We start from the raw sequence: 121938 nt of genomic DNA, 5'->3' as shown, positions 1-121938 counted from the left end.
GGACGTTTATTTTAACTCCATTTTGAAATTGATTCTTAGGACTCAAGATATTTCTTTGTGTGGCTGTACTGAGGGTTTGGGAGCTGCTCTGGAAGTCACTTTGAGACCCACATGCTCCTTTATGGGAAGGCATTTGCCACCACAAACCTTTTCAGAAAATTACTGCTGTCTTTCTGCTGAATGGTGATGCCAGCATTGGATGTGTACAGTGCTTGTGCATATCCAATGTTGACATCGCGCAAAGGCATGCTGAGATTGCTAACAAGCAATTATCCATCATTGTTTATCACAGCTAACCAATCTTGCTGTGTTATACCTTTCTATGCATCGGACACTGGTCTGCATGCTGGCTTCTAGAACTACATAATCTCTCCTCGTCTGGACAGCTGTGTTGTGCTCTCCGGGCTGCATCATCCTTAATGAATGTTCCAAGCAACGATTGCAGACGTTTGCATTTGATACTGATCAGGCATGACCTCCTGCCGCATGGATCAGCACTGCAGAAAGAAGCATTGTTGCTTTGAAGTGGTAGATTTGACTTAGATCTGTAGCCGAGAGTGTTCAGTTCATATTTTATTTTACATTTCATCCCAAACAAGTGCTTAAGACCCGTGTTAGAGTGCGTTTTTGGAAGTGCATCTGACAGGTCATGACTACCAGAAAGGTGCTTATGTCTATCAGTATGACTTGCCATTGGTGAAGTCATTGGGCTATCTTATTGTTTGTATGCAGATGCAAGACGGCTTTGCTGAACTGTAGATGTAGGTTGAATCTGGGTCTATCCATGGCTAGTCATGATCATGATATGCAGAAGGGAAGTGTAATCACACCACCGTACGGGTATATACTATGCGGTAGTGCCGGCCCGGTTGCCCTGTAGACGTATATGAGACATAAATGTGAGATACACAATTGCCATATCTGTTCCTTCAACTTGAAAGTCTCTGCAAGTTGAGACAGGTACACTGTCACAGAACATCATTCCAGCCCTTGAAAAGTTGCATAAATTTGGGTGCAATCTTGCATGCTGCAGCATTCCATTACTTCCCTTCCAGATACGTCGCTGCCCTTTTGGCATCCAAGCAGCCAGACTCCAAGTCCGAAGGTGTCACACTTGATTGCCAGGCTTGTTCTGGCGGCTGCGTGCCCATGGTTCTAAGTGGATAGCCATGTCTAGAAAACGCTCGCGGGAGGAGGCGGGCCTCACCGCTGAGGAGGAGGCTCAGCTGCTCCATGCTGGCCCACACACAGAAGGCGGCTTCTTGCAACTGCAGGTGGGGAGGGCTGCAGAATATTTCTTACCTGTATGAGTTTTGTATTTATGTATATCAGGTTATCCAAGTAAAAGGTTGCAATCGCTAACGCACAGATCTCTCTAATATTGCCATCTCCTCACTTTGTTGATCTGGAGCGTGTGGTGAGATTTGTACAGCGCTTACATATTGAATTGGTAATTCCTAGAGGCACTCATGAGCATCTGTCAATCGACGTGAGTAGTAATGGCCGCCTTTGAAGAAAATGCGTTGCTCCATCTGACAGGCCAAGGAGCTTGTGGCAGCGCGTGTGGTGGAATATGCACGGGAGGATGCCCTTGAAACCGTGCTGAGGAGGCTTCAGACCACACTCGCCAAAATTGATCAGCGCACCGTCGCAGAGCCGACCAAGGAAGTGAAACAATATCTAGAGCTTCATGGCATGCCTCAGGTGGGCCTGCCCTGACACAAAGGTGTCACCGCATCCTTATTATCATCCATCATCTGAAACTTAGATACAAGCATACAACAAGCGAAACTGTGTACCTTTTGAGGCGTGCAATGTTCAGACAAAGAGACCCATGTATCCATCTGGCTCCCTCCCAAACAGGACATCCCTGTGCTCGACAGCTCCAGCAGATCGTTGTTTTCTTTCTTAGCATTTGAATATCTCCCTTTTTGACGTCCTGTGGATCATCAGGACACAAATCTTACAAATATATCCCAAGCTGTTAGCCGCCAGCGCGTCACACGCACATGGCTCTTTGCATTCTGCCTCATAGTGATCAGTATCAGGATTGCCAAATGTTTGACGGAATGCAGACACATGAGAAGTTTTTGATATGAAGATGGGCAGTGACAGACTGCCTACAACCAATGAGCCTCGGGTGGCTCCCAACAGGTCTCTGAAATGTTTTATTAAATGGAGTAATAATGTGAAGCTTTTTGCCCGCAGCGGCCGCTGCGATTCCAACCACCAACTTCAGTCGTCCCCATCGGCAGCTGGGCTGCGCGCACAATGGCGCAGCCGAGCGCCACAGTGGATGTTGCCGTGGAGATGCCACGGGCCTGCTTTGACGAGAAGGACCATCTGAACGGCCGCTACTTTGCGCGGCGCGCTCAGTACCTTGGAGAGCTGGCGGCCGCGCTGCGAAAGAAGCCCAGTTTCCGGCAGGTCTCCTGGGAGTTCCTGGGCCACGACGCCAGGTGCGAGGCGGCTTTTTCTTGGACATTACACAATATCAGGAGACTGTGATAAAATGATTTAGAGCTAATGTAGAGTAGCCCGACTGCATGGGGCGAAGGGACCGGACATTGTGGGCATCATCATGAGCTTTGTCAAGTTGAGAGGACAAGTCCGGGGAATGTTGTGATTGCATGTGGCAGGAGTAGAGCGACGTTGTCTTTACTCCACGAAGTTAAATTGCTGTGAGGATAGCGGGTGCTGCCCTTTGCCACATGCTCGCTGCAATTCCTTGTTCTGTGCTGCTGCCAAACATTTGCCATCTTAGCTGTGTGAGCACACCTGAATGGAACGGAAGGTCAGGCTCTTCTTCATGCAGAATTGGATGTAAATGTCATCCGTTCATATGCAAGTGTTCATATCCTACAGCTCAGCAGAGTTCTGTGAGTCTGAGGGGTGATATTTGGTGTGTGCAGGAAGCCAGTGCTTCTAATCAGGCCGCAGCCCAAGGGGCACGACAAACCTCTACATTTTTCCATTCGCTTGATCCCCACCGTTGCCCCCGGGATGTTCACCCTGCAGAAACTGGCGCCCGATCGCAACTGCCTCCGGCCGACAAACGGCGACGCGGCCGCCCCGGATGAGGAACGCGCTAAAGAGCTGCCACCCACGCCGCTGTACAACACCGCTCTGCTGCAGGTTTGTCCCTTCAACTTATTCTGGCCACAATAATGCATGCTTTGATTGGGTGATTGGTAGGACTCACCGAGTCTATCTAGGGGTAGGATATGAGGCAGCTTGACTGCAAGTAAATGTTGCCTCTCTTTATGGCTTGTCCCAAAGGAAATTGGGCTATCTACTGTGAGGCCAGCTGTGCAATGGAACGTGGCTTGTGAGGCAGTGTCGGCTGTAGAGATCTGCCTGGTGCCATATTGTTGCATGGCAGGAACTTGACTAAACAGGTGTAATGTTACATGGCAGGACATGCTAGCGGATGTGCACCAGGCAGCGCTCCAGGAGGCCATCACAGCACTGCCGCAGCTTGCAGACGCCATCATACTCCTGAAGGTACATTTCCACTTGGAGACACAAGCTCTTGTGGCATACTCTGCATATAATTATCATGTGGTTCAGGGGATATTTGAGAAGCAGCTCTCGTCGTGCTGGCAGCTGGCCACCAGAGCCGAGTCTGTTGTGCTGGACATTTCCAGTGACGTCGTCCCCAGGTAGACAGTTTTAGGGGAGAATACATAAAAGGAGAAGGGTTTGTCGATGCTTGAGGTGTGCTAGAGATTATTACCCTGAATCCTATGGAGGACTTTGTTTAAATTTGTTTGGTGCCGGCAGGTGTGGGCAAGGGCGCAGGGACTGGAGCAGGAGCCAGACACCTTCAATGGCTTCCTGCTGTCGATGCTGGCCGCCCAACTGGCCAACAATGGCACCATGGTGCGGTCTTCTCGCATTGCAATAATCTCTATCCAAGCAATCGAAAACAACGCTGGTCTTGCAATCCTCATAGGCAGGCGCTGATGCTGTCAAAAACTTGTATGTATGCTGGCACCATATTCACTGTAGGTGTCTGATAAGGGTGCAATATGTGTGTGCCATCTCAAAGCACACAAGCTGACTGAGGGGTGCAGCCATGAGGGTGTCTTGTAGGCTGACACACAAACACCCGCATGCCGCACATCCTCATGAGGCTTGTGTGCTGGCGTTTGCAGGGAAACTTGAAAATTTAAAAACGTTGTGAATGCCAATTGTGATGTGTAGCGAGACTTGTGTTGTGCTGCCAGCGCAGACGCAGGCAATGAGCCCGCTGCAGGCAGCGCGGGCGGTGATGCAAGCGCTGAGTAACCCGGCCACGTTCTCACGCGGCGTTGCTATGCAGCGCCGGGATTGCGCTGCGGCCGGCCAGCCGCCGGCGGCCGCTGTGTGGAGGGAACAGCACGGGACGGTCTTTGTCGACCCCAGCGGCTTCCTCAATCTGGCTGCCCGTGTGTCGCAGAGCGGCCTTGCACAGGTGAGCGACCACTTTCAGGCAGGTTGGATGTATTTGTTATGACGATTTCCATTTAAAGATTGTTCTTGACAGGTGAATGTGCAGCCTGTCAATGTCAGTTTGGGCTACAACCATCTTGAGCTGAACACCTGTCACGTCTTGCAAGATGTAGTGTCACGTGTGACATGCACCAGGAATGACGTGATGGCAGACCTCACTGGATATGTCTGGTGCTCAGCACAAGATGTGGCTAGTAAGTGCACCTCCCGAGATGCGGTGTGACATCCCCTGTCATCAGACTTGAAATGCCCCTCTTTGCTGATGCATGTGTTGTTTCTGCGCCTGATCAGGCGCAGCAGGCGGCCAAGCGGGCAGTGGCGCTGCTGGATCATCCGACGGACGCGGTGGACGTTTTCGAGGCCGTATTCCTCACCCCTCAGGCAAGAGGCGCGCCCTATGAAGCGTTCTGGCGCGTTTCATCACCCCTGCCGGAGAGCGCAGCATCCCGTGAATATGACAGCCCGCCTTGGAGGTATGCGCAATGGCTTATCTGACTTCTACGACCTCCTTTGTGACTCAATGGGATCACACCGTTGCCCTTGGTATCGCCCTGAGCAGTCAGTGTGCTGCCTGGCAAAGAGAAGAGCAACACTTGCCGCAAGGCTGGTATATTATGCAAGTCATTCTGATGAGAACGATTGCCCCATTCCACATCGTGACATGCTTCTTATGATGGGAGTGGCCCTCGGAAGGTCCATTTCAGCAATCTAAGCAAATACCCTCAGAAATAAAAGCAGAAAACAGTAATGAGATATTGAGTGAATATTTTCCCTCACAGGGAGTTGGAGTCACGAGTGGAGTCGTTAGTCGCTCAAGCACTGGGCGCACGGGCAACTGCGGTGCGCGCATTTCGGCGGCGGCTGCAGGGCGCGCCTTGTCTGGCAGGGGATGTGCCAGCTGGCGACAAGATGGAGATCCTACTGGCTGCTCAGGTACTCCACCGGCGACGCTTAGAATATCGTGCTTTGTCAGGGTAGCAAATTTGTCAGAGCTGATTCATGGCAACTTGTTTGGGCCATCAGCCTCTTTTTGCAGTTGCTATGTTGCCCCTTCGTTTTCTGACACTTAAACGCATGATCCTGGCAGAACTAGGGAGAGGTATTAGCCGGGCAGTACCTGTTCTTTTGCGGAGATCACGTGATTTAGTGCCTGTCAACAATGCTCCTGCTTTTGGCAGGTGTTGGGTGTTCAAAGCACAACATGCATCCTGCATGGGGCCCTCTGGCACCTTGTATCTGGCAGGAAGGGCGTATGATTTTAGTGTGACACCAATGACATGACAATATTTGTCGGCTTTTTTTGCAAAAAAAAAAAATGATTTATGTGTCGAGTGCAGATGGATCCTGCGACTGCCCAGAGGGCACAGGACGTGGGCCCGCCTCTGGACAGCCCCAAAGCAGCCGCCTTCCTGGACTTCTGGGGCGAAGACATCGCTGACAAGACCCGCTTTCAGGTGTGCGGCTGATTGTTTCTTATTTTTTCACCTCACAGAACTGGAGAGGCCTGTCGCTACCAAGGTCTCAAGCTGTGACTGTATAGTATCTGGCCATTCTATGACCTTTTCCCAGGACATGGGAATGGGCACTTTCGCATAGTCTTTGTTTGCACACCAGCCCTGTCGCTAATTTTGCACACTGGCTTTTTGCACGTCTCGTCATATTTTCTCAGGAGTCTTGTCATGGGTGTGCTGTGCCGCTGCCCCTAGGTGTCTCACCTTTGCCTCTGTGACTGACCCCTTTCTTGATCTTATCATTTTTGGGCCAGAACAGTATTACAATTGCCCTTCTTCTGACGGAATGCAGACACACGAGAAGTTTTGTGATGTGAAGATGGGCAGTGACAGACTGCCCGCAAGACCGATGAGCCTCAGGTGGCTCCCAACAGGTATCTAAAACCAAATAATAATAATTTCAATCATCGATTGTTGTTTTCCCCCAACAGGATGGCTACATGGCGTACGCAGTCACCTGGGAGCAGCCAGGGGCGGCGTCTGCGACCAGGCACGCCATCGCAGACAGGGCGGTGGCCCACGCCGTAACCAGGCACCTCGGGCCGGAAGCACAGGTCAGCGGCCACGCAGATCTGCTGGACGAGGCGCTGACGCAGAAGGGCACGCCCCCGGACGCCCTGGCCGGCGCCCACAGGTGCGGGACTTTGCCATCTACGCCGTATTGCACATTGCATGCAAGCTGTAAGATATGGCGTGGCCTCTGCTGTGCACTGTGAGAGGGTGTGCCTTGAGTTTCAAGATATTGCATGCATCTATCCTGCCAGGGGTCTAGGGGTTGGGAAGGCACTGGCCTCATGTTTGCTGCCAGGGCAGAGGCAGTTTTTTCAATGCTACTGAGCTTGAGTCTCATTGTTTTGTATTGACAAAAAAGGAGGAAGAGAAAATGGATGAGGAAGGGAAATTTTTCCCTCACACTCAAACTGGAGTGATGCGAGGTGTGTATGTGGCAGGACGATCACGGCGGCTGCGAGGAACCTGACGACGAAGCTTCGCGCGGCTTCCGCGCTGCCGCTGCGCGTCGTGTCGGTGCAGCCGCTGTCGGCTGCGCTGCGCGACACTGCGGCGTTCCCCCCGCTGGTCCACCCGCTCGCCACAGCAAAGCTCAGCAGTGGCGCCGACCGGGGGGACCTCGGCCGTGTCCCCCGCTGCCTGGAACCCCTGGAGCTGCTCGTGCAGCTGGAGGGCTCAGGTAGGATTTGCTTACTTCCCCTGACCGCTGTATATAAATATACATCGAGAGGAAATCCTGGATGAAAAGAAGGTGTACATTGGTTTTAGATTGTTAGATGGACTGCCCCAATATTGCCAACATTTTAGAACCCAAAATCGTGTCGGGCATTTGGGCGTGTGATCTTCAGCTGCAGTGTCAAAACATGTGAGCCTGCATAGTGCCATCCCAGGCGAGTGTAAGATTAGGTAGTAGAATTTGAGTACTAGGGCGCGGGGAGTGATGAGAGAAATGCCTGTTTGAGCGCGTCGCAATGGATCAAACCGCGGCGCGCGCTGAAACTAAGTTCCATTTGAACGCTTGGCTTCTGACCCCAGCGCCCCAGTCTGCTATTTTATATTATGCTCTGCCTTGCCTCATACTCTATTCCTGGCTATCATACTCTATACCAATCCAGTGCATGCTAGTCTAGACTCTTGTGATGTCCTGGCTGACAACAAACTTTACCCTATCAGGGAGGCATGTTGTGCGGGATACCATTCACAGTCTGACTCTCACCCTGCAGTCTGCGACAATGGGATTTTCCGCCTTCTTTACTGGATATGTGCTCAGTAAGGTCCCCAACAATTGTTCAGCAATATAAAGACAATTCGTTGAATTGATAATGGATGATATATATATGAAAGATCCGGCATGACAGTTTGTGGTTGTGAGCAGGGCGGTGGCCTGACCATCCAGAGGCGTTCCTGAAGGCCAAGGCGGCCATGGGGTGCCAGCTGGCGGATGAGCTGGCGTCCGGCTTTGGCATGCGCGCGTCGGCATCCCAGCACTGCGTGGACGTCTTTGCTGAGGGCTACGCCTTCCGCCTGTACCTCTCCAGCGACAGGTGGGCTTGCGCTCTGCTGTGCATGCAGGGATGATATGACTTCTGAGAAGCAGCGGCTGCAGGTCTTGCAAGCATGCCTTGTTTTCCCCCAAGGTGGGGGGCACTGTGCGCTGCTTCAAATGCAGGAAGGAAGGGTAGCATGCAGTTGCTCTTCTCAGAAAGCCGAAGCTCTACTTGCCGATTCGGATAGCAGTGAGTATGAATATTATTTTCCCCGAAGGTGTTGGCAGGGGCCTGTCAATAAAATTGCAGCTGTATTGAGGGAATATGTCTGCTGGACACGGCCCGTGAAAAAATAACAGCTGTCAATTGGTAATCCCTTACACACTTCTCTATTGATAAGTTGGGTGCTGAAGGGGATCTTTGTGACTGAGAGAGGCGCTGCTGTCTGTCTGGCTTGCAGGGACCAGGCGATGGCAGCCAAGCTGGGCAGCCGGGAGGATGCGTTCCCGGACGGGCCGGCCGCTCAACTGGCGGCTGCCGCCAGTCACACAACTTTGCAGCGGCGAGCGGCGCACCACGGGCTCATGTCAGGTCTGTTCAATTATCGTGCTTTAGGGATTTGAAAAATTCCAGGGAGCATGCAAGACTCAGGGCAACGCGAGCGCTAGGACAGGACGAATGGCTGGATTTGCCAATCACGTGAAGTTCTCTTGGAGATTTGGAAAATTTCATCGGCGGTGGCTGATTAGTGTTTCGCAGACCCTTATGTATCCTGTTTCAACCATCCTCATCGGCTGAAGGCCTTGTTTTGGTGTGTCCTGTTCAATGCCTGAAAGTCCCTTCCCTTCTAAGCAGTGTCAAAAGGAATTGGGCATATCCTCTCTCATTGTCCATTGTCAGACTGGATGTTGAATGTGACTGGTAATTCTGTGTGTGCAGCGCTGGCCGGGTCTGCACCAGCGTTACCTGCAGTCGCCCGCCTGGCGCAGCGTTGGCTGGGCGCGCAGATGCTTAGTAACCACTTCTGCCCGGAAGCCGGCGAGCTGCTCACCGCGGCTGCCTTCTCCCCAGATCGCGGTCTCCCAGTGCCAGGCAAGCCGCTTAGACCGCTTGCTGATTGCCTCCCTGCAATGGTGGCACTTCAATGCATGGCATGTTGAGGTTTCTTTTGGATGTGAGCGAAATTGCATGACCCTTGAGACGGGTCTTAATGTTACCATGTGAAAGCAACCATAGGCAGATGAAAGGTTGCTTGTCTGGTCACATTGTCACTGCGGTCTAAGCAAGGAATGTTATATTATGGAAAGGTATGATTGAGGAGTCCTGTGCACGCGCTGTCTATGGAACTGAAGGGTGCTGTCGGCAATGATGACAAAGTTATCCGCGCTACTGAGATTTCCAGTGACGACAAGGATAAAAATGGTTGAATTTCTTGACCTGAGCCACCCGCACCCCTACCAGAGTTAGACTCAAAATGAAATCCTGGCCAGGCCAACATGAATGCATGCCAAAAAGATTGTCGCGCCTAATTAGTATCCCTCTGTGTTGCCTGATCAGGCACGCGTCTGGGCGGCTTCATGCGGTTTCTGCACCTGGTTGCCTCTTTGGGCGAGCGGGGGGCGCGCGCCGTTGTAGTAGATCCTGACAGCAGCATGAAAGAGGCCGACCGCGCAGCTGCACTGACATCTCTTTCAAAGGTACGAACATGGAATTGCTTTCTAGAGCACAGATGGTAATGTGTGACAAGTGTAAGGCCTCTCTGGTCTTGCGTGAAGTATGTGCACATTGGCCGCTCCTATGCCTGGCTGCGTCTGGACGTCTCTTGATGCAGTCATTGGACGGGCCCTTCTTTGGAACAGAGAGTTTGTGCTCTCACTGAGAAAATAGAGATGCCTTCGAAGGACCCAATAATCCATGCCGTGCATCAAGAGAAATCTAGAACGCTGTCTTCCATGTGCTGAGCGCTCCTTACGTTTACTTGTATAATGCGCAGCCCATGAGCAGCTCTCAGGATCTAGTGTAGCTGCTGACTGGGCCGGTGACTAAAGGCTGACTCATCTGCACAGGCTGCTCGCGAGGGAACGGCGCCGTCCCTGGCACTGGTGACCCCCTATGACCCGCTCTCTGAGGCGTGGACCCGACAGCGGCCGAGCGCCGCAATTGTGCGGAGGGCCGCTGCTCTGGCGGGCCGGTCACTCACCGTACTCCAGGTAATATTGATGTTTTTGCTGTATTTATACAGGTATAAGCGTGCAGCATGCATCATGTATCATATATTTCTGGTCTGCAAGCCTTAGGATGGGTTGGATGCGTGAAGCTGCACTGAAGGTGGCCGATAGTTTGGCAGGCAACGTTGTGTTCCAGTCTGGAGCGTGTATAATGTTATGCCCTGGACACGCGGCGGCCAAAGCCCCTTCTGTAATGTAGATAAAGTTCTGGTGAAGGTGGTACTTGTAACTGAGGTGATGTTGCCCTAATGCTGCAAAGCGTATAGGACACGTTTCATTGAAAATATTCCAAATGTTCTTTGTGTGGCTGTGCGCAGGAGCACATAGAGCTCGGGCGTCACACATCCGCGGCTGTGCGCGCGGCCGTCTTCGGCCCGGCCATCGCGGATTTTGATGCGTTACTAATGCTTCGGCGCGACGCGCTTCCCTCGGCCGACAGGGCGGCCCAGGGAGCGAAGGCGCTGGCAGATGCCGCGCGGAAAAGGGGCTTTGCGCCGATGGAAGGGTCGCGCAGCGAACAGCCGGACGCGCGCGCCCGCGCTGTGCTGCGTGCTGTGCCGGAAGGTGAGTCACCGCTCGTGTGTGAATTTCGAGCTCACACGCTGTATAAGTCTGTATTCTTCTGGTGTTGCAGAGCCACTTTCAAGACTTTGCTTTTAGCTGCACGTCAGCGTGGGTGATTGCAGTGTCTGGGACACCATTTTTTTGATGGTTCACCTCATGTACAACCCTCAATGTACCCACGCCAAGACCTATGCAATATCAAGTTATGAGAATAGCGTCATCCTGCATGCTGTTGCAGCATTCTTGACACTGCATGCAGTTGCTGCTAGCCTCAAATGCGGAGCTGTCCAAAACGTAGAGCAGTCTGCTGGAGCTTTGGAGAGTTCAAGTGCTAGAGAGACTTTGCTTGGGGTGACATTTTGTTGCAGGCTCTTGATTGCTGACTTCTGCTGGTTGTGGCTGTCAACAGAGGTGTTGAGGAAGCGGGGCCCGGAGAGGGTGGCAAAGGATTTGCTGGTGGGCTTCGATCCAGTCAGCATCTACCTGGCCGGCCTGCAGCGGCGGTTCGACGGCGTTGCCACCTTCTGCGCAGATATTCTGGGCGGCCCACTCGTTGGGGTCAAGTGGAGCGCTCAGGTGGGGTGACTCGACTTTTATAATGCTGTCTTTGGCGGGGAATTTTATTGCATGAATGCCAGCTAAAAGAAAAGGATCTGTCGCATGTGAGCCCGTCTCGTGCTTCCCAGGAAGAGACGGTATCTGCATTGAGATGAGGCACTGATATTTGAGGGTTCCTAGCATGTCTTGGGATGTGGAAATTCCAGATTGCAATGGCTCAGGATTCACTGCAAGCATGCAAACCTGCCAGGCTGGGAGGCTGACCTGCATGCATGCACTGCTCCTGCAGGTGTCGGCACCTCATCAGTTGGTGGTCCAGATCAGCCACGCAGTGCGGCCGACTTCTGCAGTCTCCACAGCAGCAGAGCCTTCCGCCAAGAAGGCCAAGAAATCTGAGCGCAACGGCTCTGCGGTCAGTAATGGAATAGAGGCCGCAGCAGCAGTCGTGAGTGCTGTGGAGCTCGACAGATCGGCAGCTCTGGAGGACATGCGAGCGATGGGGGCTGGTTTGGTGGAAGAGGTCTGGCAGAAGAGACTAGGCTCTTAAGCTGAAATTTTGAATTTGATGTACGATAGCAACAGTGTATGTGTTTTTTGGTGTTGGTGTGGCGACATTGGGAGGTTACATCAGTGAATGAGAAGGAGAGTGCTGGACTGTCATAGTAGGACCCAAACGCATGCATTTATAGAGATGCCTCGAGGCTCAACGCACAGTATAAAACTTGATACTACCTCGAAAATGGAAGCTTGAGCTAAATTTAGGGTTGCGATTGCAACCAGCACTGGCCTTGGAACGGTAAGTAGCACAAAATGTATACGTAGCAGAGATGTGAAAGCAAGCGTCTCTGGAATTGTAATGCAGGATCTTCAGGGCAAATCAGTCGAACAATTTACATCGCTTCTGGAAATTCATGTTTATTAAATCAGCCATCTCAGAGCTTATCCACTGCATGTGTGCGATTTTTCAGATCAACGCCCAGCATGACGTTGAAATTCTCTTAAACACTTTTGTAACACCAACAGATCGTATCGCTGAATTAAACGAAGCAAATCTCTCGGCAGAGGGGATCAGGAAGGGAGTGGAAGCTGGGAGGGAACTCCGCAAGCGCGTTGCCTGCTTCATGCCCCGTCAGAGAATATCTGACCAACTGTCGTAGTTTTGCAGGGCCACCAGAAGCTGCGTAAAGGTCGGACGATTTTCAACCTGTTACACACTGGACTCTGACATAGGCAATTATAGGTCTGAAGCGAAAGGTCGCCGGGCGCGGGTTGGCAAGTTTAGTACATTGTTTCAGGGGCCTAGGGGATTTGGGAAGTTGGAATTCAGGCAGCGCCTGGGCGTCCGTGCCGACGCGGCATTCGGGGCAAAGGTCTTTCTAGACATCCATAGGGTGGTTTGACGGGCCCGGGCTACACAGACAGCGTCATTCGTACAGGGATTTGGAAGATGGCTCCACCCATAGCTTCGTCTGCCCAGGAAATATATCTTTGACTCCAAAGCATGCTCGCACGCTTCTTCCGAGATTCAGATTTTGTTTTCGCTCGAGTAAATGGCGCAGCCGGCAGTGGAGCAATGGAGCCCTGTGGCCTTCAGCAAGCACCGTACAGTTGGCATCCCTCCAGGTATCGTAGGGCGTCATGCTACCTTGCCAAAAGTAGTCGATTAGACTCATGTTTTTGGTTGTCTACATGCAACGCATACTTATCCTCTCCGGCTGAACAAAATAAAAGTTGGTCTTGGTGAAATGTTCTGGGGTCTTCCATGACTTATTGAGTTGGTGGATGGGTCTTTGCAGCCATGAAAACCTGTACAGGGCTACATGTCTGTTAAGAATAGATTTGTCGCTTCTTTCAACCGTTCTTAGAGATACGTTTGCTGTGCAGGTCTTCGGACCAGGAGTGCATCGGTTGCCAAGCGTGGTCCCCTCAGCGGCGAGATTAATGTGCTCGTCGAGACGTCAGACCCGCCTGACAGGCTGCATGTCTTGACTGAGGAGGCCCTGAACGATGTGACCCTCAAGCTCAAGCTGAAGGGATGGTTCACCACCAACCAGACGCTGGTGAGTATCCCTCCCCTGATGTGAGAAGCTGCATCAGCGCTATATTTTGTCATGTTTCGCCGTTTCCTTCCAGCTTGCAAGATTCGTTGAAATTCTGCACCCTGCGATTCTGTCTATTCTGTGCCATATGCATCCTGACCACTAAGACGCACTCATAAAACCTGCTAAGTTGGTTGGGAGGCCCTCGCAAACGCATTTGCACATTATTTTAAGTACTTCACTCAAGGAAGACAGCTAGTGTGAGCCAAGTCACTGGGCACTTTTAGGTGCTGGGGGAGAGGGAGCTGCTGAGGCAGGAAGTGCAGGACGAGCTGGCAAACGCGGCAGATGCAGAGTTGGGCCCAAAATTTTTGCACATCGTGGTCAAGCTGGCGGACATCGAGAGTGTCTACTTCAACACCGCCTCCGGCCGCAAGCTGCAATTTGACCAGGAGACCGACCAGCGGCCCCGCAGCGCGCTGACTGCCGCCCTGGCCACCAGCCCGCGCAGGGAGGACGCCCCTGTAGACAGCACTAGGTGCGCATGTGCCGTCATGTGCTGCACCCCTGTCATGCATGCCAGAAGCATCAAGACTTCCCAGTCAGTAGTAGTGCTTGACATTGCATGCGGTGATTTGGGGCATCTTGGCACCTCACACTCGTTGGAGACACGACAAGCGGGCCGAATACTCCTGCACTGCAATGGATCGTTCTCGTGTGCTCTGTCATGCATGCATGTGCCTGCTCCCTCACTGCAAGTCCGCCCCGGCGCCGCATGTGTACATCCCTTTCCATCTCCCAGCCTCGCATGAACAATACTAGACGTCCTTGATATAAAGTACACTGCTTACATGCACTTGTTGTGTGCCCTAACTGGCCGGGGGACGGTATGAATGCTGAGCACTGTGCCCACGCTTGATTGGGTCTTGCTTGGATCTGGCGACTCAGATAGGGGGTAGGATTGTGGCAGCCTCTATGTGCAGCTTGTCTGCAGGACATACCTTGCCTTTTGGCAGGAAAAGCGTGTAATATAATACAGTAATCCTTACATGCTGATTTTGTGGTGCAGCCTGGTGGTGCGGGGCCTGGTGCTGGGAAAGGGAGAGCAGCTGAGCAAGGAGCTGGCGCGCAAGGGGCCGCTGGATGACAACGCCGTCGTGCACCTGGTCGTGCGCCGCACCGCCAAAGTCAGCTGGTCCGCGCACGGCAACGAGTTTGAGCTCTCCATCTCCGCCTCCGACTCTGCCGAGACCGTCAAGCGGTGAGTGCCTCAGTGCTGTTTGCAAGGATTTTATTTTGGGGCAAATTTTCCATTAGTGTTGGAACACCTCCTCATTCATTGTTGCCATACCCAGGTTGTGCAAGTCCCTGCCAGCATACTGCGTTTCATGTGACTGGAGAGGGCTGGCAGAAATTCACCGCCATGGTATGGCTGCAATGGGTGGATTGTCAATTGCATCCACATTGTACTGAGTGTCCCTTTGTCATATAGGTGACCGGACAGGCATGCATGCCCTGCACGTAAATATTTTTTTGCGAGCATCAAATTACAGCTCACCCCTGACGGTGTCCGATGCGATGATGCAGGCGCGCAGAGGCGGTGAGCGGGCTGGTGTTTGACTCTCATCAGCTGGTGCACAATGGCGAGGTTCTCAGCGGCAAGTCTCTGGCAGAGTACGGCGTGCAAAAGGGCAGCGTGTTGGAGCTGGTCCCCTACGAGCCTTTCGTGCACGAGCCCATGCCTGAGGGCTCTCCCCTGCTGTCCTCCCCCGCCCATGAGCTGGTGAGCCGCACGTACCTTGCTGACCAGTCATTATTCATCTTTTGAACGGAAATTCGTTTTGTGCATCTTTCCCCCTCCAGAGATACTTGCAATGACGTCCTCTGGATTCGTCCTGGGCATGCACGTATACCATGCCCACTGTGTTCACCATACTTGCATCCTGTAAGCTGCAGGGATAAATCTAAACTAGTATATCAGCACCTAACAAAACTCAGTGATGCTGATCTGCATGTGCTGTGTTTTGTGCGCAGTTTGACGGCTTCCAGGCGGCAAGGGCTGGCCTGAAGAACGGCCACGCGCCAAAACTGGCCACCTCCGGCACTGGGGGGTCCTACTTCATTGCCGGCGCTGACGGCAAGCCGGTTGCCGTGTTCAAACCCCTGGATGAAGAGCCGCTGGCGATCAACAATCCCAAGATGCACAAGGTGTGACTCATTACCCTGTATAGCCTTCTTATACAGCATTATTAAATCTTAATCTACTCCAATGGATCTAATGCACAGGGTGTTGCAATGCGCTATGATATGCAGAACATATGAGGAGCCTATTTTGGAGCTTGTCTGGAACGCCACATTTCCACGCTGTTCCCAGCAAGCTCCGAACAAGGCCACTGATGTTTTGCATGCTTGACAATGCCCCCTCTCAAGTGCAAGCAAAGCGCTCTGAGAAGGAGTCTTTGCTCTAATGAGTGTGCACTGAAAGAGTTGCTGAGACTTGCACTCGCTGATGTGCGCTGCAGGGTGACTCATCGGGCTCCAGCGATCACGGGCTGCGCCGGGGCATCCGCCCTGGAGAGGGCGCCATGCGCGAGGTGGCCGCATTCCTATTGGACCATGACCACTTTGCGGGCGTGCCGCCGACCGCGCTAGTCAGCTGCCACGCCGGCAGCGAAGACGCCTCTCAGGGCGCCAAAGTTGGCAGCCTGCAGGTGTGCGACCTGAACTTTTTACTGGCACATTATTTTTGTTGCTATAATCCTTTGATGTGCATTTAAGCTCGCCATGACACTGCATCATTGCTCACCTGACCTTCGTTTTCTGCGAGAAATTTGCTGGAAACCTTACAGCCTGCTTGTCTGCTTCTCTTCAACATGCAAGCAAGCAGCTGGAGTTGCATCAGCAATCATCCGGTGCCGTTCTTTTGTGTGCAAAGGTTGTGCCCTTGACAGCACCAATACTTGCCTTCTGTTACTTATTGGATGGCCTGAGTTGTTGCCTCAGGCGTACGTGGAGGCGGAGGGAGATTGTGAGGAGCGCGGCATCAGCGCGTTCCCGGCGCATGAGGTGCACAAGATTGCGCTGCTCGACATGCGCCTGGGCAACTGCGACCGCAACGGAGGTGCTTTTCGGCACCAGCCTCTTCCAAACGCTCTGTTGTCCCACAATGCATGTGAATTTTGCAGACGTCCGTGCCCTTTGAACTCTTGTACCAGGGTGCCTTGCTGCACTGCTTCCGCATGCGCTGCCGATGGCTGCTCGCAGAATCAGAGTGCAAGTGTGCATGGCTCAGCAGCACGACCGGATGCAGCGTGCTGTACATGTATATTGATTTTATGCAAGGAGAGTGTCGTGCAATCGGTCAGGACTGTTGATGATCAGACACCGGCAGTGTCACCATGCACCACATAATCTAGGCCTGTACAAAATGCCTGCTTTCTGACTGTCTTTTTGACAGTGCGAAGCAGGCTCTCGGTATTGAATTGTCATGTCACGTGTGCTGATGAGGGGTGTGGTGCTGCGGCAGGCAACATTTTGGTGAGGAAGGGGGCGGAGGGAGACAGGCAGCTGGTGCCCATTGACCACGGCTACATTCTGCCCGACTCTTTCCAGGACATCTCCTTTGAATGGCTCTACTGGCCCCAGGCCCGCTCCCCCTTTGGTGCGCACCCTCGTGACCACCACTTCCTTGCATTGCTCAGTGCTACTGGCTGCAGCTTTACTTCTGACAGTTTGCGATCAGGGGGATCATCATGCAAACGCTTATGTGCCTCCTGCTGACCTTTTTAGTGTCTGACATGTCCTGCACATATAATAGGCTCAGCAAGCCATTGTACTTGCTGATCCTGATCTGAAGTTGAGACATGTCCGACATATACTTGCGCTAGCCTCCTGACTTGTTAGGACTCTGGGATCTCCACGTACAGATGTTTTATAAATTCCCCTCAAAGCTTATGCCTGGCGTTTCTTGCCTCGCTGCTGGGGTACAGCAAATCACTCGACTCTTTGAACCTCTACCAAAGGCGTTGAATGTCAGACAAGATGTTGTGCTTACTTTACCATCATGATCTATAATGCTCACAATAATATCTTCTCCCTCTTTGTAGACGAGCGCTCGCTGGCGTACATAGAGGCTCTGGACGCGGAGCGGGATCTGGCGATCCTGGCGCAGCACGGGTTGGGCATCCGCCCTGAGTGTGCGCGCATTCTGCGCGTCCTCACCGCGCTGCTGAAGAAGGCTGCTCCTCGCGGCCTGTCTCCCTTTGACATCGGCTCCATCATGTGCAGGTGAACAGTAGGTCTGCATGGTGTTGCATGCTTCATGTTTGCAGATGCTGCATGCTTACGCAATTTTGCGGCATGATATTAACTGATGGGCAAGCTCCAATGGGTTCAGAATGGGACCAACCAAGGCTGCAAGCATGATGTTGAATTGTGTCCCTCGCTCAGTGCTGCTCGGGCTTGTTCTTTATTCTTTCTTTGACGGCCACTGGCTGCCTTGCGCACTGCTAAAGTCCTGCCTTTCATCCATACGCTTGATGGCAGGGAAAATAATGAATACGCTTCATGGGAGTGCTGGACTTTGCCCTCGCTCAGCAGATTTCGGCACGCTGGGTTGGATTCCATTGATTGGCTTTTGATCACGCTGACTGTGCTGCAGGGAGGGCATGGGAAAATCTCCCCTCGAGAAGCTGCACTCGCGCGCCACTGCGCAGGCAGCTGCAGCCGGGTCCATGGTCTCCGCAGAACCGCTGTACCTCCGCTGCATGCACCGCCTCATGGACGAGTTCCTGGAGGAGAGTGTCTTGGACCAGCTCCCCATCGGTGCTTGAAGTCAAGCGCTTCGCTTGCTTTGCATAGAGAAAATGAGCACGTCTGAATTCTCTCCACCTTCTGGCAGCTTCAAGGGATGGTCGGTCTGCTTTTGGCATCCACCCCGGGAGGGCCGTCGTAAGGTGATCAGCTCAGAATCTCAAGATCAGGTCAGTGGGCAGGTTGTGATTGCTGTGAGGCGCGTCATGCCTCTCAAGTGCACAAGGCTTCAGGTCTCCCCAGAAGCGTCTGCTCAAGCCACAGTGAATTTTTACAGTATTGGGTGGTTCCTGAGTCTTCCCTCCTGCACCTGGGGTTCTGGAGAGTGGATTTTTGCATTATTGCCTGCCTGTGGCTGCAGCACTTTTGCAATGTGCTTCTTTTCTGAGGGGCATTATTGAGTGGTTTATAGCTGCAGCAGCAAGAGCAGCGCAGGGTGAAGCAAGTGATGAAGAGGACTGCATTGGAAATGCATGCATGCAAACAGCATTATGTGATAATGGTGTGCATTGAGTGTACACAGACTAACATAATTGTTATGAGAGTGTGAGGCGTCTGAAATATACCAATGAGTGTGCGAGTCAAGCAGGGGCGGGCTTGTGACCTTGCAGAAGGCTTGTTCCTCAACCTATCCATCCGGATTATTGTCTGCTGTGCACTGTGGCCAGCAGCGGTTTGGGTGCAGCTGTTTTTTTGTTGTGTGTGAGGGGCCCAGGACTGTCCCTGTGTCCTGTGGGCAATGTATCAGAAGTTGGACATATGTCAGGAGTATGAAAAGGAGTAGGGTGGTTTTACTGAAGCTTACTCAATGACGCAAAATAGTACGTCATGGCATTCATCTTGTTCCAATGCAGCATTGGCGCAGTGTAGAAATTTCAAAGCAGTGGCTCTGATTCTGCGTCAAGCCTGCTGCACCTCAAAGGTCTTGTCTGGGGTTTGGATTGGACCTTTTTGGAGCTGTGTCAATCAAATTTCTTGCATTGTGGGTTCTGCATGCATGCATGTCTTTTGTCTGGATGGACGGTATGCAAACTGGATCTCTGCCTTGCATTTGTCGTCATTAAGGCAGCAGTGTCTGCCAGGATATATTACTGTTGCCCATCTAGGTGTTTTGTGCATGCAAGACCAACATAATATATGGAGGTGGTCTCACTCAGCCAGTACTGTCCAATGGCGAGAACTGAATAAGAATGTAAGAAGTTGTTGACATGAACATGTCAGAATGTTTCAAAGTTTGGGGCTTGCGAGATTGGCTGACATTTTGATATGATTTCATCACGCAAGTAGAAAAGAAGCATTACATCTGCGTCAGAAGATGGTATATACATGTGTGGACATTGCAGTACAGCCCTTCTTCAGATAAGAAGTGCTGTGCAATGGCTCTCAAATAGTACCTACGTGGGTTCAGGAGCATAGGTTCCTATGATCAACACTACGGGAGTTGCAGACGGACACAGTATTGTCATTGTCATTCTGTACAAAGTCGCGTACTTCGTACTTCACATCCATTTCGAGTTCACAGAACAATTCAAGACAGTCCGACTGCAGCATGCTCGCTGCTTGGCCACAAGTTATACTCACTTGACAATCCGGCTGAGCACTGAGCAAGGCAAAGTCACTTTGTTTCCCATGGCAGATCAGCTGGTACAGCCTTCAGATGCCCTTCTTGCCGCCGTAATCTGCACACAGAGCAGAATTCATTCTATAAGCATGCACTTCGTTGCAAGCAGTGCCAGAATACATCAATACAGCTCTTTCAAATGGAACTTGAGGCTTGCTGGTGTTGGTCTTATTGATCAATCCCATGCATTCATAGCAATGCCAGTGCAGATGCATGTTGTGAGACTGCCAGGCAATTGCAGAGGGACTCCATCTGGTTGAATAAATCAATTTACAAAGATTAGTGCATACCCTTCTTCTTGGGCTCCTCCTTCTTCTTGGGCTCCTCCTTCTTGGGCGGTGGCTGCTCCTTCTTCTTGGGCTCCTCCTTCTTCTTGGGCTCCTCCTTCTTGGGCGGTGGCTGCTCCTTCTTCTTGGGCTCCTCCTTCTTCTTGGGCTCCTCCTTCTTAGGCTCCTCCTTCTTCTTGGGCTCCTCCTTCTTGGGCTCCTCCTTCTTCTTGGGCTCCTCCTTCTTCTTGGGCTCCTCCTTCTTCTTGCCTGCCATCACATTATGCGCCATGAGTATTCTGTGAATAAGCCTGCCACAAGGCAGGAGTCCCAATAGCTAAATTGATGATTTAAAAGACAATACGAAATACGAAATCGGTGAGTGTTCAGACGCTTCTCTGAAATTTACAACTAGAAGGCGACAGGTCTAGGCACAGCGACCTATGAAACCCAAACGAACGCGTTATGCTGTCATGTTTCGAAAAGTAACAAATTTTGCACGAGTATGAGGACTACGCACCGTCGTATCCACTGCTGCCGGCACCGCCAGAGTCGCCGGCACCGCTAGAGCCGCCGGCACCGCCAGAGCCACCGTCACCGCTAGAGCCGGAGGTCGAGGCTCCGGAGGCACCGGTGCCTTGCTTCAGAGTGCGCCTCAGCAGGTCGAAGCCCTCTCCGGCTTCCTGTACAGAAAACGTGACAACTTGAATCAGCATCCCGATCGTCTAGAGTGTCGGATTGCACAAACCTACCAAACCAGCGTACAAACAGTTTGAGTTACACTATGTGAAAACCACATGTACTTATGGCTACTTCACGCAATTTACAAGAAACAACTCAGCCCAGACAAAAGAGAGCTCACCTGTCCACTCATGGCCAGAGATTCGCTCGGCACCGGGTAGCGGGCACCTGAACGATGGTACAAGCCTTATAGTGTGTTTCTTGCTTTAGGTAAACCAGACCATGTTGGCAACATCAGCCAGTAGGCAATCTTGACCACGACATGATCGGCTTTTGTGCGATCGCAACACGTGGATTCTGGAAGACAAGCACGAGAGCCCCGATGAGGTGGGTGACATCGAATTTTGCCATGATATCACCTGTCACAAATGCGAAGAGTAGCAGAGCTGCCAGAAAGGCGAGAACTTGGGTCCACTTCATTGCGACGCGGCCTTGGTCAATGCGATCTGCACAGTGTCAGTGGAAGCGATGATCAAGATCTCTCCTTTAAGCTCTAGTTGTACGACAAGAAATTGCATATTCGGAAAGATGCAAGCTCATCAGGACGACATGTGGTACCAGATGCTAGACAACCGCTCACATGCGGCCTCGTGTCGGGAACGTCGAAACAGGACCCTTCTTCTGTGTGCAGGAGTCCTAAGAGCCATTGCAATGAATTTGCATACCTTGTGGGGGTAGTGGAGAGCTTTGGGCTGGCAGGTGTCGAAGCGATCTTGATGTCAATGCGATTTGGAAATTTTTGACGCTCCGTGACAAGGTCTATAGATCGATGATTATGCATGGACCCTTATCCTCTAAATATAGATAGATGTACGAGTCATCAGCTTCCGAGCGGAACATGGTCGTCTGCCATTGATAAATCTTGAAGTATTTAGACGTAAGCAATATGATTGGACGGCACGCTCTTCTACTGTGCGCCAGTGCAGTTCTCGCTTTGGCTGCGACGCCCCATCTTTTCCGGCAATCCTCATCCCTGTTGAGCAAACCCACCAGTGATAGCGTACATAACTCAGACGATGCAAATGTTAATTTTGCAGTACATCCTGAGGGCAAAGATGCCATCTTGACTGGCAGCCTGCAGCCTGGAAGACAGCTCCGGAACCCTGATCAGCTCATCGATGTGGACATCCTCTTTGTCCTGGACCCCAATTTTTACCTGTGAGGCACTGCCTTTAAACATCTTGAGTAGGAATACCTTTTCATGTTCTCAGATTGCTAATCTATTATATGATTAAGCCCTCTTACCAGCCAACCTGCCCTTTTACTAGGTGCTGGGAAACCGTCCCAATTGATGAAAACGCCAGGCAATCCCTCATTCCGTGGGTGGCCAGCTTGAAAGACGCCCTCACTGCGACGGCGGGGCAACCCCAAGGCCTCGATCTCAAGGTTCGCTTGCCACACCAGCTCATCTCGAATTGCAGTCACAGGACCCTGCTACTGGGTTGGCTCAAGGAGGTGGTGTTGCCAGCAGATCCCAGACGAACATCACGCGGCGAAGGAATTGCGAGACAGCGATTTCGCTACCTTCACGGAGCTTGCTAAAGCCGCGCTGATAGAGAATAGCAGCTCCATTCCCCTGCCATCAAATCTTCTGCTCATGTACCAAGCTGTCACGTGAGACCCTTCCTCCTTCATATGTTCGACTATAAACACTGGCAGTGCAAATTTTGCAGGATATTTGCCGTTTAATGAGTTTGAGTACAGCATTATGCAGCCATGAAAGTCGCCATTGTAGATTCCTCATTTGTGTGCAGGCTCATATCCGGAGCAAACCTTCTCGAGCTTGACATTAAATGCCGTGCGTGCAGACAAAATGATATGTTATGTTTCTGTGAGCAGGTCAAACCATGGACTTGCAGAATTGGGTCTTGTGGATGGCAGCCATGCATCTGCACAGAAGCAGCTGCACCTTACCACAACCCGGCTGAGGGTCACGAGCGAGGATAACTTCTGGTCCACAATGCTGGAAGTGCAGACTGCTACAAAGGTGTGCGGCTCTGCAGCGTGCTCCGCATTTTTTTCATGCTTTCTGCATGTGCATGTCTAGCTTCTGGTGGCTGCATGTCCGCGGCTGCTGGCTGCCATTTCTGCAGCTTCTTCTGTCTTGCAGGCTGCCAGCTCGGAGTAACTCACTCCCTTGTCCCTTATTTCTTTACATGCAATATCGGTAGAAGAGCATGCATTTGTGGCATGTTGCCCATGGCTACTGCTCCTCAGACAGCCCTGCTGCTGCACTGCTGAAGAAAGTTGGCGTTGATTATGGTATTGGGCTTTGCATTGACAGCAGGAGGTGAAGTCTGGGTTGGGAGCGGTCCTTGCCAGCTTGACTGGAAGCAAGAATCACGACCCGCTTCAACACATCCCCAGTGAGATGCTGATCCTTACCCATACATGACTCATCTTGACATGCACTGTTCATGTCACATATGGTTCCTCTGCAAGAGCCCTGCAAGCCGTTGTATTTGTCATTACTAAGCCCCTGCATGCATGCCTGCTGGGGTCAGACAACTAAACAGGCTTCATAAGAGCTGACCATACAGGTCACCTTGTATGTGCATTTGGGTTGGGGTGCACCACGGAAGCTTGGCACATTTTGCAGGTCTTGCAGAGACGGTGATTGTGCTGCCCCGGATTGTCCCGCAAGTCCGTAGCCTCGATCCGGACCGCACACCCACCGAAGATTTCAGAGTCTGGGATATGGCAAAGCTGACTGGACTGGTGCAGCACTTCTGCAGCCTCACAGGCGCGTCCACTCTGCCCAGCCTGGCAGAGTGGTCTGTGCTGCCAGATAAGGTGTGTCCATATTCACTTACTGGCAATTACATTAGCTGAAGTGAGCTGAGCTGAGCCGACTCTGTCAGTGTAAATCCATCCAAGACACAACACGTTGCAGCAGCGTCTTTCTACCGCAACGTGTCTGCGGTGGCCATTTAGCACACATGATGGTTCCAAAATCGATGTGCTGATCATCTTGCATAGCTCTCCGTTTCTGCATGATTCTAAAGGAGTGTGTCTTGCCTGATTTATGATGTAAATTGGCATGCTTGCAGAAACGGCTGCACAGCATGTACATGGACTATTACGAGGCAGACCCCTCGACGCGCACCCCACCGATACCAACGGTGTTTTTGGACCCCCCGGGCTCGGAAGCAGGTGGGGTGCCCCACTTTGAGCTGGAGCTGCATGCATGCATATGTTATTTGAGGACAGCATGAAAATGTGCAAAACTCTAGCCTCTGTTTACACGCACCTGCCTGCTTAGACATGATGCAATGATGTGGAAAACACTCTTTCTGTTTGGGAGAACTGCTCTGTGTCTGTGCTTAACAAAATGCATGCCAAGAGATGATGCGAGTGTTGCAGAGATGTGGTAGTGTGCTGTGATGTATTTGCTGTTGACAGCTGTGTCCCATTCTGAAACACCTGCCTTTGATCTGCACACTCTCTTGTGAGGCTCTTTCACTCCTCATAAACATTGGGATTTTTATCCCTGCAGATATGTTGGCATTGTGCCATAGCAGCTCGCTGAAAAGCAGCGAGGCACACACTGATGCCACGATGCGGCTGATCTATGAAGCGATGTTGGACCTACAAAAAGAGCAGCAACGGGTGCAGGAGCTTGGAGCCAAAGTTGACCGCATCTCATGTAAGCCTGTTTCCCCTTTGAACCTCAGGATCAGCATTCTTACATAGTTGCTTTGCATCTTGCAAATCTACCCGAAAGCACCGCTGCTGTCTTTCATGATGTTTAGAGTGGCCGAGAAAAAAACTCGATTTAAACTTCCTTCAGCTTGTTTGCAGATGCACCTGTCCGCTGGCAGGAAATGCGTGAACAGTACTAATAAGAATACTATCCGAAACTTGCACTGGAGATTGCCGTTTGTGTCCGCAGTGGTGACAAACAATGAAGAGGAGGGAGCCTTGCGCCACTTCATCATAAAGAGGGAATTTGCAGAGGGGGCAATCCTCGTCAAGAAGGTCAAATTCCCTTCAGAAGCTCTGCCCACAGCAAACAAGTCTGCTCCAGCACTGTACAGGTGCGCGATGCCACTCCTGTTGAGGTCTGAAACTCCACATGGCAGTACGCCACAGGTTAAACTGATACAGAGTGTGGCCACCTTGGTACTGTTAGTGCGGAGAATTGTGCATTGCACAGCAAGAGTGTCACAGGGCACAGGCCTGCGAAACTCCAGAGATGGAATTAGCAGTTGCATGTGTTTAGTGAACAATTTGGACCTGCATGCCTTGCCTTGCAGCTGCAGGCAAGCAAAACTATACACCAAACATAATATTATCTGCAAAGTCAGCCTTCATGGACCTTTTAGCAGGGGTTCTGGCAGCAAAGACAAGTCTGGTTATGTTATCATATTGGTTTTTCCTCCTTGTGTTTGCCGTGCTGAACTTCAAGGTATGCATGCATCGCAGAAACTAGTATTGCAATAATGTTGATGACTGTATAATTTCCACCCTGCATCAACTCTGAACCCTACAATTTCCATTGCAGTCCCCATGAAATATTATTCCTTGTGAAGGCCTCTTTCAGGAAAAAAATCCCTAAATCCTACACCCTGACCAGCATCGATACAGAAATGTTTCCTCGGTGTATGCCAGGGGTGATCATCCTTGGAGGGCTCGGCCGCCGCTGCCAGAAAGAGTGTCGGAAGAGGTCAGAGCATCTGGACTGGTCACAAGAGAGCCATACCTGTTGGAAGCTGCACAGCTGGTATCGTCCAGGAGCTGTGGAGAAGGGTGGCTGCTCCAGCCGCACATCGTGGACATGCCAGATCTCGAGTACAGGTATGTCTTTTCCTCCTTGTACTACATCGAACCCAATTTGTGAACTGCCACATTCATGCTTCCTCGTAAAGTCCATCTCTCTCTCAGCACGCACACCTGGTATTGGCGAGGGCGCTTCAAGTTGAGACATGGGGGTTACAATAATGGCTGAGAGGTGTAGGTCCCACCTCATAATGGCAGGATCCTCCTGCGTTCTTTTTCAGAGTTGTCCTTGTTGCCGGCACAATCTGATCGCCCATTATTTGTCATGCTGCCTTGTGGTTTCAAGCACAAAACAGGACGGTGCTTCTATGCCTGTGACTCGGCTCTATGGCATGAGAGAGATGATGTCTTTGACTTATGACCTAGCTGTCTTTCGCTTCAAAAAATGGAGATAGAGTGTGCTGGTTTATTTAAAATGAACCTCCAAAGGGCTTGGGTAGGGGTGCAATAAGTCTGTGTCTGAGGGGCTAACTTGCCGTGCAGGGTGTATCTCTTTGGAGGAGCCGAGTCAAGCGGGACCAGCAAGGACTCTGTTGTGGTGTACACCCCTTCCATCCTGGACGAGGGGCTGTACCTTGCCAATCTGACACTGCCAGAGGGACATTTCTGGAGTGACATCATTCAGGCTCCAGGTCAGCATGCATGTGACTTTCTCATTTTCCTGCACTTCATTTTATTTCATTTCTTTGCACAACATCTTCTGCTGAGTCATTGGCGACGTGGAACCCTGGGGCATCTTGTAGTTCTCGGGGATTATGTTGAGCATTTGTTGACGGATAGGTTGACCATTGGGTCTTTGAAATAGCGCCTTTTCTTTGGGTAATACAGAAACCTTTTCTGATGGGTCGGCTATGCCTTGGGTCTACAATAGCGCTTATTTTTAATTACACAGAAAACTGTACTGTTTCAGGGGGGCCACATGAGGAGATAGATGCTGATGTGGAGGGGTTGTCAGCAAAGCTGGGTCAGGAGCGGGCTCCCTGGGAGAACCACCGGCTGTACAGGAAAATCGTGGACGCTGCTCTCAGCGGCGCTCGTGCTATGGCCGCATTCCAAGACGTCCCTCTCTCAACAGTGTGCCTTTATTTCCCTGCATTTACTCTGTTACTGCTTTAAAGGTGGCTTCTGCATGCATGGCACTGGCGCGACATTACATAGCAGCCAGAACTGTGTCGCGGGGATTGTGCAGTTTCAGCGTATCCTGGTGTCATGTACTCTGTTGGGATTTTCAACTTGAGATGCGCATGCATGCCATTGACAAAATCTGCCAACATGAAATCACCAGCTTCAGTTGCTTGAACACTGTTGTCCGCCTTATGTCTAGCATCTAGGGGGACCAAATGATGCAGCCTCATTTTGGTCTGCGGAGTGGCTCCTAGGATAGGCTTAGTAATTCAATTACTCACATTCTGCGCTGAGTTGGGTTTATTCAATTTTTTCTGCCCTATTACTCTATTTCTATTACTATCACTCTCAATGTCAGGGGCACTTACTAAGAATATCACTAATCATTTACAAATGCAGGTGCGCCACATGTACGCCCGCATGGATGTAGTGCTCGGGGTGTACTGGGGCGAGGACGGCCGGATGTATGTCCAGATGCTGATCAACGAAATGGACTGGTTTAACTCTGCCGGGGTCATGATGCGCTACTGGCCTGTGGACTTCTCAAGTGAGGCGGCAGCTGCTGCCAACGGTCCAAAGCTTGTGCCGATGTTCCTGCGGGAGCTTGCCCGGGCGTTTGATGCCAGTCGCTGAAGTTTTGGGCCAGGGGTCAAATGTCAATTGTAGAAATGAAGGGTCGATTTATACCGGTGTTGAGTGAGTGCAGCATTTGGCATTGCCAGAGTTATTTTATAGGGTGTTTGCCTATGCAAGAGAACGTTTTCTCTGATTGTTCCGCAATGCATGTGGATACTGCGCACTGTCATACTGCAGACTCTGAGAACCTTTCTCATTGCGTCACTTGCTTTCTCCCAACTAATCTGTGTGTTAGAGCCCAACATCTTCAAGGCTGACTCTCAGTGAATTTCCATGACTCTCTTGAGAAATTTCAGACTTACAGTGTGTCCAGATTTCCATCGATGATGGCGGTTGTAAAGAGTGTAACCACCTCTGTCACCCAGCAATTTTTCCTGAGGTTGTTGCCCAAGCAGCGTCAGGGCATGCATGCAATGGGACGTTTGAATACAGGTCCCAGAGTGCAGGTACAAAGAGCACACATGCATGAGCAGTCCCCCTCATATATAGAACCACAACCTCACAACTCAGAGCAGGATAGACAACCCGAAATCTAAGAGCAGAAGCAAACAACTCTGGGCTTTTGAACTCCAAAAAATCCAGGGCCAGCACAATGGCGAATGCTGCCTTTCCTGGGCTAGTCCAGCATTTCAGAGACCAGGCCGCCTCCAACCAACTTAAAAGGGCTGCCCACAGAAATTGTTCCTGCAGAGTTGCCTGCCGGTCGGAGTAAAAAAACAGATGACTTACTAATTCTACCACAGGCTTCAGCTGATGACCTGCATTTTACTTCGACTCCAGAACCTTGGAGACCAGGCCTGCTCCAACGGTGCGCCCACCCTCGCGCAGAGCAAACCTGAGGCCGGCATGCAGCGCTAGCGGCTGCTGCAGCTGCACCGTCACGCGCACGTTGTCCCCCGGCATCGCCATGCTGATGTCATCCGGCAGGGTCAGCGTCCCTGCACGGGCAGACACAATTGCCAGCCATCACACTCCCTCACAGCATCAGTTGGATGGTATCTGTTCCAAGGCAGTGAATCCACATTTGTGAGCAGCATTGCACAATCTGGATTGCTGGTTTCGTGACCTCACTGCAATGAACATGCTGCCTGGAAGCCTCTGCAGAGCACCTTTCCTGCCAGTGCAGAATTGCATGCATGCATGCTGATGTTCCCTCTAGACCCAGTCCTGTCTCAAAAACCTCCTGCAATGCACGGTGAAGATGCGAGATTGCAACATTTGGGGTCGAGCTGAGGTGATCAGCTTGGTTTGGGCTCGTGACGAAGACAGACAATTCACACGGGGGTGACTCACCGGTGACATCAGCGGTGCGGATGAAAAATTGTGGGGAGTAGTTGCTGAAGAAGGGCTTGTGGCGGCCGCCCTCCTCCTTGTTCAGCACGTACAGCTCCACCTCAAAGCGGCTGCGCGCGCGCATGCTGCCGGGGCTGCACAGCACCTGCACGCACATGCGCACATGTTGTCAACGCTACGTACTCATGCTGGCACCTACAATATCTGGAGCTCGCTCCTTACTAAAAAGAAACGCAGCAGCGCCAGTCACACAATTTGTTCTAGTCGAGCATCAGGCGTGCTCATTCATATGAGACTTCACACATGTGTGCTAATTGGAAGGGTCCTTCTCCGGTGGAGAAAGACCTCGTGATTGACACGAATGTGCTAGGCTAGCGATCACATCATCCATGGAGCTAATAAATCATTAGCAGTCTCAGAGTGCCCCCCACTCTAGAACATTCTGCCGATTGGATGAGATATGACCTGGCAACACCGGTGTCTTTCCGCCTGCAGCATCCTAGGACATGCATGTGTTCAAAATAAATCAAAATGGAAAGAAAAAAGGAGAAGTAATAAGCATGCTGCTGCAAGGTATCGGACCTGGCCGCGATTGACGTCGCTTTTGGAATGCCGCGCAGCCGCAGGCCCACGCCTGCCTTACAACTTCACGCAAAAACTAGAAAATGAAAAACAATACATGCTTCTGCAGAGAATCGAACCTGGCCGCGTTCGACGTCGCCCTTGCGGATGCCGCGCAGCAGAAGGCCCACGTTGTCGCCGGCCTGCGCCTGAGTCATGGCCCGGTGGAACATCTCGACGCCGGTGACTATGCTTTTGCGGGAAACTCCCCCTGACGCAAGGCCCACCACCTCTATCTCGTCGCCCACCTTCACTGTGCCCGCTTCAATCCGCCCAGTCACCACTGTGCCCCTCCCCTGCGCACACCAGAGGACAGAACTAGTTGCTGCTTGGTGCAACTCTTGGTATAGAGGATCTATATGAGATGTTACAGTTTTGAGTACTGGGGGACAATGTTAGTGCTGACAACACCTGCACACATATCTGTGATCCTGCTCTCCTGGTATGTGAAAGAATCAAGTACACGCCGTAGCTTAGGTGTGCATGCACCTCCCATATCCCCTGGAGAGGAGAACCATCACATTAGGCAAGCAGGATTTGGTCATGACAATCCTCGACTAAGGGAAACAGTTGGAGAGGAAGCCTGGCTCCAAGAGAATGTCCGCATCGCGAGGACTAGATGCAAGCATAAGAGTTGTTCACTGGCAGGGCCAGGATGTCTTGGCCCTCTAATTCCTAGGCAAACTCCGTGCGTTCTACTGCATGCGCTCTCTCTAAAATACAAAATCTTCGGCACTTCATGCACATGATTCAATAGATCTACCTGGATGTTGAACACGTCCTCGATGGGCATGGCAAAGGGAAGGTCGATGGGCCGCTCCGGGGCCGGCACGCTGCTGTCGACTGCCGCCATCAGCTGCCGCACTGATTCCGCACCGATCGGCGACTGCTCTCCCTTCAGAGCGGCGAGCGCCGATCCCTGTTAGAAGAAATGAAAGTTGTGATCATGTGGCAAAGAACTCCTGCATGGCTTTCTCATCTGCGTGTTTGGATTTGTTTCACATGCTGCTGGCACCGGGAGTTGTTATCAAGGTGCTAAGAAGAATCCGGAGGCATGCGGAACGCAAGCATGGGCCTTGCTCAATAGCCAGACGATCACAGCACCATACTCGCCTTCTTTGTCATGCTCATGTCGTATCCTGATGCTACAGGCCAGAGAAGAAAGAAGAATATTAACAACCAGCTGTGCAGTGTGATGCAAAGGTGGCTGGCACACTAGAGACACTCTCCTTCTAGTGGGTTTTGCTCACCGACACATTAAGCATGCCACTGCCCGATCAATCCATCAAGCTTTCGACTCAAAACCTAGCGCCTTGCCTGGCTGATGGGAAGGTCGTCCACTGGGAAGCCTTACGAGAGCAGCTGCGCCTTTGGCTTTTATTTTAGGGTCAACCAGTGTACTGGGTGAATTATGTAAGAGATCTTATTAATGTTCGCTGAAATGCATGCGACTTGCCTGGACGATGGGGATGTCGTCGCCTGGGAATCCGTAGAAGGAGAGCAGGTCCCGTAACTCCAACTCAACCACCTCCAGCAGCTCAGCATCATCCACCAGGTCAACCTGCACGCGTGACTAACCCTTTTGCCAACCATCTGCAAGCATAGATCACAGAGGAAGATGACTGAGGACAAAGAGGACTGTTTCGTGAAGGGACAACCATATGGTCTTGGGCTGTCCCGAAGATCGAAGGAGTAGGGAAGCACAAGGAATTTCTTCGTCAGCACTCTGAAACCATGGATCCCGGTGCATGACAGGCCGCAGATAGACTGGTTCCACAGCGGCAAACGAGCACTTCACCCTCCGGCATTGGGCCATCTAGGGGCACTGATACACCCAAGATGCCCATTTCGGGAAGTAGGAAGTCCATGCTTATCCCTGCAGCACTGCCAGCTCAAGGTAGCCGCCAGATAAGTGGCTGCGTTGAGCATTGGCAGGCTGAGAATGCTGATCTCGCAGCAGTTTTTTGCGGCATGCCTTTCATGCACGACTTGCAAGGGCTGAGGCTGAAGGCTTCAAGCCACATAGGTGGCAAGGGGTCTCCCCGGCAAATCACGACTTGGCTGTTATAAAGTCCGGGGCGTATCCCCTGACCTTTTTGGCCAGATCCCCGGGGCAAACCCAGGGATCTGGCCATCCCCTGTCAAACCCTGAACAACAATGTATTGAACTGACTTCCCAAGAGCAAGTGTGAATGACAGAAAGGGAGGCACGGACCTTGTTGAGGTAGCAAACGAGGCTGCTGACGCCGACTTGACGAGCCAGCAAAATGTGTTCGCGCGTCTGTGGCATCGGCCCATCCGCTGCCGACACCACCAGGATCGCCCCATCCATCGACGCAGCACCTGCCAGCAAACGCAGCATTCCAACGTTCTTCACATTTTCCTGAATGCATTGTCCCTGTTGCTTTGGGGTGCAACTCTGGGGCAATGCCCTGAAGCAACCATGCCTCATCCCTGCATTCTCTAGCAACCAATAACTTCTTCCTTGGCCCCGCCAAGGACAGTCACACTGCACTTCTAACCTTATCTCATCAGCAACTTGTTTGCATGCCTTACTGGCAATCAGGTCTCCCAAGTATCAGATTCTGCTTCTCCGATTCTCCAGCTCTCAAAGAATCAGATTCTGCACCTTACGGCTTGCCCTGACACCAGGCTGGAAGTGCATTTTGCTTTCAACCTTATGAATGACCAGCATCAGTTCCCTTCCAGAATTCTTATTGCGGACATGCCATAGCATCCTCGATCTCATGCCTCACCGGTGACCATGTTCTTGACATAGTCAGCGTGGCCCGGGCAGTCCACGTGCGCGTAGTGCCGGTGCGCGGTCTGGTACTCGACGCAGGTTGAGTTGATGGTGATGCCGCGGGCGCGCTCCTCCGGCGCCTTGTCTATCGCATCAAACGCCACCGCACTGCCGCCGCCCTCCTCGGCCAACACCTGCAAGAGAATGGCAAGCTTTCTGTATGCAGTGATTTGCGAGCCCTTAGAAGGATTGCTCCCCGTGCTTCCCGAAGTCTGGCAGGGCATGGCATGCCCGAAGTTGGCTGCGGCATAATGAGCTTGAACCAGCTGGAACATGTGCATAGTGGAATCTGGGCCGTCTGAAGTTTGTGATGAAAGCTGATGTGAAATGTGGTGCTCGAATTTTGCGCAGAAAGCAAAAAAAATTACGTTTTCTTGTGGTGTCCAAAAAGTGGGCATGTGTCCAGGCAGCAACGCTGGAATGAGGTATTTGGTAGCGGTGCGGGGGCACAGAGATGTACTGCAACCAACAACAGCGGGAGGCTCACCCGCGTGATGGCCGCTGTGAGGGTGGTCTTGCCGTGGTCGACGTGCCCAATGGTGCCTATGGTGAGGTGCTCCTTGCTGTGGCTGCTGACATCATAGGCCGGTACAGGCGCCACTGCTGCAGCAGCCGCCGCGGCCACGGTCAGACTGGGTGGGTGGAGCGGCAGCTGCCTGCTCTGACTCCTGTGCTTTGTCGGCCTGAAACGCAGCAGCACTTGTCTTTCTTGCCGAACAACCCTTCGACCGTCAAGGTGTCAGAGGAAGCATTCGATCCGAGCGTAAGGCAGACTCTGGAGGAAGTTTATGAGCTTGGGATGTACCTGATGCGCAGAGACGCGCTTTGGGCAACCCTCATTCCCTTGTGCCGCTGGAAGAGGGCGGACGACCGTGCTTTGGGGCAGGGCAGCTGCGAAGCGCACGCCGTGCAGGAGGCCGGACGTGCAGCCATCCGCATCCAATCGTCTCGCTCGGAGGAGACTGCAGACACAGCTCACTTGTCAACTTTGACCCAGGATTCCTACCGCAAGGCTCCACAGCTGAGTCACACACACGTCTGCCTTTCACCTTTAATGTGGCTTGGCAAGGGGATAAAAACTATGATATGAGCCCAGGGGCTGTTTAATTTGAGATTGCGCCGCGCACGTCTGCCCCACTGCTTGCAAAGGAAAGTCATCTGGCACCTTCCAATGGAGGTTTGCGGCGATCCCATGCCAGCAGCACCAGGCACAGGAGCCCTGGGGTTCAGGAATGAGAAAAATTTACCTGGGGAGGAGTGACGGTTTCCAAGGCGGGGCCTGCCGATCGACAGATGAACAGTCGATGCTGATGCCATCGGACGTTACGGTTCCAGACCTGCTGCCCTCCCAATTTAATAGATATTCGAACGCTTCACTATAAACCGCTTTTTGATATGTATGATGTCTCTCATCAACGAAATCTGGCCTCTCTTGCGTCTGCAGGCAGCTCTGTGCGGCGTGCAAAAACATCGGACAACGGACAGCGATGCAGCGGCGGCCCGGTGGGTCCACCCTTTCGATGAGCTGCCGACCCACCAGGTTCCTGCAGCTCTCTGCCTTAGAATTTGCAATCTGCAAATGCTGCTGGCCTGACACAAATGATCTGTCCCTGTGACTTCAAAAGGCTGCTGCTTCAGAAAAGTGCTCTGCGGACCTTCGCCAGCAGAGTTTCTGTGGGTGCCCGCCAGGGGCAATCCCCTTTGTACAGAGTGTTGGACAGTAGCTCTCACAGCCAGCGATCTCCCTCGTCTTCCTGGACACCTACTAAAGGTCTTGGCAGATCAAAGACGTTTTGCAGCATGACCGAGGCAGCACCGGCCCCCGCTGCAGAGAACGGCGCAGCTGATGCTGAAGTCGAAGCACTGAGGAAACAAATCGCAGACCTGCAGGTGCTTCGATAGCTCCAAAAAGAGCTAACTCCTATTGTAATTCGAAAAGACAGGATCTAGGAATTGCATGGAATTTGCATTCAGTAGGGTGGTGCACATGGATGGGAGGGCCCCATACAACTACTGTCGCAGCCCATTACGATCATAGAGGATATTTGCAATGCAGGTGCAATTGAAGCAGAAGGAGAGTGCAAGCACAGTTGCTCCATACTCTAAATCGTATGACAGGAGCTTGATTAGCACCATCATCGACTCAGAGGATGGTGGCTTGCATGCGGTAAGAAGTTCAACAGATTGATCTGCATATGTCGCTACATGCAAAATGGACCATGTGAAGTTTTGAAGTATTCGCCATGATATGAATTGGAGCCCCAGCAAGCTGATCCCTGTGTATTGCGAGGATTGCATGAGGATCCAGAAATGTTGTTCTGCAGGTCGGGCAATCGCTGAGAATAGGCGGCTGGGTGAAGACTGGCCGCGGCGCTGGGGGCGGTGAGTGGGTCTTCTTGGAAGTCAACGATGGGTCTTGCTTCAACAGCATGCAGGTGCAGAACCCCATCCTTTCCACTCGCCTGCTAGTACCTCTTACTCTTCATAATGCGAGCAATGTGTCCATATACCTGCACTGCTGTCAATTTTTGCATGTGCACATGCTGGTGTCCTCTGAGTTGCACCACATGAGCAAAGGCACAAAGCTCAGATACCAACATCAGCATGCATGGCTTGCACTTGTATACACGAGTAAAGGTCACATCCCTTTCTGCAGGCATTAGTCACCTTGGAGGTTGCAGAGGCTGTGGGAGGTTTCACCGCACTGACTCCCTCGGGTACGAGCGTGCTGCTTGAAGGCCAGCTCGTGAAGGCCCCAGAGAACGCCAAGCAGGTCTGCACGTGCTTGATCAAAACATCACTAATGTTTGCTTCATCCTGCATTTTTGCATGCCAGGCTGTTGCACAATACGCTTTCTTTCGCAAACATGAACCTACATTAATATGCTTCGTTGTTCCTGGATTGGGGCAACTAGATGGACCCTCAGTGTTGCAGTATATGGGGCCAAGCAAATTCTGCACACACATGCCTTGGGGCAGTAATACGCCGATGTCATGCAAAGCAGGAGTTCTCACAGTTGAAATATTGAGAGTTCTGACCCCGGCTGGTGGGATGCACTAGAGACAGTAAGCACGTGTCCACGGTTGATTGGGTCTTGCTTGGATGTTGCGAGCCAATCTAGGGGCAGGGGTTTTGCCAGCCTGCACATGCAACTTGTTTGCAGACGCACCTTGCTTCTGGCAGGAAATGCGTCTAATAAGGATTGAAACCACTCTGAGGGAGCTTCGCAGCGTCTGATGCTGTCTCCATGCATGCGCGCAGAAAGTGGAGCTGAAGGTCTCCAAGGTGGTGCACGTGGGGGCCTGCGACAACAGCGCGGGGAACTACGCGCTCGCGAAGAAGAAGATGACGATGGAGTTTCTGCGCGGCCTCATGCATCTGCGGCCCCGCACCAACACTATCGGGGCGGTCGCGCGCATACGCAACGCGCTGGCGGTTGCGACGCACGATTTCTTCCAGTCACATGGCTTCCTGTACGTGCACACGCCACTCATCACCTGCTCTGACTGCGAGGGCGCCGGAGAGATGTTCCAGGCACGAGATCCCTTCCATGCAGAATCTGATGAATGCACAAGTCACACACACATTCATCAGAATGCACAAGTAGATGAGACCATACATTCTACCCTACCGTACCTACCGTACCGTACCGTACCAAGCTCTGACTTTCGTCCAGTTTCACACTGCTGCAGCACTTAAGAGCATGAAAATGTAGGCCAGAAGGCAGATACGCCAGGGGCATGCAACAGTGCGCTGGAACCTCACAGGGACACAGGCATTTCTTTGCAGGCATGGGCACCAGTGCATGCAGTTGGGTATAGCGGTCTTTCTCATGCCATGGGCCGTGTGTCTGTGTGCTGTACCAGGCACACCACCTCTAGCATAAAGGTGAACTTTTTTGGTGTTGTGCTTATTCATGCAGAGGGGAATTTGGGTACTTGAAGGCTGTGCGGCGCCTGAGGCACTTATGGGTGTGTCTCTGTGCCTGTTCTGGAGTCCCAGATGAGCTCGATAAACAGGAGAAAGTTGGCCATGAAGAAGGCCGGAATGCACCCAAAAATCGCGTTGCAGAACCACCCAATCCAGGGCTGTGGCGTAATGAGAGGAGATGCAAAAGCAAAGCCTCGTCCGTCGCTGGCGCTGTCGACTGACTGTGTTGCTGCGCCGTGATTGTCATTGCGAGGCACACCCAATCCCATGCACAAACCACCTGCACCAGCCATATTTTGTATTGCATTCCATGTTTTTGCACTGAAATACTTTGTCATCCCAAGGGGGCCTGCTGCGCTGAAATAAAGCTTGCTCTCTGGAAGGCCTGGACGGGGGAAGTCGTGGGCTGAGAAGAATGCCTAGTATGGGGCAACGCAAAATTAAAGGGAAAGATTGATATGATAGACACTTTTATGCGCATTCCTCTGGTCATTAGTGCCCAGATGCCCTCTACGTGGGGAACCCTATTACAGCATGCATAGCAGGGATGCATAATTTGCAGGCCTGGCTTGGGCATATGCTCGGGACTTTTTTGTGCATGGAATGGGTTCATTGCCCGCGGCTGATTGGGTCTTGCTTTGATCTGGCGAGTCCAACGAGGGGTAGAATTTTGGCAGCCTTCAACTGCATCTTTGTCTGACACCTTGCTTCTGGCAGGAGCGTGTAATAATGGTAATGATGGGGGTTGATGGGAGAAATTGCGGTGCACAGGTGACGACCCTGCTGTCAAAGGCGGAGCAGGCTGACAAGGAGCCCAAGGTGACAGAGGAGGAAGTTCAAGCGCTGGAGGCCAATGTTTCTGCGCAGGGGCAGGCCGTAGCTGCTGCCAAGGCAGTGAGTTTCTCCAAATTCTCTATTGCCCTTTATGGTCCTGCCAGCATGCATAACCTGCATTGCAAAACAACATGTGTATGTGATTTGACTCTCAGTGCATGCTTATCTGTCCTGGCGGGTCAGTGGCAAGAGTCACAAGAACCTTGGAAGGAACATCCGGTAGGGCATGCGTGGAAGGCATACGTGAGAATAGCTAAAAGTTACTTTTGCCAACATGTGGCGCATACGATGCATGGCTATGACAGGCTCCTAACATTTATGGTAGATGAACCGCAAGGGCGCATGCCGCTGCTAGCTCGATTTTTATATTTGCTAGAAGCCGGCAGGAAAACATGGTTGCCCTTAACGGGGAAGGATATTGGTGACAAAATGGTTTTGTGCTGTGAGCGCAGAAGGCAGCGGAGGACAAGGCTGACAAGGCGCTGCAGAAGGCGCTGAGCGCAGAGGTCAACAAGCTGCAGAAGGCCAAGGCCGCGCTGGCCGCCAAGAAGGAGAGGGCCGAGCTGCAGTGAGTCCCTAATCCCTCCCATGCCTCAATTTGGGTCACACAGAATCTATTGAGCACGGACTGTATAATGAATTGGTCACATAGCTTCATGTCAAAGAGAGGGATCGGGGCCAGAGGCTGCCCTCAATTCCAGGGCTTCTCTCTTGCAGTCACAGACTTGTGCCATCTGTTTGGAAGGGATCCTCATCTCTTCTGCAGACCAGCTGTCTTTGAGACATGAGACAGACATGGGGAATCCTACAGATACCCTCATCAGGAGTCTCTCCCATGGTCTGGACGTGCGCCTTAATCTGCTTATTTTCCGCGGTTATGAAACCCTGTTCCTGACCCTTGACTAACTCCCCTGCAGGGCGCGGATGGTGGGGGGCATCGAGCGGCTGCCGGACGGCCGCATCGATTACACAGGAGACTTCTTTGCCAGGCCCTCTTACCTTACCGTGTCCGGGCAGATGAATGCGGAGTACTATGCGTGCGCGCTGTCCAACGTGTACACGTTCGGGCCCACCTTCAGGCGCGCCCTTTTTTTCCTCCTTTTTTGCTTTTGCGTCTGGCCTGCGCAATACCTTCCTGCAACATCACTGCTGGAGTGTCTGGTGTGCATCCTACTGCAGGCCTGTTGTGCTCAAGCCATACGTAAGTATTGGATATCCTCGTGATGCTATGCTCTTCTTCCTTCTTCCTTGAGGACTCAACCGAGCGAATCCTGTTGGTGCTGTCTGCTGCAAAGGAAATCGCCAAACAGCCGCAAATGATTGCATCTTCAAGATTTTTGGCGCCAGAGTCCTCTACAGTTGGGAGAAGGGTGCAGGGTCGGGCACTCTCACTCGCCAGGAGTTGTTCTAGTGCTTTCTTATCCTTCTCAAGTGGTGCGAACTGTCCGCGGGATTAAGACCCAGAATGGACTGGGATTGAACAATAATAATCTCTTGCGCTGCCAATCAGATTTTACGTAACCGTCACGGAAGCCCTCTGTTAAAAACCATTTTCTCGCGGCAGTGTGGGTGGTCATGTGAGTGCATGTGTGCGCTGGCTGTGCAGGGCGGAGAACAGCCACACTGCGCGCCACCTGGCGGAGTTCTGGATGATTGAGCCGGAAATGGCCTTCGCTGACCTGGAGGATGACATGCGTTGCGCTGAGGACTACGTGCAGCACTGCTGCCGCCACCTGCTCGCCACCTGCATGTGGGCTTACTACCCATACAAGCTCTCTGACTTAATTCTTTGAGATCGGAGTTTTCAAGGAGCTCTGGCAATGCATGTGAGCTGGTCTGGCCAAGGACAAGTGGGCCCTGTTTTCTGCCTCCATCACATGCAAGTAGCTGTACTGATAGTCTTTTTGCTCTCATGAAAGTGATAACCTTTGGGGCACGGCTGCCTGAACTGAAGGCAGATGTACACACGTCTATTCGTGGTAGATTTAGGCATGTAACTTGCATGTCCAGAGCTTAAAGCCGGCAAGCCCAACCGTTGACCTGGCGAGCAAGCCATGGGACTGTGTGAATCTGACACGTTGGCGCATTGGCCTTCAATTGCTACATGCAATAGTCTGGGCCATGGTGATACCTGCTTTAAGCGTGCACGATGACTGAGTGATGTTTTGTCGCAGGCCGGACCTGGAGTTCATAAACAAGCAGGTGGACTCGGGGGCGATTGCGCGGCTGCAGCAGATTGCGCACACGCCCTTTGAGCGCGTGACATACACGCGCGCCATCGAGATCCTGGAGGAAGTCGTCAAGTCCAAGAAAAAGAAGTTTGAGTTCCCGGTAAGCTTCTACTTCCTTTCTGCTCTTTTGGGGTATCCAATGGCCCAAGCGAGAGACATACACCCAAAGCCATGGCGGATATATCTGAAGGGGACAGTCAGTTCGCATGCAGCGCATGCACACACATTTGCGATCATAGCAGACTCCACATGTGATTCTGAGGTCTTGCTTTCAAATTTTATCACAGGTGGAGTGGGGCATAGATCTGGCGAGCGAGCACGAGCGCTACCTGACGGAGGAGGTATTCAAGAAGCCGGTGATTGTGTACAACTACCCCAGCGCCATCAAGGCATTCTACATGCGCCAGAACGACGACGGCAAGACAGTGGCCGCCATGGACGTGCTGGTTCCCAAAGTGGGGGAGCTCATCGGGGGGTCCCAGAGGGAGGACCGCCTGGAGGTGCGCCCCCTGTCCTGGCTCCTGCTCTGATGAAAAAAACCCTGAATTCATTCCTTTCACACCTGCTGCTGCATGTGACTGGTTCACAGGAGAAGGTGGCGTCATCACTAGCCAGGTCAGGCAGAAAAGTGGCTCTGTCTGCACTGTGCACCAATGCACTTCGCGGGTTGGAACTGCGGACCTTATGCTCTTTTAATGGCTGGTGCTGGTCACCACTGCAATGTTAAAGACGTCCTTTAGCTTGTGATGCCGGGTTGGTTGCTGCATGCCAAAGGCAAGGAATTAAGCTGCTCACAGCGAGATAGCAGAGTGTTCTGCTGGACCCAGCCCTGGAGGCATCGCCACCCTGCCAGTTCCCCTGCCATCAAATCTTTCTACTTGCAGAGCGCTCCTGACCCTACCATCTCCCCTGACAATCAAAGATCCCCCCTTGCAGGTGTTGGAGGCACGGCTGAAGGAGGCAGGCATGCCGCTGGAGCCGTACAGCGGGTATCTGGACCTGCGCCGTTACGGGAGCGTGCCCCACTCCGGATTTGGCCTGGGCTTTGAGCGCCTGATCCTGCTCGCGACCGGCATGGACAATATCCGCGAAGTCATCCCCTTCCCCCGCTGGCCCGGCCACGCCGAGTACTGAGCTGCTGCTTTTCCGGGGTGGACTCTTCCCAAAGGGATTGCACAATCACCGCGAGGCAGCCCCATCTCAATATATTGTGCTCGCACTGCCCTTCATGTACCGGTATGACTCTTACACAAAAGGGCCGAGAATTCGAAATTGGGGATTTGCCTGCTTGGCTGTCAGCTCAGCAGTGTGTTGTGCAGCGGAGGAGTCAAGAGCCTTGCCGAAGTGTGTCGGTCGGGTTTGTGCGCTGTGCAAGCGCGCGGTTGAATGCTGAGAACTGGCGTTAGAGGTGGGAAATGCCCTGAAGAGGCACATTCTGGTGTCAATCACCTGCGCAATGGGGTTTATTAGGGGTGATGCTGTCTTTCTGGGGACTGTCTTCCTTCATTGAAGTTATGCTGTGGGTTCGTAGGAAAATTGTTCAGGTGAGCAAGCACATATCCCAGGATTGACAAATACTGTTCTCTGCTGCTTTTATCCTAGGACTGCGCTGGTGGTCGTGTGAACTGTCGGATATATCCTATTGCAATTGTCGGATATTGCCAAACATCTATTTCTGTCTGCCTACCAGATGAGTTGTTCGGGCGCTCAGAACTTCATAATTATATAGACAGAAACATATTTGTGCATGCATTTGCTATTATATATTCCATGGTCACGAAAAGTGTTGCAACCGCGTTCAATTGAACTGGTCAGTGGTTTGCTATGAAAATCATGGGGGATTTTCTTTGGGACTGCTCTTCTATCACTTATGTGGACGTCACATGCACATTAATGTTTTCCAAAGCGCCCCAGTCATGTTGACATCAAGAGCTGCGCCTTCTTCTCAACGTCAATTTTCCTTCGTCTTTAAGCTTCTCTCACGCCGCTGCGCGATGACGGAAGAGGGAACGTTCAACATGTGCAGACCAGCACCTGTATTATAGGACTGCAACCAGACAGCCCAGCTATAACCTCACAGCTGAAGCAACTTTCCTTTCCAACTCAGAAATATCCAAGTAAAAGCAAAAATGGCTTCCAGACTCACGTTGAGGACAGTGGCGCGATCGCAGACGCTATGGACACGGCCCGTCTCGACATCGGGTGTGCGCGCTGCTGACAAGGACGACAAGAGCATGTATGACAAGGTCAAGGACAAGGCTGGTGAGCTATTTCCTCATATAAATTTCAGACGGTGTACTCCTGTAGGAGCACCCACAATTGATCCTGCTTGTGCAATGGTGTGCGGCTGATGACATTCCGCAGTCTCACTTTGGAGCAATCATTTCTTTTTTATCGTCGTTTTTGCAGTTGAGCTCCAAATGAATTAAGTCTCAAAAGCTATATTATGGATGGCAAAGGTTGCTTGCGAGAATCGATAGATTCTGAGCGTACCTGCTCATCAGCTGCCGAATTGTGACGTCTTGAGTTTCTGTCTGGCCACGACCGTTCTCCTGTTGTCGCGAAGTATACGGGGTTTGCAAGTACAATTTTGAGGATTTCTCACCTCTTGTGAATGGCAATGGGGCTTGCCATGTGCAAGTCAGTTTGAGTGTTTGATGATTTGATCTAAAATTGTCTGTGCAGGTGAGGTCCTGGAGAATGTAGGACAGGCGTTCACCGAGAGCGGCAAGGTCGGCAAACAGTTCACAGAGGACGGCAAAGCAGGTGAGATGCTTGCCTAGCCACCACCTCCAACAGGGTGCATCTTCCAGAACTGATCCCCTTCACTGTAGAGCCACTGCAGCACAAGGCATGGGCGATTTGCATTGTGCGATCCCCAGTCATCGTAAAGTTCTAGAAGCACAAGGCATGAGTAATCTGCAGTGTGTGATCCCTAGTCATTGTAGATTTCTAGCAGGACAAGGCACGAGCGCTTGGCATGCGTGCAGGCGGCACAGCTGAGGAGGTTGGGGGCCCCTTGGACAAGGATGGAAAGGTTGGACACCAGTTCACAACAGATGGTGCAGTAGGTAAGCTCCCCGCACTGCGCACTCTGCGCAGCCTGCATCTGAGAGCATACCTTCTGAGCAACCAAGCATGCTCTTGTGCTCGGGCCGGCATACAATGGTGTGTTTGTTTCTCTGCCATGCTAGCAGGTATGATGAGGTTTAGGGTCCATTTTGGTGATTTGGGACTGAAGTAAATATGCCGTAATTTGGCCGTGATAATTTACGGCATGTGAGCATCTGAGCAAGCTCCTGTGTTCGGCTCTGCATGCGGTGTTATTCCCAAGTGCTCTGGCCTGCCAGCAGATCTGTTGAAGCTGTTGCTGAGAGAAAGATGCTGAAAAGACACAAGACCGCTGGAGATGCTAGCACTAATGGTATCCTAATGCACTGTGATTGCAGGTGGCAGGGTTGAGAAGGCAGCAGAGAAGACAAGGGAGGCGGGCAAGGACGCGCAGAAGGAGGCAAACAAACACTGAAGTCTTTTCTAGGAAATTCTTGTAGCAATGTCAATGCAGCCTCAGTTTTTTACATTGCTGATTGTACTTCCCTGAATGCGCTGCATGCTAAGTGGGTCACCACTGCATTTGCCCCATCCGCAGCAAATGCATGCCTTGCTGCATCAGCTGAGCGCACAATTCCCCTGGCACTCGTGTCAGGGATGTGCCTATGATGCGTGGGAATAGAACTTATGCAACACCATAGGAGAAGGAGTGTCTTGTCCAGTGTGAAGTTCTAGGAGGGCTAGCACGGAAGTCCCATACTATGATGTCCCGTTGGCGTCCTTGGAATTGCTTTTGTACAGACCAGTGACATTTGCTGCTGCTACTTTTCATGGAGACAGCAGTTCACTGCCTGAGTAGCAGCTGTCTTCATGCTCGCATGTAACCCCTCTTGCTAAGGAAGTTGTGTGCAATTGCAGCTTGCTGAGTTGTGACAGCACTGTTGGCAGAACGTTTCTGGTGCACTTATCTAGGTGTTGCTATTTACCAGCTTTGCTGAGTGGATCATTGCATGTCCAAAGGCTCCATTGTTCTGTTCTGCTCTGGAGGTACTGCTTTGGAAGGTACCTTTCACTCAGACAGATGTTTTGAAAAACATGAGAAGGGGGTAAATGGAGGGGGACAAAGAAAAAGGAAAGAGGGTTTCTTGTACGGACAGCTCGTAAACATTGCGACTCGCGCCAATGTTGGCATCTCATCGTCCATCGTACGACTCTGGCAATTCTCGAAGTAGTGGTCAACCGATCAGGTAGAAGGCGCTCCTTGACTTCGGCTCGCGCAACTCAATTGCCAGTGTAGGCATTGGAAACCCATCGCGGCGTCGTTGACAGCTATGTCGTCCACCACGCCCATCATCCCGGACTTGAAGGGCAAGCGAGTTCTTATCACAGGTATGTTACCTCGTTCCACCCACGTTCAATCACCTTCTTAATGTGGTTGCAGCAGTTCTTTTCAGGGGCATCGGCCCAGTCTTCTTTCCGAACGAATTGTTCCACGTCAAAATATCTTTTTACCCATCAGATATTTCCCATCCCTTCGTCTTGTGCATGACAGGTGGCTCTTCGGGCATCGGCAAAGCGGCTGCGTTTTCTTTCGATGCAAACAACTGCAAGGTTGCGATCCTAGGCAGGAGGCTCGAACGCTTGGACGCAGTGGTAAGATATACCCATCATTGTTCCGTTCGCTGCTTTTCTTGTGCTATATGAACACATTCTAGGACTTGTTCGAGTGCGAAACCGACGCGTACATTGATCAACCTCTACCTCACAGAGTCTCGTGTGCACATGCATTCACAGTCGAAGCAGCTGAAGCATGGGGTGTCGATTGTGGCGGACCTGACGAAGGAAGAGGACATGAAACGCGCCGTCAAAGAGACCATTGAGAAACTGGGTGGCCTTGACATCTTAATCAACAGGTGCATGCATTGCTGACTCTCCCCTGTGGCTGGAATATCTGTGTGCACTCTCAAGTAGAGATTCTCAGGTGCACTACAGTTTTCCATTGCAGCTTCAAGGGGGGCACAGCAGAAGCGTCAACCAGCCAGTCACATTACATTGCAGCAAGCAACGTAAGGCTGATCCGGATTGAGGGTGGCTGCCTAAAAGATGTTGTAAGGTTGGCAACCAAAAATTAGGCGCTGGTGAACATGGTCACTGAGAGTAATTCTTTGTGCTGCGCAGCGGCGGGGCTTCCACAGGGCTGCCGGGCGACGACGAGGCGGCCTTCATAGCAGAATTCAAGCTGCACGTCACAGGTGTCTTTCTTGAATCTCCCACAGTGGCTCATTATTTGGCAGAGTCTGCATTGGCTGGTTCAGCGCATCGCAAAGGCCTCTGCATGATGAATTCCATCGTGTGATGGGCACGGGTTACAGCTCATGCGCATGTGCAAAGAGAGGTGCACCTGTAAAGGTGGATGCTTTAAAATGTTCCCCAATAACAGTGTAATGCAGGGAATCTGACGCTCATCAAGGCAGCAGAGGAGGAGCTCATCAAGAACAAGGTGGGCACCTCCTGATGGTGATGTGTGTGGCAGATCATTTGAATCTGCGGTGTATGTCATCTGCTGTGTAAGCTCTGAGCCTGGGCAGAATCTTGGCTGTACATTTGACCTGAACCCGGGTCGCTGAGACAATTAAGTCCCTATCTCAGCGCGCGCCTAGGCACTGTTGGCGCATACTGACTTTCCAGCTGCAGAAGGATATCAGCATAGGGATGCAGCTAGGAGGCATCTTTAGGATTCTTACAGCGGAGGCATGCGATTGTTTATTGTTGTTTCACGCTGATCTTGCCAGGAGGCCAGGTCATTTGCAGACAGGCTGCAGCTAAGAAGCGCACCATCTGTTCCTGTACAGCAGTGATGTCTCAGGAAGTGTAATTTGCATGCCACAGGGCTCAGTGGTCAACATTTCTTCTGCGATCGCCATAATGCCTGCGGTCGGCTTCCTGACTTATGGCGTGGCCAAAGCGGCTCAAGACAAGCTGACCAGAGACCTGGCCTTCCAGTATGCCCCCAAGGGCGTGCGCTTCAACTCCCTTCTGCCAGGTGAGTGTATCCTCAGCCCTCTGTGACACTAGTGTCCTCAAGGCATTCCCTGGTTGAGTCATGTTACCGAGAGCGGCCAAGAAGGAGACAAGGAAGGGACTTGTTGTCATGTACTTCCAGAATTGTGGCCTGCCGAGCAAGTCTGCGCATTCTCAAGCTGCAAGTTTCAAGTGCTACCCCGCAATGTATGCTCCTAGGCAACGGAGAGCAAGGCTAAAACAGATGTAGGGCTTTGGTGCCAGCCAGTTGCATGCCAAGATCCGGGTGATAGATTTTTTGCATGCGTGGGGTGTGATTCCAGGATTCAGTCAATTGGATTCCCGATGTGGGCTTAACAGCCCCTGAGTTGTAATGCATGGGTGATCAACACCGATCTGCATGACGGCAGGGCAATGCATGTCATACTGCAGGGGATAGACTTCCTGCAATATACTACAAGCTCAGAATGTGAATGAGCAGCGTGTGAATTGCATTGGCCCCGGTTGGCGGGGGGCGGTACAAATACTGAGCACCGTGCCCACGGTTGATTGGGTCTTGCTTGGATCTGGCGAGTCCAACAAGGGGTAGGAATTTTGCAGCCTCTACAAGAAGCTTGTCTGCAGACGCACCTTGCCTTTGGCACTGCCTGGCAGGAAAAGTGTGTAATAATAATAATAATAATTGCATTGCAGGTGTGATAAACACAGAGCTGTATGATGGAATGGCAGAGGCCAAGGGTGTGCCCAAGGCTGATCTGATGGCGGGTCTGGGGACCACCCACCCGCTGGGTCGCGTGGCAGAGCCGGAGGAAGTTGCTGCTGCAATTGTTTTCCTGGCGTCCAACGCCGCATCCTTCATCACCGGTGTCAACCTGCTTGTGGATGGCGGCATGACCCTCGGGTGAGTGCAGGGCGTACGGGAGTATATAGGCCAGGGAACTTTCCATGTTCTTCCACTAGCATCTCCAAGGCACAGGCATGGCTATCATGAGGTTTGGTCAACAAGGTTCCTAGGTTTAACAAGTTGTGCTTGCAGAGATATAGTAGTTCTGGCTTTCATTTTTGTGGTTTCGGTCTATCACAGGCCTGCTAAAGACTTGTCTCTGCACCAGCAATTTCTGGCTGACTATGAGGATTTTTTGCGCTCGCACAGGTACTGGTTCAACAAGGGCTGACCCTGAGATTGAGGCGAGACATGCGCATTGCAAATGCGGGTATTTGTATTGAAGCAGGTGCAGAAATGCCCTGCTTGTCATTCTGACGCATAATCCAAATAATTTCTCTAGCTGTGAACAAAAGTTCGATGGAACTCTAATTCTCCAGGACACCTTTGCTGCACCATATCGACCGAATCTGGTGCTAAAATGTATCTGAACTGCTCTCTTGAATTCAAGTACTGTGAACAGTCTTGCAAATACAGAACTGTCGGGCAAATCTTTGGTTGTGTAACAAGTGGTCTCTAATGACACCCAGCACGAATGGGCAATGACTCATCGCCCGTCATGCTTCCCCCGCACATGCCATGCATGCACCTGCCATCCGCTTGCGCATACATACAACAAGAACAGCAGAGTTGTGGACTGGCGCACATATCACCATTCAGATAATGATAACAACTGATCAACTCATAACTATATGTATATTTACTGGGCCGCGGCATGGATCTTCAAAGTGTGCTAGCAATTATGGCGCTTACATGATTTTTACCAAACAACTGATCAAGACTGCTCACAGTGACCTTGAGGTCTGTATTGTAAGGGCAAACTTTCCACATTGAAGATGTGATTACTCTACGCGGTGTCTGCGTGGGGAATGTATCGTTTAGAGCCAGCTGGCATTGCTCGTGTAAATACTCTCCGGATTTATTCTTCATTTGTTTGCACCGGTGGCAATTTGTGTCCCAGGCTCAATCTTACAAACCAGATTGCTGCCCTGCATGTGCCCGAATAGGGCAGCAATTGGACATCTAACTCCCCATCTTTATGAAAGATACCTGATCAGGCTGCCACTGATCTCACTGCCCGCATGCTCACAGCTCGTTCTTCTGGCCTCCCGCCTCGCTGTCATGTGAATGCCCATTCCTGCTGCTGCTGCTCTGCATGGCTTGCCGCATGCTGTGCACCTCCTCTATCAGTTTCTGCACATCTTCCATGTACTCTGCATGCTTTGCTGAGTCGCCTGCTGCTGCCTTCATCAGTGCCTGCAGCCTGTTTGTCGGGTCCGCGCCCTGCCAACCCCACACAGGACACACACTTCACCATTTGCTTTTGCAATCTGATTGGGAGTGGTAGGATATATTGCCTTAGCATGCTCTTGGCAAATTCAGGCCTTGAGATTCTGAAAAGCAGCTGAAGGACTGCATGGGATTGCTATCTGATCATGCTACTCAAACAAAGAAAATGCACCAGAGTGCAAAAGGGCAACCAAAGCACACAGAGGTTTGCAAGCATTCCCCCTTTCGGAGGCTGCTAGCAGGACAGTTCTGGCAGGCCACTACTTATAACTGTCCAGCATGCAGCTGTCTCCCTGAACAGTCATCTTCACTTCAATTGCACACCACGTGATGGCCGCTGTGCCCATGTGAGCCATTCTGATTCTGCGCTGTAAATTCTCTTTTCCAAAGTGTACGGTGCTGGGTTCATACAGGGGCTATTAGTCTCTCAAAGGACTACGCAGCACTTTAAAAGCTGTTGTTGGCGCAGCTGTGACCGCACCTGGAAGAGTTGTGAGGCGCCCGGCATGTGCATGAGGGCTTTCAGTGCGAGCAGCGCCTTCTCAGTCAGGTCCCAGTCATCCGCGCTCAGCTGCTGCTCAATCTCCCTCAGCAGCGTTCTGCCCCGCTCCGGCAGCGCATACAAATGCTGCGCTGTGTCCTGCATCCAGATGTGCCACAAAGTCCTCTGAGCAGGGTCTGGCTGAGCGTTTGCATGAGACCTCATGCAAGCGTTCACTTGAGAAAGTCCCCTTGAGAATTTCCTATGGTAGGAATGCTTTTCCAGCATCATTTCAGTGCCGCATCTGCATAATGAAACATTCCTGATTCTGCTACACAGACCTGGAAATGTGCTGCATACGCACTTGAGATTCGTAGACCGTCTTCGAAATTATATGGAGAAGTGTATGTTCACGACTGGACTTCAATTTGAAGTGCCTCTCCTGAATACAGCATAAAGCAACCAACTGTGCAGGAAGGTCTGTCACTAGATCTGCTGGCAAGAAAAATCTGGTGACAAGCCCGCAGCGGTTCGCATTCAGGTCAAGAGAGGATCACTGAGAAGGGACGAGAACAGGTGGGAAGGTGATGTCAGGCTGAGGTGGCACCTGGTGGTGCGCCAGGTCAGCGATCATGGCGAGGGCCTTGCGGCGCACGTTTGGGGGCGTGTTGTGCCCTGCCAGCAGCCGCTGCAACGTGGCCACCCCGCCCGACTCCAGAAAAGCGCGCCGGAATTTTTGGTTCCCCAGCAGCTTGCTCAGCGCGTACAGCCCCTTGCTCGCTGTGTCGTCCCTGGCATCCAGCTTGATCACCTGTGCAGATCACACCTTGATTCAAGTTTGAACAACAATGGGCCATCGCACCAGACAACACTTTTCTGGCCTTGAGATGGACAGATCTGGGGCAAAAGCATTCCAGACATCGCATAAAAAATGTCCAGCTGGTTGAGTAGTGGGCTACTCTTTGTCTGCCAGGATCCTGGTTGCCAAATCACTTCCCGCACCTTTCTTCACCATCCAACTCTATAAGCAGGTGCGAATGGTGACAGCAACTTTAATCAACGCTACCCAATGCAATCACCAATGGCGTGCTTCAAAGACAGCTGTCCACAATGCAAGCAGTCATGTTTCGACCTGCAACAACTTTTCCAGCATGTCCTGGCCGCACAAGTCCCACAGCCGCTGCTGGAACTCCTCGTTGTTGGATGCTGCCACGGCCAGCGCATTTGCAGCTGCGGCCCTCAGCGGCCGCGAGTTGTGCTCGCCCAAGGCGCCCTGCAGCATCTCGAAGCCGCCCATCTTGTGCAGATCTACACAGAGGGGCAGGCCTGTCAGCTCTCCTTCTCATTAGGAATCATCTTGCTCTTGGGAGAAGACGATCCGTCATGCGGACGGCCAAGGCCACCAGCAATGTGTCTGAGGCTGCGCCTGTATAAGGGGCTAGACTGTGACTTCCTCAGTGAGGCGAATGGCAAAGAAGCACTCAGTCCAGATGAATAAGGTGACAGGAACTCCTAAAAAATATTGACGTGAGTGATCAAGACCGAGTCGTGACGTATTGCAGGTTTGCATGCATGCTTGCACTGGCAGGTAGGTTGCAGCAGCAAGGCAGCCCACCATTGGCGTTGTCGACTGGCTCCAGCAGGTATGACAGCGCCTCGAAGGCCTGCAGGCGGGCATCCTCGCCCGACACAGCATCATTGATTATATTTGTTGCGGCCTGCAAACACCCATGCCCTGCCTCAGGGCTCTGCTCAACGTGATCAACTCTCCTGGTCAAGTTCAATATTGCTCAAGAAGGGTATTTCACAGACATGCACCTGGTGCCTGCACTTGTACAAGGCATGCATCACTATGTGGTGGTGATGATCAAGCATATAAATGTCTGCATGCTGCTCCGGGGTGAGGGGCAGGTCATTGGCGCTACCTTCATCAACTCTGCTTCTCCAGGTTCCTTTCGCAGGTACTCAATCGCCTGCCCACAGCACATACATACAATGGTGCATGCATTCTTTGGCTTAGCAAGCAAATTAGGTCAACCAAAATGGTCCAAGACGGGCGGAAACTGAGACAAGGTCAGGCGAATCACCTCCTCCACCTCTTTCTTGCGCTCTGCGGCGTCCTGAGGTACCTTGCCACTGGCAGCCTCCTTCAGGACCTTGGGATCACTGTGCTCTGTATGCAAAAAGAGACGGTTAAATCATTTTCAGACCTTGTAACATCATTTACATGTATCCCACCGACAAGAGCTCGGCAAGCGTGGAAGTACTCACTGATTGCCCAGTGCAGGAGGTCCTGGAGCTCCTCCTTGTCAGGCATCGCTTGAGCAGCTGCCTTATTGATGTCCACTGCCTCGTATGTGCCTGAGACTTGAACGCTGCCATTGTGCAGGACGTCCACTTTATCTAATCTGCCATCATGTTGGGGCTTGACCTCATCAATGCCATGGCTCAGAGGGGACAATAGGACCAGCAAGGCTGACAGCCAAGCAGCATAGAGCATGGCGTTCATTGTGATTGAGAGTTCACAGATGGATCGTGATTTCTTGGGACATCACATTTTGTAAAGAATGTTGTGCACAAGAGGTGGAGACTCCCAATATGGGGTCCTATGAGAACGCCTTATCACTATTTATCAGGATGAGTGTACCAGCAAAAACTTGCCCAACGGTAGTGCTAAATATCGGATTCTGCTACAAGTGCAGAGAAGTAATGAATCGATACATACGGTAAACAGTTTTCCGATCGCACAATCGCCGACAACAGTACGTCTTCAGGTCCGCGTTGCCTCAGCAGATTGGCAAGAAGGATTAATATCGCAATAGGAAATTCAATGCCTCAGATAAGGATTGTTATTTGAAGAGACAAGAAAACCTCCTGCAGACTCATCCTGGACAACAAGCCTAAGCCCAGCTGGGCAGGGCAGCTTCCAGTCGAGAGGAAGCCAGGGAATGGAATGTGAGGATGATCTCGCCATACAGTTTGCGAGGAGAAAAGAAAAAAGTATGCAATATTTAATGTTTGCGGTATCATTAGTAGCAGGTCAATGAGCAGAAGGTAATGGCCTGCAAGCAAATAGGCATTGCTTATACTTCCATGCCAAGCACAATCTAAGAGGGCTTACGTATTCATTCTAAGAAGCACGTTCAGTGTCATTATTTAGCATTTTAAAGCTGAGAAATATATTTGCAACATAAAGAGAAGACTCCACCTGAACAACAACCCTGCTTGAAAAATTCAGAATGCCTCAAACCGCAGTTTGATGGAGCTTGCAGCTCCTGAGATGGCCCAAAGGTGGCCAGGGCCTCCTACCAGCCCCGTGAAGGCGATTTGGCCTTCGGAGGCGCCGCAATTGCAGTTTGCAGGCCATGGATCTGCGGGAGGTACCGTTGCCCTGCATCGAATCCAGGTAGGTGTTATCGCTCGTATGAGTACGTGGGAATCGTGTTCTATGTTTGACCTGGTCTGCTCCTCATGAGCGCATTCTAGGAACCCTCAGCACAGGTCCTGTCCCAGCAATGCGACCTTGATATTTTCTCTTGCCCAGGAGCCTCAGCAGGGTCAGCGGGAGCAGAATGCAGTTGGTGCTGCACAGCAGCAGCTGCCACTGGTACTGGACCTACTGGATGCTCGAGGAAACCGCATCAGCGACAGCGTGCTGCATGTGGCGTGGGCGGATGCCAATGGAGCATTCCTCTTGGCAGCTGCAACTCGCTCCTCCATCATTGTCTTCTCACTACTCAGGTCCCTTTTCATGCCGTGTAATAGCCTAATAAGAGAAGTTTTTGCCCCTATGTTGCTGTGGCTTTGGACTTAGTGGCAATGCCCGGAGCATGCAGCGTTAATAACCCCTGCTTCTGCTACTTGTGCATGCATGAGGACTGCACTGACATTGCTGGCATGCATGCGTTCTTGGTAAAGCTCATCCTAGCACTGCATGCATGGGAAATGCACTGGCATTGCTGGCATGCATGCATGCATGATAAAGCTCATCCTGAAATCTATGAGGTGTGATTGCATGCAGGTATTTCCAATGGCTGCTGGGAGATCTTGATGCCATCAGCAATGTCCAAGGGCCCCTGGCAGAGCAGCTGTGCGTGGTGGAGCTGAGCAAGTCTGAGACCATCTGTGGGTTGGACTGGACGCACAAGGCTGATGGCCTGCTGTGCGCTGACTCATCGGGTGCTGTCACAATGCTGGGGTCTGTCACCTCAGGCAAGCACTCTCATCAACTGCCTGTCTTTGAGCAGTACACACTGGCGCTGGTCATTGCTCTGATATCAATGCTCTTGTTCTTATTGTGCAGTAAAAATTCACAGTACATGACTGTACCTTACCTTGCACTATATGTTTGATTTTCCAAGGGGAGGGTAAACTGCAATTATAAGAGCATATGCAGCTGTTAGACATACAGGGGTCTGACGCGAGGTTTTGTGTGGCTTCAGATACAGCAAGGAGGATGGAAGATGGGCAGCTCCCAATGATGGAAGGCCTTGAGGTGCTGTGGAAAGGGGAAGTCAGCGAGCCGCAGACTTTGCTCAGCGCTGGAAAGACTGCTTTCTCCCCGGCTGCATCTGCAGCAGGCTCCAAGATGGTGAGGCCCTGGCTCATATACATCACCATATATAAAAGGTTGGCTGCATGTTGTAATGAACTCTGAGATTGCATTGCTGCCAATGCCATTGAATGCTAGCTGGAATATGTGTCTCATATGTGTCTGCCCTTCAGCCAAGTAATTTCTACTTTGTGGGGGAGCAGGTACAGGTGTGGTGGCCACCTCAGCAGCCTGATGCATCTCTACCACACCCAGCAGCTGCCGTCAAGCAGGAAGCTGCCGCCACCAAAGCGGTCGCTGAGCCTGTTGGTTTCTCATCGGAGACCATGGCAATCCTGAGCAGCTTGGGCGGAGGCAAAGTGGAGCCAGTGGAGGCAGTGAAGCCACCGGACAGCACACCAGAAGCAGATGCCCCTGTGAGTGGCATTCCTTTGGTTTTACAGCTCCTGCACAGCCAACAAAGTGATTGGGATTTCTATATGGCCTGATTACCAGCGTTGTCACAGTGAATCTCACCTGATGTACAGGCGGAGCCGGATGGGAGCAATGAGCTGAGTATGGAGCAGTTGCGGCATACATCACCCGTAGTGTCCGTACAATGGAGTGGCGCAGACCTGCTGCATGGTATGCCTGCACTCCCCTTCTTGTCAATACTTCTCAGAACCTAGCTCTCCTCTACCCTCATGGCCAATCATTGAACCATTGCAGTCATGGTGACTACGATAATAATGTGAATAGGAAGGCATTGTTGCACAGTTGAAGTTGTCCTGTGCAAAGCAGGGGATGCAGGGGAGGGAGATGGGCCCGCTGGGGCGCTGCTGCCGCCAGCTCAACCGGCGTTACTCACCATGACTCGCGACGGCGTCATGCGCGTGTGGGTGGAGGTCACCATGGCGGCTCAGCAGCAGCGGCCGGCTGAGGGCGCCACGTCACCAGAGCGGGCTCCTGCTTGGGGCGCTGCCCGTGGTATACAGGCAAGATTCAGACAACCTTTCCACTTTTATACTTCTGTAGCATGTCATTACTAATGGTTGTCATATTCGGTGACTGATGTTGAGGCCGATGTGCTTCCTTCTTGCCAGTGCACAAGAATAGCAGAGGATTGGTGGGACTACATCATGCTGAATAAAGTGAGCAGTTGAGATACATCCAATATGGCTTTGCGTGTCAACAGGGCAAGCGGAGCGGGTCACACTTCTGCGTAACGTTAGTCATCCAGCCGCCGGTGGGTGCGTGGGATTTGGGCCGGGGGGCGCCGCGCGTCTGCTGGGCCGTTCCCTCCGGACCGGAGCCGGCCACGCGGCCGGAGCTGCGCGCGGCCAAAGTGCTGTGGATTGTGGGTTTGGGGCCTGCCCCTCTGCCCTCAGGCAAGTCCCTGACGCTGCATCTTTTCGTTGAACACACACGTGCTTGTCATCTCTTGCGTGCATGTCAGTTTTGTGGTTTTCAGCGCAATCACGATGTGGACAGCTTTCCTTCCCGTTTGCGTGTGGAGTCACATCAGATGTCACATTTGCACCCACAGAATAGGAGGGAAGCCTTTTCCACATCATTTTGTGCAAATGCTTCTTTCAAAAGTGCTATTTTCTCATGTCTCTCAAGATCTCGTCGGAAGATGGGTTCTCCTTGTGATCGCAGGACCAGAATCAGATGCTGGCGGCGGCCCTTCAGCGGCCGCAAGCGCTGATCGGCTGCTGCTGTGGGCGGTGGCGGGCCTCACCGGCGTGGTGATTGGCGGTCGTCCCGGCAGCGGCGCGGCCAGCCGCAGCGCGCGCGTTCCGCGCGCTGTGCTTTGGGGCCAGCACGCTGGCAGCCTGGTTTGGCGCTCCCAACTATCGGTGATTCATTCTTCATCATCACGGCATAAGGGCTGTGACAGTCATCTGGAAGCTAAGCCTAGGGCAACATGCCGGTGGGAGGCTGTGTAGATGTGGTAATTCCAGCCAGGGTCTCTCTTTATTGGAGAGACCCTGGCTATATAGGAACCACAACATCTGAAAGTCCTTTTGCTGAGCATCCTTTCGAGTCCCTTGAGTTTCATACAAGTTGCTTCTTGTCTGCCGCACCTTCAACTTCACCCAATTTCTGTCCTTGACTGACAAAGACGGTGCTTGATACTGTACCGTGTTTTGGACTTCAGGGCCCTCGGACGCTGTCTGCCTCGGTAACCGTGGCAGAAGACATTCCGGTGCTGCGCGCATTTGAGGCCGCCGGCGCAGAGCACGGAGGGAACACAGAGCTGCGTGCGTACCGGCTGGACACTGTTGAAGATGACGAGGCGATGGCATCATCCCTGCCTCTTCCAACCTCCCCAGGTGACTCTTCTCTAACAAAAATATACAATGAAAATATAAAAGTATAGGGGTTCCATGGGTACTGCCCGGTAGCTTTGCTTTCCTATTCATGACACGCGGCCAGGTGTGCATCAAAGATTGTCTACAACTGAATCTTCTGCATTCATTGCTTCATCTGTGTTGCTGCCCGCAACTCAGGCCAGTGAATACGTCATACCGCTTGTGTCAGAGGTGGGTCTTGCCTTTGGCGCCATTCCTGAGTATGGTAGAATACTGTGCTGTGATGCACTTATACCAAAGCGTCCTTGTGTGCATGGCAGGCTCAGCTTTGCCGCCAAGGCATCTGCAGGTCCACGCGCTGACACAGACAGAGCTCCTGGGCCATGCATCACCTGTGTCAGCCGTGCTTCCCAACGAGGGCCTGAACAGCGCAGTATCTCTGGGCAGCGATGGCAGCCTGCTCATCTGGAGACTGTCCCCTCTGCAGCCCTTACTCAGCCTCACACTGCCAAGGTAAATTTATGGCCATGTGCAGCGACTGAGCTCTGGCCTAACAATCAATTCTAGTTTACTGCAGATTCATAACTGGGTTGAGAAGTATGGCAACTCAGCACTAATTCAGTTGTAAAGGGAGACTTCAGAGCCACGTATTGTAGTCTTCTCTTGAGGAAACTCCTCGGGCATGTCTTCTCTTTTGCTGACCTTGAAGGAGCTCGAGAAATTAGTACATGATCAAAAAGGACATTATGTAGCATGCTGTGGTACGCTGTAGGAGCTCTGCGGAGGACAGCAGCTCTGCAAGTGCCTCAGGCCAGTTCACTGCAGTAGAATGGCTGCAGCACAGCTCTGCTTCGCAGAGAGATAGGGGCCAGTGCCTGCTAGCTGCAGCATCCTCTTCTGGTGTCTCCATATTTGCTTGGAGGCACAGGTGCACTCCCGCTCTCTTTGCTTCTGACTGTGTCTCCCTGCCAACCTTCTCGTTGACAGATCAACGATGATGTCCTCTTCTGCTTGACAAAGTCTGTAGAGAGAATGTGACTTCTGGGGCTGTCAATGATGTGTTTTGCATGGAGGAACAAGAATATCTTAATGCATGCTGATATCCCACTCTGCTCCAGACTCTGTGATTGTGTTTGCATCAAATTTGAAGGAAGTTCTTGTCCATGCCTTGTAGGCAGCAGAGACTGAGGAGAGCGGGAGATGTGAACCCCACACTGCTGACTACACTCGCGCTGCCGCCCAGCTCGGGAGTGTTGAGGTGGCTGCACCAGCCCTACCAAGCAGCCGGCGCCTCCCAGGAGCCTGACATTATCACCCTCCTTGGGTGGATCGCCCCTGAACACTCAGAATGCCAAGACCAACCCTCCAGGTGGGTTGTCTGGATTTTAGGTCTTCAAAGGCTGATATGGAAGTTTAATAAGAGCGATCACCATAACATGCGGCGAGCGTGGCCATCGCCGATAAAGATATTACGAGGACTGATTTATTTGAGTGTCCAGCAGGCAGGACAAAATGGCTGTCTGGCAGATCAAGGCGCAGGAGGGTGGCATTGAGGGCAGCCTTGTCAGCAGCGCAGCCTTGTCAGGCCTGGAGTCCTCTGCAAGAGTGACGTGTTTCGCCAGCTTGTGCGGCGGTGCACAAGATGCAGTAGCACTTGCAGGTTCGCCCTAAGCCTCACATGCATAGGGTAGTTACAGCAGTATCTCGTAGTGCAAATGCGTCTTTAGAAGGGGTGCAAAAAACGAATGTGCAGCATCCTGTGAGGGCATGTCAATGAAGTTCAGTGCATACATTGTTGAAACGCAAGTTGATTTGCGCAGGTGACTCTGCTGGCTGCTTGCATGTTGTGGGTTTGGAGGACGGAGGCAAGGGCGTCAAAACCTTGGCAACAGTTTCGGGGACAGAGCGCCAAAGTGAGTCTTTATCTCATGCATACCTTTGAGGATCTCAGAATTGTGAAAACCTTTTCTTTCTTCCCAAGCACAAGACTTGTCAACTACTATGATTCAATCCCTCAGACATTATTTACATATTTTTTCGGTATATTCTGCCTAAGAGACGTGTGACCTGATGCAATGCAGGTGCTGTGGTGGCTCTCTCGAGTGCATGTGGGGGAGCCAGAATAGGCGCGGCAGTGGCCAGCAGCCGTCTCATGGTGTACGAAGCCCAGTCAGGCGTGGATTATGCGCTCACCGCGGTTGTCCCTCTGCCATCCGAACCCACAGATGTCGCGTCCCTGCCGCTGCCGGCACCGGCTTTCGCTGTCGGCTGCACCGGCAGGTCTGTTTCAGTGTCTCTCCCTTGCATGTTTATATGCGCATTCAGTGTCCTGATGAACAAAGGTCGCGCAGGGCAAGCTGCACATAGACATGCAAGTTTCCCCAGCAGTGCATGGCAAGCATTTCTTGGTGTCAGTGCAAAAAGTACAGTAAGTAAATAGTAAGTAAGAGTACGGAGTGGTAAGAGGGTGAGAAGTCATCTTCTTCAGGGGATCAACCCAGAGCCCCACCACATTCATTCTGTCCAAGGATATGCCACTCCATGTCATTTGGGAAGAGCGGAGCAGACCGGGGTATATGATGCGCATGCAGGGGGTTTGTGGTGGTGTGCCGCGCCAGAACAGGCGCCTGGCAGACACTGGCTGCACTGTCGCCCACGCCGCTGCCAGGGGCAACACTCGCGCCACTGCAGCCGCCAGATCTTCTGCTTGCCGCACTGGGAAACCAGCTGGAGAAGCACCGCGGCTTGTCGTCTCCCAGTAGCGTCCCTGGTGAGTGCGACTGCTTCACAGTCATGCTGTTGTGACCAAGCATGAAGTTGCGTGCAGCACTTTCGGCCTGCATTGGGTGAGGTGTGAGCATATTGGCATGTCAAGAAATTTGCAATTGGCTGATCAAGTTTGCTCATTGAAGGTGCTCTCATACAAAAGATTGCGCCGTTTTTGGAGCTTCCTGATCTGCCACTCCCAAATGTCAAAGGCCTGGTGATACGCGTGTGCCTCTTCCATAAGTTTCTAACCTTAGAATCACCCAGTTGCCAATGACTGATTGATGCATGCTTTTCGGTTGTACAAAACACCGTGCGGAGCAAAAACCTATCCTTGAAACAGTATCCCTGATTTGCAGGGGAAGGAGATCAATCGTTGGCTGAGCTGGCGCTCAGAGTGGGGGGGCCGAGGGCGCCATGGGACCCCCTGGTGATCCGCGGCCTGCTGTCTCGCGGACGCCGAGCGGCCGCTGCGGCTGCTCTGCGCCACTTACTGGCACGCCTCAAAGCCGTGGTGCGATCTGGACTTGGTCCTGTGCATCTGCATGACTTGTAAACAGTTCTTGGATATGGTATGTGTATATTTGGGGGCTGCAACTGGTCTCCAAAGTTCAGTGACTTTGTGGGCGCGCTGACCTCCTTCAAGAGCATTGACGTGCCCTTCTGGGCCAAGGCATGACAAACAGCTTTGGTACACATCACAGTATGCTGCGTGTAACATCATCTGGGGATGTAAAAACCACTAGATTTGGACTCCTTACTTTTATCCCCTGTTGCAGGAGGCGGCTGGTGGGTCAGGCTACAGCACTCTGGAGCCCGACGCAGACAGCAGGCCAGCTGCAGCAGTATCTGCACAGCTGCTGACATGGGCGCGCCAGCTCAGCAATTTCCTGAGCAGCCCACAAACGCATGTAAACTCCCAGCAGCAGAGCAGCCGTGCCACAGCGAACGGTGGCTCCATCGTGCCCCGCGAGGGACGGTCTTCTGCTCAGGTGCAAGGGCAGACACCTACCAGTGCAAGCGCAGCTTCAGTAGATCCCTTTGCCTTTAACATGAGCAGCTTTGGCGGCTCTGCCGGCTTTGGTACTGACGCGCCCTCAAGCGCGGCAGCGGCAGCACAGGACCCCTTTGCCTTCAACATGGGTGCCTTTGGGATACCTAGCGCATTGGGTGACAGCTATGAGGCCACAGCTGTGAATTCAGCGAGCAGCATGAGTCATGAGGGCGGAGATAACAGCGCCTTAGCGGCTGCCGCGGGCGCATATGCCTTCGATGCAGGCGCCTTTGGCATGCCAGGAGGAACACAGGCAAATGCCAGCAACATCGATGAGGATGCATCTGCAAACAAGCAGGGATCAAGAACCCAGGAAGGGCAGCGAGCAGCAAGCAGCGCGGATCCCTTCGCATTCAGCATAGATGCCTTTGGGGTCGGTAGCAGCTCACACCTCAATATGGAGGAGGGTGACAGTTCCTCCAATCCCTACGCCGCTGACAGAGGTGATACAGGAGATACGAGCAGTGGGCACCAGAATGTAGCTGCAGCAGCCAGTGTGGCGGACCCGTTCGCCTTTGACCCAACCAGCTTTGGCATGGAGGCTGCGACTGAGCCACAGTCCCAGTCAAGCAGAGCAGAGGCCCCCGTCAGCAACAAGTCAGGATCAGATCAAGTTTCTGCTGAAGCACCTTCTCAGAGCGCAGCGTCAGGGAGAGTAGCAGCTGCCGCCGACCCCTTTGCTTTCGACATGGGCGCCTTTGGAATGGGTGGCTTTGCAGCGGCAGATTCAGCGGCTGACGACACCGGCAATGACCCATTTGCCTCTGACAGGCATGCAGAAGTGCCGCAAAGTCCTTCAGCAGGGGCTTCAGACATCCTCTCAGGCACCCTGGATCCCACTGCATTCGGAATGGGCGCTGCAGAGGCAGCTGTCCCGTCTCCAAAGCGGCAGCCGCCAGCTGTCTCGGGCAAAAGCGGTTTCGAAAGGGGCAGAGCAGCGCCTGATCAGTCGTCGGGGGCAGGGAACGCTGAACGCGCACAGCGCAGCAGCCAGCTGGACGCCTTGACGTCCTATTCTGGCGGCGTGACCAAGGATGCCACAACAGGCAGCGCCCAGCGAAGCAGAGGCATGCATGCAAAGCTTGAAGCGCCGGTCAGAAAGACTTACACGCTGTCAACAGTGGAGCTGCAAGATCTGCAGAGGCTGCTGTTCCTTGCTGCTGGATTGCCGAGCCAAAACACTGATCCCGGTGCGGCACTGCATACATTGCTGTCTTTTCTGCATATCTCTGCATGCCTTGCTGTCATGCTGGTACAGGAAGTGCTCAGAATGGACCAGGCTTGGCAGACCATATAGTTCTGTATATGTTCTTTTGGCGCAAACACAACAAGCAGAGTAAAGCAAGCTATGCAGCAGCAATGGTATTCCCTTGATCAAGCATTGGAAATGTTTGTTTGCAGAGGAAGATGGAGATGAGGAGGCGGGTGGGAATGGGCTGCCAAAGCTGGAGCTGGACAGCAATAGCATCAGTGTCTGGCTTGGGTTGGAGAGGCTCGACAGAGATGCAGTGCAGGAGCTGTTGGGCCTGGCCAGTGTGCTGGCAGCTGCTCAGGCAGAGCCCCTGGACGAGCCAGCTCAGCGGCTGCTGACGTCCCTGCAGGTAGATCTTATACCATTCGCATGCTATCCGGCGTAGTGACACTGCTCTGATTCCTGGGTACTCCTCCTGCTGCGAATAAATGCAGTACAGACAGGCTCCTCACTAAGTTTGACAGGCCTGCTATATCGATGCTGCAGCATGCATGCAGGCTCATGTGCCATAAAATATGCAGCCTGTCATGAAGTCTCTACTCTTTGACCTTGGTGCAGGTTGCCCTTGTTCCCCAGCCTGCCAGCAACAAGGAAGCTAAGCCTGCACCGCAAAGGCAGATTATTCGCTCCAGCTCTAGCCTGGCCAGCCTGCTGGCAGCAACAAGAGGCACCACTACACCAGGTGCTCCTATCAGTGTGTCATACAACTGTGTTGTTCCTAAATAATCTTGCACCCCTGTACATCCCAATGATGCACATAAAGTGTATGCTGCAAGGGTAATAAGCAGGGAATGTGCTTACACAGGCAAGTCAGAGGAAGGGGGTTGGGAGAGCAATGTGGGCCTGTTAGAGGCCGTTGACATGCGCGCTGTCCTATGGGCGCTGATGTCAGCATCGCCTGGCGCCCTGCTGGACGCATGCATGGCCACGGTGTGCTCTCATAGCAGGATCATCTTATCGGCGTCTCCATGGTTATTTTCAAGAGCTTGAATGTAATGCTGGGCACTGACTTTGGACCAGCCCTAAGTCGGCTGGTAACAATAAATCCTGACTGACTGCCTGCCTGGCTGAACATGCTATCACGCAGTGTTTATGACAGGTTTTGGCTGTCATCAGCTTACCTACTTTCTTGAAAGCGCGCATTCACAGTGTGCAAGAGAAGATGCACAAGACATCTTTGCGTGCAGGTGCCCGCGGACACTATGGTGGAGGAGAAGCAGGAGCCCAAGATCGACTTCACATACAGCGGACAGAAGAAGCTGGACCTGGGCTTTGGCTTCGGCACTGCCAAGCCTGCAGATGCGCAGGATAGTTTTAAGCAGCTTAGCTGGGAGCGCATGCGCAAGGTGGAGCATAACCTCATTATGCCAATTTGTACTTTTCACCTTGCTCACCAAATGCAATGCAGCAGTCTGCTATGAATTTGTTTTCTGCAGCAATTTTGCAGATGTGCGTCATGCATTCAGGAACGCATGCATAAAGGCATGCACTGTAGTGAGCATATGGCACATTCATGAAGCCACCCATGTTGGCTTACTGTAGATCAGTAAAGTGCACGGAGATCATTGAGCGTTGAGTGAGATAAAGCAAAAGCTGAATGCGCATTACTGTGTACCGATTGACAGGCAGGCGCCGGGTTTTGGCTGACGGACGCGATAGCGGTGCGGCAGCAGGCGGAGGCGCTAGCAAAGGCCCAATTTGCAGCGAAGCGGGACCCCTTCGACTGTGCGCTTATGTACATTGCGCTCGGCAAAAGGACCCTGCTGCAGGTATGATTAAGTCAACAGGCAACTGCATGTGTTATTGTGCGCCTCTTTGATTGCCTGCAGCACTCATCAGTAGTGAATCAGTCCTGACAGTATCGGATACAGCTCGTGTCTCTGCAAGCCATGCCCTTGGCAGATAAAAGGAGCCTCAAATCTACTCTAGATCGCCATTTTGACATTTTTGGTGTTTTGTCTTTTTGCATGCTTCTTCATGAGCTGGTGACCATGGGACATTTTGAACATCTCTTTCTAAAAGTCTCCATGCTTGGTGACACCCTGCTGATTGCAAAGCTGTGCTGCAATCGCAGGGGCTCTTCCGCTCGGCGCAGCACAAGAAGCAGGCAGAGTTCCTGGGCCGCTCCTTCACCTCTGACAAGGACAAGGCTGCCGCCGCGAAGAATGCCTTTGTGCTTCTGGCGCAGCACCGGCCGCAGCTGGCTGCCGCATTCTTTATCCTGGGTGCGCACAACTCACCATTACATCCACCACAAGTCATCACCTTAAACAAAGCACGCTCTTGTTCGTTTAAGAAGAGCATGGGTAACAGTGCCATCTAATTGCACGTTTCAGGCTCTTCTTGCCATCTTATTTCTTGTGAACAGGAGCGATGTACAGTTTTCAGTGAGGGTGGAGGCCCTGATTGCTTGGAAGCCATCGTATGCCTTGTGTGCATGTCTTGAGGATCAAAGGCTCCTCAGCAACGCTGACGTGCGAATGTCATGTTCCTGGTATGCCTCTTAACCATGTGAGCGCATGCATGCATGCAGCGGGGCAGCTGAGGGATGCGGTGGGCGTGTGCGCCAATGAACTGGCCGATCCGCAGCTCGCCATCTTCCTGTGCCGCCTGCTGGAGCCGGCTGGCGGGCCCCTACTTCAGCACCTGCTTGCTGACGAGCTCCTGCCACGTGTGTCCATTGTCTTCATCAAACTCTACAAAGATTGCCCATATCCATGAGTGCAGAAGCCATACAGTGCTTCAAGAGCTGCGTTAAGACAGAAATAATGGGCTGTGGCAGAGAGGCGGCTGTCTCAATGGTGGACGTGCAACAAATGCATCAAGAAGTGCTCTACAGAATATTTCAAGGGTTGTGGCAGAGATGCCCACAGCAAGCTGCATCAAGCCTGAACGACAGCGTGTAGCATGAGGGGTCATGAGAGAGATTATGTTACTGCTCGACTTATGGTATGTGTAAAAGGTCTGTCGGACTCTTGTAGGAGCGCTGGACAAGCAGGATGCATGGGGCGCTGCTGTGCTGGAGTGGCTGCTGGGGCGGCCAGATCAGGCGCTGCAGACTCTGCTGTCATCTCCTCCTGCGCCATTGATGTCTCCCCAGCAGACTCAGGTAACCCTTCACTTTGACCTGGAGTTTTCTCTGCTCACCCCAACTCCAAGGCCAGTTTGGCACCTCCACAACCTGTCGGTTCTTCTGAGCGTGGAACAGCCCCTTAGTAAGAACACAAAGAGAAATTATAGTGAACACAGATTAGATCCTTTGGGGCTGCGGGAGAGAAATTGCTGTTCCTTCTACTTGTTGTGAGCCAGCACATGATTGGTGTCCGAGTTGCAGGTTGACAGGGCTGGTGCGCCAGAAGAGGCGCTGCTGTTGGACTTCCTGCACCACTGCACCGCAGCCCAAGCCGCCAGCCTGGTGCCCGGGCCCGCCACGATGTGCACGCTGCGCACCCTCGCACAGCGCAGCGCAGCAGCGTTTGATTCTGCCGGCATGCCTGATCTGGCGCTGGAGGCACTTGCTCTAATGGAGGCGTTTGAGCAGCCGGGCGGCGCATTGCAGTCGATGAAGACAGAGCTCGCTGCTTCTGCGCTGCTTCGGCTGACTATTGGTGGGCGCTCCTGTTGGCCCATCTTCTCACTTGCTTTGCATCTTTGCTTCGGATTACACCCTCCCGATTCTTGTGAGAATCCCTGGGAAGTTCTGGGGAGTCTTGCATGAAGCTGATAATCCTGGCTGGTGTGGCAGCAAAACATAGAAAATGCCCGTACAAGCAGAAGCTCTTCACTGGAGTGGAAATGTCCCTAAACTTCCAGACAGATCGGCAGTCTAGAATGGTGTGCGCCAGAAGCTGAGAAGAGTGCGCATCGATTTTGCAGACGCAGGCAGGAGGGCAAGCTCGGATGCAGGCAAGGCGTGGAGGACGGCTGCGCAGGCAGGGCTGAGCGGGCTCATAGAAAAGGGTATCCTGCTGGAGCCGGAGCCTGTTTTGGAGCGGCTGGGTGCACTCGCGGCGCTGCTGCGGCCGGGGGAGGCGCCTGTTTTAGCTGAGGAGCCGTCAACGCCGTTCTCCGAGTCCAGCAGCCGCCTGTCCTTCAGCCGCGATCGCAGGTGGGTAAGAGGAAAAATGAAGTGTCACTTGCTAGACACAAACAACTAAGCCATAAATAAGCTCAGGAAATACAAATCTTGCTAGACCCCTGCAGACAGTCTCTGCTTGCTGTAGAGACATCAAATATGCAGGGTTAGCAGAGCCACATGACACGTGCCGTGATGGGTTAGTCATTTGCGAACCCGTTCAGCGAAACGCCGAACCCCGCAGAGGCGGCACGATCCGTCCGACGGAACGCCCTCTGGATCATAGTGGCGAAATATGGTTGATCTTGCCAGCATGCAGGAACTGAGGGGTCTGCTGAGTGGGCAGGTCTGGCAGCGTGCGCGCTGGTGCGGGCGGCTTTGCCGGGACGCTGTATGACGGCGGCTGGGTGGTGCAGCAGCTGCACGACAAAGTCTTCACCGTCTGCGCAGCCCAGGCCGGTGCGCCATTGCCTCTCTTCATTTTTGGAGGTGTTGCACACGTTTGCAATTAATTTTACTCTATTCTGGAATACAGTGTACCCGGCTCTGACTAAATTGCCCCTGTGCATGTTCTGTACTTTTCAGACATATGCCTATCACATCTTAAGAAGGCTCATGCGTTGGTGAAAACCTGCAAAACGAGCAGGGGTGTTAAGGTCACGGTTGTAGATACATTAAGGGATATGATGTGGGCTTTCAGGGGATTGGAGCGGCGAGGGGCGTCCAATGGTGGCGGCCACGGCGCACAAGGGGCTGGTGGAGCTGGAGGTAACGCCGCAGCAGACCGTGGACGCATCCGAAGCAGCTTCCTTCTCAGCTGCCGCCTCTGACGCCAGCTCAGCCGCCAAGGTTGGTCACTGCTCTGTGGGTGATGGCTGTGCCACTGGTGACACAACCCATAAGTATTGTGTTTGAAGGATGTGCACAAAGCATGAGCGCATGGGAAGATTTGTTACGTGCTGTGATAGGCCCTTAACATTGCAGTGGTTCAGGCGTCCTCACACTGTGCCAAATTACATTACACAAAGATAAGCTTGCTGCGATTCGGCAGGCACATATATGCAGATGCCTAAATAATATTAATACAGTAAATGCGTAAATGTAAATTCCTGATCAACAGCAACAGTGCTTGGACAGTCTCAGACTACTAATTGGTCGTGAGCAAAGCCTGATGCATTTGCTGAGTTGAATGGTCCACGTGCAGGGGTCAGTCTTCTCGGCGCTGCTGACTGACATGATGGAGGCAGTGCGCTGGCCGGCCGCCGCCACGTTATCCGCCACATCACCCGCCATGTCAGCAGCCGGAGATAACGCCTCCCCACGGACGTCACCGGCCGCTCCGGCCGCCGGCGCCTCTCCGAGATCATCTCCCAAGGCCGCCACCCGCGCGCTGCTGTCTCTGACGTCTTCGAGCGCGCTGAACCCCCGGGACTCGCCGACAGCTAAAGTGTCCGCGCGCACTGACAAGATCGCCACTGTCGCGCTGGCCTCGCACCCCTTCCGGCCTCTCTACCTGTCAGGTAACCCCTTGTCCTTGCACTGGACGTGTTGTCAAAGGAAAGCTTGTCTCTGTTTATTTGTTGATCTTTAAGGCACAGGGAATGGGAGTTGGCATTATTTTGCAGTCTGCGTGGTTTTGCAAGAATAAGCAGCACAAGAAAAACAAAAGAAGGGGGCGAAAGGTGTGTGGCAGTGATGAATTGACTGATCGAGCAACTGAGAAGATGTGACCTGCTAAACCTTTTGATGGATTCTTTCTTAAACACAAAGTATAATGTTGCAGGCAGCGCGACGGGGGAGATATATCTGTGGCAGATTGGCGCGAAGCAGGCGACCGCCGGATACACTCCCATTCCGGCAACGTTTGGCGCGGCGCCTCCTGCTGCGTCGGCCTCAATATTCGCGACACCCAGCCGCGCATGGAACATTGACCGCCCGGGCGCGCTGGCTGCGCTCGGACACTGGGGCCAGCCTCAGTCGGTGCGCCCCCTCTTGATAGATCTTGTCCACTAGGTTTTTTTTTGAAGTCCTCCGAACCATGCAGTAGACAATGTTTGCCCCTGTCTGATCAGGCATGGCATTGAAAGTTGACGTGGCCTTCAGACAGTGCAGAAGAATCTCTGGCTTCTGCTGTTTTTGCTGAAACTAAGCAAGACGCCGTTGAGCTGCTTGATTCTTGGTGATATGGATTTGAAATCCTCCAATGAAAGTAGAAAGACAAAGCTGCTCGGCGGTGCCTTGTACGGTGACAAGAGAGGGCAGGTTGTGCCGTCTAGATTAGTGTGAAGGGACGGAATATGATGCCTTCTCTCCTTGTTGAGGGGAATGAGTGATAAGTCTTGTGAAGGGCAAATGGTATGCAGGTATGCTTCAGCGAGGGCGGTGAGCGCTTTGCGGCAATTGGCCAGGGCGGTATGGCGGCTGCTTGGCGGCTAGACGCTCCGCAGTATACCCGCTCTGATAGCGGGCCCCTCGCTCGCTCCGACTGGTGCCACCAGGTCAGCAACTCTTAGTTTTCAACCCTTCTTGGCAACTGAGCAGCGGGTTGTAAAGTGCAGTCAAGGCTTGAAAACATGAGCTCACGCCAGGCGTGAGCACACCTGGGCGCACACCTAATTGCCTTGAGCTCACACTTGTGTATGAGGTCAGGCGTTGCCTCGTGGACTGACACTCACCCGTGAGCTCACGCTGTGTCTCGTGAGCTCATACCTTGTCTCATGAGCTCTCTGAGCTCACACTCCTTGCCACGTGAGCTCACGCTTTGTCTCGTGATATCAAACCCACCCTTGAGCTCACGCATGCATGTCCGGAGGTGACTCAATCACAGCATGACTAGAGACACACGCCTTTGTGCGGAATACATAATGTTCTCTGATGAGCTCTGATAAATGCTGTGTGACTGAGGGGCTAACGTCTTCAAAATGCAGGTGCTGTCCAAGCGCGGGGTGGATATAGCGTTTGTCGGCGGCAGCAGCAGCGTGCTGGCTGCGGGCGGCTTCTGCCCAGTGGGAGGGAACATCGTGCTTTGGGACACCCTGGCCCCCATCTCAGCTGGGCCCATCGCATACCTCACCCACCACACCCCCTTGGTCACCGCCCTGCAGGTGCTGGCCTGCCCTTATTACTGCCTTTGGGATCTAAATGTGCGTATCTTATGCCCCACATTATGTTCGGTGCGGTATAAATGCATCAGGTTTTACCATACCAGGTAGCTTGCTTTCCCAAAATGCTGCAGTATTCAGACGGCTGTGCACTTGTTATGCTATGCATGCTAGCTCCCTGCACCCTCCCTTGCTGCCTCTGGGAGCTTGTCAGGTAGCGTAATAGCGTAGATGGTTTTTGTTGCTGCCATCTCTCAGCTTGTCCTCAACCGCGTGCCCATCACCTATTATCACTGCCGTTGCATGCTCACGGAATTGCTGGATACTTGAAAGGTTTAGTCAGCGCGGGGAAATTTCCTTTGCAGGTGCTGCCGGGCGGGCGGCTGCTGGCGGCTGCGGATGAGGCCGGGTCGGTGTCCGTCTCCGACCTGCGCATGCTGGGCACCCAACGCAAGGCCCTACTGTGGCAGGTTCGGCTCTGCTCTGCTCATTAAAGCGCCTTGCACTTAGTTCAGACGGTTCAGAGACAGAATACGTCTCGCCTTAGGAGTGAGGATTGAACGCATAGATGCATTCGTGTAAGGGCTAACGCCAGCTCTGAAGATTTGGCCACATTTGAAGGTCGTCAGTGGAATTGTGCAGCAGGTATCAGGTCACCAGTGACTGATGCATGTTCAGAATTCTTGCCAGACGGATCATCTCAGTGAAGAGTTGTCTGCATGGCATGATTGTTCAAATTATGTCAGACACGCGGTGCAGACCTCTTCTTCCCTCAGTTGGTCTATCTGGCAGGAGTCTATGCAGACTAGTGCTTCTTCTCATCCACTCTGCTCTGTCTATCTGGTATCTATCTCTGACTCAGTTGCTTGAAGCATGCATCTCCTTGAAGCACTTCCAGAATAATCCGGTGTTCTCCGTCTGAATTGATTACCTGGAAGCCAACTACCTGAAGCACACAGCTCAGTCGGACTATTTGGAAGTCAATCACCTGAGCAGGCAACATGTTGCATTGTCATGCAGGCGAAGGCGGGCAACGGGGGCGTTACCTGCCTGGCAAGCGGGCCGCGGCCGGGACTGGCTTCGGGCAGCCGCGAGGGAGTGATCACATCATGGGCCGTCGACAGCGGAACAGCGCTGCAGAGCATCGATGTGTCCCAAGTGCAGCCCACCTCCAAGCAGGCCCCCACGCCCAAAGGTAAATTTTCCTTGTTGTTCTGCCGATACCTATGCTCCAAGAATGTAAACTTCTATGCCATCACGTGTCAGCAAGTGCCTGTGTCCCGCCGCAGTCAGGGGAGGCTCGGCAGGTGCTGCCTCGGTTGATTACTCATATCCCACCCCTTTTGCAGATGTCAACAATGGTAGTCTTGGATGAAGCTGCATGCAGGATGCAGAGAAGGCCTTGTTGGTTCTTGAGGTCCCTGGTCCAGCCAAGGGCTTGATTGAACGATTCTCAATGCTAAGCATCTGCAGCGCATGCTTGTGAGGCTTCAAGGCGCTCAAGGGACAATGAGTGGTGTGCATGGGATGCGCAGGGTATAATTTCTTCAGCGATGTGTTGAAGAGTGCGCGGCAGAGCGTGGCACCAGTCATCACTGGGCTGGCCAGTTGCCCAGAGGGCCTCATCTCCAGCTGCCTCGATGGCACCATCCGCTTCCACCCCATGCTCTAAGCTGTCTCAAGCGCTGAAGCTGTCTCAAGCGCGCAAGAGTGTCTAACAGCACTCTTGATGGACATGCTGTCCTCTGGCTATGAAGATCTTTGGAAAACATTCCCAACAAGTGGAATAGATGTGACTGGCAGTAGATACATACCAGTGTCCTGGGAGGTCCTCAACATTAGATAGTCTAAAGGAGTGTGATATAGAATTCTTCACCATAGTCAGCGCTGGCCAATCAAAATTTCATCTTATTATTATTATTACTATTACATGCTTTTCCTGCCAAAGGCAAGGTGCGTCCTGCAGACAAGCTGCAGTTGAAGGCTGCCTCAATCCTACCCCTTGTTAGACTTGCCAGATCCAAGCATTTGATCTTATAGTGGCTGAAAATGGTGGGGCAGAATAGTGGTGCACAATATGTGCCCCTGACGATATGCAACGAGATCATTCAGAGTCAGCTGCTTGCACAAGCTTGCAGACAGCATGCAATCTATCAATCAAGCATTTGACACCCGTCTTCACAAATCGCACTTTTCCAAGTTACCCGAGGTTGTTCAATAGAAGTTCATCTTTTCATGCACACAAGAAGCAAAAATCGATTGGATATCCCCACGCTTCTACATCACTCACACTTCAATCACACACTTTCCACACTCGTACTAAGCCCTCTCTCTCTCGCTCACTCACTGCTGAATTATCCAAAAACCACAGTCGCTTACTTTGAGCGTCCTTGAGTGTTTCTTGCTCTCTTTAGTGGCGAACCACTGTCAGCAACTGCTGACAATGGTCCGGGTCGCTGTCTTGCTCGGCTACTTTCCACATGTCAGTGCACTGATCATGAGCACTGAATCCGGCAGAGCTCGTGGCTGAGATCCTCTAGCAGGCGCTCAACCTGGCGCACAAAGATCTTCTGAGTGTATCCGGCGAACGCCTGCGGCGGCGCCACAACAGGCTCCACACTGAGCTGGTGCTCCACTCGGCATGACCCATCCGCCAGGTCAGACACCTGCACAGCAGCACGACTAATTCTACAATGACTAACGAGCAACACATGATTCAGCTGAGACAATGGCTGAGACAATCTTCTGTGATGCACAGCAGCCGCCAACAGCAGCAGGAGCAGTATCTGCTCTTCAAGCGACTGTCCTTGACATATTCATAACAGCAGCAATGCCATAGAACGAAGTTGTGACTGAACTTTGGCAGCTGAACAGCTGAAAGCAAGAAGGTTGAAGCGGCTGCAACCCCTGACTTCCATTGGCGTCAGATGCATACTGAACGGCTTCAAGGAAGAAGTTCAATTGACCTGCCCATAGTACGCGTCAGATTGAGTGCTGCTAATGCGCACCTGCCATCGACCTTCAAACTGGCGCATGAATGACGAAGACACAAGGCGGAAGACTACGCTGCCGCGAGGCAAGTCCTCTTCCACTCCCAGCCGTGTCTCAAAGGTGCCTGAGAAAACCAAAAACTCCCAGCGGCACAGCTGCACCGTGAAAACTTCAATCATGAGCTTGACTTCATGAAGGTGAGCTTGCATTATGAGCGCACATGGTGGCTCAATGGTACAGTCCACCAAGGGCATCCACTTTGTTTGCTGAACAGATCTGTATCTCCAGAGGCAACATGTGCTCATTGTACAAACTGCATTTGCTCAGCACAGCAAGGAATGGAAAGATATGCACACTGTCAAAATGCAGGCAACACTGTGATTACAATGGTGTTGCAGTCACCTGGTTGACGCCCTTCTTGCCATTGATGATGCACTGCTTGGACTCCTCTATGGAGCTGTAGATGCGAGCAAGGCCCTCATAGTCTGTGAGGACGCCAAGCACAGTTTCCCTTGGCAGATCTGTTTCCAGATGACCACCAATCGTGTACCTTCCCGCCTGTATTCGCGACAAGATATGTGTGAACACGGGTATGTGTGCACACGGGTGGGCTAAATGATCAGGTGTGCCTCGAACTTGTCACACTTCAAAATTGCTGCTGGACGGGTATACCTGATGAGCAACGCTATCTATTGCTGGTAGGCTGCAAACGTCTTGCAGCGATGCTGCATCAATGCTAGCTACTTGGACTTGCTGCTGAGATCTCGAGGCTTGCCCACTCGACAAGTGCTGCCCTGGCGTTGGCAAGAATCGTGCGACTGGTGCAAGTGGCGTTAGTCGGGAACGTTGCAAATTACTTGTCAACCGGTGCACGTATGAATTATCTAAGCGTCCTGAGCATGACGCCAAACGAGGCATGCTGTCCAAATTGAGACATCTTCTTCCGTGCATCCCAAAAATATAGGAGACTGTGTTATGTCACGTCCAAAACGAACAAATATGCATATTCTGCAGGTCCCAGACTTCACAATATCTCTCAGATCACAAACTCAATGAATTCAACAATAAAGGATACGCAGGCCGTTCAAAGATAAGTGACGTGGAATCGGCGAAGCTGATAGGTGAACTGGAGTAGCTTCATAGTGATGGGGAAGCTGCTGGCACCCATTGATGCATGGGTAACACATGTCCTTTCCCTTCCCTCTTAAATGCCACCTTGCATATTGATCTCCTGAAAATCATTGCACTGGCAGGCATGGTGCATTACCATGCGCGTGTCCGTCAAGCTGCTCTGTTCAATTGATTTGCAAATCACGTGTGCAAGCGAGTCACCGGAATGCATCTTCTTGAAGCGCACAGGCATGTACATAACAAATGTTGGAACCTCTCAACACATCTGTCACTTTATAGGTGCTGCATGTTCATATGTCTAGACGCACACTCTGCGTGCGTTTATACCCCGTCGGCCAGCCGGCCAAGCGCCTGCCTTGAAGAAGAATTAAGTACTGCAATCTGTAGACACTTTCTGTACTACTGCCAGTATAGACTATAAATGTCGCCATTGCTCTCAAAACCCATAAGAATGCAAGTCCACTTTACTCTCTAGATCAGAAGTGCCACAGGTGTCCACATTTGCACACATCCAGCGCTGCGGCGCGTTTGCATGCATGCCCTCATCCCAACAATGGGGTCTGATTGAACCAGTACCTGAGCAGTAACACAAAGTGGGGGTCAGCACAATCACAAGCTCTGCTGGGTATCTCCAAGCTCTCTTTCCTGCTTTCCTTCCTTAGCTGACACTTGAAGTCAGCACGGGCCAGGTCAAATTCCACAGCCGCTGGCAATTCACCTTTGTGCAGATACTCTAAATATTAGGCAGAGGGTGCACTAGAAGATAGACGACAGCTTTGCTAGTAACCAGTAACACCCACATATGCTGGCAATCCTAGCACCCATCTCTGCAACGCAGATTACTGACTATTAGTCACCCAAGTGACTCACCCAAGGGTGGCACCTCCGTCCACAAGCAGGTTGACACCAGTGATGAAGGATGCAGCGTTGGACGCCAGGAACACAATGGGGGCCGCACATTCCCATGGCTCACCCACCCGGCCCATTACATGCTTGGGGGCAAGCTTCGCCATGATGTCCTCTTTGGGGACGCCAACTCGCTCCGCCATCTCATCAAACCCCTCGGTGTTGATCACCGCTGCACCCACACCGGACACCTTTCAGAGTTTGGTCTTAGTTTTGCCTTCCCCGCACTGCTCCATGGCATTGTGAGAGGAGACTATGCTTGACCAGCATGGCCTTGCAGACTGCATGTAATTTCTGAAAGAGCATTTGCATATTTCGCAAGTCACAATATGACCCGCCAAGCCCAGCAGCAATTGCTCTGAAGGCCATTAAAACAGGCCATTCACAGAAATTAGGAAGAGAAGGAGAGGGGTTTTCATAGTGGTGCCCTGGTATTTGAACTGCACAGCACTGATGGGGGGCTCACCTGGGACGATGGAATTCACTCGCACTCCCTTTGGAGCAAACTCGAAGGCCAGGTCCTTGGTCAGCTTGTCCAGGGCTGCTTTGGCCACGCCATAGGAGTGCATCTCCTTTCTCGGCACAACGGCTGCGCCAGATGATATGTTGACAATAGCGCCCTGTGACCAGCCCCCACATTTGCCATGCAAATAATGCATTCCCATTTAAAAGAAATCGACAGGGAATGCTCCAGAATGTGTTTTCGATTTGCACAGGGACCAGCCACCGTGCTCCATTGCTGCGAGCGCACTTTTTGCAATTGTGCCTCACGCCACCAGGTAAAAGGAAATGACGTTCCCTAGAAAAAAGCTCACCTTGTTTTTGATGAGCTCCTCCTCAGCAGCCCTGATGAGGGTCAGATTACCTGCAGCATCAGAGTATTCTCTTCAATCCCTGCTAGTGCATCAAAGAGTATGTTCTGGATATTCACAGCCACTTTTGTCTCGTCAAGACACAAGGAGCTGTGGTACAATGCAGTTTGGGATGTGACCACCCACTCTCAGGCTACCTGAGAAAATCACACGCACCTGTTACATGCAGCTTGAAGTCATTTATAAACGCGGTTTCATCATTGCTCATGTTGTCTAAGTCAACCCCACCACTGCACCACAACACGTGGTTATTGAGCACCTGTAAAGTCCTTTAACGTGCTCACCAGCTCAAGGCATGTGCCCCAGCATACACATAGCCTGCTTTGATAACAGGATGTTACACTGCATAAGATTGCCGCAGCCACATGTTTTGACCATGGATATCCTAAATAGCGCAAGCTTAAATCAGGACGCTTGTGGGCAGAACGGCACTCACCTGTTGACCAGAATGTCCAGGCCACCCAGCTTCTCGATGGTCTCTTTGAAAGCGCGCTTCATATCCTCTTCCTTTGTCAGGTCCGCCACAATTGACACCCCATGCTTCAGCTGCTTTGCCTGTTACGGCCAGGAGAGGCTGAGAGGTTTTCCAATGGATGGGATTTGACTGAGAAGAGGTCTCTCCCTCCTGCATCACAGGACAACCAGGAGCGGAGCAAAATATCTCACCACTGCATCCAACCGCTCCAGCCTCCTCCCAAGCAGTGCCACATGGCACAAGTTCGCATCAAAAGCGAACGCAGCAGCCTTCCCAATACCAGAAGAGCCACCTGTCTTGCGCAGTATAGATAGTGATCAAGTCGTCGCATAAGATGGGACTTGTCAGGTTGGAAGAGCATGGGGATAGGGGTTGCTCTTTCTTTTTCTCTCGGCATACCGATGACTATAATCGTGGAACGGGATCACCAATGGCGATTAACAAACCTGTTACGAGCACACGTTTGCCCTCCAAGTCTGGAAGCATCGGAGTGATGGCGGACGACATTGCTCTTATAGATACGGGGTCCTTGGCGTGAAGGATGGAGCTGACTGGGAATCCCTGATACCAAATTTGTTATAGTTAATTTTCAGCACCTCGAATGAACCCCAGACTTCAGAAAATCGCAGTATCACAAACCCGCTTGGATTTCTCGTAATCCGAAATTCTGGGACCTGCAGTTTCTTTGGTAGCTTCCTTGCATGAGGAAGCTATCCCCCATGCATGATCTCGATTACGTATAACTTGCTCCTCGAATTTGGTCCTGCACGATGTCGCAAACCTTTGTTAGAACTCAAATGCAAAGTGCTTGATAAGGGCGCATCATACACTCTTTCTACTGTTCTATTTTGTCTGTTGGTCTGGCTTGATCTTGTGATGTGCAGAATGGGAAAAGCGGTGATCGTCACAGGGGCTTCTTCAGGTGACCTTTATCTGAGACACAGTGGTGAATTATTATATTTTGTGAGCTGCAAAGTGTACATTGTACATGCATGGTCAACTTTCAAGGTTAATCACAACGTGCAGGCATCGGTTTGGGCATCGCCCTCATGTATCTCAGCGAGGGCGATGATGTGGTGCTGGTCGGAAGGGATCTGCAACGACTAGAGTCTGCCATACCGAAAGATTTTCAGGCCAAAGGCAAGGCCTTGTACCTGGCAAAGGACGTCTCAACGGTGTGTACCTTGCCTCAGCCCTGCACATATGTTCTGTGCCAGACAGCAACCTCTTCAAGCAGACTAGCAAGTTCAGTTCAAACTCCTTCTATGAATATACCCGTGGCATACAGTTGGAGGGCTGCAGAGGAGTGATCGAGGAAGGAACAAAGCTGCTTGGAGGACGCCTGAATGCTCTTGTCAACAATGCAGGTGAGACACCCAAGTTTTCCCTCTGCACCTCATTGTCAGCAACTATGCCAAAAGGCTCCTGGTGGGATGCGTTTTAAGCGTGACCTCTGGCAGTGGGGGTGGTGCATGCCTGCTCTACGACAGCCTTTCCACCCTACACTCCCTGAGAATGTGATGCCACTGGTTCATCTAGGGAAGGCAGGTTGTTTAGATCTTAAATTTTGAAGCGTAGGTGCCGGCAAGTTTGGGCTCTTCCTAGAGAACATAACACCGGAGCAGTGGGCGACCCACATGGACCTCAACGTCAACTCTGTCCTCTACCTGACACAGCTGGCCATTCCCCTGCTGGAGGCAAGCAATCATATCTTCATACCAAACCCATTTGTTCAATGTTCGAATTCGGGATGTCCTGTGTCAGGAAATCATGTGCTATAAGGTCTTAAGGGTCAATCTTGCCGGGCTGCTCCTGGGAGAGTTGAATTATACATCTGCAAAGGTCACCAAAAGCTGATGACCAATCTTGGATTGCATACATTTAGAGAAAATCCTGGGTCAGAAAAGAGACAGGAATGGTGCTTTTAGCGAGCAGGGTGTCTGCGCGCAGGCGTCCAAGGGTAGCATTGTGAACATTTCCAGCATTGCGGGTCAGAGGCCTGTACGTGGAGCTGCTGCCTACTGCGTGAGCAAGGCTGCTGTTGACATGCTGACCAAGGCATCTGCGCTCGAGCTTGCACCAAAGGTGCTCTCTGCAACCCTCTTCAGCGCCGTGCACCGTGGGTGACCCAAGAACCCATATAGATTCTTGTGAGAAGCAGTTACTTTTGATCATCGTTAGCATGCAATGCAAGTGATTGCGGAAAAAGCAAATTTGGCATCAGGGTAGATCGATATCCAAGGAGCATGTATTACAGTCACTTGTCAGGGCGGTTTGGTGGTGCATAGGGAACTGTTGCACAAGTAGACTTGCTGTCTCGGAATCTGGAAGGAGGTCTGCTGACTGGTGATCTAATCTTTCTGTGCAGGGCATCCGAGTGAATGCCATCAACCCGTCAACAGTGGAGTCCAACTTCTTCACAACCGCTGGACTGTCGCAAGAGCAAGCCAAGGCTTACATGGTCAACTCAGCCACGGGTCACCCCATTGGCCGAGTGGGAGTGCCTGCTGATGTGGCGGAGCTGTGCTATTTTCTGACAGACAATGCCAAGTCTGGATGGCTCACAGGGCAATGCATCCTGCTTGATGGCGGCCGCCTGCTGCCAATTCCTATGGCTAACTGAGATAAAAAGTGGCTGCAAGGAAAGTAGCCGGAAATGGTATCTTTGCTGCAGCGCTCTTGTAAGATTCTAGCTGCAGCTGCACTGTGGTATTTACACAGTTGCTGAATGCAATACCGTCAGCTCGTCTACGGATTATTTTGACAGCATGCAAAGATTTTGACTGTGCGACATTGATGCAGTGATAGGGGCCAACGGCATTGCAATCGTCTTTTGCAAACAAATTTACGCATGTACTGTCAGAAGGGCCTGCAATTGTAGACACATACAGTTGAGAGGGGCCTGCCATTGCAGGCACAAGTGCTCTTCTTATACAGCGAGGATCTTGAATTATTTGCCATACTGGTACAATTATCGGCCTTTTGGCCTCATACTCTGCAATGCAGGTTTGGTATTGCAGAATTCTTTGCAAGGTTCCCTAAATGCGTCCCTTGAGGGCTTATTTAATGAAGCTTGTACTGTGTACCAAGTACATAGACGGAACTACCTTCCAATGATCCTGCATTATGTCTTGCCTTTGTGGAGGGGAGACCGCTGGACTGTAAAGGTTCTCTCGACAACATGAAAAGAGACACCGCTAGCAGCGCTCTGATGGATACAATGGAACTTGCATTAAAGTCACATGATACCCAGCACATTATATACTACTGTAATGAACTGCCAGTCACCGGCATGGCTCCAGCATTTTATTGCAGCTCGCAGCTGCAGCCTCGTGAGCAATGCACGTGTTCCACAGAAGCACTCCGGATGACATTTCAATCCAGGAAAGAGGATTTGTTGAACCAGTACCTGTGCATGCGGAAACTGTGGCAGTCAACTACACAACCTCACACAACATTCATGTCACAGAACACAGCATTTTTGGATAGCCATGGTCCTCTCCAGCTGTCTTACTGTTTTTTTTAATCCACGTAGCCAGGACTGCCATTCTAAAATACGACACAGCAAGGCTTCTACCGCTTCCAAGACATGAACAGGAGTGCAAGGCAGCTAAGAAAGGGATTTCATTGCTGGGGTTGCCTGGGAGGATGTGCCACACGCGCTTGTCGGAGACTGCACCTCAATACGCTCGCTGCTCAAAATATTCTGTTTTGTGTTTTGTGTGCCTTTGACGGTCCGGAAACTGTTGGATATCTAATCAGACCTGCAATCTCCCTCTCTCCCCTCTTTGTTCTGGCCATGGCAACATGCCTCAATTACTTCACCAAGAGGGCGTACATGCAGCCACTGTGTGCATGCAAGGGGAACAGGAATTGAATTGCCGGTCTTACATCATAAATTTGAATATCCACCTTGTTCTTGATAAGCTCCTCCTCAGCTGCCCGGATGAGATTCAGGTTGCCTGCATCATCTCACGCTCAGCTCGTTTCTTCAACTTGAAGCTCGTGACACAGACTCTGTTTCAAATTTGATGCAAACAGCGTTGTTAGTGACCATGAACGAGATCATGAGCAGTGCTGCATTCTGGTTCAGCTACGTGAGGGCAAGTACCCACCTGTCACGTGGAGCTTGAAGGAGGAGATGAAGGATGCCTCGTCCTTGCCACCCATGCTCTCTGCTCCAACCCCGCCACTACACCAAAAGCGTGTATACCATAAGTACATCTGTACGCTGAAAACAGCAGAATCTGTTGAAGTCACCCATTGAAATGTGCAAAGCATGGCCATCCAATAGCCATAGCATGCAAGGAGGTGCGCAAGGAGGAATGCACACCTGTTGATTAAGATGTCGAGGCCTCCCAGTTTCTCAATGATCTCTTTGATGGCACGTTTCATGTCCTCCTCATTCGTCAGGTCCGCCACAATTGACACGCCGTGCTTCAGCTGCTTTGACTGTGAAAGCATGGACACACAAAACTCCGTCAGGAGCTGTGACCGAAGCTATCTTGGATGCGGACCTTGTCAATTCCTGCCCTCAGAAATCTATAAGGAACTATTCCCTGAGCAGCCACATCCTGTAAAGTGAGAGTGACGAAAGATCACACATGTGAGTGGTAGAACAACACTATGTGTGTCTCACCACGGCGTCCAAGCCTTCAAGCCTCCTGCCGAGCACCGCAACATGGCGCAAGTTTGCATCGAGAGCGAAAGCCGTCGCTCTTCCGATGCCAGCACAGCCACCTGCAGTTGCTTAGGGTTGTTGAGTTGCTTCACGTCATCCAGTGTTGAAGGCTCCCTCGATCGGGGAGCCGTCGCGGAACAGAGTGAGTGCAGATGTTTTTATTAATATCACTCACAAGCACAGGGAGCATTACGATTGTAAGCTAACCCGTGACGAGAATTCGCTTGCCCTTCAAGTCTGGGATGATGGGCGCGGTACCGGCCGACATGTCTGCAACAGATGCCGAGGTGTATGAATTTTCACAGAGCGAGCGTGGCGGTGCTTTTAGAGCAGAAAACAGATGTTGTCTCCTATCTTCTGGAAGAATACAACTTTTAGGGCTAATGTTCTGTGATGTGCTCCTCGGAGGCGCACATTGGAAGCGAGCTATTCCAAGAAAAGCCGAGAAGCTTCCCACATGCATGAGGAAGCTGTCGGCTTGACTTCCGATACGTAAGATCCTCTCTCATGCATTTGCTTTGCTCACAGGATACCAAATTCAACAAAAATTGAACATTAAGAAAGTAGGTTACTACAGTCTTCTGTATCTGGCCGCGGAATTCCTGCTTCTTCCTTGATCTCAGCGATCTACAGAATGGGAAGAGCGGTGATCGTCACTGGCGCCTCTTCAGGTGGGAAATGGCCTCGATCGATTAGCGGGAACATCTCATTGAATGTTCTGATCCATACGAGTAACGCGTGCAGGCATCGGACTGGGAATCGCCCTAAAATATCTGAGTGAGGGTGACGATGTGGTGCTTGTGGGAAGAAACATGGAAAAACTGCATTCCGCCATACCGAGAGATTTTGAGGCCAAAGGAAAGGCCTTGTACCTGGCAAAGGACGTCTCAACGGTCTGCACCTGTGACCCCGACCCACCTCCACGGCTTTGCGCATTACGTAAATTTCACCACTTCAGGAATAACATATGCCCTGCAATTTTTCTAGGCCATTTAATACTGTTTGCCATGGCGTGCAGTTGGAGGGCTGCAGAGGCATCATTGAGGAAGGCACGAAATTGCTAGGAGGTCGGCTCGACGCCCTTGTCAACAATGCAGGCAAGCTCGCCAGCTCCTGATCCCCATACATGTGTGCCAGGACAGTGCCAGCTGATATGATCTGCAGCTCTGCAGATGTGTTTTATGTATACATCTCTGGGGCACAATTGGGTCCGAGCGCTGGAGTTGGGTGCAGGTGCTGGACAATTTGGTCTGCCCTTGGCAGACATAACACCAGAGCAGTGGGCTTTTCACATGGACCTCAACCTGAACTCTGTCCTCCACCTGACACAGCTAGCCATTCCCTTGCTAGAGGCAAGTGCACCCCTGCCCACCATGCAAAAGCAGGCATTTTGCACAAGAAACCCACTATGCAGATGCTACTCTGTGTCCTGTCGAGCACCAGAATGATGTGCAGGCCTGCAGAAATATATTCTGTGGTATTGAGAATTTGTGCTTGCCGATGGCTACGCTGGTCGAGACAGTGGCAGGGCACGTGTGCTCATCAGCAGGAGGTGTCTGTATGCAGGATTCCAAGGGCAGCATTGTGAACATCTCCAGCATTGCTAGCCAGAGGCCTGGAAAAGGTGCTGCGGCCTACTGCGTGAGCAAGGCTGCTGTTGACATGCTGACAAAGGCATCTGCACTTGAACTTGCGCCAAAGGTGAGTCTTGTAGTCCCCCTTGGGACTTTGAGCACGAAAGTGTACGTCCTGCCTCAGCAGTTGCATGGAAACCTCTATACAGCTTGAGCATGCTCAAGGCAAAAATATACCTTTGATCACTTGAATGCAATCTCCGCTCACGGCTAGCGCGCTTGTTTATCATACGATGAAGCCAGGGTTGTCAGGGCAGCAAATCTTGAAAATATCACGTGGATCTGCATCTGAAAGTCTTCGTGCTGACTGTATGCCTTGTACTGCACAGGGCATCCGAGTGAACGCCATCAATCCCGCCACAGTCGAGTCAAACTTCCATGTGTCCGCTGGGTTGAAGCCAGAGCAGGCGGCAGCTTACTTGGCAAGCTCAGCAGCACTCCACCCTATTGGCCGAGTGGGAGTGCCTGCTGACGTGGCGGAGCTGTGTTATTTCCTGACAGACACTGCCAAGTCTGGATGGCTCACAGGGCAGTGCATACTGCTTGAGGGCGGCCGTCTGCTGCCAATCCCTGTTGTCCAGAATTGAGAAGATTTGCAAATGTAGGTTTTCTTGGGTACTCATGTGCAGGTTTGTCAATGTGTTAGTGTAGCAGCTTAGCGGGTTCTGCATTGCTTGAGCCATTTTTGACATGAATTGCAGTCCTATGGGTGTGCTATTGCATTATTTGCAAATGCCTTTTGAAATTCTTTTAGTAGCTACTGCCGGTAGCTTATAAGTGACTGAACCAAATGTCGGGACAGTGGGGCAGAAGTTATTGCAATCAGCTTTGTGACATACTTCTGGATCTTGATTTAAGGAAAGTGCAGAGGCAAACACAATTTACTTTCATTGTTCATGCCATGTTTGCTACAATAAATGTTGCAGCAGCAGCAGCCTTCCAAAAATAAGCCTTTTATGGTTTTGAATATCTCCGGAGTCCTGAGTCAGCAGCCTCTCACCATAAATAAAACCTTACCTGTGGAATCAGTGAATGCGCAATTACCATCTTTGTCCCACTCTTAATTGCCTTCCTATTCGACCACCTTCTTGTCCAGGCGCGACCGAAGGTTTGCCCTGACGTCAGGCAGCTTCCCCTCAGTTCACCCGAGGTTCAAACCTTTACGCGAGGTCGCTGCTTTTTTCTACAAGTCTTTACTCCATGCCCAGGAGCTGAAGATCAAGAGAACATATCCTTTCAAATGTACACTATCTAGCAGCACAAGCCATCACATTTGCTACTCATATCGTGTATTTCGCACCATTTCTGCTGAAGGGCAACATGGGCAGGGCGGTCATCGTTACGGGTGCTTCTGCGGGTGCGTGCGTCAAATTGGATAAATCTTGTATAAAAGAATTTAAACGTTGCTTTCAGTGTCAAATGAAGTGATGCTGTTCTTCCAAGGTAATGTAGTACCTTGAGTGGAGGTAAGACCGCTTTACAGGCATTGGCCTGGGCATTGCCCTGAAATTTCTCAACGAGGGCGACGATGTTGTGCTTGTTGGAAGAAGCTTGGATCGTCTCAAGTCTGCCATCCCCGAGATCTTTGAGGCAAAGGGCAAGGCCCTGTTTCTAGCGCAGGATGTCTCAACGGTGTGTCCCCGCTGAACGTTGCGAGTCATAGATGACCATATCGTAATGCTGTAACCGCTGCCAGAACGCCAATAGTGATTTCTGTATATTGGAGCTGCAAAGCGAAGATATTTTTGTGGCTGCCCCTGCAGCTGGAGGGCTGCAAAGCAATCATCGAGGAAGGGGTGAAACTGCTGGGAGGTCGATTGGACGCTCTTGTGAACAATGCGGGTGAGGCAGATATGGCCAGGAATTTGTTTGCTGCCCACACAAAGGAAGAGAGTTCACAATAACTGCAGCTGTTCCTGCAGGCATCCCTCAACACGCAGCTAACCCCTCACAAGTGTAATCATCCAAATGCTTGATAGTGGCTATTGGGAAGTCAAGGGAGCAGAAGAACCTACGTGGGCACTATGCATCTGCAATCGAGAAATAAGTCGCAGAGGGGCTGACTTGAAATTGTGTGGATGCTCTTGCAGGCTCAATCTAGATTGGACTCACCTTGGCGACCATTTCTGTAGAGGACTGGGCTTTTCACATGGACCTTAATGTCAATTCCGTCCTGTATCTAACTCAGTTTGCTATTCCTTTCCTGGAGGTAAGCCTCAAATTTGCAAATCCCAGTCATGCATGCATGCCTGATCCCTCCCATCAGATTACCAAGTCTGCATGAAAATTCACCACCCTTGTCTACTACTGCCAGACAGCGGCATGCAGGAGACATCTAATTGTGAGCGGCATCTTGTCAGGGCGCAAGAGATTGAGGTCTTATGCATGGCTTTCACAGGCTTCGCGCGGCAGCATTGTGAACATCTCAAGCATTGCAGCACAGAGGCCGCTGCAGGGCGCAGGTGCCTACAGCGTCAGCAAGGCTGCCGTTGACATGCTGACTAAGGCATCAGCACTGGAGCTTGCGCCAAAGGTAAGATTTTTGACCTTCCCTGAATTGGAAAAGAAGGAAAGACTCTAGCCTTTTGAGAGTTTGAGTAAAAATGCTTGTCATTAGCTATAAGTTGCCTTGCTTCATTGACTGATGTGGTGATGAAGCAGCTTCTTTCTTTGCTGCACCTGAAGCACTGAGTGCTTCCCGTGCATGCAGGGGGTCCGAGTAAACGCCATCAATCCAGGGACAGTGCAGACCGGCATCTTCACAACAGCAGGCTTCACGCAAGAACAGGCTGCTGCTTATATGGTCAAATCTGCAGGGGTCACCCCTCTCGGTCGCGTGGGCACCCCTGAAGACGTGGCAGAGCTGTGCTACTTTCTGACTGACAAGGCCAAGTCTGGCTGGCTCACAGGCCAGTGCATTGTGCTCGACGGTGGAAAGCTGATCCCAATTATTGGCCCCAAGTGATGTCAGTCTGTTGCTAGAGTGGGCTGCTGAGACCTACACGCAGTGTAGTGATTCCCATGGTACAGTGTATATTCAGCTCGAGTCTGTGAGGTTCAGCGCAGAGGGTGACGGCTCATGGTTGTTGAGATCTGCTTATGGCCATGACCCATGAATGTTGTGGTGAGCCGTCAAATTTCAAGACTGGGTAGAACTGCAGAACGCGTTCTTGTTGGTCTCAAACACAAACACAATTATCAGGAAATTTCATGTGGCCATGATCATGGCTCATGGGTGTCGTGGAGAGCTATCAAAATCCAAGACCGATATAATAGGTGAAGCATGCAAAGCGTTTTGATCTTCAAGTCAAAGGCGCAAATCTGTGATACTGCATGACCTTTAGTTCAGGAAATGCTGGATGCAGGACAACAAATCTGCAGGTCAGCGATGAGCCCCTGCTAGCACCGAGATCTGTGCAGAAGAATCATGCATGGTGGTGGCCTTGCAAGCTTACGACAAATGCAAGACAAGACCAGAGAGTTTTGGCAGTGAGATGCACAGGCATTTAAGCAGCGGGGACCAAGGGAGCAACCAACCACACTGTACAGCGCTGTGTATAGCAGCTGCAGAGCTAGCTCTGCACACCAGGCAGCCACCATGAAGTACATTCCCTGTTCTGAAGCAATGGTTTTCCATCGAAAACTCTCCGAAGTACTGCTGGCAGCTACCTCTGAACCCCTCAGATCGGAAGCATCCTGGGCCTGTGCTCAGTCTGTTGCAGCGCCACCCTCTCACAGTCTGAGCGCATTAATGCCGGGTGTTAAGTCCCAGCATAGCAGCCAATATGCACCCAAGTTTTCCCTCTGCACCTCATTGTCAGCAACTATGCCAAAAGGCTCCTGGTGGGATGCGTTTTAAGCGTGACCTCTGGCAGTGGGGGTGGTGCATGCCTGCTCTACGACAGCCTTTCCACCCTACACTCCCTGAGAATGTGATGCCACTGGTTCATCTAGGGAAGGCAGGTTGTTTAGATCTTAAATTTTGAAGCGTAGGTGCCGGCAAGTTTGGGCTCTTCCTAGAGAACATAACACCGGAGCAGTGGGCGACCCACATGGACCTCAACGTCAACTCTGTCCTCTACCTGACACAGCTGGCCATTCCCCTGCTGGAGGCAAGCAATCATATCCTCATACCAAACCCATTTGTTCAATGTTCGAATTCGGGATGTCCTGTGTCAGGAAATCATGTGCTATAAGGTCTTAAGGGTCAATCTTGCCGGGCTGCTCCTGGGAGAGTTGAATTATACATCTGCAAAGGTCACCAAAAGCTGATGACCAATCTTGGATTGCATACATTTAGAGAAAATCCTGGGTCAGAAAAGAGACAGGAATGGTGCTTTTAGCGAGCAGGGTGTCTGCGCGCAGGCGTCCAAGGGTAGCATTGTGAACATTTCCAGCATTGCGGGTCAGAGGCCTGTACGTGGAGCTGCTGCCTACTGCGTGAGCAAGGCTGCTGTTGACATGCTGACCAAGGCATCTGCGCTCGAGCTTGCACCAAAGGTGCTCTCTGCAACCCTCTTCAGCGCCGTGCACCGTGGGTGACCCAAGAACCCATATAGATTCTTGTGAGAAGCAGTTACTTTTGATCATCGTTAGCATGCAATGCAAGTGATTGCGGAAAAAGCAAATTTGGCATCAGGGTAGATCGATATCCAAGGAGCATGTATTACAGTCACTTGTCAGGGCGGTTTGGTGGTGCATAGGGAACTGTTGCACAAGTAGACTTGCTGTCTCGGAATCTGGAAGGAGGTCTGCTGACTGGTGATCTAATCTTTCTGTGCAGGGCATCCGAGTGAATGCCATCAACCCGTCAACAGTGGAGTCCAACTTCTTCACAACCGCTGGACTGTCGCAAGAGCAAGCCAAGGCTTACATGGTCAACTCAGCCACGGGTCACCCCATTGGCCGAGTGGGAGTGCCTGCTGATGTGGCGGAGCTGTGCTATTTTCTGACAGACAATGCCAAGTCTGGATGGCTCACAGGGCAATGCATCCTGCTTGATGGCGGCCGCCTGCTGCCAATTCCTATGGCTAACTGAGATAAAAAGTGGCTGCAAGGAAAGTAGCCGGAAATGGTATCTTTGCTGCAGCGCTCTTGTAAGATTCTAGCTGCAGCTGCACTGTGGTATTTACACAGTTGCTGAATGCAATACCGTCAGCTCGTCTACGGATTATTTTGACAGCATGCAAAGATTTTGACTGTGCGACATTGATGCAGTGATAGGGGCCAACGGCATTGCAATCGTCTTTTGCAAACAAATTTACGCATGTACTGTCAGAAGGGCCTGCAATTGTAGACACATACAGTTGAGAGGGGCCTGCCATTGCAGGCACAAGTGCTCTTCTTATACAGCGAGGATCTTGAATTATTTGCCATACTGGTACAATTATCGGCCTTTTGGCCTCATACTCTGCAATGCAGGTTTGGTATTGCAGAATTCTTTGCAAGGTTCCCTAAATGCGGCCCTTGAGGGCTTATTTAATGAAGCTTGTACTGTGTACCAAGTACATAGACGGAACTACCTTCCAATGATCCTGCATTATGTCTTGCCTTTGTGGAGGGGAGACCGCTGGACTGTAAAGGTTCTCTCGACAACATGAAAAGAGACACCGCTAGCAGCGCTCTGATGGATACAATGGAACTTGCATTAAAGTCACATGATACCCAGCACATTATATACTACTGTAATGAACTGCCAGTCACCGGCATGGCTCCAGCATTTTATTGCAGCTCGCAGCTGCAGCCTCGTGAGCAATGCACGTGTTCCACAGAAGCACTCCGGATGACATTTCAATCCAGGAAAGAGGATTTGTTGAACCAGTACATGTGCATGCGGAAACTGTGGCAGTCAACTACACAACCTCACACAACATTCATGTCACAGAACACAGCATTTTTGGATAGCCATGGTCCTCTCCAGCTGTCTTACTGTTTTTTTTAATCCACGTAGCCAGGACTGCCATTCTAAAATACGACACAGCAAGGCTTCTACCGCTTCCAAGACATGAACAGGAGTGCAAGGCAGCTAAGAAAGGGATTTCATTGCTGGGGTTGCCTGGGAGGATGTGCCACACGCGCTTGTCGGAGACTGCACCTCAATACGCTCGCTGCTCAAAATATTCTGTTTTGTGTTTTGTGTGCCTTTGACGGTCCGGAAACTGTTGGATATCTAATCAGACCTGCAATCTCCCTCTCTCCCCTCTTTGTTCTGGCCATGGCAACATGCCTCAATTACTTCACCAAGAGGGCGTACATGCAGCCACTGTGTGCATGCAAGGGGAACAGGAATTGAATTGCCGGTCTTACATCATAAATTTGAATATCCACCTTGTTCTTGATAAGCTCCTCCTCAGCTGCCCGGATGAGATTCAGGTTGCCTGCATCATCTCACGCTCAGCTCGTTTCTTCAACTTGAAGCTCGTGACACAGACTCTGTTTCAAATTTGATGCAAACAGCGTTGTTAGTGACCATGAACGAGATCATGAGCAGTGCTGCATTCTGGTTCAGCTACGTGAGGGCAAGTACCCACCTGTCACGTGGAGCTTGAAGGAGGAGATGAAGGATGCCTCGTCCTTGCCACCCATGCTCTCTGCTCCAACCCCGCCACTACACCAAAAGCGTGTATACCATAAGTACATCTGTACGCTGAAAACAGCAGAATCTGTTGAAGTCACCCATTGAAATGTGCAAAGCATGGCCATCCAATAGCCATAGCATGCAAGGAGGTGCGCAAGGAGGAATGCACACCTGTTGATTAAGATGTCGAGGCCTCCCAGTTTCTCAATGATCTCTTTGATGGCACGTTTCATGTCCTCCTCATTCGTCAGGTCCGCCACAATTGACACGCCGTGCTTCAGCTGCTTTGACTGTGAAAGCATGGACACACAAAACTCCGTCAGGAGCTGTGACCGAAGCTATCTTGGATGCGGACCTTGTCAATTCCTGCCCTCAGAAATCTATAAGGAACTATTCCCTGAGCAGCCACATCCTGTAAAGTGAGAGTGACGAAAGATCACACATGTGAGTGGTAGAACAACACTATGTGTGTCTCACCACGGCGTCCAAGCCTTCAAGCCTCCTGCCGAGCACCGCAACATGGCGCAAGTTTGCATCGAGAGCGAAAGCCGTCGCTCTTCCGATGCCAGCACAGCCACCTGCAGTTGCTTAGGGTTGTTGAGTTGCTTCACGTCATCCAGTGTTGAAGGCTCCCTCGATCGGGGAGCCGTCGCGGAACAGAGTGAGTGCAGATGTTTTTATTAATATCACTCACAAGCACAGGGAGCATTACGATTGTAAGCTAACCCGTGACGAGAATTCGCTTGCCCTTCAAGTCTGGGATGATGGGCGCGGTACCGGCCGACATGTCTGCAACAGATGCCGAGGTGTATGAATTTTCACAGAGCGAGCGTGGCGGTGCTTTTAGAGCAGAAAACAGATGTTGTCTCCTATCTTCTGGAAGAATACAACTTTTAGGGCTAATGTTCTGTGATGTGCTCCTCGGAGGCGCACATTGGAAGCGAGCTATTCCAAGAAAAGCCGAGAAGCTTCCCACATGCATGAGGAAGCTGTCGGCTTGACTTCCGATACGTAAGATCCTCTCTCATGCATTTGCTTTGCTCACAGGATACCAAATTCAACAAAAATTGAACATTAAGAAAGTAGGTTACTACAGTCTTCTGTATCTGGCCGCGGAATTCCTGCTTCTTCCTTGATCTCAGCGATCTACAGAATGGGAAGAGCGGTGATCGTCACTGGCGCCTCTTCAGGTGGGAAATGGCCTCGATCGATTAGCGGGAACATCTCATTGAATGTTCTGATCCATACGAGTAACGCGTGCAGGCATCGGACTGGGAATCGCCCTAAAATATCTGAGTGAGGGTGACGATGTGGTGCTTGTGGGAAGAAACATGGAAAAACTGCATTCCGCCATACCGAGAGATTTTGAGGCCAAAGGAAAGGCCTTGTACCTGGCAAAGGACGTCTCAACGGTCTGCACCTGTGACCCCGACCCACCTCCACGGCTTTGCGCATTACGTAAATTTCACCACTTCAGGAATAACATATGCCCTGCAATTTTTCTAGGCCATTTAATACTGTTTGCCATGGCGTGCAGTTGGAGGGCTGCAGAGGCATCATTGAGGAAGGCACGAAATTGCTAGGAGGTCGGCTCGACGCCCTTGTCAACAATGCAGGCAAGCTCGCCAGCTCCTGATCCCCATACATGTGTGCCAGGACAGTGCCAGCTGATATGATCTGCAGCTCTGCAGATGTGTTTTATGTATACATCTCTGGGGCACAATTGGGTCCGAGCGCTGGAGTTGGGTGCAGGTGCTGGACAATTTGGTCTGCCCTTGGCAGACATAACACCAGAGCAGTGGGCTTTTCACATGGACCTCAACCTGAACTCTGTCCTCCACCTGACACAGCTAGCCATTCCCTTGCTAGAGGCAAGTGCACCCCTGCCCACCATGCAAAAGCAGGCATTTTGCACAAGAAACCCACTATGCAGATGCTACTCTGTGTCCTGTCGAGCACCAGAATGATGTGCAGGCCTGCAGAAATATATTCTGTGGTATTGAGAATTTGTGCTTGCCGATGGCTACGCTGGTCGAGACAGTGGCAGGGCACGTGTGCTCATCAGCAGGAGGTGTCTGTATGCAGGATTCCAAGGGCAGCATTGTGAACATCTCCAGCATTGCTAGCCAGAGGCCTGGAAAAGGTGCTGCGGCCTACTGCGTGAGCAAGGCTGCTGTTGACATGCTGACAAAGGCATCTGCACTTGAACTTGCGCCAAAGGTGAGTCTTGTAGTCCCCCTTGGGACTTTGAGCACGAAAGTGTACGTCCTGCCTCAGCAGTTGCATGGAAACCTCTATACAGCTTGAGCATGCTCAAGGCAAAAATATACCTTTGATCACTTGAATGCAATCTCCGCTCACGGCTAGCGCGCTTGTTTATCATACGATGAAGCCAGGGTTGTCAGGGCAGCAAATCTTGAAAATATCACGTGGATCTGCATCTGAAAGTCTTCGTGCTGACTGTATGCCTTGTACTGCACAGGGCATCCGAGTGAACGCCATCAATCCCGCCACAGTCGAGTCAAACTTCCATGTGTCCGCTGGGTTGAAGCCAGAGCAGGCGGCAGCTTACTTGGCAAGCTCAGCAGCACTCCACCCTATTGGCCGAGTGGGAGTGCCTGCTGACGTGGCGGAGCTGTGTTATTTCCTGACAGACACTGCCAAGTCTGGATGGCTCACAGGGCAGTGCATACTGCTTGAGGGCGGCCGTCTGCTGCCAATCCCTGTTGTCCAGAATTGAGAAGATTTGCAAATGTAGGTTTTCTTGGGTACTCATGTGCAGGTTTGTCAATGTGTTAGTGTAGCAGCTTAGCGGGTTCTGCATTGCTTGAGCCATTTTTGACATGAATTGCAGTCCTATGGGTGTGCTATTGCATTATTTGCAAATGCCTTTTGAAATTCTTTTAGTAGCTACTGCCGGTAGCTTATAAGTGACTGAACCAAATGTCGGGACAGTGGGGCAGAAGTTATTGCAATCAGCTTTGTGACATACTTCTGGATCTTGATTTAAGGAAAGTGCAGAGGCAAACACAATTTACTTTCATTGTTCATGCCATGTTTGCTACAATAAATGTTGCAGCAGCAGCAGCCTTCCAAAAATAAGCCTTTTATGGTTTTGAATATCTCCGGAGTCCTGAGTCAGCAGCCTCTCACCATAAATAAAACCTTACCTGTGGAATCAGTGAATGCGCAATTACCATCTTTGTCCCACTCTTAATTGCCTTCCTATTCGACCACCTTCTTGTCCAGGCGCGACCGAAGGTTTGCCCTGACGTCAGGCAGCTTCCCCTCAGTTCACCCGAGGTTCAAACCTTTACGCGAGGTCGCTGCTTTTTTCTACAAGTCTTTACTCCATGCCCAGGAGCTGAAGATCAAGAGAACATATCCTTTCAAATGTACACTATCTAGCAGCACAAGCCATCACATTTGCTACTCATATCGTGTATTTCGCACCATTTCTGCTGAAGGGCAACATGGGCAGGGCGGTCATCGTTACGGGTGCTTCTGCGGGTGCGTGCGTCAAATTGGATAAATCTTGTATAAAAGAATTTAAACGTTGCTTTCAGTGTCAAATGAAGTGATGCTGTTCTTCCAAGGTAATGTAGTACCTTGAGTGGAGGTAAGACCGCTTTACAGGCATTGGCCTGGGCATTGCCCTGAAATTTCTCAACGAGGGCGACGATGTTGTGCTTGTTGGAAGAAGCTTGGATCGTCTCAAGTCTGCCATCCCCGAGATCTTTGAGGCAAAGGGCAAGGCCCTGTTTCTAGCGCAGGATGTCTCAACGGTGTGTCCCCGCTGAACGTTGCGAGTCATAGATGACCATATCGTAATGCTGTAACCGCTGCCAGAACGCCAATAGTGATTTCTGTATATTGGAGCTGCAAAGCGAAGATATTTTTGTGGCTGCCCCTGCAGCTGGAGGGCTGCAAAGCAATCATCGAGGAAGGGGTGAAACTGCTGGGAGGTCGATTGGACGCTCTTGTGAACAATGCGGGTGAGGCAGATATGGCCAGGAATTTGTTTGCTGCCCACACAAAGGAAGAGAGTTCACAATAACTGCAGCTGTTCCTGCAGGCATCCCTCAACACGCAGCTAACCCCTCACAAGTGTAATCATCCAAATGCTTGATAGTGGCTATTGGGAAGTCAAGGGAGCAGAAGAACCTACGTGGGCACTATGCATCTGCAATCGAGAAATAAGTCGCAGAGGGGCTGACTTGAAATTGTGTGGATGCTCTTGCAGGCTCAATCTAGATTGGACTCACCTTGGCGACCATTTCTGTAGAGGACTGGGCTTTTCACATGGACCTTAATGTCAATTCCGTCCTGTATCTAACTCAGTTTGCTATTCCTTTCCTGGAGGTAAGCCTCAAATTTGCAAATCCCAGTCATGCATGCATGCCTGATCCCTCCCATCAGATTACCAAGTCTGCATGAAAATTCACCACCCTTGTCTACTACTGCCAGACAGCGGCATGCAGGAGACATCTAATTGTGAGCGGCATCTTGTCAGGGCGCAAGAGATTGAGGTCTTATGCATGGCTTTCACAGGCTTCGCGCGGCAGCATTGTGAACATCTCAAGCATTGCAGCACAGAGGCCGCTGCAGGGCGCAGGTGCCTACAGCGTCAGCAAGGCTGCCGTTGACATGCTGACTAAGGCATCAGCACTGGAGCTTGCGCCAAAGGTAAGATTTTTGACCTTCCCTGAATTGGAAAAGAAGGAAAGACTCTAGCCTTTTGAGAGTTTGAGTAAAAATGCTTGTCATTAGCTATAAGTTGCCTTGCTTCATTGACTGATGTGGTGATGAAGCAGCTTCTTTCTTTGCTGCACCTGAAGCACTGAGTGCTTCCCGTGCATGCAGGGGGTCCGAGTAAACGCCATCAATCCAGGGACAGTGCAGACCGGCATCTTCACAACAGCAGGCTTCACGCAAGAACAGGCTGCTGCTTATATGGTCAAATCTGCAGGGGTCACCCCTCTCGGTCGCGTGGGCACCCCTGAAGACGTGGCAGAGCTGTGCTACTTTCTGACTGACAAGGCCAAGTCTGGCTGGCTCACAGGCCAGTGCATTGTGCTCGACGGTGGAAAGCTGATCCCAATTATTGGCCCCAAGTGATGTCAGTCTGTTGCTAGAGTGGGCTGCTGAGACCTACACGCAGTGTAGTGATTCCCATGGTACAGTGTATATTCAGCTCGAGTCTGTGAGGTTCAGCGCAGAGGGTGACGGCTCATGGTTGTTGAGATCTGCTTATGGCCATGACCCATGAATGTTGTGGTGAGCCGTCAAATTTCAAGACTGGGTAGAACTGCAGAACGCGTTCTTGTTGGTCTCAAACACAAACACAATTATCAGGAAATTTCATGTGGCCATGATCATGGCTCATGGGTGTCGTGGAGAGCTATCAAAATCCAAGACCGATATAATAGGTGAAGCATGCAAAGCGTTTTGATCTTCAAGTCAAAGGCGCAAATCTGTGATACTGCATGACCTTTAGTTCAGGAAATGCTGGATGCAGGACAACAAATCTGCAGGTCAGCGATGAGCCCCTGCTAGCACCGAGATCTGTGCAGAAGAATCATGCATGGTGGTGGCCTTGCAAGCTTACGACAAATGCAAGACAAGACCAGAGAGTTTTGGCAGTGAGATGCACAGGCATTTAAGCAGCGGGGACCAAGGGAGCAACCAACCACACTGTACAGCGCTGTGTATAGCAGCTGCAGAGCTAGCTCTGCACACCAGGCAGCCACCATGAAGTACATTCCCTGTTCTGAAGCAATGGTTTTCCATCGAAAACTCTCCGAAGTACTGCTGGCAGCTACCTCTGAACCCCTCAGATCGGAAGCATCCTGGGCCTGTGCTCAGTCTGTTGCAGCGCCACCCTCTCACAGTCTGAGCGCATTAATGCCGGGTGTTAAGTCCCAGCATAGCAGCCAATATGCACAAGCCTCACAGCCCTCAGAACGCACTGTACTAACACAGACGTCAGCAGACAAGCTGTAGCACTAGATCCAAATGACGGTGAGAGCTGACAAACGTTACACGCTGCACAGTTGGCGCCACTCTCCTGGCAGCTGCTTTGCACGCCAGGGCACAAAATGGCTCCAGTTTATGTCCGACGCAACCAGTCTTGCCTCACTGCTAGAACTATCTTGCAATCACACAACGCACAATCTCATTTCCCCATTTATCGCGCCAACATGCGCAATTTTCTCCCCTGGCAAGCTAGACGGAGTCCAGAATAATTTAGGACAGCAATTTTAAACTCGAGACCAGGACAGTGGCCCATCTCCAGCACAGAGAGCACAGACATCTCTGTACAATACTGCAGAGATGCATCTGTCAGTCAGCACCAGCAACCCCGCTCCTACTGCTTGCAGACTTGTCCAATACACAGTGCGGTACGCAACACACTCAGCACGTGCCTGATAAACAACCCATTTCTAGCCGGTAGAGCCCAGCATCCTACGCAACCGCCACACGCTCGATGGACCAGCAGGGCTCAGAAGCAGTTTCCATCTCGCTGCTCAGTGGTCCAGGCTGGCACGGAGCATGCACAGCGCGAGCCGGCCGGCCGGCTGTCACGGCCCAACATGCGCGCGGCGCGGGCGGCCGGTGGGTGGTTCAAGGGTCCTTGGGAGTGAGGGACTTGTGGTCGAGCTTGCCGTCGGGGGCGCGCGTGAGGCCGCTGTCGTCGACCATGACGACAGATGCGCGCTCCAGGAAGTTGGGGCGCTGCGCGGCGGCCGTGACTGACCGGCGGCCAAGCGGGTTGGAGTAGCTCACACGCTCAAAGCCCGCAACGCCCACCGGCTCCTCGACCTGCGTCCTCACCGCAGCCTGCGCAGCAAACCATGCATTGGCATTGTTGCGGTGTTTGACCTGTCTGCACATGCTTCCACCCACGATAAAAACATGCTCTGGCTGGGAAAGGTGAAATAGATATCAAATCAGTCCCACAACAGCGCAAGTCGAACAGCTTGAAATGGACAGAATGTTGCTCACCTTCTGCTCGGCCTTGAAGGCGGACTTGTTGCGCCAGCCGTCCTCGTTGAGGATGTACATCAGGGCCCACTTGATGGGGTCTGCACAGGACACACAACATGTCAGAAGCCTGGAGACAATTAGTCACATCCCACATTTATCATTTGAAGTGCCTCAGTTAGATACATGGGCTCTCTAGATTATCTTTACACGAGGTGCAGGGGATGCGCACCAAGTCCGATGTACCAGATGAGGGACCAGATCCAGGCCACGATCACGTAGTACCTGCAGCGCACCAAAAATCACAGGGCTCAGCCCTCTGTGTGCCAAGAGAGGCAGCACACCATCTATGAGATCTATGGGCACTTTGCAAACGAGGCAGTGTCTCTAAACGCTGTTGCACTGAAGGGTAGGGAAGGGATGCACGGCGACTCACGTGCAGCCGATGACTGACGGGGTGAACTCGCCCTCGGTGCCGTGGATGGGGACGACGCTGTTGCCAAAGAAGGCTGGGCCGTGGCCATTGGACAGCTGCGTAAACTTGGCGGGGCCGTCGAACGCCCAGGCATCCCGTGGGTGCGTGTAAGCGGCAAATCCAATCGCGGCAATCAAGGTGGAGCCCACCTGCAATCCAACATGCGCATTATCAGCAAAGAAACGGCCCACTAACATTGGGGTTCCAGGCGCCCTGCCTTTCGGCTAGTCAGCTTGCAGGCACAGCTCAGAAATGGAAGCAGATCTGCAGACCGGTCCAGAAGCGGCGCCCTGCACCTTCAAGGGAGGCAATCTCCGCAAAGCAAGAGGCTTGCAATAACAGCACCAAGCTACAAAGGAGGAGCAGGATAGCGCAGGACGGGCACCTGGGCGGCAAAGAAGGCAATGTAGGTGTAGAGGCCGGCGCGGGAGATGATGGACCAGCCGGACGTGCGCACCACAAAGACCAGCGCCTGCCCACTGATGGACACCTGCCGCATGCACAGTCCGCTGTCAGCAACCAGCAAGCCACAGGACTCTGTTCTAAAATACACGCCCAAAGGAACAACAATGGGCTGCAGAACTTGGAGAACGTGTAACCTGATGACTACATCTCTTCAGACACAAGCTCTCACAGCATATAAGTCATTGAATCATGTCCAAGTCGGAGGAAAGCTCCAGGAAAGCTCTGATTGCTGAGGACAAGTGCAAGGACAGTGGAAGCTGAGCGGTCTGCACCTGGTTGTAGAGGAGGGAGCGGGTGATGCCGTCGCGCACATAGATCTGCTCGGTGATGCACTGGTCGAGCGCAGTGACGCCCTCCAGGTTGGCGTCCTTGCCATCTTGACCCGGGTAGACGGAAGTGACCGGAGCACCCGGCGCCAGTCCCATGCCAGTGATCATTCTCTGCAGTGCAAATATCTATAATTAGCTCGGATGCCATTTTATTCGTGCAGTGCAGGCCATATCAAAGGATTGCGAGGATGCCATCGCTGTACACGGAAAGCACAGGCTCAGGACTGACGAGACCTTTCGAAGGAGACTTGCAGAAGGCACTTGTCATAAAACCTTTGCTCCTGGGAGACCTTGACAAATTCATGTTCTTATTGCAAACCTGAGGCGGCCCAGGCTGGTGTGACCATGCACAGCACCTTCCCAAAATTTGCACTGAGCCTGCATAGTACAATAGTTAGGAGGGCTGACCTCGCAGTAGGGCCTGAGGACCTCGTCGGTGTTGTTGAGGTCGGCCAGGTTGCACTTGTCGGCAAAGAAGGTCATGTGGGTGACCACGTAGAAGAGCACCCACGATGACAGTGTGAGGTACAGTCCGTACACAATGCCTGCGCGCAATCCACTGCCTCAAACTCTTGTGCAGCAGTGTTTGCAGCCCAGCCACGCCATTGTGATGCACCACGTCATATTGCCTTCCTATGCTTTTGTGTATATGCCAGCACACTGGTTGCCACAGCAGGAGGGCAGTGAGGGACAGTGCTTGAGGCACAAGACCTCAATCAACGACCTTGGTGGTGTATTTATGGTCCACCCTTGGCAATATCAGGAGACTGGCAGTGGTGGAAGGGTGATGAGCGCACCGACGGTGAAGATATTCTTCAGGTTCCAGGTGTTGGGGACGGGGGAGGAGATGACGCGGTCCTTGGAGAGCGCAATCATGGCGCCATCGTTGAACACCGCGAGCATGACAATCAGGATGGTGGGGAAGTACCTGCCAGAGCAAAGGGCAAATCAACTCAACATTGCAGAACACCTTGCCATCTAATATACACAGCATCAGGTCCCAGTGCCAGGGCTGCAACTGTTCAAGGACAAGGAAAGCCCAGGCAGAAAGACACCCCTTAAGCTTCATCTATGAGTTGCAGGCTGGCTCACAGACTCGCGGCATGGCCGCGAAGATCGGCAAATGATTCTTCAGCAGCTTCCTTGGAGGGTGAGGTCTGCAGGGTGGGCAGGCGCACCAGTCGTAGATGACGGTGAGGAGGCCGAAGGTGAAGCAAATACGGAAAGTCATGGCGACGGTGTACTTGGAGTAGGTCGTCATGCGCTGGAAGATCTTCCGCGCGCCGATGATGGCCGACACAATCACCGACAGCCCAGGGCGGGTCAGCACGATATCAGCAGCTCCACGGGCGGCGTCGGTGGCACCTGCGTAAAATGCCAGAAGGGGTGTCAACTACGGGTATGTCAAGACATTCCATGGTCAACAGAAGCCAGCCGAGGCTTCATTCCAGCAGTGCTCACTCCTTGCACGTGCATGCAGTTCTTTCTGCATGCACTTGAGGACCAGCCTTCTGTCTCACTGGGTTTCCTTTTTTGTACTGAATCAAGGATTCCTAAACTGGCAGAAGCAGGCAGAATTTGCAGTGTGTGCCCAACAAAGCACATGCAGGAATCCTGCAGAAGAGCGCTCACCGTCGACGGCAATGCCCACGTCGGCCTTCTTGAGGGCGGGAGCATCGTTCACCCCATCGCCGGTCATGCCCACAATGTGCTTGCGCCCCTTGAGGATGTTGACAATCTCGAACTTGTGCTCGGGGAACACCTCTGCGAAGCCGTCGGCGTGCTCCACCAGCTCGTCCACGTCCTTCACGTGCGCAAGCTCAGGCGGCAGCTGACCCTTGCCCTCTTTCGCCTGCAGCATGCGTGTGCAGGCAGTGTCAACTGGCATTCTCTTAGCTTTGCCCACATGTGTCAGACCCAGTCAACGGCCACTGACTGCGAACATGACAATGGCGAAGCTGTGCAAGCAGTATCAGTACTGCCTTAAATTTTGCAGAATGCAAGAGCAACTCATGCCAGGACCCAAAAACCGACCAAAAAAAAACCCCACCAGCCTAGAGCTGTACACTCCCAAGGCCCTGACGATGCACCATCAAAGTAAGATTCTGCCAGCTGGCAAACAGGTAAGTATATCAAGGCAAGGGGAGGGGCACACGTTGAGGAGAACTTCGGTGGTGTACATGTTGGTGCCCATGCCCAGCTGTTTGGCAGTCTCCTTGCCAATGAGGAGCTGGTCGCCAGTGACCATCTTGACGCTGATGCCCTTCTCAATGCACCGCTCAATGGTCTCCTTGGTGTCGTGACGCGGCGGGTCAAACAACGGCAGCAGCACCTGGAAGTCCCACCGGGCCTTCTCCACTGCAGCAGAACAAAAGAGCGCTACTCAGAATTGCACATGACATCCGAGCGGCAGGTGTGCGCAGCCCCTTTCAGCTGACAAGAGCAGGCTCTGGCAGCAAGAGCTGCACTTGATTTTGATTGGAAAGAGAAAAAGAATTTTTGAAGGCACATTTAGTGGCGGTCTCACCCTCGGTGCCGTCATCGGGTGCGGTTGCAACGCCGAGAGCGCGGAAGCCGCGGCCTGCGAACTCGGTGATCTTGTTGTGGACGGAGTCGCCAATCTCGGAATAGTTGTACGATTTCTTCAGCACCACCTGCAGCAGCGCATCCAAATATTCATTAGAATCAGTTAATGGGAGTTTTGCACACCAGCATTCCATCAGCTGATGCAGGACACCACCTGCTTAGTTGCACACTTTGAGGCTCCAGAGTGCCACATTCAGAGGTGCCATGGCCTCATAAGGCCAGTAGTTGAGAACAGAAAAGACTGCATGCTGCCAGACACACAACTCCTTAAGACAGGGATGCCTGCTTGGGAAGAGAGCTGGTGCATTTAAGCGCACCTGGGGGGCGCCCTTCATGATGCGGGTGCTCTCGCCAGTCTTGTTGTTCTTGACGGTGGCAATGGTGTACTTGTCGGTGGGGTTGAAGGGCACAAACTTCTGCAGCTTGTAGTCGTTCCACAGCGTGTCGTGGCCGTCGTACGCCTCGTGCAGCACCACGTCAATGGGCTCCTCTGACACGATGTTGGCCGACAGCGCGCCCCACTTCAGCACCTCGTCCAGTGTGCGGCCTTCCGGCCCCACCACCATGCAGGTCGGCTTGTCCACGCTCAGCTGGTTCAGGGTGAGGGTGCCTGCCCACATGCATGACGCAGCATCAGCATTTAGGCCAAAGCACATATTCAGGAAAAGCCTTCGAACCAGAGTGCCCTGTTCAGATAGCCTCACTACTACCAATCAGGGTAGGCGAGCAGCACTGCAAGACCATCTGATCGGCAGAGAGGGAGGTGGGCAGAGGTGCGGGTGAAGGCAGGTGCAGGGTACATGCATGCGCGCACCGGTCTTGTCGGAGCAGAGGATGTCCATGCCGGCCATCTCCTCAACGGCGGACATGCGTGCCACGATTGCGCCCTCCTTGGCGAGCTTGTAGGCGCCAAGCGCGAGGGTGACGGAGAGCACAGTGGGCATGGCGATGGGGATTCCACCAACAATGATTACCAGCATGTTGGTCAGCGTGGGGCAGCCCTCTGCACGTGCACACCAGTACTGTCTCAAAGCGAGGTTATTCTTGGGAGATAGCTGTGCTGTGCTTCACAGCAAAAATGTGCCGTTGCGTTTGTGGCCTGTCTGTTAATCGCCAGCAGGACATCAGGAGGTGAAAAGGAAATAATACAAGCCCTGCGTCAAGTTGTGCACCAGAAGAACACAGATTTGCAGAGAAAGGAAAGCTCACCCTCGCCCATCCTGCAGACGTGCTTGTAGTGGCCGAACTGGACAGCAAGCTCGATGATACACCAGATGCCGATGGTGACGAGGCAGGTGCCTCCGATGCGCGTCATGATCTTCTGCAGGTTGGCCACGTTGTGGGTGCCGGAGATGAGCGCGGCGGCGCGGCCAAAGAAGGTGTTCTCCCCGGTAGCGTACACGAGCGCCTCCTTCTCTCCCTGCTTGACGGTGGAACCCGAGAAGGCAACGTTGCCGCTGTACTTCTTGGCCGGCAGAGACTCGCCGGTCAGGGCAGCCTGGTCAATCTGCGCACCAGCAAAACAAGCTCGTTGTCAAGAAGTGGCCAAAGTGTGAGTGTTCCCCTTCATGCAAAGCACAGGTCATATACCTGTCTTGGCATTCATGCAGAGTGCCACAGATTGATGGGAAATCTGTTAACAAGCAGTAATCTCTCTGCGCGCATGCAGGAGCCTGTGGCAATGGTCTGAACGGGCACTTTCACCAGCTACAGGGTGTGTAGCTTTGCACTAATCTGCACTTACCTGCATAGGGGCTTCAGTGGGGTCGTTCTCCTTGCCGAGCAGCTTGATGTCAGCAGGCACGATGTTGCCGAACATGACGATGATGATGTCACCCGGGACGAGCTCCTTGGCCTCCACAGTGGATACCTTGCCGTCGCGCTTCACCCTTGCCTTGGGTGCCAATGCGGCGGTCAGCGCCTTGATGGCCTTGTCCGCATTGGACTCTTCCACAAAACTGCGGGCAGCACATACACATAGTCAAGCATTGCAAACTCCCCAGGTCGATAGGGACCCTTCAAGAGAATTCCTATTGTATTGGACAGTAGTAGCATCAGGAAGATGCATCACTGCATAGGGCAATCCAGTTCTGCCACGTTCTTGGGCGCATGCAACATCGTCATGATGAGGGCCAGCAATAATACTGACCTGATGGTGGCATTGACAAGCAGCAGCGCGACGATGAGGGCAAAGTCAGCGTAGTCGAGCAGTATGATGGCCAGGATGGCAGCGACCTCCATGGCCCAGGAGAGGGGGTTCCACAGGTAGCCCAGGAAGACCAGGAAGGGGATGCGCGTGCTCTCGGGCAGCTTGTTGTAGCCGTACTGGTCCAGCCGGCGCTTCACCTCAGCCCCATCCAAACCCTCCTCGGAAGCCTGTGACAAAAAAGCACCTCCAGTTAGCCTCAGTGCAGCCGTTCACGTCAGGGAATCATGGTGTCTGATGATTCATGTATACACTTCTTGCCAAAACACTACGCTATTGTAGTGGTGTGGCAGACCAGAGGAGGAGGCATCTGGGGACTTGGTCCAGTGAGGCGCCATGAAATCGATGCATGCAGGAAAGGCAAGGGAAGGGCACCTTCAGGGTCTTGAAGGCCTCTGCGATGCTGATCTTTGCAAAGTCCACAGCCTTGCCAGTATCCACTGCAGCAGCTGCAGTTGGAGGGGCTTCCACATCTCCTTTACCTGGAGTCCATTTGCCATGTCAAAATAAACGCTAGGCTATATAGGTTTGGGCAACTGCAGGAGGATACCGAGAAAACGCCCTTATCTGGCAAAACATCCCTGTCCGTCCGAAGTTGCCCTAACTTTTAACCACACGAAAGGTTGGACGCAATCGCACCGTTCTCGGCCTTCACGCCGTTGACACCGTTTGTGCCGTTTTCGGCCATCCTGTGTCTTAGCAGCAACGCCTCACGCTGCAGACGCCGGCAGCTCGTGTTCAGGGCACGACCTGCGCTGCTGCTTCTTCCACCTCCGGAAAAGCAGAGTCACTGCAGCACAACAAGCCCAGTAAGTGGGATGAAGGTATACGCAAGGCTGCACATAGAGCCGCCGTGGGGACTGGCGCCTGCTAAACCTTTACTCTGCCTGACGAAGGCCCTACGAGTGGGGTGATCCCAGGCACGTAACCGCCTCCAAAAACAAATCACAGATCGGAACAAGGACAGACAACTGTCTGAGAAAATGACGGGCGAGCATAGCAGTGTTGCAGAAGGTGCGCAGTGTAACCCTTTCAACCAGAAATCTTCATGGTCTTTTCCCATCCAAACTCAGCATTCTGGCCTCCTAACCGATGCGGAGAAAACGGACATGCGCGCGTGTGTGGCATTAGACTCCATAGACAATGTATCGGAGGCGGGTTTGAGCACCACACAGTCTTCTAAGACAACTTTCACCAAAAACCTAATTTCTGAGAACACCATCCCACCTGCACTCAACGCTCGCCCCTTCCACTGTCAGTCCAGCGTTTGACCCGGAGGTCCTGGAACACAGTTGGTTGTTTCTTATTTCAAGACCGAATCCTGCAGATCTCTGACCTTGGCATGGGTTCTCTGTTCAGAAGACACCGGGCAGGCCATAACAAGAGTCTTGCGTCACCTTTGGTAGCTACCACTGATTACGCTACATGACGGTGTTGTGGGGCAGCAATGCACAGAACTAGCTCCTCAGTTGGTGCCCTGCCAAGAAAGAGCTGATTTATAAGCATCGGAGGCTTTGGGTTGCGCGTGAGATCTGTTTCATAGTGTGAATGGATGCCATCAGTATAAGTTGCACCAATCCTCACTGGTGATTGTTCCTGTGGACGTCGCCTTTGAAGTGTATTGGTCACACGAATAGACTGTTTCCGGATCACCATCATTTGTTGGACTGCCCGGTGGGTTGTAATCCCATCGTAAAGTATAATCCTGGGTTTATCTTGTAAAGGTTTGTGGATTTAAAATGACAAACGCATCGGATCAACGCCAATGAATCTTTAAGCTTGGCACAATGATGGTGGAAGTACCACGGCGGATCCTTGGTCCTAGAGAGGCCTTGCACAGCCTTGCCATCGTTCAGAGGGGTAATGGAGTTTGCCACGCGACTTTTAAGATTCGAAGGAGAGCCCTAAAGGCACCGAGAGAGGCCTGCAATCCTCCCCAAGCAGCCGTTTCGCAATATTTGCAGGTGCCTATTGGCTTTCAATTCAACAGTAAGCCCTGACCTCCAAGGCTTGTCGTTAGATCGCATCCCTTTCGCTGACCTTGTGCTGCATACCAGGACGTGCTTGTGACAATTGGGCAGCCCTCGCCAAGATTGCCTGCTGGCCTGCTGGTGAATTCAGCTGTCTTTGTTCTGGGCATAAATGTCCTTCTCAAAGGTAATCCGCCGTTGATAGACATTTTGATTGTACTCCATGATCTCTCCCATGAAGTGAAGCTGCACACTCTCAAGGTCCAATAATGTCCTTCCAAGCAGGTTCATGTGGGACTGGCAGGGTTGACAGCCGCAGGAGTGTTGCATTCGTGGGCGCTGGGCACTGCAGTTTACTCGGCATTTGGCGCTGGCGGCTATGTCCTCGTCTGCCTGTACTTCATCCTTGGCTCTGCGGTGTGCACACACGAGGCTGGCTATATCAACCGTGTCTGAAATTTGCAGGATCTCGCATGTGGAAGACCGTTGGTGGTCAGTAGCACATAATCCAACTCTCATACAACTTGCCGTTGTCCATGAGATCTCACGTGTGGGACTTTGTCAAGCTGTGGTGCCTGGACGTCTAACGTGTAAAGTGTAAAGGAAGTTGAAGCGCATGTGCAGGTGACAAAGGTGAAGCTGGCTCAGAAGCAGAAGGAGGGCATTGCAGAGGCCCGCTCCGGCCGGCGCACCATTGTGAGTGTCAGAATCCCATACTGCAAGAAAACCTTGACAAGACAGCTTCTTAACTTCTGAAGTTGTATCCTGGGCAGAAGGAGGAGATGCAGCCTTCAGTCTTATGCAGCTGACAGCAATTTGATCTAAATGCATCGTACTGCAGCCCGAAGAAAGTATAAATGGAGCCATGCATTCCTTTTGTTACTTGCATCACGATGTGGAATTGAGGAAGGTAAAAATGGTGGTGTTGCTGCTCTCAGGGCAGTGTATGGGGTTCGGGCCTGGCAGGCATGCTGTGTGCTGTGGCGGCACTGGTGACCGGGCGCTTGGAGCCGTGGCAGATCGGCTTTGTGGCCAGCTTTGTTAGCAAGCTGTCTGACACCGTCTCTTCCGAAATTGGCAAGGTGATTCCCACTCTGCCGTGCTTAGACACCGAAATTTTATTTTCTCTCTGCTTGCGCCATACATCACTCTGCAGGCATTGCTGATCCTGGCAAGGAGCACGCATGAATCTCACACCAATACTACACATATAGTTTGAGATCTGGAGCATACTGCAAGAAAATGTAATCTGACTCCTGCGCCCAGCTCTGCATGAGCACGGACCTCAATCACGGACGAAGCAATGCCAAGAACACAAGAACCCAAGGAAGAAGTGCATGCACAGGCGTACGGGCGCACAACCTACCTAATTACAACGCTGGAGAGGGTCCCCAGGGGTACGGAGGGCGCAGTGAGTGCAGAGGGGACCGCAGCTGGCGCAGCGGCAGCTGTCTTGTTCGCCGGCATCGCTATTCTTGTGGGACAGGTGAACCATTATTTTGTGTTTGGCTTATAAATGCTGGTGCACATGGCATCCTGAGCATATGTAAAGCAAGCAAAATTGGCATTCCTGTCTTCTTCTGCTGAAATCTGCAGAAGGGGACCACGGCTATAGTGTATTCTCTCTTTGGTCCTGAAAACAGCTGTAATGGTTGAATTTCTTTGTCATGGTGTGCAGGTGGGTTGGAGAGAAGCACTGATTGTGGCCGCATCAGCGACAGTGGCAAATCTTTTTGAGAGCTACCTGGGAGCTGTGGTGCAGGGGCGTGTAGACTGGCTCACCAATGATGTGGTCAACATGATTCAGATCTGTTTGGCAGCAGCTCTGGCCATTGCAGGACATGCCCTGCTATGAGGAATACTGTTAATGCTCACATGCGCATAAATGGCCCCAATTTTGAGCGGTGAGAAAGCTTTACCTCAGTTCGCCAGGAAGTCAGAAATAAGCTGGATTTTGGGAGATGCATGCTACTCTTTGTACTTTTATCTTGTCTGTATAGATGTGGACGATACACCCACTCTTCCTGTGCGCAATGTCTGCGAGCATGTGCATTTCTGTTTGCATGGCTTCAGTGCCTACAATTTTCTGCTCCTCAATAGTGTTTTAGTACAAAGTGGTATTGTCGTACAGATGAGAGTGAATGTGAATGTGCACATTTCCACGCTGGCATTGTGGCATATTCAGGACATTGGCAAACTTGTGTTTGGACGCTACGTCATTTATATTAGCTGCCACATGTACCCTATGGCCATGTAAAAATGTCTAGACAAAAAGACAAGGCAGCCTCTGGCATGCGCATGCATTCTGCCGATGCAAATCCAGCAGGCCTGTGCAGATATAATGCCCAATGCCCAATGCATTGCGGCTGCTCACAGTCGAGGATAGTCCAAGTTGGAGATAGACTGAGTCCAATCTCTTTGAGCTCAACCATTGCGCCACAAGCTAAGATCAGCGATATCTGCACTAGTGCACTGCTCCTGACACTACCATGGTAATGCAGCAAATAATTGATATGCAACACCAGATCCAGATGACAAACACATGAAAAGCCTAGAAGATCTGCTTATGCTACAGTAACCTTCACCAGTACTGGGCCCAGCTTCACGTTCAAAAGCTGGGTTTACAGAAGAATACCAAGTAAAACCTTATAGCATGTCCTCAGACAAAGGCTTTCAACTCAAAATCTGCCCTCTCATCTACTGAAAAAGCCACACAATTAGTTCAACCATCAATTGGTCCGCGGGATACCGACGGCTAGGGAGGTGCCATTGTGGGCTTGTGTTCCCACTGAGCAGCAGTGAGAAAGGACGCCTTTAAAACACGGGGCCTGCTGGCTGCGATCGACCTGCATGCACTCCAGTATCAGTAATGCAGCATTCTCTTGCTGTGCAAAGACAAGATGGTTCTATAGGATCAAGTAGCTCAGCCTTGTGGCGAGCAATGCAAGCTATCTAATGCCTCTGCGGAGACTAGAACCACACCTCGCGCTCTCTAACGATCTCACATCTCCGTGACATGCTGCTTTGACTGGTAGTAAGCGGCCTCAGACTTGTTCTTCTTGGCGTTGCGCGCCTCGTAGGCAGCGCGGTTGCTCACAATTCGGTGGATGATGGTTGCCGTTGTGATGTCTCTCGGACTCCGCAGCGTCCTGTGCCACCAGAACAGGGACATGGTGAATTCCAAGCTGTAAACAGACGCCATGATATCTTGTCGACTGCAGGGCTTTGGAGTGTCACTTCCCTGCCAGAGAATCAACTTTGTGACCTTTTTCTAGAAGCAGTAGTTGCAAGCACTGTATCCCAATGCATTGCAGAACTCTGTTCCGCTAAGGGATTGGCTCAACGGCAGCTAGCATTGTGAAACTTCTGTGAAGTCAGTTGGGACAGAAGCAAACAAATAGATCGGTGAATGTGAAGGCTGCGCACCGCATGATATCGCGCTGCTTGGGCACCATGTAGCGCGGGTGGTCGGCGTTGTCGGCCGCGCCGGTCTCGCTGACTGTGCCGCGCACGACCAGGGAGATGTTGAATGTGGTCAGCAGGTCCTCTGTCACCTCCAGCGGGGCACCTGCAGAGCGACACTCTCAGCAATATCAGCACACATGGGACTGTGCAGCCCCCAGAGGCTGAGCCTATCCCGGGGTACTGCCCTGCAGATGTCCTTCGCTATGCATAGTGCACCTGAGCTACTCACAAAATCCTCACGATGCCGGATGCCAGTAGCAGCAAGCCATGCTGATGCTGATGCTCAGGAGAGAAGCATGAGAATGCTGTGTCGCAGTCAATGTGGGTTCCAAATAATGATTGGAATCAGACCAGGAGTAGGAGGTGGGTGCGCACCGATGATGACCTCGTTGACGTAGCAGCAGGCAAGGACGCTGAGTGCGCGCTCATGCAGGTCCATGATGGGCAGGTGGGCACCCCGCCGCTCCATGATGTCATCGTCCGTGTGCAGGCCCACCAGCAGGAAGTCACCCTGTGCCCTCGCCAGCTGCGCACACACACTTCTGCACTGTCAAGATAACATGCCTTATTAAGATGTCTACTGTACCCAAGATTTGTTTTCTCAAGATACCACACAACACTGTGTGCAAAGAAGTTGCAATCTCCAAGCAAGATTCACTTTATGCCCTCTGCCTGCTGTGACTGAGAGCACATCTCCCTCAAACCCTCCAGAGCAGTACACCTCACAATGGGGCAGGAGGACACACCATGACACTGCGCAGAGTGACAGCATGGCCTAATGGACATTAGAGCAGGGGGCAAACCTTGAGGATTTCCACATGGCCGGGGTGGAAGAGGTCAAAGCCGCCGTCAATGTACACGATGCGCGCTCCGGGGGGCGCAGGAACGCCGTCAGAGAACTGCACAATGCGCCGCGAGGTGGGCATGAAGCGCGAGATGATGGTGTGCGCTGGCGGCCGCGGAGACCCGGCCACCGAGCCGCCATCCCCATTTTCCAACTCCTCCAGCGACACCCGCCGCTCCCCACTACTGAACTGCTTCGTTAGCTCCCGGCGCTCCTACAGAGGCAAGATTACCAAGGGTAAATGCTTGTTTTCAGATTTAGATGCACTACATCCAGCCTAATGCCAGCCCAAAGCAGCTTCTAGCATCAGCACTGCTTGCGGGTAACACCTGCATACCTGTGCTGTACAGAAAAAGGATGTTACCCAGTGTTTTGAGGCAAACGCATTTTATTAATTGCAGTAATCAAGAGATAGGTGCAATGGACATACCTCACGGAAGCGCGCATTGTCGCGAGTGCACATGAGCATGCGTCCAACAATGTCTGTGGACGAGACGCCCTCTGTGCGCTTGATCATCTTGAAGCGCCCCTGCTGCTTTGCGTATGCGTACGCATCCGTCCCATCTGGCAGGAGGCACGGGTCATCCCCATGCACCACGTAGTCGATCTTGTGTTTGGTGAACAGCTCGTGCAGGAAGTCCTCGCTCAGAAGGTACGGCGCATCTGCATGCATGCACAAAATACAGCTTCATCTCCCCATCCATCAAGCGCACCTTGTAATCAAGGGCAAGCCACTAAGTCAAGGTACAGGTCAAGACGTTGTACCAAAGGTGCATGGCACTGTGCCTTTTTGCAAGCTGCATTCAGACATGCAAAGCTCGACACTTCAATACTGGTTGGCTCAAATAATTCATCGCATCACGGGGATGAGGAACGGTATTGTGCGTGACGACATGTCTGCCAAACCAAATTTTGTCATGTATATGATGGCACAGCGCTCACCGTCGATGACCTCATCAACCCACTTGACAGAGCCCACCAGACTTTTGCGCTCTGCATAATTCATGACTGGGGGCCCCTTGGCTGCGCGGATCTCATCGTCTGATATCAATCCCACCACAAGTTGGTCACCCAGCATCCTCGCCTGCCGCAGGGCATTTGCATGGCCATAGTGCATCACATCAAAGCAGCCATCAAGGTACACCCTCAGCGGCTTTGTTCCTGTTGCACAAGGAGGGCTGCAGTCAAGCCAAAGTCTGCCTCGGAAAAGCGGTGCAAGCATCATATCTGCATTGTTCGCTCGGCACGCCCTGATAAATGGGGACATTCAAGTAGCACTTGGGGGACAGCATCTTTTGGGTGGCAAGGTCTTTAAGAAGCGCAGCAGTGTGACTGGGACGACTCACTCCTTCTCCGCTTTGCATGCTTCGCAAACAGCTCTGAAATGTACTCTGACACGGTCCCAGGGCGATACTGGTACTGCACAGGCATGAGCCCGCAAGGTGTCAGCCTCAGATATACAAACATGGCATCTCAGCTATTGCAGCCATCGTGTTTCATGTTCAATTGTCAGTCAGCAATCATGAAGTAATCGTCGCGTCCCAGAAAGATACTCACCTCCCTGGGTGCCAATCTGTTGATGGTGTTTTCAGACAGCCACCAGACTGCGGCTCCAGCAACTGGCACAGAGAGTGCAGCCAGCGCCCACCAAAGCGCATCTTTTCTTGCTTCTGGCGAAGCAAAGATAATGAGGCGCCCACCGCGCCCGTCTGTACTGCTCATCAGTGACTTGTCAAGTGCCACTAAAGACTGCTCACAGTGAGATGAACCATTTAATCATAAGAACGGGCAACTAGAAGTTTAAAGGTGCAGATATTGTTAAAAGCTATATGGTGAATAGGTGGCAACAAAACTCCTCCAGAATTCAGATATCTGAACTGATGTCCCAAGCTCTCGGAATAAACTTATTGATTGGGATCCTCGGACTGAACTGGCAGCGTCCCACGTAAAGATGTTCGCGACTATTTCGATATCCAAGATTAAGATTCAGAGGAATCGAAAAGATCCAGCCCGAAATTGCCAAGAAGCTGACTCTGCCGTTTCATTGTGCGGTCCCCCCATGCATATGCACCGCCGGTTCCCCCGCCAGAATTTTATCGGCGTTTTTGAAACTGCTTCTGCCAGTACTTCACAACGAGTCATTTTCAATTGCATCGAGTTGCACAGAATACTAATGCCGTCAATTGCATCATAGTGTGCTTGAGCTGGATTGCAGGGTGGTCAGAACAACGTGGGAGCGTCATGGCAGAGACCAACCTTGCTCAGTTGTTCTCAGACGGTTTGTCGAAGATACAGACGAAGAAGTGAGTTATAAACTTTTCTTTCGAACCTTTCAACACTGCAAAGACTGCATCTTTTAAACAAAATTCCATTCAATGGTCACTGTCTTCCAGAACATCATTTTGGACGATGTGAGGCAGTCTTGCTTAACAGTATTAAACTTGTGGTGTACCTTGCAGTTGGTGGCCTTCAATCTGAAATGACCTCGCTTAAAAGCAATCGATCGCGGCGAAAAACATTTTGAATATCTTCTTACGCTCGTGGGGGCAGGTGTAACAACCTCTTCAAGGACCTGGACAGCCGCGATTTAACTGACGCTGAAGAGAGCATTATTGCGGAGCGAGTTGCGTTGCAACAACGGATGCTGGAGGAGTATGAGAAGCGGGACAAAGCTAGACAGGCAGGCGCTATGTTTCAATGACCTGGCATGATAAACTGTGCAGTCCTACAGACCACAGGCTTCCTTTAGTAGGCGTGCATCATATAGGGATTACTTGGCTGGAGTTCTTGTCTGTCACACGCAGGTTCGGGAGATCTTGAGTATCTGCCCAGACCTGACAGATGAGGAAGCCGAGTGTGCCCTGAAATTGCACAACTATAGGTGAGAAGTCTCCCCGGACTCTTGTATCCCTCAGCTACGAGTGTCACGAGCCCTGACTTATATTGCCATCAGGGAGATCGTTCTGCAACAATGTAATAGCCAGTGCATGCTGCCGTTCCTCTTGTTCTGACCTGGGTGAAGACCTGAACGTGCACTTATGTGCAGGGAGGAGGACGCAGCTGCAGCCTTGACATCAGGGATTGCCTTTAGGCGCAAGGTGCAGGCAATGTGTGGCAGCACCCGCCCACTGCCTAGCACAGCAGGGCCATCGAATAGGTGCGGGCAAACCCCTGTACCTGTGCAGCTTTTCTGATTGTGTACACAAGAGCGAAGCAAACCCCTCAACTGATGTTGAGTTTATGGTTAGGAAAGGTTACTCCTTTGTGATTATGGGAGCACCGAGGTGTGAAGGGTCTTAGCAACAGTATAACATTTGTCACAAACATGTCAAACATGACAGTGTGGATTCATGTGCAGGCTGCCGGCGCCACAGTGCCAGAGCAGGGGCACCTTCACAGTAGGACCTGTGGGTGCACGCCCTGCTGGCGACTTCCTGAAGCACATCGGAGATGGTGTGTTTGTGGGCACCTTCAGAGGTGCGCCAGGGCGCTCATGATGGCGCTTCCCGTCAGAATGCTACTGTACATGTGACTGCGAGTCTCTCAACAATGTCCACAGAACAGCTGCATGCAAAGTGCACGACAGCGATTGGGGCTGCAGCAGCAGTATCCCTGGGAAAATCACGGCAGTGGATGGCTTACAGGCTGCTGCAATGCGTGCAGGGAAAGGCTGGGAGCTGTACAAGACGCGCCCGCTGCCTCGGCCAAAGAGCCCACCTCCCGCGCCACCCAGCGCTGCATTGCTCCAAGCTCAGCACAAGAAGAGAGGCCGGCCACCGAAAGCTCGAGAGCCCAGTCCGCCACGTCCCAGGTAGGCAGGAGACTATGTTGATGAATCTGTCCTCTGCAATCTGCAGTGTGGCTTCTTAATGTCATGCGACCAAGTGGCTGCAGGGCACCACATGCCACTGTGAAAGAAAAGTGTCGCGTCCTGTGCATCATTGCAATACCTCGCTCCTTTGAAACATTTGTGCCGTCAGTCAATAGACTCCATCAAGCAGCTATTGTGCATGTGCAGGTTGCCAAAGCGGCGTGCCCTGGGCGCTGCCAACACCGAGCCGCCGCTGTCTCCGCCAAAAGCCGCGCGGCGCCGCAGAAGTGGCCGCCTAAGGTCCCCCGACACTCTGCCTGGCGTGGATGTCCCTGTCTCAGGTCGGTCCGCCAATAGTCACCTATCTGTCTTTAATGCTATGAATCCATCAGAGTTGGTACTCCAGCACTGCAAATAGTACGCCATCGAGTATATGGTTTGGGTTTGCATTTGCATGGATGGAGCTGCTCTGTGGAGACTGTCTTGCTGAGGCCGCTTGCTCTCACATTGTGCAGGGGATGAAATGCAATGGGCGGCTCAGAAAGGCAGCTCAGAGCCAGGCAGCGAGGCGCCTGTAATCTCGGACGGGGAAGGGCAACCATCGGGTGATCTGGGTCCTGAAGCCAAGGACAGCGCCGATGAACATCGACCTGGAGGAGAAGGAGATGTGCAACCGCTGCCGGACAGGGCATCTGCAGGTGCATTTCCATATCTGACTGGATGCATTTCCGCCGACTGAGCAGACTTTGTGACACCCCTAGTTCAGAATCATGGTATTTTTGTTGAGTGCAGTGCCTGTTAGAAATTATTCATCCTCTTCCTTGGTACAAATACATTTCATGTGTTGCTGCAGGAGTGCTCGAGGATCTTGCAGATTCTCACCAGAACGAAAACCACAAAATTGTGCACGAGGCGGAGGAGCGCGCTAATATCACTGGTGCAGAGGATGAGGAGCCAGGCGCCCCGCTGGCAGCTTCTCCTAGGGATGCACCGGCTTCCCAACAGGTGGCAGCTGTGCCAAGGCGTCAGCGTGACAGCCGCCGCTTCAGGAAAGGCACCCCTGCGCTCCCATGGACGGATCTTAGCACCTCTGCTGACCCAGAAGGTGCTCTCACATCCTTCACCACTGTATGGACAATCCCAATTCAGGATCTCGTTGCCCTGATCCTGGACATAGAGCTTTTTGTGCTCATAGGAGGATAGGTGGTGTGGCAGTGCTGTTGGATCGACTTGCAGCTGGATGTGGTGTCTTAGTCATTGGCGTGTGCGCAGCAGGTGAGCCAGTGCATGCTGAGGCTGGTGCCAGCAATGCACGCCAGTCAACGGCAGACCAGCAGGCTGATGTGGCCCAAGCCTCAGCAGCGGTCAGCAGCGGTGCCCTGTCAGACAAAGAACCTGCCCTGGAACAGCAGACTCCAGCAGCAAAGGAAAGATTAGAGCCGGATGGAGTGGCAGACGGTGATGAGCACCCGGCTCTGCAGGACCATCAAGTCGTGGACGTGTCCTCAGAAGATACGTTCAAGGCCAAGCGCAGCACGCGCGAGCGCGCCAGCGCAGGCAAGAATTGCGACGACACCGAGAAGCAGGAAGGTAAGCACTGTCGTACAGATACCGCGCGTCGCAGCTTTGTGTCTGGAAGTTCAAGCCTTTAGAGTGTGTTGTGCAATATATTGGCATTGCTGTACAGTACGCAAGGCTGCTGTGCTGGAGAAATTCTTCCTATGGCGTTGACTGGTCATCTGTGTGCTGCAGCCGAAGACGCGCGGCCGAAGCGCCAGCGGCGCGCATCAGCCAAGGCAACGGAGGCGCTGCTGAACATCACGTTGGCGGCAGACATGCAAGAGTGGGGATATGGTGACCCGCGGGCAGCCTCCTCCAAACCTGCCCAGGTCAGCTAGTCCCACACCAGCAATATCCGGCCTCATACCGCTCGTTTTGCGCACTGGATCCACTATAGCCATGATTAGCAACACTGAGGATGCAGGATGGTTAATGCAGGGACAGAAGAGGACGAGCGCAGCCCTGGGAAGCCAGCCGCACTCTCCCAGGAGGTCTCCTCGTGCGCACGCTGCCATACGCTCCCCCGGCGTTGCTGCGGCAGCCGCCGCACCGGCACCGCTGGTCAACAAGCCTCGGCTAGGTGTGCTGGCTTGGGAGCACTTCACAGCGTGTGGGCTGTCACCCTGTCATAACTTGTCCTTAATATGAATTGTTTGGTGGGATACTGGTCTGCAGGACGCACCTTGCATATTGGCAGAAAAGGTGTGTGATACTAAGATAATATGGATTTATATGGTAAAAAGTGCTTTGAGAACTTACTACATGCTTTGCAGGGCGGGTGAAGCGGTGCAGCAGCAAGCAGGTGGAGCTGCAGTGCATCGGCGAGCTGCGCCTGGAGCACGGCTGGCACAACAACGGCTACATCTTCCCCGACGGCTTCTGCACCCGCACCGTCTTCCGCTCCTCGGTGCGCACGTGCCTCCACCTGGCACCTCAGTCCCCTCGCCTTTCAATGCCTTTATATATTCTGGGATGTGCCCTCACCATAATATGATTTGATTTTCCCTGTGCTTGACCCTGACCATTATCAATATTGTTATTTTCTGGGACCCGGAATCTAGTGGGGCAATCTAGTGCAAGACGTGAAAGCAGGGATGCTTGAGGACAGTCCCGGCTTGATATGGGCATGCAGGGGACTCTAAATCAACAACATACCGATTAATTTAGTGTCCCTGTGGGCATTATTGTGATCGTCTTGTGAGCCAGGATACTTACCAATGCAGGTGGAGCTGGACCAGCTGTGCATGCACACCTGCAGCATCCTGGGCCGCGAGGGCCCCAACTGGCCGGCGCCCACCTTCCGCATCGTGGCAGCCGACCGCCCAGACGAGGTGCTGGACGCCAAATCTCCCACGGGTGCCTGGAACGCCGTGCTCTCACGTATCAACAGCGAAATCGAGGCCAGGTGCGCCTGCTGCCTCAATTTCCTGCTCTTTGCCAAGAGCATCACAACATTTCTGCCCTCCTATTGTGATTTCGGGGGTGAGCCTGCACAATACACTGTCTGTAAAACTACATGCGCCTCCAAGTCCCAGTTCCGATCCAGGGTGTAGTATGCAGCCACCACCAGCCTCATAGACAGTAGCAATGAATGATACCCCAAAAAGAGGAGTGCGATATCTGCCTGACGCCCTGCTGTGGTATTCGTTCCAGGCGGAGCGCAGGAGCGGATTTGCCGCCGCCGCCCAAGACAGCAATTGCAGGGCCGGAGTACTTTGGGCTGACACACCCAGAGCTGCTGGAGCAGATTGAGGCGCTTGACCCTGAAGGTCTTTGCACCGGCTATTGGGCCGGGAAGGAGGTGCATTTTCTGCCCCTTTCCTCACACCGCAAATGGTGTACTGCGCGCCTGTGAGTGGGGATAAGCATGCCGCTTTGCTTGGACACTGTTTAGATTGCAAGACCCTGTATCCACAGAAGCTAATACGCAGCCACGCGGAAGAATCCCTCCTGTACAGCTTTATTCCGGTCCACCAAGCAGCTGAGGATGTTGTACTGCCAGCAATCATTGGGCAGGAAGATATTGAAGGGTGCTATAACTGTGTGTGGCTTCAGGACCGGCTGGCGTACGGGCAAGTCCACGGCATAGCCCCGGACAGGAAGGGCACACAGGGGAGTTCGGCTGCAGCGCTGCCGAGATTGTTCCCTGCCCCGTCAGGAGGCGCCGCACGCCGCCGCAGACGGGGCGGCCGGGGGACAGATGCCGATAGAGATGATGCGGACGAGGCGCGGGACAATGAGGAGGTGTATGCGGGCAACAGGTGCGCTCACCTTTTGAGCTGCATTCCCTCACTTGTAGGTCGCAAAATGGATTTGCATTTCATTGTGTGAGTGAGACCAAGACCATTGGGAACCCTGTCAGCGGCAGCGTTTGAAACACCTGCTCTCTCAATATGTCTATGCTTGAGCGTCTCCCAGGCTCCTTGTTCAGTATTCAAAGGGTAAAGATGTACACTCTTCTGAGATTTTGAATGTTTTTTGACTTCTTTTCAACGCATCTATAGCACAGCCTGACATGACATGCACTCTGGATCCAGCTGTGCATGCATGCATGTTTCCGTTCTATCTCCGTGGAATTATGTGCGCTCCTGTCTGTGGATCAGGTGGTCGGGTCTGGACCGGGCCGAGCGTGCCAGGAGGCGTGCGGGCGATGGCGGCAGCACGGCCGTGGCTGATGCAGACAATCCGCTGCCCCATGTGATCGACCCCATCACGCTGGAGCCTGTGGTGACGCCTGCCATGTCACCGGCCGGCCATGTGATGGGCCTGGCCACCTGGATTGCTGTGCTGGCGGAGCAGGGCAAGTGCCCCTTCACACAGCAGCCGCTGCGCAGGGACCAGGTGGGGCTTCAGTGGGAAGAGGGCCTCATATCACTGTTGCTTTGAGCCCATGTTGTGATGCTTATTGCTTGCTGAGTGCTCAACTGTCTGGCTGGTCTTTCCAAGATGTGTGCCTGTGCTGATGCAGCCTGTGAATGCTGCAGATCACCGTGCTGACCAAGAGCAACCTTGACCGATTCCAAGACCGCCTGAAGCTGCCATAATTGATGGACTGGATGAATAATGACGCCAGCTGGCGTAACAGTCACCCTCGCCGGAGTTCTATGGAGTGATATGCCTAGTCCGCAACTTGGCCAACAATGCTGCAAATTCTTGTGTGATTCTTCGAAATTGCTCACTTTAATTGTCATATTTGGCAGAATCCCGGGCCCCGGCTGGCGGGGCGGCGGTATAAATACTGTGCACCGTGCCCACAATTGATTGGGTCTTGCTTGGATCTGGCGAGTCCATCAACATTATGGCAGCCCAAGCTGCAGAGTGTCTGCAGGACGTACCTTGCCTTTTGGCAGGAAAAGCCTGTGTTGATAATGATTTGGCAGAACATCACTTGACTGCTGTCCTGCTAGTAAGTTGAAAAGCGCCTTTGTTGTGCTCGTAACAGAGCAGCTGCAGTGGCGCAAGCACGTGCTGTGTACTGTGGCTCTAGACATCCATCCTGAAATGCAGGAAAATTGTGGAAGTCCTTTTACAATGAATGGTTGTACTAATGTAAGTTCTAGGAACAATTTGTAAGCACACTGGATATCGGCACTCGAACAATCCAGATGAGCAGCTTTGAAGTTCAAAAATGAAATTGCTGATGTGACCAAGAAGGCAGCATATCTTTCCAAACATGCCAATTCTTCCCACTTGACGCCTGCACTATTTTCTGCACCAGCTCCCCCATGGGAAACCTATTGGGTAGGTTGCGTCCTATAATCGCAGGGTGAAGATTCCTTTCTTGCAGCCAAAAGATTCCACATTCTTATCAGTCGACAGCTGATGCGCACGCTCGCTGGGACGCCGCGAGCACGTTCGGCCCATACAAAGATTTCAAAGTACTTCTCGCTGCATCACACTGACCCATCTGTCGTGCCAGTAGACGAATCCTTTGGGACCTGCGCGACTGGCGTTGTAACGGAGCCCACTAGATCATCTTTGTTCCGTTCCAGTCGTCATCTGAAAGGCGCAGGCAACCTCGTGTGCCAAAGGTGGAATGCAACTCCTGCCGAGCACGAGTATTTAGTCTTGTTGAGGTACGCCCCAGGTGGCTCGTGCCAATCAGAACAGCATTGTCAGCGATCCCGACGCAGTCTTGCCAAGAACAGCCAGATTATGTATATAAAATGCTCAAAGAATATCTACACATCATCCATAGAATAGAACTCGACAATCAGACAGGATTGATCACGCGCTCCGGCTGTTCCTGCACGGATGCGAGGTGTCGGGCAGATGGCGCCGTGATGGGGCCGTGCCAGCGCAATCGATCCAGCCATTGCCTTACCGTGCATGATAGCTTGCGATCATTGGAATCGTCCTTGTATCCAGCTCATGATCACAGCAAAGCGTTGACTTTCGTGGGCTGGTCTAGGGCAGTGCAGGAATGGCCATGGACAGAGGGGAGATGATGGTGTATGCAAATGGGCGTGCATATCACAAGGCAGAGAGCTTGATCACCGTCCGTCTTAAGGGCACTGGGCCAGGCTTTGGCCCAGAGGCCAGGTTCCACAGTGAGGATGGTGCTGCAGCCATCCTCAAGGCACTCAGCAAACACTGCTGCTTCACACGGGGAGTGCTAGAGGACAAGCACGGTGTCATCATCACTGAGGCCACAAAGCGCCTGGAGCCAGGCACATACTTCTACATTCCAGGTGCGCTGCAATTGACCCATACGGAGTGAAGTGTTCATGCCTCTCAAGCTGCAGACATAACTCATGCGACCGGGTGACAGTGACACAAGTGATGCCTAATGCCCAGAAGATGATGCAAGCGGTGGTAGAGTATTCTTTATGTACAAAACAGCAAATTGCAGCACTGACAAATACTATTTTATGCCTGGCAGACTCGTCAGTGGACTCGCACACCATCGTCGACCTTGCCTCGGCTGTGAATGCGGGACTCTCGAGTGCCATTGTGTCTCATGGAGGTGAATTGCATACCTGATGCGCCCATGCTTTGATTGCCATTTGATCATGGCTACATTTCACATTTTTGCTGCATGCATGACACCTAAGAATCAGGATTGTGCTCCATGTTATGCCTCGCATGTGCAGCTGCTCAAGCAGCCTCTGAAAACTCCTGCATGCTTGCAGATGAGCTGGCCAAGGTATTTGCGACTGCAGCGGTGGAAGCAGAGATTGTGCACCAGAAAGAAGGTATGCAGGATGCCTCTCAAGACAGTGTGCACAGCAATGTAATTTGACACGACAGCATCCATTTGCACTGAATAGGGGGAAACTTTTGCTCATGCATGCCATGGCTGCCTGACTTGCTGCAGGTCTTCGGCATTGCAGCCAACATGTGAGACAGTCAGATGAAATGCTCTGCTTTTGTCTGCAGGTCGGCGCACAGTGGATGTGCTGATGCCGCTGCTATACTTCACGCTGCTGATGCTGTGGCTGGTCTGGCAGCGGGGCGGCTGGCTGGACAGTGTGGCCGAGGCCCAGAACGTGCTCACGGTCTTCCGACGCATTGTGCAGCTGACGGACATCGGCTTTGCCTTCTACTGGGACCCGCCCAAGTACTGGGTGGCCATCAAGATGCTCCTGCGCTGGCGCTGAACCCCAATCCCTGACTTGGCCAGAGTCTGTCCGCACACCAGTTGCTTCTGTGGGATTTGTATATTTCACACACCAGGATTGTCTGTACTAGTATGAGAACAATGGTCATGAGTAGAGCGCTGTCTCAGTCCAGTCAACATGTGTAGCGATGTCAGGGTTGCTGACACACAGTCGTGCGGCCAACTGTAGAGTCAAGGTCTCTGACAAGAACAAGCGCGAGGTGCAACCCTAAACCCTTCAGGGGCTATTAGCTAAGCAATGCAACGTGGACATATGTGACAAATCTTTTGATACAGAAGTAATTGGCAGGAGGCCTATGCATAAGCCTGAGCATGAGGCGCGCGCAGTCTTGTGGTAATTGAGACACATTTTGCTCACTGCTGTCAAACAGTCATTGAAATGGTCAATAAATACACATTTCATGGCCGCTTTGTCATAAGTAAAGGGAGTGTGAAGTGTCTTTTACTGATCAAGAAATTAAGAGCACCTTCTTTAGCGACAGTGGAAAATAGAGAAGGGTGAGGCCTCGCGGCAAATCCTCGGAGTCTCTTACTTGTGAGACAGCAAATGTCTTTGCCCATTTGGAATGAAACGCCTGTGTGGTGCTCAGCGGCTGTATGTACAACATCTGTTCTTGCAAGTTCTCTGGGTTTCCACCATATCTTCAAGGTAGTCCTTCATAGCATGTGCCATCATAGCTGTCCTCAGCAGTTACCTGCTAGTATTTGCCATTTTGACCTAAGTGGATTGCAGGAACGCCATATGCAGAAATCAACGATTGATCAGGTGGCATCATCGAGCAGTCATTCATTGTAGTATAGTGTAACTCCTGGAAACATTGACTGCAAACATGCACTCCAGCATGCTCACTCAAACATACTCGCCCTGTTGAACCAGTACCTGCGCAGACATCATTGGCTTACTAAATGGCTCGAATGGCAGTGGGCAGCGTGGGCTTGCAGCTATCCATAATCGTGCAGGCTGCCAAGGGAAACACAGTACATCCAGGCAAAGACATGTCTTGTACAAGAGCAAAAGAAGGAAATATCCACTTCTCAGATCCTTGACTCATTAGGCAAGTGGACAGGGTCTCACCCTAAGGTAGCGCCTCCGTCGACCCGCAGGTTGACCCCGGTGATGAAAGAAGCTGCGTTGGATGCCAGAAACACGATGGGGGCCGCGACCTCTTCCGGCTCAGCCACGCGATTCTGCGCATGGTGTGGTGCAAGCTTTGCTATGATCTCCTCTTTGGGGACTCCTTGCTTCTCAGCCATGTTATCAAATGCCTCTGTGTTGATCGCAGCTGCATGTCAGCACAGCAATTGCATCAGGCATGCATTCCTTCTATAACACGCTATCACCAGGGTTGCAAATGTATGGAAGCTATTCATGCAGCCCCACTGCTGTGGGCGACGCGCTGACAGAAACGGGCAGGCAGGCCAAGGCACAATTTGATCAAATGGCAGTGACACTCAAAGTAAGGGATGCAGATTATACTACCATATTATCACCATCTCTTGTGATAACAATCACACTGCCAGTGACTGGGTGCAGTTTGTGTGCAGTGAACAGGTGGGGTTCCGCACCTGGGAGGATGGAGTTCACGCGCACCCCTTTGGGAGCAAACTCAAAGGCCAGGTCCTGTGTCAGTTTGTCCTGTGCTGCCTTGGCCACGCCATATGGAGCAAATGTTGCTGCGGGGAATATCGCTGCAACTGAGGATATGTTCACAATGGCGCCCTGCACAAGCAGAAACACACATACTGAGGAAACAAAATGAGGGGTCATCACTTGTTTTTCTTTTTTCCCCCTCAGAGAGCAGCTGAAGAGCACTCCCGTAGACGATCAGCAACAATTTGCAAAAATTGCGCATATAGATGAAAGCAATATACCTTGTTCTTGATCAGTTCCTCCTCCGCTGCCCTGATGAGTGTCAGGTTCCCTGCAGTGCAAGAGTGCCCCATCAGCTCATGCAGCCATTCACACAAAGGCTCGCAAAGTCTATCTTTAGGCACTTCTGCAGCCTCCTCACAACAGCTATCTGAGACAGGGGTGCAGTCCAAATTTGCAACACGCCCACATGTTCTGGTGCACATAAATGAAAGTACCTGTCACGTGCAGCTTGAAGGCAGCTATGTAGGCAGCCTCATCGTTGCCGTTCATTTCTTCTGTGGTGACTCCGCCACTGCACCAGGCAGGAGTGAGCCAATCATCACACGGCCCCAATGCCACAGAACAAGCAAGTTCCATGAGGGTTTTTCAGGACAGCAAAAGATGCTTGATGATAAAGTGCTAAATTCACTTTGGTGGTTGGCCTGCATCCTGGCACCCACCTGTTGACCAGAATGTCCAGGCCCCCCAGCTTCTCAATGGCCTCCTTGACAGCGCGTTTCATGTCATCCTCCTTTGTCAGGTCTGCCACAATCGAGACTCCATGCTTCAGCTGCTTTGACTGTGAAGCACAAAAGATATGTGAGTCTGTTTGAGAGTTTCTACCTGTACATCAGAGTTGCGAATGCATTTGTGACAAGTGCAGTCGTGTTGCTTGCAACGCCGGAGCATAAGTAACATGGTTGTCTCACCACTGCATCCAAGCGCTCCAGCCTCCTCCCAAGCACCGCGACATGGCATCCATTGGCGTCAAACTGATGAGCAGCCGCTTTGCCAATGCCCGCAGATCCACCTGCATCGTGCATAAATCAAATTCTTGAGAATCTGGTGGCACCCAAATGCAAACGAGGTGCCTCTCAGAATCAGAAGTTGTGCTTTCGAGGGATGCTCAAAATGTGCAAAGACGAAGTACTGAGCCACAAAAAACCGACTTGAGTACCCCTTCAATTAGCAATGACCCCTTCATTGCTGCAGTTGTTGGCGCAAGCAAAAGCGATCAGCAGATCATGTTGACATCAGGAGATCAGGGTACTTCACAAGGTTCATCAATCTTTTATCGAGTGAACCAGATATATTGAAGGAACCTAACTCACCAGTGATAAGTACACGTTTGCCCTGAAGGTCTGGTATGATCGGAGTTGTTCCCGCTCCCATGACGCTTTCGGATGCCAGCCGGGTCTCCTGTCAATGCTCTGTATGCAGCCCTGTGCTGTCGCAAAGTCTTCAGAGCGATAAATATCGCGACTAGAGGGTCGAGGGAGCACTTTGGCTTTGTAATATCTAATTACGACACAAATTATGGAAGGTTCTCGTTGACCATCGATTGCGTGGGGTCCGGAAGCTGCCCTGCACCTCACGTGGCCCCGCCGGCAGCTTCCCTAATGAAGTTGCCCGAAGCTGTGAACTAGTGTGGTCCGCACGTGGGGCATTGACTGACAGCAGTGTTGGCTGTGCATGATGCATGGAAGTAGGCATTCAAGATTTTAGATATAAGATGATTACACGGGTGCCGCTTGATTGACATGCGTGCATCAGAATGTTGCGGATCCGGAGCATATGAGCATAGTGTCACTCAGCAAACCACAGGCTTGGTATCATACAAGGCATGGCATGGCGTGGAATGAAGTCAAAAAGACTGCAGAATTCTTAATCTTGACAACGTTGCAAGTAGTGGAAGGTTCATTAGTGGCAGAAGTGCAAGTTGACAACACTACAAGGCTGACATGAAACGCATGATATTCCAACAACAACACAGAGCATCATGCAGCACGATTGGAAGCTCTGATAATAGCCCAAACACGGCGGCTGTGCCCCGGGGCACCTTCCATCACGGTGTTGTAACCCATGACCCCTGATTGCAGGGTGATGTAACTCTTCTCCAAAACATGTGCCTGAGCAGGGGGGGTGACCACATCCAAGACAGGGCACTGGAAGGCATCACGGCCATACCGCAGAAGATCAACGCGCATGCGCGGGCGGCAGGAAGAGGGGCGCAGGTGCGCAGCGGCCCTGGCCGCGGCCGGAAAGTCCTGCGTGACGCCGATGTAGACGCGTGCATTGAGAAGATTCTTGACGCGGTACATTGCCTAAGCGCTGGGGTGCTCTCGGCGTCACTTAGCCGAGTGCATGCGCACAGATTCGAGCGCCTTGGCGGTACCGGCTTGCGCCGCGCACCGGTGGGCTTGCGCGCGCGCTTGGTCGGAGCCGCAGCTTCGGAAGCGGCGGGGGAGCCGCGAGCGGCCCGCAACACGCGCTTCTTGGGAGGGGTGGACGGCCCCTGCGAAAGGCACGCATCAGAAATGAGACCAAGCTGACAACACTGCTGTCACAGGGAGCCGGGGTGCATGCACATGGTGGACCACGCTTGGGAAGCACCAGAGACAATGAAGCAGAACAGGAGACGAAATGTGGAAGAGAGAGGTACCGGTGCGAGCGCATCAGAGGCGGCCGTTTTTTTTTTTTTTTATTTATTTTATTTAGGGAGACAGGGGTTCAGTATCTTGCTTTGCCTGCCATGTGAAGCCTTGCATGCTGTAGGGTGGCATACCCCCTTGGCTAAGTTTCATATATGGCCCTTTTCAAGGGGTGAATGCATGGCTTCAAGGGGATTTCATCCAATGGCACTTATGCTCAAGACCTACTTTCCCATGTTGGCATGTAACTTGGCAACACTTGGCAACACTTGGCAAGACTTGGCCTTGGGCTGCAGATGACCACTGCCCCGGCTCACACTTGGTGTTTGGGATGTATGAGACCCCTTTGTGAGATTTGAGGACCCTTGGACCCACTGCACAAGCACAACACATGCTCCAAGTGGGCACAGGATGCAGCCATGCACCTGGCATATGTATACACCATGCTGCACACCTGCACAGGGTGCCGCATCACTTGGCACCCATGCAGGATCATGTATGGGCCCCATACGAGTCCTCCCAGCCATGCCAAGGGTCTTGGATCCCCTGCACACCTCCAAGGCAACCCCATGTGCCTTGCAAGCCACTGCAAACCTTATTTAAATTCACACCCACCTCCATAAATTGTGAGCCACCTCTGGCAACCCATAACATGGCCTCCTGCATGGGACTGTGAATTAGGGTTTAGGGTGTAGGGTTTAGGGTTCAGGGTTTAGGATTGAGGGGTTAGGGTTTAGGGTTTAGGGCCAGGGGTTTAGGGTTTAGGGTTTAGGGTTTAGGGTTTGGCCCAGGGTTAAGGGTTTAGGGTTTAGGGGTTAGGGTTTAGGGGTTTAGGGTTTAGGGTTTAGGGTTTAGGGTTTAGGGTTTAGGGTTTAGGGTTTAGGGTTTAGGGTTTAGGGTTTAGGGTTTAGGGTTTAGGGTTTAGGGTTTAGGGTTTAGGGTTTAGGGTTTAGGGTTTAGGGTTTAGGGTTTAGGGTTTAGGGTTTAGGGTTTAGGGTTTAGGGTTTAGGGTTTAGGGTTTAGGGTTTAGGGTTTAGGGTTTAGGGTTTAGGGTTTAGGGTTTAGGGTTTAGGGTTTAGGGTTTAGGGTTTAGGGTTTAGGGTTTAGG

The 121938-nt window shown here is 52.1% G+C and overlaps 25 protein-coding genes across 25 annotated transcripts; 15 read left to right on the top strand and 10 right to left on the bottom strand.

The window, feature by feature from the left end:
- Nucleotides 1-1169: 1169 nt before the first annotated feature.
- On the top strand, nt 1170-18223 carry COCSUDRAFT_65874 (hypothetical protein; the record flags this gene model as incomplete). The annotated part of the gene is made up of 32 exons (XM_005647837.1): nt 1170-1274; nt 1540-1704; nt 2209-2459; nt 2913-3135; nt 3418-3504; nt 3784-3882; nt 4235-4456; nt 4786-4967; nt 5274-5427; nt 5832-5948; nt 6437-6639; nt 6956-7194; nt 7891-8059; nt 8463-8593; nt 8942-9079; nt 9560-9699; nt 10069-10212; nt 10548-10794; nt 11204-11370; nt 11642-11872; nt 12648-12722; nt 12912-12975; nt 13237-13412; nt 13679-13929; nt 14461-14652; nt 14979-15174; nt 15426-15599; nt 15914-16102; nt 16395-16512; nt 16918-17052; nt 17498-17678; nt 18052-18223. 32 exons carry the CDS (start codon nt 1170-1172, stop codon nt 18221-18223), a joined length of 5337 nt encoding a protein of 1778 aa, XP_005647894.1.
- A 27-nt stretch (nt 18224-18250) lies between these two features.
- On the top strand, nt 18251-19432 carry COCSUDRAFT_33051 (hypothetical protein). Its single transcript, XM_005647836.1, has one exon. It carries the CDS (start codon nt 18257-18259, stop codon nt 18602-18604), a length of 348 nt encoding a protein of 115 aa, XP_005647893.1. The 5' UTR covers nt 18251-18256; the 3' UTR covers nt 18605-19432.
- Nucleotides 19433-19856: 424 nt separating this feature from the next.
- On the bottom strand, nt 19857-21251 carry COCSUDRAFT_62887 (hypothetical protein; the record flags this gene model as incomplete). The annotated part of the gene is made up of 5 exons (XM_005647835.1): nt 19857-19882; nt 20115-20360; nt 20611-20773; nt 20953-20999; nt 21191-21251. 5 exons carry the CDS (start codon nt 21249-21251, stop codon nt 19857-19859), a joined length of 543 nt encoding a protein of 180 aa, XP_005647892.1.
- Nucleotides 21252-23528: 2277 nt separating this feature from the next.
- On the top strand, nt 23529-27368 carry COCSUDRAFT_41613 (hypothetical protein; the record flags this gene model as incomplete). The annotated part of the gene is made up of 8 exons (XM_005647834.1): nt 23529-23624; nt 23882-23984; nt 24328-24477; nt 24724-24868; nt 25443-25628; nt 26094-26242; nt 26521-26669; nt 27135-27368. The coding sequence occupies 8 exons, from the start codon at nt 23529-23531 to the stop codon at nt 27366-27368; spliced, it is 1212 nt and encodes a 403-aa protein (XP_005647891.1).
- Nucleotides 27369-28136: 768 nt separating this feature from the next.
- On the bottom strand, nt 28137-33405 carry COCSUDRAFT_36392 (translation elongation factor, mitochondrial; the record flags this gene model as incomplete). Its single annotated transcript, XM_005647833.1, has 9 exons — nt 28137-28309; nt 28665-28809; nt 29366-29581; nt 30049-30204; nt 30742-30846; nt 31501-31628; nt 32042-32222; nt 32576-32691; nt 33336-33405. The coding sequence occupies 9 exons, from the start codon at nt 33403-33405 to the stop codon at nt 28137-28139; spliced, it is 1290 nt and encodes a 429-aa protein (XP_005647890.1).
- A 1004-nt stretch (nt 33406-34409) lies between these two features.
- On the top strand, nt 34410-40218 carry COCSUDRAFT_15475 (asparaginyl-tRNA synthetase; the record flags this gene model as incomplete). Its single annotated transcript, XM_005647832.1, has 10 exons — nt 34410-34523; nt 34763-34861; nt 35351-35616; nt 36775-36913; nt 37324-37421; nt 37771-37966; nt 38467-38603; nt 39028-39184; nt 39372-39584; nt 40021-40218. Coding segments are annotated over 10 exons (1617 nt in total), but the record flags the coding sequence as incomplete, so codon positions are not given.
- A 995-nt stretch (nt 40219-41213) lies between these two features.
- COCSUDRAFT_41610 (hypothetical protein) lies at nt 41214-42610 on the top strand (the record flags this gene model as incomplete). The annotated part of the gene is made up of 4 exons (XM_005647831.1): nt 41214-41346; nt 41770-41850; nt 42075-42155; nt 42534-42610. The coding sequence occupies 4 exons, from the start codon at nt 41214-41216 to the stop codon at nt 42608-42610; spliced, it is 372 nt and encodes a 123-aa protein (XP_005647888.1).
- Nucleotides 42611-43466: 856 nt separating this feature from the next.
- Nucleotides 43467-46331, top strand: COCSUDRAFT_41609 (hypothetical protein; the record flags this gene model as incomplete). The annotated part of the gene is made up of 8 exons (XM_005647830.1): nt 43467-43524; nt 43688-43788; nt 43930-44048; nt 44314-44387; nt 44586-44635; nt 45025-45178; nt 45850-46057; nt 46310-46331. The coding sequence occupies 8 exons, from the start codon at nt 43467-43469 to the stop codon at nt 46329-46331; spliced, it is 786 nt and encodes a 261-aa protein (XP_005647887.1).
- Nucleotides 46332-47185: 854 nt separating this feature from the next.
- On the bottom strand, nt 47186-50379 carry COCSUDRAFT_41608 (ARM repeat-containing protein; the record flags this gene model as incomplete). Its single annotated transcript, XM_005647829.1, has 8 exons — nt 47186-47383; nt 47871-48029; nt 48478-48681; nt 49003-49178; nt 49486-49588; nt 49796-49843; nt 49958-50043; nt 50142-50379. The coding sequence occupies 8 exons, from the start codon at nt 50377-50379 to the stop codon at nt 47186-47188; spliced, it is 1212 nt and encodes a 403-aa protein (XP_005647886.1).
- Nucleotides 50380-51235: 856 nt separating this feature from the next.
- Nucleotides 51236-68636, top strand: COCSUDRAFT_65872 (hypothetical protein; the record flags this gene model as incomplete). The annotated part of the gene is made up of 38 exons (XM_005647828.1): nt 51236-51250; nt 51415-51611; nt 51892-52049; nt 52313-52461; nt 52626-52838; nt 52950-53046; nt 53203-53388; nt 53634-53762; nt 54061-54239; nt 54563-54737; nt 55037-55229; nt 55489-55644; nt 55891-56085; nt 56219-56376; nt 56537-56629; nt 56798-56996; nt 57308-57486; nt 57842-57996; nt 58262-59726; nt 59938-60137; nt 60347-60470; nt 60594-60718; nt 60976-61134; nt 61414-61557; nt 61863-62013; nt 62322-62459; nt 62770-62897; nt 63123-63396; nt 63665-63896; nt 64210-64322; nt 64564-64712; nt 65068-65383; nt 65647-65843; nt 66227-66361; nt 66791-66967; nt 67330-67434; nt 67985-68159; nt 68500-68636. The coding sequence occupies 38 exons, from the start codon at nt 51236-51238 to the stop codon at nt 68634-68636; spliced, it is 7470 nt and encodes a 2489-aa protein (XP_005647885.1).
- Nucleotides 68637-68896: 260 nt separating this feature from the next.
- On the bottom strand, nt 68897-70995 carry COCSUDRAFT_33050 (hypothetical protein). Its single transcript, XM_005647827.1, has 4 exons — nt 70628-70995; nt 70358-70513; nt 69973-70110; nt 68897-69630 (listed from the first exon to the last, which is right to left on the bottom strand). The coding sequence occupies exons 1-4, from the start codon at nt 70871-70873 to the stop codon at nt 69460-69462; spliced, it is 711 nt and encodes a 236-aa protein (XP_005647884.1). The 5' UTR covers nt 70874-70995; the 3' UTR covers nt 68897-69459.
- A 149-nt stretch (nt 70996-71144) lies between these two features.
- Nucleotides 71145-73930, bottom strand: COCSUDRAFT_33049 (NAD(P)-binding protein). The gene is made up of 8 exons (XM_005647826.1): nt 73786-73930; nt 73531-73631; nt 73301-73419; nt 73021-73094; nt 72808-72857; nt 72459-72612; nt 71957-72164; nt 71145-71662 (listed from the first exon to the last, which is right to left on the bottom strand). The coding sequence occupies exons 1-8, from the start codon at nt 73844-73846 to the stop codon at nt 71629-71631; spliced, it is 801 nt and encodes a 266-aa protein (XP_005647883.1). The 5' UTR covers nt 73847-73930; the 3' UTR covers nt 71145-71628.
- Nucleotides 73931-74224: 294 nt separating this feature from the next.
- COCSUDRAFT_41605 (putative short-chain dehydrogenase/reductase Mc1) lies at nt 74225-75962 on the top strand (the record flags this gene model as incomplete). Its single annotated transcript, XM_005647825.1, has 6 exons — nt 74225-74261; nt 74366-74514; nt 74628-74706; nt 74918-75111; nt 75290-75424; nt 75708-75962. 6 exons carry the CDS (start codon nt 74225-74227, stop codon nt 75960-75962), a joined length of 849 nt encoding a protein of 282 aa, XP_005647882.1.
- Nucleotides 75963-76861: 899 nt separating this feature from the next.
- On the bottom strand, nt 76862-78288 carry COCSUDRAFT_62877 (hypothetical protein; the record flags this gene model as incomplete). Its single annotated transcript, XM_005647824.1, has 5 exons — nt 76862-76888; nt 77252-77301; nt 77455-77531; nt 77673-77791; nt 78235-78288. 5 exons carry the CDS (start codon nt 78286-78288, stop codon nt 76862-76864), a joined length of 327 nt encoding a protein of 108 aa, XP_005647881.1.
- A 1292-nt stretch (nt 78289-79580) lies between these two features.
- On the top strand, nt 79581-80241 carry COCSUDRAFT_62876 (NAD(P)-binding protein; the record flags this gene model as incomplete). The annotated part of the gene is made up of 2 exons (XM_005647823.1): nt 79581-79721; nt 79984-80241. 2 exons carry the CDS (start codon nt 79581-79583, stop codon nt 80239-80241), a joined length of 399 nt encoding a protein of 132 aa, XP_005647880.1.
- A 733-nt stretch (nt 80242-80974) lies between these two features.
- Nucleotides 80975-84692, top strand: COCSUDRAFT_41604 (NAD(P)-binding protein; the record flags this gene model as incomplete). The annotated part of the gene is made up of 8 exons (XM_005647822.1): nt 80975-81011; nt 81138-81286; nt 81418-81496; nt 82117-82187; nt 82365-82584; nt 83648-83841; nt 84020-84154; nt 84438-84692. The coding sequence occupies 8 exons, from the start codon at nt 80975-80977 to the stop codon at nt 84690-84692; spliced, it is 1140 nt and encodes a 379-aa protein (XP_005647879.1).
- Nucleotides 84693-85591: 899 nt separating this feature from the next.
- On the bottom strand, nt 85592-87018 carry COCSUDRAFT_62874 (hypothetical protein; the record flags this gene model as incomplete). Its single annotated transcript, XM_005647821.1, has 5 exons — nt 85592-85618; nt 85982-86031; nt 86185-86261; nt 86403-86521; nt 86965-87018. 5 exons carry the CDS (start codon nt 87016-87018, stop codon nt 85592-85594), a joined length of 327 nt encoding a protein of 108 aa, XP_005647878.1.
- Nucleotides 87019-88310: 1292 nt separating this feature from the next.
- Nucleotides 88311-88971, top strand: COCSUDRAFT_62873 (NAD(P)-binding protein; the record flags this gene model as incomplete). Its single annotated transcript, XM_005647820.1, has 2 exons — nt 88311-88451; nt 88714-88971. 2 exons carry the CDS (start codon nt 88311-88313, stop codon nt 88969-88971), a joined length of 399 nt encoding a protein of 132 aa, XP_005647877.1.
- A 733-nt stretch (nt 88972-89704) lies between these two features.
- On the top strand, nt 89705-91349 carry COCSUDRAFT_41603 (NAD(P)-binding protein; the record flags this gene model as incomplete). Its single annotated transcript, XM_005647819.1, has 5 exons — nt 89705-89741; nt 89868-90016; nt 90148-90226; nt 90847-90917; nt 91095-91349. 5 exons carry the CDS (start codon nt 89705-89707, stop codon nt 91347-91349), a joined length of 591 nt encoding a protein of 196 aa, XP_005647876.1.
- Nucleotides 91350-91875: 526 nt separating this feature from the next.
- Nucleotides 91876-100580, bottom strand: COCSUDRAFT_23431 (putative plasma membrane-type proton ATPase). Its single transcript, XM_005647818.1, has 20 exons — nt 100504-100580; nt 99916-100066; nt 99652-99758; nt 99220-99446; nt 98815-99028; nt 98280-98577; nt 97885-98073; nt 97388-97680; nt 97012-97138; nt 96640-96842; nt 96117-96336; nt 95663-95849; nt 95282-95412; nt 94893-95029; nt 94428-94595; nt 94076-94180; nt 93652-93839; nt 93448-93500; nt 93237-93316; nt 91876-93071 (listed from the first exon to the last, which is right to left on the bottom strand). Exons 2-20 carry the CDS (start codon nt 99962-99964, stop codon nt 92856-92858), a joined length of 3192 nt encoding a protein of 1063 aa, XP_005647875.1. The 5' UTR covers nt 99965-100066; nt 100504-100580; the 3' UTR covers nt 91876-92855.
- Nucleotides 100581-100716: 136 nt separating this feature from the next.
- COCSUDRAFT_65869 (DUF92-domain-containing protein) lies at nt 100717-103515 on the top strand. Its single transcript, XM_005647817.1, has 7 exons — nt 100717-101240; nt 101334-101433; nt 101551-101663; nt 101871-101942; nt 102185-102328; nt 102592-102732; nt 102925-103515. Exons 1-7 carry the CDS (start codon nt 101064-101066, stop codon nt 103099-103101), a joined length of 924 nt encoding a protein of 307 aa, XP_005647874.1. The 5' UTR covers nt 100717-101063; the 3' UTR covers nt 103102-103515.
- Nucleotides 103516-103649: 134 nt separating this feature from the next.
- COCSUDRAFT_65868 (CTP-phosphoethanolamine cytidylyltransferase) lies at nt 103650-107533 on the bottom strand. The gene is made up of 9 exons (XM_005647816.1): nt 107113-107533; nt 106902-106974; nt 106498-106716; nt 105986-106218; nt 105515-105769; nt 105087-105237; nt 104673-104814; nt 104229-104395; nt 103650-104092 (listed from the first exon to the last, which is right to left on the bottom strand). Exons 1-8 carry the CDS (start codon nt 107275-107277, stop codon nt 104248-104250), a joined length of 1386 nt encoding a protein of 461 aa, XP_005647873.1. The 5' UTR covers nt 107278-107533; the 3' UTR covers nt 103650-104092; nt 104229-104247.
- Nucleotides 107534-107930: 397 nt separating this feature from the next.
- On the top strand, nt 107931-113970 carry COCSUDRAFT_41599 (hypothetical protein; the record flags this gene model as incomplete). Its single annotated transcript, XM_005647815.1, has 17 exons — nt 107931-107966; nt 108360-108436; nt 108602-108712; nt 108914-109032; nt 109219-109366; nt 109574-109707; nt 109882-110064; nt 110220-110471; nt 110642-110956; nt 111119-111255; nt 111365-111506; nt 111700-111833; nt 112150-112331; nt 112580-112727; nt 112982-113187; nt 113530-113767; nt 113911-113970. 17 exons carry the CDS (start codon nt 107931-107933, stop codon nt 113968-113970), a joined length of 2622 nt encoding a protein of 873 aa, XP_005647872.1.
- A 1379-nt stretch (nt 113971-115349) lies between these two features.
- On the top strand, nt 115350-116526 carry COCSUDRAFT_41598 (hypothetical protein; the record flags this gene model as incomplete). The annotated part of the gene is made up of 4 exons (XM_005647814.1): nt 115350-115617; nt 115809-115892; nt 116059-116121; nt 116306-116526. The coding sequence occupies 4 exons, from the start codon at nt 115350-115352 to the stop codon at nt 116524-116526; spliced, it is 636 nt and encodes a 211-aa protein (XP_005647871.1).
- A 375-nt stretch (nt 116527-116901) lies between these two features.
- COCSUDRAFT_33046 (NAD(P)-binding protein) lies at nt 116902-119699 on the bottom strand. Its single transcript, XM_005647813.1, has 8 exons — nt 119511-119699; nt 119109-119209; nt 118860-118978; nt 118635-118711; nt 118419-118468; nt 118113-118266; nt 117622-117829; nt 116902-117426 (listed from the first exon to the last, which is right to left on the bottom strand). The coding sequence occupies exons 1-8, from the start codon at nt 119569-119571 to the stop codon at nt 117393-117395; spliced, it is 804 nt and encodes a 267-aa protein (XP_005647870.1). The 5' UTR covers nt 119572-119699; the 3' UTR covers nt 116902-117392.
- Between the last annotated feature and the right edge of the window lie 2239 nt (nt 119700-121938).

The sequence above is a fragment of the Coccomyxa subellipsoidea genome (genome assembly GCF_000258705.1).
Source record: "Coccomyxa subellipsoidea C-169, whole genome shotgun sequence".
Classification (NCBI taxonomy): Eukaryota; Viridiplantae; Chlorophyta; class Trebouxiophyceae; family Coccomyxaceae; genus Coccomyxa; species Coccomyxa subellipsoidea.
The sequence above is the reverse complement of the archived record's forward strand: the minus strand, read 5'-3'. Positions and strand labels throughout refer to the sequence as shown.

Coding starts and splice junctions, on each gene's coding strand:
- COCSUDRAFT_65869 (XM_005647817.1), top strand. CDS start 101,064: ATGATGGTGGAAGTACCACGGCGGATCCTTGGTCCTAGAGAGGCCTTG. Junction 101,241..101,333: donor CCGTTTCGCAATATTTGCAG/GTGCCTATTGGC, acceptor GCTGCATACCAG/GACGTGCTTGTGACAATTGG. Junction 101,943..102,184: donor GCTCCGGCCGGCGCACCATT/GTGAGTGTCAGA, acceptor TGCTGCTCTCAG/GGCAGTGTATGGGGTTCGGG.
- COCSUDRAFT_33049 (XM_005647826.1), bottom strand. CDS start 73,846: ATGTCGTCCGCCATCACTCCGATGCTTCCAGACTTGGAGGGCAAACGT. Junction 72,858..73,020: donor CTTCAAGCTGCATGTAACAG/GTGCGTGTGATT, acceptor CTGATGCTGCAG/GTAATCTGACCCTCATCAGG. Junction 71,663..71,956: donor GACGGAGGTGCCACCCTTGG/GTGAGTCACTTG, acceptor GTTACTGCTCAG/GTACTGGTTCAATCAGACCC.
- COCSUDRAFT_65868 (XM_005647816.1), bottom strand. CDS start 107,277: ATGAGCAGTACAGACGGGCGCGGTGGGCGCCTCATTATCTTTGCTTCG. Junction 106,717..106,901: donor GCATGCAAAGCGGAGAAGGA/GTGAGTCGTCCC, acceptor CTTGTGCAACAG/GAACAAAGCCGCTGAGGGTG. Junction 104,396..104,672: donor AAGCAGCGCGATATCATGCG/GTGCGCAGCCTT, acceptor CTGGTGGCACAG/GACGCTGCGGAGTCCGAGAG.
- COCSUDRAFT_23431 (XM_005647818.1), bottom strand. CDS start 99,964: ATGGCCGAAAACGGCACAAACGGTGTCAACGGCGTGAAGGCCGAGAAC. Junction 99,759..99,915: donor CGGCGTGAAGGCCGAGAACG/GTGCGATTGCGT, acceptor AATGGACTCCAG/GTAAAGGAGATGTGGAAGCC. Junction 93,501..93,651: donor CCGTCAGTCATCGGCTGCAC/GTGAGTCGCCGT, acceptor GGTGCGCTGCAG/GTACTACGTGATCGTGGCCT.
- COCSUDRAFT_33046 (XM_005647813.1), bottom strand. CDS start 119,571: ATGGGAGCGGGAACAACTCCGATCATACCAGACCTTCAGGGCAAACGT. Junction 119,210..119,510: donor CAAACGTGTACTTATCACTG/GTGAGTTAGGTT, acceptor TGCACGATGCAG/GTGGATCTGCGGGCATTGGC. Junction 117,830..118,112: donor CGTGAACTCCATCCTCCCAG/GTGCGGAACCCC, acceptor GCTGACATGCAG/CTGCGATCAACACAGAGGCA.
- COCSUDRAFT_33051 (XM_005647836.1), top strand. CDS start 18,257: ATGAGCACGTCTGAATTCTCTCCACCTTCTGGCAGCTTCAAGGGATGG.
- COCSUDRAFT_33050 (XM_005647827.1), bottom strand. CDS start 70,873: ATGCCTCGTTTGGCGTCATGCTCAGGACGCTTAGATAATTCATACGTG. Junction 70,514..70,627: donor TAGATAGCGTTGCTCATCAG/GTATACCCGTCC, acceptor TCGCGAATACAG/GCGGGAAGGTACACGATTGG. Junction 70,111..70,357: donor GCAAGAAGGGCGTCAACCAG/GTGACTGCAACA, acceptor TTCACGGTGCAG/CTGTGCCGCTGGGAGTTTTT.